Source organism: Manis pentadactyla, chromosome 7 (assembly GCF_030020395.1).
Source record: "Manis pentadactyla isolate mManPen7 chromosome 7, mManPen7.hap1, whole genome shotgun sequence".
Taxonomy (NCBI): Eukaryota; Metazoa; Chordata; class Mammalia; order Pholidota; family Manidae; genus Manis; species Manis pentadactyla.
The window spans coordinates 70787209-70915102 of NC_080025.1; the positions used below are offsets into that span (position 1 = coordinate 70787209).

General features: G+C 41.0%; 2 protein-coding genes across 4 annotated transcripts; one reads left to right on the forward strand and one right to left on the reverse strand.

Annotated features, from left to right (window-relative positions):
• The first annotated feature begins 16998 nt into the window (after positions 1-16998).
• On the forward strand, positions 16999-61361 carry DMTF1 (cyclin D binding myb like transcription factor 1). 2 transcript variants are annotated; one of them, XM_036911850.2, is made up of 18 exons: positions 16999-17155; positions 28028-28150; positions 29344-29460; positions 31226-31348; positions 35888-35982; positions 39449-39563; positions 40451-40527; positions 44906-45063; positions 46155-46187; positions 47085-47194; positions 49169-49397; positions 50602-50753; positions 52014-52220; positions 54827-54912; positions 58043-58198; positions 58743-59120; positions 59663-59801; positions 60030-61361. In XM_036911850.2, exons 3-18 carry the CDS (start codon positions 29352-29354, stop codon positions 60137-60139), a joined length of 2277 nt encoding a protein of 758 aa, XP_036767745.1. In that variant the 5' UTR covers positions 16999-17155; positions 28028-28150; positions 29344-29351; the 3' UTR covers positions 60140-61361. The 2 variants fall into 2 exon arrangements, with proteins under 2 accessions (XP_036767745.1, XP_036767746.1); XM_036911851.2 differs by lacking the exon at positions 58743-59120.
• Positions 61188-78056, reverse strand: TMEM243 (transmembrane protein 243). Of its 2 annotated transcripts, none has more exons than XM_036911852.2 (5): positions 77918-78056; positions 77035-77320; positions 63355-63405; positions 62909-63013; positions 61188-61774 (listed from the first exon to the last, which is right to left on the reverse strand). In XM_036911852.2, exons 2-5 carry the CDS (start codon positions 77110-77112, stop codon positions 61652-61654), a joined length of 357 nt encoding a protein of 118 aa, XP_036767747.1. In that variant the 5' UTR covers positions 77113-77320; positions 77918-78056; the 3' UTR covers positions 61188-61651. The 2 variants fall into 2 exon arrangements, with proteins under 2 accessions (XP_036767747.1, XP_036767748.1); XM_036911853.2 differs by lacking the exon at positions 77918-78056 and adding an exon at positions 77590-77911.
• Positions 78057-127894: the final 49838 nt, after the last annotated feature.

The window sequence follows — 127894 nt, forward strand, 5'->3', positions numbered from 1 at the left end:
AATTTGGCTTATTTACCTGCTTAATTACCTAGAAGGCACTATCACAGGGAATGATGCTAAACTTTGTTACTGAATGTTTTGTGTTACAGAAATATCCAAATTTCCTTATGACAACTGTCTTATAGTAAGCTCTCATCAGATCTTTAACCATTGTCATTTGTAAGTCTTTTGTCATCTATACTCACTGTTTTATTACTCCTAAACTAGTAAAAAACTAGATTTCAGCAGAACAGGTATTAGTTACATAGGATTAAGTAAACTAAGGAAGATGATTTGGTGGCTTTTTGTTTCAAATGTTGTTGATAAAGTGTTTTAAGCCTTTTCTCTTAAGCTGACAACAGTTTAGTAAATGACTGCCTTTATAAGCAGAATTGAAACTTTATCTTTCTACCTCATCCCTCCAGAATTTAAAAACTCACAGTGACTATTTTTATATTTCATGGCAGTATGTTTATTTGCACAAGTTCAATAAGACTCTCCTTTCCTTGTAAGAGGACCAATTAAAAACACTGGTTATATTACCAAGGCTTTGACTGGAACGTCATACCTGAGAGACACTTGTGTAAACTCAGATATGAACAGACAGCTTTAAGGAACTAAGATTGACTTTATAAAGCCAACAAAGCCCCTTAGAAGAACTGGCCTGGTACCTTGCTTAAAGAGTTCCCAGCAGCCTTACCAGGTGAGTAAGGAAGGTCACTTCCTGGCAGGTGCAGGAACCTCAGGAAGAGAGGAATTCACCCAAATCTACAGGTACTGCAGGCAAAACCTGATAGCAAGTCTGGCTTAGCTGTCTGGCCTCAAGAAGCCCTTATAAGTTGAATCTGAAATTCCTTGCAAAAAGTTCCAGCAAAGCACATTTAAAAGATCCCATGTAATCAATTACTCTTCTTGCTGCACTTATGCAAATAATCAAGCCAACTGTTAATTATTTTCTTAATCTGGATACTCCTAATAAAAATGAGGGTGATTTTAGAGAAAAGTATTGTTTCAATAATGCTGTCTTATCTATACTAAATCCTAATACTAGTCATTGAGATGTAAACTCAATCCAACATTCTAGTTTCTCCATGATACCTGGCTATTATTCTCAACTAGACTCTTAATATTTCTAGTTCTCATATTCAGCCATGCATTCTTAATCTCATCAAGTTTGTCCTTCCAGAATGGAAAATCCAACTCCAGATATTGCTACTTAATAACTGTAAAGGAATACAGGAAACACCCTAGAGCGAGAGCCACCCAGTTTCTATACCCTAAGGGGGATGAAATTCGTGACAAGACTTAAAGAATGCTTGTGCAAAGGTCAGGCAAGCGGCAGGTCCCCGTTTCAACTTTATTGGTTAAAGTATAGGATGTGTTTTTAATTCATTGGTTGTGGTAATGTGTGGGCTTTGGTGCAACGGCTGTAAAAATCCTATATAATCTATACCTAAAGTTGCTTGAAGGTCGACAGCTCGGACTCGACCTGCATGTCAGGGGAGGTGCTGTCGGCCCCAGCTAGCTGGCTGAATAAAGACTTTGCTTGGATTTACATCTCCGTGCCTGTGTAGTTTGTTCTCTGGAGAAGCCCCGGAGTCCCGAACCCTAACATTTTGGGGGCTTGTCCGGGATCTGAGCGACTTCCCGGAGAACAAGGGACAGCTGGAGGCAAGGTCTGATTGTCCAGACGGGGCAGTGTAATTCGAGGTTCGCCCCCTCGTGTCTGCATAAATCCAGTATAAAGCGGGAGTCGCCATCCCGTGTCTGGTCTCGGGTTAGTGATCCCAAGTAAAGAAGTCTGAGTTGGTAGTCCCGGCCCCCAGGTTAGTGACCCTGGGTGAAGCCCAGGTAACCAATCCTGGCCCTAAGGTACGAGTGATTCGGCCTTAGGAAGAGAAGTCCGATCGGCAGGAACCTGGTGCCCGAGGAGGAAAGGATCGAGCTCGTCACCCTGCGGCAGTCCGAGTAGACGCATTTCGGGAGAATCACGAGAGTTTTTGAGGATCCTGAAAGTGGTGAGTGTGGTGCGCACCAGAGTGAGAGAAGGACCGGTCCGAGCGAGTGCGATCAAATGTGGTGTGTGTGTTTGGTGTTATTGTTGATTGTTTTATTGTGTATTGGTTTATATTTCTTTTTGCGCTTTTCCCTTTAAGTTTCTCTTACTCTGAGGCTCTCCTGTTCCTGTTCTTTCTGTTCCTCCTTTCTGCCACTAAATCATTCCCCTGCGGGCACGGGTCAGGCAATTAAGAGCCATTAGGGCGCCCGCCACTAGAAGACTCCCGTGACAGGATAAGGGGGTCACAGCCGCGAATCCCAGATAAATTCGCATCCCCCACAGAAGAAAAACTGTGCAACAACAGGCACCCGTCCACAAGCACATACACCAGTCATCATCTTGTTTAAAGTGGCACTTCTACTTTTCGCCTTTTGTCTTCCTTGCATTATTTACCATGGGCCAGACTCAGGCTACTCCTAAAGGTCTGATCCTTTCCCACTTTCTGAAGGTCAAGGAACAGGCCCTAAACATGAGTCTTAGTATCAAGAAAAGTAAGCTTGATACCTTTTGTTCAGCCGAGTGGCCCTCCTTTGGAGTAGGCTGGCTGACCCAGGGGTCTCTTTCTCTGGACCTTATTGGCAAGGTCAAAGCCATCATCTCCCAGCCAGACCCTGAGGGCCACCCTGACCAGCTTCCCTATATTCTTGTCTGGGAAAATTTGGCCAAGAATCCCCCTTCCTGGCTGAGGCCTTTTTTGGTGGGGAAATTTCACACTGACCCACTAAAAACCTCCGTCTTAGTTGCCCAGGAAGATCTAAAACCCCCTGATCATAGGGCCAGAAACCCTGTGTGCCCGAGTGCGCCGCCTGTTCTCCCTGACAGTTCCCCCATCTACCCCCCCTGCCGATTGAGCGGCCATCCCCGTATGCAGGAAAAGGAGGTGAAGCTGCCGGAGGGGTAGAGAACGAGGTTGGGGAGCCCAGCAGGGATCTGGTGGCCACAGCTTCCCCAAACTCTTCAGCAGGAGAAGGCAGGAGGCCGGAAAGAGCTTCCTCACGCTCTCCTGCCCTGGCTCCACGCTGGGCGCCAGGTAGAGCGTGAGGAATGCAGTTGAGGCCTCGAGGGGCGAGGGAGCAAGAAAGGGAGGCCCCCTCCTCCACCTCAGAAGAAGCAGTGCCGGTTCTGCCCGTGCGTGCCATCAGTGCAGGCGGTCCGGGCGGAGCTCAGCAATATCAGTATTGGCCCTTTTCATCTAGTGACCTTTATAATTGGAGGACTCAGAACCCTCCCTTCTCGGAAGACCCCAAGCGTCTTATAGGTCTGGTAGAGTCCATTATGTTCACCCATTGTCCCACATGGGACGACTGCCAGCAGTTGCTCTGCACCCTCTTCACAATGGAAGAGCGAGAGCGCATCCTCAATGAAGCCAGGAAAAATGTCCTCGGAGAAAATGGAAGACCTACTACCCTCCAGCCCATCATTAATGAGGCGTTTCCACTTACACGCCCAAATCAGGACTTCGGGACTGCAGAAGGAAGGTAGGGAGCATCTCCGGGTCTACCGCCAGACTCTGATGACTGGTCTCCAGGCGGCCGCCAGACGGCCCACTAACCTAGCTAAGGTAAAAACTATTGTTCAGGGAGAAAAGGAAAGCCCGGCCGCATATCTGGAGAGGCTGTTTGATGCTTACAGGCAATATACCCCCATAAACCCAGAGGCAGAGGAACACAGATCAGCTGTAGTCCTCTCATTCATCAACCAGGCAGCCCCCGATATCCGGAGGAAACTCCACAAGCAGGATGACTTAGGAGAGATCTCTATTAGAGAAATGCTGCAGCAAGCGGAGAAAGTCTTCAATGCTAGAGAGAATCCAGAAGATAGGGAAGAAAAGTTGAAGAAAGAGAAATGGGAAGTGCAGGAGAAAAATAGGAAAGAAGACAGAGAATTTCAGAAGAGGGAGAACAAGAAGCAGAGAGAGGATATGGCTAGGATATTCTTAGCTGGAGTAGAGGGGAGCCCTAGATCTCCTCGAAGAAAGGGGCCCTGCCCATCCCGGCTAGGACGAGATCAGTGCTCCCTGGTAAGGGATATGGGCACTGGAAAAGAGAGTGCCCCAAAAGGAAGGAACAAGGAGGAGGGAACCCCGTTAAGACCCTGCACCTAGGAGAGGAGAATTGACGGGGACAGGACTTGGCACCCCTCCCCGAGTCCTAGGTAACCGTGTGTGGGGGGGGACTCCTATTGGGTTCATAGTAGATATGGGTGCACAGTATTCGGTTCTCAACCAAGCCCATGGTCCCCTAAACCCAAGACGCACAAGTGTAGTCCAGGGAGTAACAGGGTCCAAGAAATGTGCCTGGACTACTAATAGAAAAGTGGACCTAGGAAGACATCAGGTCTCTCACTCATTCCTGGTTGTACCCGAAAGCCCCGCACCGTTACTGGGCAGAGACTTATTGACCAAGGTCGGGGCGCGCATTCATTTTGAACCCGAAGGGATAAAGATCATGGACAGAGAAGGGCAGTCCCTACAACCGGTGCACGTGCTAACCCTATCCCTAGCCAACGAGCATCGCCTGTTTCAGGCAGATGAAGAAAAGGGGGGCCAGGGAGAAATAGACTCTTGGTTGCAGAAGTTCCCTTCTGCATGGGCAGAAACCGGAGGAATTGGTCTCGCCAAACATCTGCCCCCAGTTGTTGTTCAGCTCAAAGCCGCGGCCCTGCCCATCCGAGTCCAGCAGTATCCAATACCGGAAGAGGCTAGGAAAGGGATAGTACCCCATATCCACAGACTGTTAGAGGCTGGAGTCCTTAAATCCTGCCAATCTGCATGGAATACGCCCCCGCTTCCAGTAAGGAAGCCTGGCGGCAGAGAATACCGACCAGTGCAAAACTTGCGAAGAGTTAATGAAAGGATCGAAGACATCCACCCCACAGTGCCCAACCCTTATACCTTGCTCAGCCACCTGCCACCCTCACATGTGTGGTATACTACTCTGGACCTGAAAGATGCCTTCTTCAGTATCCCCCTTTCTGAAGTTAGTCAGCCTTTGTTTGCCTTTGAGTGGCAGGAACCAGGGGTAAGAAGAAATGGGCAGCTTACCTGGACTAGACTCCCACAGGGTTTCAAAAACTCTCCCACTTTATTCAATGAAGCCCTAAGCCAGGACCTAGAGCCCTTTCGCAGGAGCCACCCCCACGTGACATTGCTGCAGTATGTGGATGACTTGTTGCTGGCCACAGAAACCCGTGAAGAGTGTGAAGAAGCCACAGGGAATGAAAAGAAAGGAGTAGCTAAAGGAGTCTTGGCTCAGCAGCTAGGCCCATGGAAAAGACCTGTGGCCTATTTGTCCAAGCGACTAGACCCCATGGCCTCCGGATGGCCATCTTGTCTGCGTATCCTAGCAGCCATTGCTCTACTGGAAAAAGAGGCAGACAAGTTCACTTTTGGCCAGAACTTGAGAGTAACAGCCCCACATACTGTGGAGGGGATCCTCAGGCATCCTCCAGGAAAATGGATGACGAATACAAGACTCACCCACTACCAAGGGCTCCTACTAGATTTTCCACAAATTGCCTTCTCCGACCCTGTGACCTTAAATCCTGCCTCCCTTCTGCCAGACCCAGATCTGTCGACCCCCATCCATGACTGCAGAGACATCCTCTCCGGAATTATCCAGCTGCAAGCAGACTTGAAAGACACACCATTACCGAACTGTGAGCTAAATTGGTACACAGATGGGAGCAGCTTTGTGCAGGAGGGAGTCAGGAGAGCAGGGGCAGCGGTGGTGACCCACGAGGGGAGGGTAGTCTGGAGCGCAGCCCTGCCCCCTGGCACCTCAGCACAGAAGGCGGAACTTATTGCTCTTGCTGAGGCCCTAGAGAGAGCAGAAGGCAAGCGGGCCAACATCAACACAGATAGCAGATATGCCTTTGGCACTGTCCATGTCCACGGTGCCATTTACCGGGAAAGAGGATTCCGCTCCGCAGAAGGAAAAGAGCTGAGGAATCTACAAGAAGTCCAAAGATTACTGGCTGCTATCGAAAAACCGAAGGCAGTAGCAGTTATACATGTACTGGGCCACCAATCAAAGAAGATGCCTGAGGCCATCGGCAACAAACATGCTGATGCGGAAGCTAAGAGGGTGGCCCTCTCGGACTCCCTTGTACTTGCAGCCCTTGAGGTACCCATACCTGAACTGCCCGCCTTGCCACCCAAACCTGAATATTCCACTCAGGATCTTGAGTAGATTAAGAAACAAGTCTCAGGTAAAGTGTTTGAGGAGAGAAATTGGAGTAGGGACCAAGAAGGTAGATTGATCCTGCCAGAAGCATTAGGACAGTACATGCTTGCTAATCTGCATAAGTCCACCCATCTAGGCTGGAAAAAACTGCTCAGCCTTTTCCAGTCTGCGCAGTTGGTGTTTCCCCACCAGAATGAGGCAGCTCGTCAGATCACGAGAGAATGCAGCAGCTGTGCAATGCTGAAACCAGCCCCAAGAGGGCCCCACCCGACAGGTACTCGGGAAAGGGGGAGGACTCCCGGGAGGAGCTGAGAAATAGACTTCACCGAAGTAAAACCAGGGAAGTATGGGTACAAGTATTTGCTAGTTATGGTAGATACCTTCTCAGGGTGGGTGGAGGCTTTTCCAACCAAGCATGAGATAAACCAGGTAGTAGCAAAAAGATTAATTGAAGAAATTATCCCCCGATGTGAGGTCCCTGAAGCCATAGGTTCAGATAATGGCCCGGCTTTCGTTAGCAAGATCCTGCAGGGACTGGCCCAGGCTTTGAGAGTAGATTAGAAGTTACATTGTGCTTATAACCCACAAAGCTCTGGGCAGGTAGAGAGAATGAATCGGACCTTGAAGGAGACCCTTTCTAAATTAGTATTAGAGACTGGCGGGGACTGGGTGACCCTCCTTCCCTTAGCCATCTTCCGTGCTCGAAACTCCCCCTATGTACATGGTTTAACTCCATTTGAGATAATGTATGGGGCTCCTCCACCCATAACTCAGCGAGTACAGCTTTCCGGGGCAGGGGACCCGGCCCCTGACTACCTGAATGTGTTGCAAGCTCTCGCTAAAGTGCAACAGGAAATCTGGCCCGATTAAAGCATATTATGAGGGCAGGAAGATTCCGAGCCCGGAACATGGCATAGTCCCAGGGGACATGGTATGGGTCAAGAGACACCGAGTGAGGACACTCGAGCCCAGGTGGAAGGGACCTTACGTTGTATTGTTTACCACCCCCACTGCCCTCAAGGTAGATAGTATCGCTCCCTGGGTGCATCACACCTACGTTCGGAAAGTCCTGCCTCATAAGGATCCAGGAGCCTGCGAGGAAGAGTGGAAAGTGCAGCAGCATCTGCGAGTCCTCTAAAACTACACCTAAGCCAAAGATGAAGGGGATCCTGCTGATAAGCGCCTTAATATGGACTTTCGAGAGAACCACATCTGTGAAGCTGATCCCAGAACCCGCAAGAAGACCGGGTTTGAGTCCGTCCGGGTTAGATAACCCCTTGTGGGAGATGGTGCAGGCAGTAGCAGAAACTCTGAACCACACCACTCCCTCCTTCACTGATCCCTGTTGGTTATGCTACCCAGGTTCAACCCCCTTCTATGAGACAGTCGGTATAAATAGCTCCTACACTATCAACGACTCCTATCCCACTCCTTGGGACAGGGGACCGAGGGGACTTACGATCACTCAGGTCTCAATCGCTGGTACATGTGTGGGCACAGTCCCTATGGCCCAGCGTCAGTTATGCTCCTCCTATAATAACACCACGTGGGAGCCGGGAAAGTGGATTATACCCTCCTCGGGTTGGTGGCTCTGTTCAAAAACAGGCCTCACCCCGGCCCTATCCATCCTTGTGTTCAATTCTAGCAGTGAGTTTTGTGTGCTCGTGGCCATTCTACCTCGCCTAATATATCGTTCTCATGAATCCCTCCTTTCTTTTTGGGAAAAAGTGCCGAGCCCCCACCGGAGAAAGAGGGAGCCTGTTACTGCCCTGACAATTGGGGCCCTCTTCTCCCTAGGGATAGCAGGGGCAAGCACTGGGGTCGCAGCCCTTGTAACTCGGGAACAAGGGCTCACAGCCCTGAGGCTGGCAATTGATAAGGACCTAGAACAACTCCGACAGACAATGTCAGACCTGGAGCAATCCCTCACTTCCTTGTTGGAGGTGGTTCTACAGAACCGAAGAGGCCTGGACCTCCTGTTCTTAAGAGAAAGTGGGCTGTGCGCAGCCTTAAAGGAAGAATGTTGTTTCTATGTAGACAAAACAGGTGCAGTAAGAGACTCCCTGGCCAAACTGAAGAAAGATCTAGAGAAGAGACATAGAGAATATGAATGTAGCGAAGGATGGTTTGAGTCTTGGTTCAAATACAAACCTTGGTTCGCTACCCTCCTCTCGGCCATTGCAGGGCCACTGGTCATCCTGCTGTTGCTGCTTACGATTGGCCCATGCATAATTAACAGGCTTGTTAAGTTCATGCGGGAAAAGATTGACACTGTCCAACTTTTAGTCCTTCATCAAAGATATCAGGCCCTAGATGCCGCTGTGGAAGATTCCTCAGTTTAGTCAAGAAAAGGGGGGAATGTAAAGGAATGCAGGAAACACCCTAGAGCGAGAGTCACCCAGTTTCCATACCCTACGGGGGACAAAACTCGTGACAAGACTTAAAGAATGCTTGTGCAAAGGTCAGGCAAGCGGCAGGTCCCCGTTTCAACTTTATTGGTTAAAGTATAGGATGTGTTTTTAATTCATTGGTTGTGGTAATGTGTGGGCTTTGGTGCAACGGCTGTAAAAATCCTATATAATCTATACCTAAAGTTGCTTGAAGGTCGACAGCTCGGACTCGACCTGCATGTCAGGGGAGGTGCTGTCGGCCCCAGCTAGCTGGCTGAATAAAGACTTTGCTTGGATTTACATCTCCGTGCCTGTGTAGTTTGTTCTCTGGAGAAGCCCCGGAGTCCCGAACCCTAACAATAACATGATTTGTTCTATCTTGCCTAGAAGCCACAAAACTGCAAATGGAGATAAAACCTGGAATAAAAGTGCCCATCTTCCGAGGCCCTCTCGAATGACCACTGATGGATACCTAGCTGCACCCCTTACTGTACCCCCTCTCAGCATGAAGCAGCCAGAGCGGTCGTCGCCCCTTTTCCCTAGCAGCAGCTAAGGTCTCCATCTATAGAGGGGGGAATGAGACAGGAACCATAGGCTTTAGAATAAGGTGAGAGCCTCTGAAGAAAGCAAGGCAGGATATTTGCAGTCAGAGCAATGTAACTACACACTAGGAAACCACCCCCCTACTAAAACTCTATGTTAAACATTGAGCTCTAGAATCTTTCTTCAGTGACATTAGTTAATGTTCCTCAGATAAAGAAGAGTAGCACATGTTTTATTATGCTAATCATTTGTAGCCATGTGTAAGATTCACTTTAGCATGCTAAAAGGTCCAGGCCCATGTGCTGTCTTTCCTCCTTCAGATCTGACAAGGGGATTTTGCAAACTGAGCAACTAACTTAGCATGCAGACCCAGCTGTAGAAGGAATAGTAAAAGGCAGGAAGAATTCCATCTTAAGGATAAGATTGCATTTTAACACCCAGGAAGTTCCAGAGGCAGGATTCTTTAGCATATACACAATACCTCAGCCCACCTTGAAAGCTGAGCAAGCAGCCTTTTGATATGCTCCCAGAGCAAGACGCCGGTATCCCAGAGAAAAATCAAGGCAGGAAATTCCTTATGTTAAGTTAATATTTAATATTCAGAGAACACGTTTAACAAGTCCTTCCCCAAGGCTTTAGAGAGAGTCCCCACCTTCTTGGACAGGCTCTAGCACAAGACCTCAAATCCCTTACTCTCTCGAGCTCCACCCTCCTTCAGTATGTAGATGATCTCCTCCAGTGCAGTCCCTCCCTACAAACCTCATAATAGGATACTACTGTCCTTTTAAACTTTCTCTCAGAACACAGCTATCGGGTTTCACCCTCCAGAGTTCAGCTGTCTGCCGCTCAGGTCACATACCTGGGAGTTCAGCTCTCCCCGCGCTACAAGGCCATTACCATAGACAGGAAAAAACTTCTCCAAACCATGCCCGCTCCAAACAACAAAGACACCATCCCTAACTCCCAAATGGCAAGGGCCATACACAGTAATCCTTTCCACGCCAACTGCAGTTAAACTCCAGGGTCTTCCCCACTAGATACACAACTCCCACCTTAAGCCGTTTGTCTCAGTTTATTCCCCTCCCACCGAATCTCCCACAGGTTCCTACTCCTCCACCCTGATGGGACTTCTTACTCTCCGCATTTTGTGCTGCTCATCTCCACTTCTACTCATCACTGAAGAAGTTTCTGCCAGTACAGAGTCCTAAAACCTCCCTTACAACCGCCATGCGTCATGCTTCAGGATTATTAACCCTGGTCTCAACACTTTTTCTCTCACCAGACCTATCTTCCCAATGCCAGCCCTTTCTTCTCTTTCAGACTGTCCAAAAGATTGCACCATCAAGGATTCCCTTTGCCCTACAGGTTGCTTTGCTGCTTACACATATGTCCCCCCAAAATGCTATTAATTCAGTCACCCTATGTAAACATAGCAATCAGCCCAAATGCAAAAAATTTCTAACCAAACCTTTAACCAGCTTATATTACAGGATTACCAACCCCTCTCCAAAGACAATCATCCTTATTGAACCTGGAAAATGCCATCACCACTGCAGACCAAGGGCTCATCTGAAGACCACCCCCCATCAATACAAAAACGAACTTCATCGCCCCTAATCAGCAAGAAGCAGTTACTGAAGACTAACTTTCACCCCTTCCCAAATCCTCTACCACTTATAAAACAGAAAAGGGAGGAATGTAAGAATATAGTAATTTATCCTCCATTAGCCCCATGGTCCCAAGCACATAAACCGGTGCCGGGGCTGGCCGGGCTTACCCCACCTTATCTCTAAGCATCCCGACCCTCCCCCAAGGCAACAGGCCCAGCGGGTCCGCCACAATAAAAGGCACCACACTGCTGCCCTCCCCCCCTCTCTGTCTCTCTGTCGCTCTCTCTCTGCTGCTCTCTCTGTCTCTCTCACTCTGCTGCTCTCTCTGTCTCTGTGTCTCTGTCTGTCTCTCTCTCTCTCTCTGTGTCTCTGCTGCCCTCTCTCTCTCTGTGTCTCTGCCTCTCTGTCCCCCTGCTCTCCCTGCTCTCTCTCCCTCTCTCTCTGCTCTCTGTCCCGCTGCTCTCTCTATTGCTCCCTCTCTTTCTCTTTTTCTTTCTCTCTCTCTCTCTCCTCCCCCCTCTCTCCCCCCCCTCTGGTACAGCCACTCTCTCCTTCAGATAATAAAGTCTGTTACGTGGGCCCGTGTCTCCTGAGTCGTTCTGGGTAAGGAGGGTCGCGGCGAGATACCCTTTCACACAGCAGATGGCTCTTGGGCAAAGGAAAAGACTGCGGCATCATGTGAAAATGGGCTCCTGTTCAACGAAAATAGAGCTTACCCATTATAATGGAAATAGAGAAAGGAGTTTTACCTTCAGACAATGGTTATAATAGACTTGTGTTTTGCTACACCACGTTGAACCAACACAGACCAAGTTCAGCATTAATGTAATCTTCTGGTAAGAAACATAAAAGACCCAAAAAAAGACATTAGTGATATTGTGACTGCTGTAGCCACATATCTTCCTTGCCCTAGGTTTCCCCTAGGTTTGCTAATATGAATATAATGCTGCTGCAAAAGATGTAATTATAAAATATGATTTTATGTATATACATATATATATTTCCTAATCCTGTTAGTCCCAATTTCGTTAAAGTAAAACTAAATATTACATGTTCTCACTAGGCCCACTTAAAATACAGTCATTATAACAAAGGTATTATGCTCTGAAATTTAATCTGATATGGTTATGTTCAATATTTTACAGACATTCTTTAATTAGGTAGGTATTAAAAGACTGGGTTGATATTTCAGGCAATTTTCTGGGAGGAATACCTTGCTTGATAAATAGTGTTTTCTGTTGAATTTAGACTAGCAATTTCAGTTCAAAAAAGACCTTAGCTTGCATATATTTACACATTTTTGCATGTATATTAAGGGAATCCAGTGAACCTCAGTAGAAAGGGATTCCTCATGTAAGAGGCCTCTTCACTTTCTCTGATGTGTAAAACACTTTGCCCAGAAACATGAAAGCAGACCAATTTTTAAGAAGGAGCTTCAGAAAAACAAAAAAACCCAGAATTTATTTCTTTCTATTACCTATTAATAGACTGACATTTTGAAAGGCAGTTCAAAATAAGTTTAAAAGATATCTAGAAATAGACCACCTGTTAGCTATTGTTAGTTTAATATGAATCTTCACATTTTTATAGGCCAATCCTTTTCACTGAAGTAGCATTGCTGCCCTAAGAAATCCTGTTTAACAGTCAACACAATTCTTTTTCTGCTTTTCATTCTTTGATGTTATAATAAAAACAAATATCTGACATTTTTGAGAGCTTACTATTTGCAAGTATTGTTCTAAGTGCTTTGACTAAGCAAGACCAATGAACCTTGGTCCATCTTCCCTAATGTCTGAAGTTTAGATTAGTCTGTGATATCAAGTGACTTGATCCCTCATTAAATTTATCATGAGCAAGTTTATGAGCAGTTGCAATAATTCAGTAAATTGGTACTTTAACCTAGAGTTTTGTTCAAAGACACATTGAAGAAACTACTATAATGTAAGCTCCCTCACTGGAATATACGTTCCTGGAAGGCAGGAACCTTGTCTCTCTTGATCTCTACCATATTCCCTATGCTTAGAAAAGTGTTCTGCATGAAGTACATGCTTGGGAAGGTCTACTGAATGAAGTGAATGAAATGAGTGTATCACAAATGTGCAAACTCTTGAAAGCTATAAAGTTGACCCAGGTTCCTTGTTTCTTTCTCTGTCACTGCATATTCAGTGCAAAGGAATTAGATGTACATTTAATAAAAGAAAAGGAGATAAATCAATGACTAGTCTTTAAATGCTAAAGGACCTTTCATATTTGGATTTCAAAGCATAATCCCTTTGGTTTTATTATTGTTGAGGCTTGTCCTTGGTCTACCACAGCATATCACTAACAAATTCAAGCCATCGAATTTCCATCTACTATTGAAGCTACTACTATGGAAAGAAAAAAAATCTTGCTGAACAATAGGGACATCTGCTGGTAAAAATGTAATGTTTCTTTTTATCAACATGCTGCATCTAGATGGACAAGATTTGATCAATAAAGTTTGAAGTTAACACCAAACATGTGACATTGTTTCTTCTACCAAAGTAATAATAAAAGGTAACATTATCTTATTCCAAAGTTGTCCAAGTAGTGACACTATCTGAAAACAGAGCCCTCCTGTAGTCAGTAACTATTGCCAAGTTGTCTTGTTGTCTGATCTTGTGGCTTAAGACCCTTAATTATCTTTGATCTCAACAAACATTTAAGTGTCTATTAAATTAAGGTACTGTGCCATATGCTGGCAAACAGGAGCTATAAGACAAGACAGAGGTGGCAGATGGCCCAGCCATTTCTGGACATGTACTGATCTTCAGCCTTAGAGGAGTATTATTAAACTCAATTAATGTCTGAGAGAGACTAAGCCTACCATCTACCAATGCTGTGCTCTGACCATTTCATTAATATTATGTAAACCAGTTGCTTTCTACAAACACACTCTTTCCCACATTAGCCAGATAAATATCCTCCCATTCTTCACCCCCTATCGAGCGATTTCTTATCTGCTTTCCAGTCTCTGCTCAGATATCTTCTCAGAAAGCCCTGCTCTGAACTCCCTGTGTAAAGTTCATTTTCAGAGCACTCAATTTGTGTCCTTCTTAGAACTTTTAAAAACTGGCAATTATTTGTTCATTTACTAACACCTCATCCCTTTCCTTTCTGCACCAGATTATAAAGGTACAGGTCTTTGAATCTAGGTACATCCATTCTCCCAATTTTACTAAAGTAACTTAATTGTTTTGTTTTACACACAGAAATTAAAAGGGCAGAATAAAAACTTATCCTCTCTTGCTCTGAGTATCTGAAGTCTTAGTTCTCTATTTCCTAACTGGAAGAGAAACCAATTTTTGTTAATGTTCCATTAATAGGTCTCATTAAAAATCTATTGCACGAGAAAAAGAAGTGAAGAGGGTATGGAGGAGTAGTGACCAGACTGAAAGATTAAAGTAAATGTGGAGATGAGATACTGACCCAAACAGAGGGCAGGAACAGGGTTATAAGATGGAGTACCATACACCCCAGAGAAAATCCTAGAGGAGTAGTCTGAAACTACTATCTGAAACTATAAGTAGTCTGAAACTATAAGAGGGCTTGGAAAAGCCTGATGTGTGGGCCTACCTAGAGACAGTTTGTACATTCCTCTATTAGCATAGGAAATCTCCATCAGCTCTTCAGAATTTTTGGAAGGCCTTCCAGTGCATACCCATCAGCATATTAACAGGACTCAGACTCTGTATAGAAAGAAAATGGAATACTCAGTAATTATATTTTTCATTTACTTTGAACAAAAGCCCTTGCAAACATCTCTTTTTTCTTAATTGTACCATTTAGGACATGAGAAAATCATGAAATACAAGCCTATCTCTCAGTACTTGAAACATTTTTGCTTTAATATACCATTCTTTCATAAAAGAAAGGCAATTCCATCTGTATTCTATCACTGATGAAGTTTGTGAAAGTATTATACAAAATCTGGAGTTCAATGGAGTTAATCATAAAACCAGCAGATACAGCTAATACCACGACTGTGCTGTAAATACTTTTACAACATAACAACTTCTATTTGGGACAGAATTATTTCTCATAATTTTTCTACAACATATTTAATTCCTAATTAGGCAAATCCTAGGGTAATATTGAAAATATCGTGCATTCCCTTCCCTATTTGGATGTCTTTCAGTTTTCTTGCCTAATTGCTCTGGCTAGGACTTTCAATATTATGTTAAATGGTGAGAATAGACATTCTTGTCTTGTTCCTGATCTTAGAGCATCACCATTCACCATGATGTTAGCTGCAGGCTTGCCATTTTTTTGGCCCTTATTATATTGAAGTAGTTTCCTGTATGCCAACTTTGTTGAGTGTTTTTATCATAAGTGGATATTGAATTCACTGTATTAAATTAATATTGTAATGGACTTGTCCTCCCCAAGTAAATGTCAATGGACCTTGGGAAAGGTTGTTACGAAAGAAACTCACCCAGAAAGGGAGAATTAACTATAAGGGTTCACTTGACTTTTTTAGGGAATTACAGCAAAGATTTTGCATAAGAGAATGGCCAGCCAGACTATAATTTAGATATCACTCTCTTATGCCTTAATGAGAAAGAATCCTGTATGATTGTTTTTTGAAAAATGTGGCTAATTAGGAACCACTTCCTCATAGATGTTAACAATTTTACATATGTAATTATTTCATAGAACTGCTCTTTGAGTAGCTTGCATTTCTGGTTCAGGGGTTTATTAGTTTACATTTTAAGTACTCACTGCATATGTCAGGCTCTATGCAAAGCATGTTGGCTACATTATTCTGGAAGATAGATTTCATTATTTCAATATTTTAAGGCAAATGAAGCTCAGAGAGGTGTGATACCATACCCACTACTGAACAGTAAAGTCAAAGTTCACACTCAGGTCTGACTCTAACATCTATACCACACTAGTCCTGACTCATGGCTTTGCTTACATATCACTTATGTTCTTATTTAAAAATTGAAAGATGCAGTAAAATGCAGAGAGTAGCACAAGTTGGTAATAAAGTTAGACACAATAAAATGCCAATTCTGGCATTTATTTTTGGAAATTGGCAATGTCCATCTTGCAGTTCAGTAGAATTTGGAAACTGGTTGTAATCATGTTTTCATCATAAAATGACTGTTACCGAAACTTACTTTGTGAGCTGCAGAAGGATAGTTCAAAGTATAGGCTCTGGAGCTGAGGCTTCAATCGTCACCCTACCACTTATGTACTGTGTGCCCTTGGACACATTCCACTTCCTTTTGGTTATTACCTAAAATGGGATTCATCTGTAATAACAGTACTGATCTTTTGGCATTTGTGAACAGCAAATGAGTTTAATATATGTAAAGCATTGAATTGACACATAAGTACTCGAAAAATGTTAGCTCATGTTATCCAAATCCAAAGGATTATTTTAGCCCTTTCATTCTTTCTTTTTAAAACTAGACTCCATTTGGGGGAAGGCTAGGGACTGCAATTTAAGATTCACAGTAAAACTGAGGGAAAGATACAGATTTCCCCTATACCTCCTGCCCCACACATGCATAGCCTCACCCAATGATCAATATCCCCAAGAGTAGTACACTGGTTACAAATTATGACACAAAATTTGACATGTCATTAACACTTGAAGTCCATTGTTTCACATTAGGGCTATCAGTGGGGTACAGTCTATGGCTTTTGATAAATATACAATGGCAGGCACCTACATGTTATCAATCTTCTCTAAAAGGGCCCCAGGTAACTGAAGGGCAGCCAGCGTGGAAAAGCAGTGCTTTAAGACTGACTGTGCACTACTACAAAGAAGCATCTTCCTACACTCACAAAGGATACATTTCACCAAGAACCGCATCACACCTCACTTTGAGCGCCTGCTGCAAGCGAGGCCAAATGTGAAGGGGCGGACACAAAATTTCAGTCTTTCTCGTGCATCCACACCCGCCTTCCAGGCCCGGATTATTATGAAACTCGTTCCGCGGGGTCCAACTGTCCCCGGAGCTAGAGGGACCACAGCTATACCAAAGAAAGAAGGTCCTCCTTTATAACATCAGCAAAGGGTTGCTCGGGACCGAAGTTTCCTAGGAGAAGGAAAGACCACAAAACCGCCACATAGACTGGAAATGATGCTCCAAAAACCCGAGACCTTTTTCACACTCCGACTTAGCCGGAAGTGACGCCACAGTCCGCGCGCAGGGCTTCCCGAGGGAGAGACGAGCGGGAGGGGGAGTGTGCGGGGGCTGGAGGCGGGGCGCGGCCGTAGCTCCGTTTCCGGTGGCTCTTCGCACTCGCTCACTCCAGCTGCAGCCACTCTTGTCCGTGGCTGCTTCCTCCATCCTGGTATTTTTTGGAGCCTCCATCCTGGTTCTTCCAAAGTGCCCGGACCCAAAACAGGAAGTAAGTGCTATGGAACCTTCAGGTCCCAACCGCCGCCAGGACCGCTCCGCCCAGTGGAGCCTGTCCGGCCCCCTTACTGCCAACCTGCTCCCGCCAGCCGGCGCAAGCAGCCGGCGCCTGGGCACCGCGGGCGGGGTCGGAGCTGGGCCTTGGTGACGCTGAAGCCGCCGTCCCCGCACGCTCAGGCCAGGCCTCCCTCTCGGGGCCGGGCCTCTGGCGGTGGCTTAACCTGCAGAGTAGGCTAACGGGCAGCGGCTGAGGCACAGCGGCGATCCGGCGGGGGCGGAAAATGGCGGCGGCTTCGGAGGAGCTAAATGGCGCCAGGACCCCTGGGGGTGGGGTGGGCCGGGAGCTTCGCTAGAGAATTGGGCCCGGGAATGCAGAGATTAAGGAACCTCTACTTGTTTTCTCGTGGTGTTCCGTTTTTGTTTCTTTGTTACATTTTCGGTTTACCATGTGGCCTACTGAAGGAGAGGCGGGTTTGGGTGGGATTGAGAGAGTTGGGGCTGGTCTCGCCCCCGCCTTTTTTCTTTCACCCTGTTTGCGTCTTAGACTCTCCTCCCAGCTTTTCGGGTTCACTCGCTCAGCTCTCCTGGGCCAGGCAGAGGGAGTCGGGGTTGCTGGCCAAACTGTCAGCCTGAGCCTCTCATAGAGGAGGGACCGGGCTGGAGTGCGGGGAAAGAGGCCGAGCCGCGCAGAGGATAGTAAGGCAAGTCTGCAGCATAGGAATTGTCATGTATTTTGCCGAGTTTCGAAGAAGTTTTTTAAATTTTTAATCTTATTTGTTCTCCAGAATAGACTGTTTTTGATAGGCTCTTCAGAGACCTAGGGTGTTTTAACCCAATCTCCGGCGTCGGTTTGAGAGAAGGGGCCAAGTGCAGTTCTATGCAGTTGAATGATACAGCACATGTTTTTGTAGTAATACTGAGTGTAGATAAGGAGAGGGTGATAATTCCATGAAGTATAAGTCAGGGCTCCTTTCCCTTTCCCGCATTGGGTCTGGAAATTCAAATTCAGTGTGGTTGCTTTTCTCATAACTTGATTAATCGTGTGCCTCATTTCTGACAGGCGAGGCTCCTTGTGACATCGACAGAAATGCATCATCTGTTGGATTACTTTCTGAATGCAGTGTTTTATGCCTAGAATAATATTTTGAAATAAATTTTTACCTTTCACTAATTATACCTTTATTTTTAATTCATGAAAGGCAATTAGCCATTTATAGCTTTCAAGCTCCAGTGCAAAAAAATATTCATCCCGTTGTGTTATAGTTTTACAAATAGAAAATCTATTTCTTTTTTAGTTAGGGATTTTCATATATTTCCATTACTTCAGATTGAGTTAGTTTTAAATCTGCTTCAAATAACATTTTGAGTATTGATGTATTTTTTTAATTACTGGTAATTCTAGTTATTTATCAGCATTTGAACGTTTCTAGACTGTGGTGGTGATAGACCAAAAAACTTAGCTTTTTACTATCGTGCTGTAGTATTGATAAGATTTCATTTATTAGGGTAGGATTTCAAAATTTAAGATTTAGGGAAAAGATTGAAAATGCATTCGTTCATGTTTCAAAAATTGTCAGGCTCTCTGAGTAACATTTGGTGTGAGTAGTTTTTTTCTTCATTCACACGGGTCAGAAAACAGGTTGAACCTCTCTGGACAAACATTACTTATTATGAAGAAAAATACATTTCATGTTTTCTGACAATTTTATCTCATTATTTCAGTTCCCATATACTAACTGCTTTTGCGTGCCACGAACAAGTTAATTTTTTGTTTTTTTTTACTATTTTAGTTGATAGGCTCACCCCAAAATAAGCATTATTTGAGACTGATCTAGAACCTGCATATTCTGCATGAATCTCTAATTGATTCAGTTGCGCTAGATGGTGGAGCCAAAATGCTATTGCCCTGTCTTCATCAACAGTTACTGGGCTAATACATCCTTACTTAGAACTTTTAAGTGCATACTTTGAGCAGTTACATAAATAGGTTTCTCTGAGTGTTCAGGTTTTAGAAGAATTTTGAGGGAAAGCAATAAAAAATTTTGGAGTTAGAATTTGAGCTTCAAAAGCAGAGCATGGCTGGGGAATGGTTATTTGTAGAGAATCAAAAGAAAGTAGATAGCCTCTTTTTTAAGTTCTCTTTTTACTAGGAGTTTTGTTTTGTTTAAAGAGCATAGAGAAAGGTTATGTCCTTTGTCTCGGAGGCATCAGGAGAGCTAAGTTAATTATAAGGTTAGTTAGATGTTACTAGTTCGTACTGAAATGCAAACAAAGCTAGCCCTTACTTTCCCCACATAGTGCTTGTCTTTCTGTTCACTTCATTTATCTCTCCATCATCTACAGACTAATTTTTATTAATGTTGTTGTAAATTTGTATGTCCTGAGAATAATATACCGTTATTTAAACAGTTGCTTTTGTTTTGCTTCATTATGTTGGCTTAATTTAGCACCTGTGAGTATGAATAAGGTAATTTGAAACAAGTGTCCCTAGGGATTGACAACCTTGCACACAGAGGTTAAAATATTGAGGGGGTTGCCAAGTGGTTTTGCAAGTATTGAGGTCCTAGATCATTTGTATTAAACATATCTATTGCAAAGACATGAAAACTTTAGAACAGCCATAGTTTAGGAAGGGTACCACTTTAAAAATATATATAATATCTGCCTGTTTAACACTGAGGTGTTACCTGTCTTCTCAGAATGGAGTTTTCTTTTTTAATAGTTTTCTCTTACCACCATTATTTTTAGCACTTTGTTTTCCATAGAAAAGGATTCCCTAGGAATTGGTACTTCTAAATACTGAATGATTTCAGTACCAAAGCCTTTTCTATTCCCAAATGATGTGAAATGACCTGAGAAAGTGAACCTGTTGCTAGGAGTGTTAAATGTATAAAGTACAGATGTATGTGGCATTTGTTTTCTTAGCATTTGTCCCCCCTTTTTTTCCCATTTGCAAAGAGAATTCGTGTAATCACAAATAGGTATTTTGTTTTTGCTTTGATTACATAAAGGTAAATGATAATATGAATAAAAAAAGGAAACTTTTTATTGTGTTTCAGCCTTGTGGAAAGGTACCCCATTCCATTACTGAGTAACAAGAAGTTGTCAGGGATAAGCACACTGGAGAGCTCATTATAAATGATTTGATTTTCTTTTTTAATGTTTACTCCCTTTTTTTTTAAGCTATCATTTTGGTTTTGTACATTATTAGTAACTTTTGAGGAAGTGTGCTTCAAAAATCAATTTCAGTGTAAATAAGGATTAGAATAATTTGATATATTTCCCTTAAAGATTTTCTAATGGTGCCTTGCATAGTGTTCCATTTTGAATGGATGAAATCTTAAGATGTAGCCCAATATACATTATAAGCTCTTAAATTATGCACTGGCTGAAGAAAAACAATCTTACTTTTTAATAAGCAATACTATTTTCTTGCCAAACCAGGTATGAAATGCTGTACCTGTATTTACTACCAAGTTTATCTCCTTACTCTAATGATACTGTTCTCAATAGTTGGTAATTGAATTAGCATCTCAGGCAATTAAAGCGTGTTAAAATAAACTTCATGAACATATTTATTGACATTTTATGGCATATAGTCATATTTTACTGTCTTAAAACCAAGCCACAATGAACATTAGTTACCTTAATTCACTCAAACTTTTCCACAAAGTATACAGAAGAGCTAATCCCCAGGAGCCATTAGACCATAGTACAAAGCACTCAATCTCAAGTGTGAAGTGTCCCCACTCTTACCATAAATAAAATCAGTATTCTCTGGCTTTGTCTGTTTTCTGATGAATTCATTCACCGATTCTCTTCATGAAGACTTTATATTTAGCAAAGAGTTTCATTCTTTCCAAAATAAAAATCTTAAAAACATCTTTCAATTATACATTACTAAGCAAATCCTCTTATAAGCATTTTTTGGAGCTTTACTTACATGTAATGTAGGTATGGGGGTAGTCAAATATGGAGGCCATCCTTTATAATAGCATGGCCTCAAAAAAAATTCAGTAATTGATTCATGGTTAGATTGATTTAGATACTGTGTTTTCATTAAAAATGCTGCAGAAGAATAGTAATGTTAGGAAGATGCTCCTAATTATATAAGTGCAAAAAAAAGTTATAAAATATATGTGACTGTTTGGAAGGCCATGGCAAAAAAGAAGAATGTGAGTAATACTGTTCTCCATACCATGTAGTCTCATCCCATCTTTCAATGTAGAATCAACTCCAGGTGTCTGGGTTCAGCAACTGTTAGCTCCTGTGCTTTCTCATGATCTTAACTAACAGAATCTACCCTTACTAGTACTGTGCTTGGGAACTGATAAAATTTATCAAAAAACTATTTCCAAAACTAGGAAGAAATGCCATTTTCCTTGGTTCTAGTTTTGGGAAGATACTTGACATTTAATTGCCCAGAAAGTCGGAACAGTTATGTAGAGGAAATTAATGGAGATACCAGTCTAGAGTAAGATCCATTGAACAAAAATTTTGCAGTAATACTGGAATGGAGTAGGGTGAAGGAGTCATTTCTTTAATTAAAGTCTGTTAAATAACAGATCCGGGAGTAGTTGTTTTTGTTGAACATTAGTGTCCTCCTGTCATTGGGAGCTATAAATTAAAATCTCGTTTAAATGTGAATAAGTACTATATTGAACATTATACATGGTTTGTACCACATTTCAGGTGGCATTTTCTTGATTTTATTAGGGTATTGTTGCTATTTAAGATAGACACCAAATGATGGAAACATGCCAAAATCCCATTTCACCAGTTGAAATGGCTGTTAAAATTTATCTTTTCTTGTATCTTCTCATTTCTAGTTAGTGTAAAAATAGTGTATATGGTAAAACCATTACGGGGAAAGAAAATATAAATAGGCTGGTGGTATGCATTTATATGCCCCAAAGAGGACCAGAAAGTTGATGGTAGAATTGGAGGTTTCCTGATGTATGTATCTCATGAGCCAAATGTGAACTGGTTAAGCATAGTGTACATGTATAATGAATTAGGATATACCACACTAAAATACTTAGCTTTGTAAATGCTGATTATTCAACATCTCTTATACTCTGCCATATCAGTACAGATGTGTCTAAGTAACAGCTGGCTTCACAGTGCTGCAGTATCTAATATTTCCTCAGTCTACTTACCTTGAAAGCTAAACTTTACAAAAAACTTGTTTGTCTTGGCTTCCCTACTTCTGATTCTCTGTGCATTCAGTAGGGCTTCTGCCCCTACTACTCTCCTGGAATTCTTTCTTAAGGCCACCAATGTTCTGTGGATTGCCAGATCAAATAGTCACTTCATCGTCTCATCCTCTCAGCACTGTTTAACACAGCTACTTAATGATCCATGAAAAACTCTCTTGTCTTTCTTAGTTAATACCTGTTAGTTTCCTCCTACATCACTGGGTGGTCCTTCTCAGTCTCCTTTGCTGCATTATGTATTGCTTGACTTTTGGCTGTTAGTGCCATAGACCTGGAATCGAGGTGGTGGTCTCTAGCCTCTCCAGGTGATCTTTTAAAACAGTTTGCACATCACTAGCTCAAATTCACAGGTATCATCCATGCATATTCCAGCTTTCAACTGCTGGTTTGACATCTTCATTTGAGTGCCTTACATCTTTAATTATTAATGCTAACAGTAATAAAAGTATTAGTAGAGTTAAGTGCCCCCAGATGCAATCAGCAGTTCAAGCCAAAGGCTAGGAATCTTGAGATAACTCCCCTTCGTTAAATCTCCAGTCATTCAGCACATCCTGTCAACACTGCCTCCAAAGTAAATCCTCTGTCCAGCCTTCTTTGATTCTACTTATTACAGTCATCTTTTCAACAACAGTTTGTCCTCATAAATTACTCTCTTACTCATTTTCTAAACTGCAGTCTTGAGTGATCTTTTAAATATGTAAATTATATTCCCCAACTTAAAACCCTCCAAGGCTTTGTAAGGCCTTGTGAGATCTGTCCCTGTCTTTATAACCAACCTTAAATTCAGTTGTTGCTCTCTAGGTGGGAAGTCTGCTCTACTAGCTGCCTTTTTTTTCCACCCTCCAACAGGCCAAATCAGGTCTTACCTTTAGGGACTTTGCTATTTAATCAAGTCGTTAGCTTGCAGTGGTGTATGTGGAAGTGGTGTCTCCTCATCTTGCTATTAAGGCCATATAAAGTAGCCATTACGGCAAAGTTCAGTGTTTGTGGTGTAATACTATTTCTGTAAAAAGAATGTAGCAGAAAGGGATATATTGACATATATGCATAAAATAGCTGGAAGGAAACACGAAAAATTAATAACATTCTTTTCCTTCAGGGAGACAGACTGGGAAGTAGATCTCACTGTATAACCACCTTTACCTTTTGAATTCTGAACCATGTAAATGTCTTACCTATTAAAAATGAAACCATTTAAGTTTCTTAAATATTAATAAATACACTGATCTTATGGCTCTATGAAGGTCGTAGGGGGAAACTCCTGGGAAATGAGAGCATGTCTAAGGAGACAGGGTAAAAAATGCCACTCTATCCCCGGTGCCTAGAGAATGCCTGGCACATGGTAGGCATGTGATACACATTTGTTGGTTGAACAAATATGCTTGTTGATCTGCAAAGGAGCATAAAACTTTTAAAAAATGAACCAAGATTCCTGATTTAAAGCTAGTACACTGCATGGGATAACCTTTGACCAATCTAGGTTGTCAAGAATCAAGTACTTCATCTAGCTATTTCAGACTGTTTTTCCTTATCTCACCATATCTTCTCAAATCCACCTTTGGTCTTTTCTTTTTCCCAAAATTTTAGGTTAATTTGGGTCCTGAGATTGACATTCATTAAAATGCTAAACAGGTAATAATTTTCCACCTATCAGATGAGCAGCTGTGCTGTTTTTTTCATTTGTGGCTTCTCATTCAATAAAAATATTGGCAAGATTACCAAGACACCGTTTTTACCTCAGTGGTTAGGATATAAATTTGTAAAACCTTTCTAGAACATAAGATTGCCATAAGATTTTAGAGTTTTACATTTTGTCATATTTGATCTAATAATTTTCACTAATATTGTTTGAAGAAAATTATAAATACCTTTTTCTGTATGTTTTAAGGAAATGAAAAGTTGGGAACAACTAAGTATCCACTGATAGGTTAATTGTTAAATGTCATTTTTTTATGCATTGCAAGTTGTGATACAGAAAACCTCAGTTAAATACCTTTCACAGAGAACCAAGATGGCAGCGTGAGTAGAGCAGCGGAAATCTCCTCCCAAAACCATAAATATTTTTGAAAATACAACAAATACAACTAACCCTAAAAGAGAGACCAGAAGACACAGGACAACAGCCAGACTACATCCACACCCGCGAGAACCCAGCGCCTCGCGAAGGGGGTTAAGATACAAGCCCTGGCCCAGCGGGACCTGAGCGCTTCTCACCCCAGCTCCCGGCGGGAGGAGAGGAGTCGGAGCAGGGAGGGAGAGGGAGCCCAGGACTGCTAAACACCCAGCCCTAGCCATCCTCACCAGAGCACAGACACACGGTGTGTGTGTGGGGTGTTGGATACTAGGGGAACATACAGTAAGACCTGTGAGCAGGTCCTCATAGCTGGCACACCCGGGACAAAGAAAAGTGAGTGCTTTTTGAAAGTCTTAAAGGGACAGGGACGGACCCCACAGCTGGACAGAAGTGCCCTGGGACACTTAGCCCAGCAGCTGCAAATCCCAGGGAACTCTGGGTGCCTGAACCCCCACAGCGCAGCTCAGAGGCCCCTCACTGTGATAAACAGCCTCCCTCCTGTTCCCCCTCCGACGCAGCTCTGCCATATTGGAGTAGCAGCCTGAGGCAGGCCACGCCCACAGCAACTGCAGAGCTAAATAAACTCCATAGCGGCCGGGCAAGATCAGAAGCCCCATCTGCACGCAGCTGCCCCGCACAAGCTGCTAGAGGTCGCTGTTCTCCCAGGAGAGGAAGGCCATAAACTGGCAAGAAGGGACTTTCTCTTACCCAACACACGCACCAGCTCCCCACAAATATATCTGTCGCCATGAAAAGGCAGAAGAAATTGATACAGACCAAGATCACAGAGGCAAACCCTGAGAAGGAGATAGACCTAACCAGTCTTCCTGAAAAAGAATTAAAAATAAAGCTCATAACCATGCTGATGGAGCTGCAGAGAAATATGCAAGAGCTAAGGGATGAAGTCCAGAGGGAGATTACAGACATCCAGAGGGAGGTTACAGAAATGATACAATCTCTGGAAGGATTTATAAACAGAATGGATAAGATGCAAGAAGCCATTGATGGAATAGAAACCAGAGAACAGGAACGTATAGAACCTGACGCAGAGAGAGAGAAAAGGATCTCCAAGCATGAAACAATATTAAGAGAACTGTGTGACCAATCCAAAAGGAACAATATCCACATTACAGGGGTACCAGAAGAAGAAGAGAGAGAGAAAGGGATAGAAAGTGTATTTGAAGAAATAATTGCTGAAAACTTCCCCAAACTGGGGGAGGAAATAATCGATCAGACCATGGAAGTGTACAGAACTCCCAACAGAAAGGACCCAAGGAAGACAACACCAAGACACATAATAATTAAAATGGCAAAGATCAAGGACAAGGACAGAATTTTAAAGGCAGCTAGAGAGAGGAAAAAGGTCACCTACAAAGGAAAACCCATCAGGCTATCATCAGACTTCTCAACAGAAACCTTACAGGCCAGAAGAGAATGGCATGATATATTTAATGCAATGAAAGAGAAGGGCCTTGAACCAAGAATACTGTATCCAGCATGACTATCATTTAAATATGAAGGAGGGATTAAACAATTCCCAGACAAGCAAAAGTTGAGGGAATTTGCCTCCCACAAACCACCTCTACAGGGTATTTTAGAGGGACTGCTCTCGATGGGAGCACTTCTAAGACTAAATAGATGTCACCAGAGAAATTAAAATCACAGCAAAGAAAGCAGACCAACCAAATACTAACTAAAGGCAAAAAATAAAATCAACTATCCACAAAAGCAGTTCAAGGAAGCACAAAAGAGCACAGAATAAAACAACCAACATATAAAGAATGGAGGAGCAGGAATAAGAAAGTAGAAAAATAATGACCAGACAGTGTTTAAAATAGCTCAATAAGTGAGTTAAGTTAGACAGTAAGATACTAAAGAAGCTAACCTTGAACCTTTGGCAACCACGAATCTAAAGCCTGCAATGGCAATAAGTGCATATCTTTCAATAATCACCCTAAATGTAAATGGACTGAATGCACCAATCAAGACACAGAATAATAGAATGGATAAAAAAGCAAGACCCATCTGTATGCTGCTTACAAGAGACTCACCTCAAACCCAAAGACTATAGGAACAAAGAAAGAGTGAAGTAACAAAACAGCAGCAGAATCATAGAACCTAAGAATGGACTAACAGTTACCAAAGGGAAAGGAACTGGGGAGAAAGGGAGGGAAGGGAGGGATAAGGGTGGGGAAAAAGAAAGAGGACATTACGATTAGCATGTATAATGGGGGGGCATGGGGAGGGCTATGCAACACAGAGAAGACAAGTAGTGATTCTACAGCATCTTACTACGCTGATGGACAGTACTGTAATGGGGTTTGTGGGGGGCATTTGATGAAGGGGGGCCCTAGTAAACATAATATTCTTCATGTAATTGTAGATTAATGACAAAAAAATAAATAAGTAAGTAGATAGATAGATAGATAGATAACCTTTCTTGGTTTCCCACACACTTTTCAATATTAATGAATTCTAAAAAGCAGGATGTAAAATTGCTTATACACTAGTCTCATGCATACATACCCATCAAAGAATGAACTCTGATTTTGTCTTTTTGACATTTCATTCTGCATCTTCTGCAGTAGGTATTATTAACTAGCTTTTTTTAAAAAAATTAATGGATTAGGAAATGAGAACACCATGAATTTTATTAGCTGACTATGGGTTTTTCTAGCAGGATCTGTAACTTTTCCGTTTCAGACTTATTTATGTATAGCAGTTCTCAAATACCACCATCCTAAAGAGAAGTTCTAATTAGAATACTGCAAAAATTGGAATTTTAATCCTTAGTTTTTGCAGAAACATCCCCTTGCATCTCAAATCCTATTGTGCTTTTTTAACTCTTTGGTTGCCCCTTTGGGGTGGAGATGAGAAGATTATTGAAAGAAACCTTTAAAAACTGTTTCAGATTTTCTACATTTCATGTTACATTCAAAAGCTTGCTCATAATTTACCTTTTCTGGCCTGATTTTAGGATGTTTTTCCACAGATCACTAGGCAGGATTGTTCAAAGACACATAATTTTTGTTTGTTTGTTTATCATTAATCTACAATTACATGAAGAACATTCTGTTTACTAGGCTCACCCCTTCACTAAGTCCCCCACATACACCTCATTACAGTCACTGTCCATCAGCATAGTAAGATGCTGTAGCAGACACATAATTTTTAATGCTTTAAGATGAAATATGGTATTATATGTAAAGAGAGGTGTTAAATTACTATGTAGTTACTGGTAATGTTTACGGTACTTTATTGGTTAATGTACACCCTGGATCATGTTACATGTACCTAGATCTATGCTGAACTTACTGATGTTTGACTTCCCAGTGATGGACAACTTCAGTTGAGAAACTAACTGCCTGTAAATTTAGTAGGTATAGTGCCTCGTCATTTCTGCCCTTCATTGGGGAGTACTTCTACAGGCTGATTCTCAAAAGGTTTCTTAAAGAATTCTGGTTTTGTTATTTCTCTTCTAGTGGCTTGAGACTAGAGTATAATCAGCATACTGCTAGTGCACAACTATTCATTCCTATTAAAACCTTATCGTGTAATGCTGTTACTTTTTCAGAGTGTTGTGGAGTTGGGGACATGGGGAAAAAACAGTCTGGATAACATGAAAGTGATGCTGGTGGCTAAGGGAAGGAGACTTGGTTCTGTGGGAAGGGCTATACTTGATTCATCTATTTTCTAGGTAAGCCTACCTTTGTTCCAAGGAATTCACCTTGTGATTTGCAAATTTTAGTCGTAACTAGTTCATGATTTCCATCTAATTTGGGAATGGCATCTTTACCACTGTAAAATAGTAAAGATTTTAGAACATTTGTAAAAGTAAATGTTTATAAAAACATTTGTTTAATGTTTGTATATATAAAAAGTTTATATAGTGAAATTAATGAATCACTGGATTTTCACCATGTATTAATAGATCTTAAGTTTTCCTGCCAAGGAAAAATTTACATAAATGGTATATATGAACAGAGTAATATTTTGTGGATGGAAGCCAAGTAAGTATTAAGAGATGAATATACATTAAGGCTTATGTCTTCTGTGTTATTTAGTTGGTAAAAATTATATGGACAAGACCAAAATTGAGTACTGAGGCAAGGACTTCATTGAACATTTATAAAATAAAACTGAGGCTTCAACCAGGCCATTGATTATAATTCCATACATTTCCCCTATCAACCATGAAATATTATGTTCCAAGTCTGATCATTCTGTCTATACAGGAAGAACATAATGTATGTGTAAAATGGCAGGTAAAGGCACTTTAAACAAAAACATTTCTCTATATCAAAAGAAGGCCTAGCACCATATCAATTAGAAAGCAATTTGGTCTTTGATGGATATATGCAATTGTTTCATATGTTAAGTAAAACAGCAAAAAGAATTAGTGTTCCTATGTTTCAGATAATAATAGAGCTTAAATACTATAAAAAGTGTTTTGGAGAAGTAATTATTCAATTAAAATAAAAGTTGTGATGAGTCTTTGGCTAAAGAATCAAAAGTTAAACACCTATTTGAGTATATCACAAAGCTGCCAAAAAAAAAATAACTAAAAAGTGGTGAGAGTTTGCTGATATGACAGAAAACTTGGAACAGATTCTCTTTCATTGGATGTGGTAAAAACTCTTTTTACAAAATAAGTGCCATAGGTTTTTAATGAATCATAGAAGTCAAATTCTTGCAATTATTATATCTAGTTCTATCTAAATAATGGATATAAACTTCTGAGAAACAAATTTTAAAGTCTGAACTGTCATTGCAATTTCACGAAAGAAACTAGGAGATAAAAATTGTGAGGAGAGGGTGAGGTCAGGGGCCTACTACATGTTCATATTTGGAAATTTTTTCAGTCCTAATCTGAAATCTGTTCTTGTGTAGATTTGAGTATGAGCACAGTTGAAGAGGATTCTGACACTGTAACAGTAGAAACTATAAACTCTGTGACTTTGACTCGGGACACAGACGGGAACCTCATTCTTCATTGCCCTCAGAATGGTAGGAGAACTTGCTAACATAGTTACAAATCTTGTTGAATTTCTGGATTTCATGTCACTTTTGATCTCTATTACCCAGATACCCAGATAGACAGTTTAGGCTAGGACGGTAGAATTCATTTATATTTTTATTTTTAAACTTTTTCAATATGCTTTTGTATATTTCTCAATTTACCATAAGTTTTAAATTGTATGACACCTTGTAGCTATTTTTTACGTAGAATCTGCTGAGCCTCCAAAGATGTTGATGGGTTAACTATAATACACTTCCTCTTTGAAGCCATTTGGTGCCAGCAGTGTATGTACTGTATTAGAAAAGGTAGAAGTAATCTTGCTGGGGCAAAGAGACGAACTTTTTTTTCACTAGAATCTCTCTGTTAGAGAATTTTACATGACTATTTAAGATTTAATGTAGTAAGATTCAACAGCCCTGAGGCTTGTAATAGCGTTGTTACTTCTCTGTTTCTTATTTAACATTTATTATTTTGCTTCTAAGTTCTCTTTGTTCAACCTACACTCTATCTTTTCTTTTCATTTAATACTTAATCCCTTGGTTATTTCATCCAGATTTGTGGTTTTAACTACCACCTACCTGTTAAAATAATTCGAACTTGTGTATTTATTCTGAATTCTGTTTCTCATAGGCATCTTAAATTTCACCTTTCCCAAAGTGAGTTCTTTAACAGAATTCTCAAACCTAATTCTCTTTTTTCCTTTCTCAATTTCATGACTTAATATCCTAGATCATAAATGTGGGAAGGAATAAATCTTCTTATCTCTCACATTCATTCCATCATGAAGACTTCCTGATAGTGTTCTGTTTCTTGAATCTGTTCCATTTCTGTCTCAAGTCCCCCTTTCTTAGTTCAGATTCTCATTTCTCATCTGAGTTGCTCCAGTAGCCTTTTAGCCAATTTCCCACCTCTTAATTCATCTTTCAAACTGCTGATTACATTGGTTATGATACTCAGTAGTGTAATTTTTTTTTTAAAGCTTCCCCTTGGATTTAGAATATAATTCAGGTTCTTTAATTCACATAGGCCTCCCATCATCTCAGTTTTCCTTCCAGCCTCACTCCCTGCCTGAATTCATGTATCTGTGTTCCAGCAGTTCACAATTATTTTTATTTTCTTAATACTTAAATTTTCATACCTCAGTGTCATGGCACATATTACTCGTACTGCCAGTAATATAATCATTTTCCCCTGGCTGCTTTTTCTTATTCAAATTCAAGACTTCTTCCCCAGGAAACCTTCCTTCACCTCCATTCTAAATTTAATGCCTCTCCTCTCTGTTTGTATAATAGCCTCTTCATTCCACTTTCATAACTCTTACACTATTTTGAAATTGTTAGTTTAGTCATCTCCTCTACTACACTGTGAGCTCCTTGACAGTCAGGATGTCTCTCATTGTTTTGTTACCACTTCTTCACACATAGTAGGTATTCAGTAAATACTTGTGAGTGAATTAAATAACCAGCCCTAGTCTTTACATGTGAAATATTGGGAAAGCTAGGTTGCTGATGGGACAAAAGTGTGATGGCTTAAAAGTGACACCTTTGTTCATGGTTCCTTGTCCCAAGAATAGGAGCTCTGAGGTACTTGACTAGGCACGGAGAAGGCAATGTTGTTTTGAGTTCTCCTTGCACAACTTGGTTAGTTAACTGAGCAGATTAGTAAGAAAATTGTTTAATAATTGTTTTGAAATTTTGTTTTTTCCTCACTGGTTTGAAGATTTTGAGATTTGTTTTGTTTTTTTTTCATTAGAAGCTGATGAAATAGACTCAGAAGATAGTACCGAACCTCCACATAAAAGGCTTTGTCTGTCTTCTGAGGATGATCAGAGTACTGATGATTCTACTCCTTGCATATCAGTTGTTGCGCTTCCACGTAAGTCACTGTGTATTACAAACATAGAATTCCCTTTTGAAATCAGATTTTTGCCTGTGAGAGATTGAATTGGCATTTTAAGGTAGACTTGGACCCATTCTTTCTCTCTTCATTTAGTCAAAAAAAAAAGATCTCTCTTTAACACTAAATGAGTGCTTATTTATGTGCTAGGCATGGCTCCAGGTGCTTTTCATGTATTGCCTGTTTTAATCTTTTGAACCTTTTTTTTAATGGCCTCCTCCAAACTAGGATCCTTTTTTGACATTTTTCTCCCATAAAATTTTAATACTACAGCTAAATTGGTTTTTTTCAATGTTTGTATGTTCTTTTTTTGTTAAACAAGATAATATAATTTTTTCACCTGCCACCAGGCAGCATATTCGCCCTCATTGAAAAAGCATGCCTAAAGTAGGAATTATTATTTTCCCTCTTTTATAAATGAGGAAACTAAGGCACAGATAGGTATAATAACTTGTCTAAGGTTATACCCAGGCTTTCTGGTTCTTGTAGTTCATACTTTTAAGCCCAGTGCTTCACTGACTCTTCATGTGGTAAGTGGCTAAATGGAAGTTAGATGGAAACCTGACTAGTTATTCTCACTAAGAAAGTTCTTAACATGTTTATATTCCAGGGTCATTTAGAATAAACTAGATTCTAAGGTGGTACAGTATTTGGGGCTGAATCCTGTTGGTGAAAGACTACAACACACCAACTGTAGTGTTAGGTTCTGTTTCTGATTGGTTTGGCAAAGGATCTGGAATCTTGTTGAAATGTGATGGCCCCACAAAGCTGGCGTAGATGTCTTAGTCCATGACAGTGGGGTTGGAGCACAAGGCTTAGTGGCACTCTACACAAAGGAGAGGCTAGCCATATCTGAGAACTTTGGTTTTGTACTCAGCATCAAACAAAATCACATCTTCATCCAAGGGGAAGAAAACTAAGACTAGGTTTCCATCATGGAAAATCGTGTCTTCACAAGTGGATGCTTACTCTGAATTTAGAGTTAATTGCTTATTAAATTGAGCAGAAAAGCAGCTTTTTTTTTTTTTGGTTTACTGTAAAAATTTTTTGAAAGACAATGTTAATGCTAATAATGCCTCCAGTTGTGGCATACAAATGTAATATATTTCTAATTAAGTGATCTTTCCTCCTAAACATAATACATACAATTTTTCAAAACTCCTTCCTAATTTGACTATCATGTTGTATTTCAATTTTAAAACTTGATTGGCCTATCTATACAGATGTAATCCTATATGGACATCTTCTAAACTAGAATTTTTAAAATTCAGATATAATTGACATATGTGATTCAGTATGTGTATATAGTGCAAAATTATCACCACCCACAGATACAACTGTTTTTTCTTGTGGTAAGAACTTTTAAGACCTACTCTCTTAACAGCTTTCAAATATAGTCACCAAGCTGTACATACATCCCTAGGATATAAAATATAAAAAAATATATAAGTCAGAACTTTTGAGGGATTATTTTGACATAAATTCAGACTAGTTTAATTCATTTGGTTAGAGTTCCTTGATCATGATCATAAGTTGGTTCTGTTTTATGGTGTTAGACTGAATCCTTCACACCCAATGTGGTTAAGATAATGTGGATATGCTGGCATAAAAGCACATGAGCTGCTTGATACTGGGTCACAGAATCATGACATATGAAAGATATTCTGGAACCTAATACTTATAATAAAGCTGAATTGGTGAAAAGTGGGCTTGAAGTATTTACATATTTCCTGGATTTATAAAAGAATTTTGATAAAATCAACTTTCTCAGGAAAATTGCTACATTTTAAAGTCACATAAGTTCATGAAGTCCTGTATCCATCACAATCATCTGGGACCAATTTAATGGGCAAGTCATTACTTCCTGGACTTGTTGAGGTGAATATTTTTAAAGATTCAACTTTAATTTTAATATTCAGATCAGATCATCTTTATATGCTTTATAAAACTGATAAAAATTTGAGCCTTAAAAGTCCTCTTAACTCTCCTGTTAATCAGTCTAGAGTACTTACTGAGCACTTCTCTTTCCTTTTACAATGGAATGCCACTACATATTCTCCATTCCCCATTCATAGTAGCTCCTGGTGATTATTCGTGTAAGTGATTGTAGCAATGCCTTAGCCTCTTACTCCTTTTGTTCTTGGCACTGTCTCATCATTACTCACGTTACCCCATTTGCTATTACCTTACTATTACCTATTAACTGGAGCCCATTTGTGATCTACTTCAGACTTTGTTTTCCTACCACTACTTTCTGTCTTTCTAGTTTAATTCCTCTGATAGTCCTTCCTGCCCCATGTGGACCCATTGATTTTTTTCACTTTTTCATTGTTTCTTCTCCACTTGTATCCTTTGTTTCCTCCTTACCCAGTTTCAGTTTCATGGTTCATCATTTATAATCACTGTCTTGCATTTACCCTCAAATCCTTTTTTTCTTTTCCTCACTTCATTGTTCTTTGGCAAAACCACAACCCTGCCTATTAATACTGGTAACAGCTAAGTGAGAGGGATCAGAGAAAACGCTGACTGGTCTCACTTTAATTTAAATCCATGATCATGAACTTGAAGTGGGTTCATAATGTTACCTAACAGTCACACCATAATCTAACATTATGTCTCCCACTCTGAGGTGCCTATTTCATACATACCGAAACATCTAAATATTTCCTTCACCTTTTTTATCTACATTGATAGACTTGCTTCCTACTTTACTGAAAAAATTGAAGTAGCTATAAAATAATTTCTACAAGTTTCTGCTACCACAGCTACCTACTCACATGCATCTCTGTCCATATATTCCATCTTTTCTCCTAACTAATGCCAGCCCTTGCACTGACTAAATCCTATTCCTTTTGCCTACTTAGGAATGTTGTTGCAGCAACTCTTTCCTTTCCCCACTGAATCAAAAGTTTTTCATTCTCTACTGTATCATTTCCATCAGTGTTAAAACTTCTTTAAAATGAAAAGTCCCGTTAGCCCACTTTGGGCTCCCACCCAATTTCTCTGCCTTCCTTTAGAGCAGAATACATTAAAATTGCCTATACTTGTCTTCCATTTCTTCTTCCATTATTCCTTAAACCTGCTCTAGTCAGGCTTTCTATCACTCACCAAAATTATTTTCCCAGGTCTCCAGAGACCTTCTTACTGATAAAGATTTTTTTTGTTTTTTTGCCTTTGTCTTACTTGAGCTGTCCATAGTTTTTGACAATTTATCACTCTCCCCTCTGTGGGATATTTTGTCATTTGGCTTTTAGGAAACACATTCCTCTAGTTTTATTTACCTTTCTGTCCATCCCTTCTCAGACTCTCACACTGACTTGTCCATATCTCCCCAGCCTCTGAAAATTGGAGTGCTCAGGACTCAAGTCTTAAACTGCTTCTGTTTGATTTTTACTCCCTAGAATTCATGGTTTTAAATCATATCTCTGGTAATAACTCCCAGATTTATTCTAGTCCAGACTTCTCTTTACCGTAGATGTTTTTCATAGGTATCTCAAAGTAATATTTTTAAAACTCTGATGAAACTTCCTAAATTCTTATATTTGCTACTTCTACAATCTTCCCAATCTCATTAGTGGCAGGTACATTCTTTCAGTAGCTCAGGTTAAAAAATCTTTAATATCATCCCTGGCTTTTTAATTTCTTTCATATTTGGTTTACCTGCAAAAATCCTATTGGCTCTACCATCAGAATATATCCATAATTTAAACTACTCATCACCCTCACTTGCCTTCACCCTGATCCAAACCACTGACCTCTCTTATCTAGATTATGCAATTAGCGTCTTAACTGATCTCACTGCAGCCCTTGCTGCCCTTCTGGATATTTTCCCCATAGCAGCCAGAGTGATCCTGTTAAAATAAAGCTCAGATATCATTCCCTCTATGCTAAATCTTCAGTGGTTTCCTGTCTGTGAGTTAAAGCCCAAGTCTTTACAGTATTCACAAATCCCCACACAGTATCTCTCTGTTCTTGTTCAGTGTGTCCTGGCCACATTGTCTTCCTTGCTATTGCTGTGAACAGTCCAGGCATGCCCCCATCTCAGAGCCTTGTCATTGGCTTTCCTTCTGCCTGAAACGCTCTTCCTCAAGGTGCCTGCATAAGTACACCTCTCCTCACTTTGCTCCAAGCCTTGGTTACTTTTCCTGGCCTCCTAACTAAAATTTCAAACACTTTCAACCACTCCCAACACTTTACTGCTTTATTTTTTTTTTCTTCATACTATTTATCACCATCCAACATAATTTTGTGTCTTCCTTACTAAAATATAAGCACCATGGAGGCAGGATTTTTGTTTCTTTTGCTCACGGCTATCTCCCCATCACCCAGAGCAATACCTAGTATGTATTAGAGGCACAATAAATATTTGTTAAGCAAATAAATGCATGTATATGAGGATGAACTGGAAAGGAGCGTGGTAGGAAATTAGATGGTCATGTATTTTTTCTGTGAGTTTTAAAAAAATAATTAAAACCTGCAATTATTATTCTGGGGTTTGAACTGTTCTTTTTCTTGAAGTTTCAGAAAATGATCAGAGCTTCGAGGTGACCATGACTGCAACCACTGAGGTAGCAGATGATGAGATTACTGAGGGAACTGTGACACAGATCCAGGTATAGTGAGTCTTTTTACTGGTGCAAGAGGATTATCCTTAACATAACACCTTAAGTAATAAAATAATGAGAACATACTAGTCTGACAAAGTAGCAACCACAAAATTCAGGTAAGACTTAATACATCATTCATGTTTTCAGTCCCCACATACAGGAGTCTCAGAATTAAGAAATGAATAAAGAAAGAAAGAAAATAAAGAATTTTAAAATTCATCCCCTGTAGAGTATTTCACACCTGTTGAAACAGATGATGATGTACATTCTGTCTCCATGGAATGATCTCACTTAATCTGTTAAATAACTATAAATTTTATCTTATCTGTTATTTAAGATATAGGTTGGAATGTAAAGCTTTTTAAGATAAGTTTTACTGGGATTGATATAGAAAGACTGCATGTGTTCTATGTTCTAATGTGAATGGGAACTAGTCATTTCAAATAGTAATGACAATTAAAACAGTTGTAGTGATGGTAGTTCTTTTTGGTGGCTGTAGAACTAGGTTGGATAGTAATCAATGCTTACTCTTTTCCTCTTAGGTTTACCTCTGTAATTGTCTCACTGAAGAGTTATTTCTTCCAAAAATAATCACAGTTCTTTGCTTTCTTGTACAACCTAAAACTTAAATCTGTTCTACTTAAAAGTTTATCTCTGGCTGATTGCACCTTTATTTTTACTATGTTCTTTTCTTCATCTGTTCTTTTAATGAAATATTCTGAAGTTAGACAGTAAAGACATTACACTGTTATTTTTGTTATTTTTCTTATGTGAAACATCACAATGACCCTTCTTCAGTTAAGACATATAATAGGTACAAGTTGATAGTAACATCAGGGACTAAGGGCATCTCAGGTAGGTGCACTGTGAACCTTTTGCAATACGGAGCTTCATAGTGGTTCCAGAATGACAGGATTTCCAGAAGAATGAGTCTGATGTGCTTCAAACAGCTTTGAGCAAGGCTGGAATTCTTATAATCTACCCTCGGGTTTCAGTGGGTCATTTGGACAGGAATTTTTGGCAAGTCCTCTGAAGCAGTGGAGCACATATTTTCTTCAAAATGGGGCTTGTCAGATCCATTTCAGATTCAAAGACTCTCTAGTCTCATTTCCATTCCATTTTCAGCACAGTAAAAATAACTGTACACATACGTGTGATTCGGTTACAACCTAGTTAATTATAAGACTGAGCAATGGCATTGTTAGACAGTTGCAGGATTGTTTTGTTTGAGATGTTTCTGAACAGTTAATGACTTATAATTAACATTAGCCTCTTGGTTTGTTCTTACTACTTTAGTAAATGAAAAACTTTTAATAATTTCCAATGTTTGTTGATAAGATTTATCATTAGGTTGTGAGTGAAAGTCAGCATATGTAAACATTCAGAAATAGTTTGCTCTTTGCTGTGTCCTTTTGCATCAAACCAGGTGTAGCTGTTTCACATAGTACTCTCATTCCAGTGATGGGACTAGCTGGTAAAATAATTAGACACTAAAATATTTCCCAATATATACAATACTTTATGGTTTCAAGAGGTAGTCAATGGGTGAAATATTTATTCTTATATTTCTTAGTCTATATATATCATAGACATGAAACCCTACAACCAGTTCACAAAAGCTTCATTTAAAAAGCAAAAGCATACTAAATTAAGCCTGAGTAATTTCAAAAATTTATTTATATAATAGTGAAAAATGGGAGTAAAATACTGTAAAACATTAATATCTATATACTAACACAAACAGATACTCTTTAAGGCACCTACGTCTCCTGTTATACTCATTTAACTCATTTGTTACTGGCAATGTTGAATATTACTGCTAAAATTTTGTAGTTACTTCCTTCATTTGGTGGCTTATTTACATGTTTAACATTATATGACTTAAGTAATAATTGTAATTCCTTATCAGGAAAATTTGAGCCATAAGGCATGTTAAGTGTTTATCCAGAGATAGCAGTTGATCAGCATGACAGGTTTATTCCTGAGGTTCATAGAATGGGCTTTGTTATATATTTAGACGGATAGGAAATTGTGGTTTTATTCTTTTAACCAACTGATTAATGTAAGAGATGAACATTAATCAGTTCTCTCAGGAGAACATTTAATACATTTCTTACAAGTGGTTATTTTACATATCAAGGATTTCTGATAGCCCTCTGTATCTAAAGTATATGACACATAAATATGGGTTATAAAACTTTTCATTCTTGTTCTAGTGATTTCTAGCTTTATGCCCATGAATTTAAAAAAACACCTTCATAAATATACTCATCACCACCAGATATAAAAATAAAGTAGGTGACAGTACAGGTGTGCCTTTTCTCCTCATTGTTCTTTGGTGGTTCACTGACAGCTTTTCTCTTTGCAAATGAGGTGGGTTTCAGTTCCTCTTGAAATTAGAAATTCAGTTTTTGCTTATTGAAGAAATAGTCCAGTCTTAATTAAGACTTAACCTCCTGCCAATGGCATAGTTTAATAGGTTGATCAAATCCATAGGTTGGGTTGAGGGGACACTAGTGTGTGACTCTCCCCTTATCCTGATTTGCTTATGGTAGGCTCGTGCCTGACATGGTAGCACTTCTGCCAGATCTTTCTCACATACACTGTAGCTGTCTTTAGCCCAGGGTCAACTCTCTTAAAAGTGGCTTTTTTCCTATAGTATTTGCTAGATTAGTTATGTCTATGATTGAAAATGTACCTGGTGATAATTGCCTGTACCAAAAATCACTGAGTTGTATTTGGTAAAGGGTGAATTTTATGGTGTGTGAAATATATCTCAATAAAGCTGTTATTTTTCGACTATACATTTCTCAATAAAGAGTGCTCTAGCTGTAGTAATGAAAAAGTAAAGTTCTTTGAGAAGAATGTGCATTAAAGAGGGTAAGAATCAACTTTAAAGATTGATTAAAACAAAATTGTCATTGAATAATAAGAGGACCATGTTTTCACAGTAATATCTTTTGATTTATCTTGTTAATCCTTGAAATTTAGCAGGAGAGTAGAGTACATTAGAAATGACTACATATTTAAGCAGTACACTACCTGTGAGGACATTAATTATAGCCCTCAACCCTTGCATTTCCATTTTTTTATTTTATGTTTGAACTCATTTTTCATATATAAATATACAAATAGCTTCAGATATCCTATATTGATTTAAAATACTTAGTGGAATCTTAGCCAGTATTGTATAAAATCCAGGCTACTAGTTTGGTTACTTGCTAAAATGAAAGTCATAATTCATTAATGCAGCTAATTTTGTTTTCATATTGCCATAATAAAAAGAGCAAGAAAGTATTTATCTCTATAACTTGAATATACTTTTACTTTATCTAACATTAAATGAATTCCATATTACTAAAGTTTTATTAGCATTTTATAATGCTTAGCATTACACATTACAAATGGAGATGAGTTAGGTTGGATACTAAGTCAAGGTGCTACTTTTTTTTTTTACTTTTACCTTTTCAAGATTCTACAGAATGAACAACTAGATGAAATATCTCCGTTGGGTAATGAGGAAGTTTCAGCAGTTAGCCAAGCGTGGTTTACAACTAAAGAGGATAAGGATTCTCTGACTAACAAAGGTAATATGTACTGTGAAGTTTAATGTCCAGTGGGAAAAAAATCAGGGTAAAAAAGAATTGTAGTAGGATTCTGAGTTGGACCTTCATAATTATGATCGAGTAGTTACAGTAATTGAACTTTTCTAAGTGAATTAAACTTGGCTCTGAATGGGATCGTGAAACCAACATTTATTTTTTAGTAATCATTATTTCTCTGATATGAAGTAGATGATAAATGCACAGTGGTGATACTTAAGAGACATTATAGTTATTGCTTATGGGAGTAGGAAGTTAAACCTTTTATAGATCTACTAACTTGAGTTTGATAAACAGCTTAGAGGCTTAAAGTAACATAGTGTTCATAATGCTGCTATGCCCATAAGGATTGCTAGGAAAATGCTAGAAGAAAGTGGTTGTGTATATGCTGCTCTGAAGTAAGAAAATGAAGCAAAAGTAAGTAAATTGTTTGTTTTCACCCAGTGTATAGTAAAACTTATTAGGAATGGTATCCAGTGTTTCATTTACCTTGTCCTAGAATCTTTGTGCATGTTCTTTTGCCCATAAAATCTATTTTTCATGGGAGAAGTTTTTCAAAAAGTTGTGAGCATGATTTGGCTTTTATAGTTCTTATGTCTTTTTAGCAGTCCCATACTGCTGAAAGGATGAAAGATGTACTGAGAGGAGGTAATTTTTTTTGTCTTTATTTAGTAGGGTCAAATATATTCTTTCTTAAAAACCAGACATTACAAAAGCAACTTTATCTAGGCATCTTTCAGATTTCAGATGAATGAGAAACTTGCTACATTTTATTCCCACAGATAATTTATTTAATCATAAAACAAATCTTTAGTATTTTATGCCTCTCAAAGAATAACATTTTCTGTAACGTTACTTGTTTTCTTTTAAAGGACATAAATGGAAGCAGGGGATGTGGTCCAAGGAAGAAATTGATATTTTGATGAACAATATTGAACGCTATCTGAAGGTATCCCTCAGCATATTTTTTTGTTGCATTACTTTTTTACATTGCTAATTACAAAAATAAAGCAGTATATTGTGTATATTTATTAGGAGCTTTTCAGTAATGTTTGTAATGGATGATTAGCTAATAGATTGTAGCTTAATAATTCTAAGGTATATAGTTACAGTGTATTTTTAAACAGATTTTGAATTCTCAGTTTAAAAATCCGTTTCTTCAGTTAACACCCTAAAGTTTAGACAAAATCTTAGTAGCCTCTCAGACAGAATCTTAAAGCCCTGTCTTTTCAAGCAGCCTATAAGTTAGAAATTAAGTTTACATTGTCTAAAGCCTAAGAGGTGCATCTTCCTCTTTGAACGAATTTATGACATCATACTAGTCCTTCCCTTTTAAAAGAAAAATGAAAAATTTAGTTCCTTTTCATATTCAGGCTTACATCCTGTTAGCTTAGTCATCCTCTTCATTAAATGTCTGTTGAACACAATATTTTTGAGGCACTGGAGATATAAATTGCCTTAACACATGGTATTTGCTTTTGAAAAGTCAGCAGTCCATTTGGGAATGCTGAAAACAGGTAAAGAATGAGACAAGGCTTGGTACCATGTTAATGATACATGTAGTGACGTCTGCAAAAGATGGCAGAGAAGGAAGAGTGTATTCTCATGGTTAGGGCAGTTAGGGAAGGATTTGATATTTAAAAAGGGGGTCAAAACTTAAGCTAGAATAGTGCTGGAGGGAACAGCTTTAAGTAAATGCTGAGCGCCAAGGAATTAGAGATCAGACTCATCACATTAAGTTAACCCCCTTTAACTTGAACTGAGATAATTACCTCTGGAGACTTGGCTTTTAAGTCCAGGCCAGAGAATTAGAACTCTTTCCTATAGGAAATGAGGAAGAACTGTTAATTAAGCAAGAGATCAGTAGGGTAGATCTTTGCTCTTCTGTTCTTCTCAAGGAAATCTTTACAGATTGACTGACCATCCTTGTAAATGGTTAGATTCAAATAGTGCATGTTTGAAATGCAGACCATTAGCATTGTTCGGGAGTGCGAGGTGTACAGTATTTATTTACCATTCTCCTATTGTTCAATACCTAAGATTGTTTATGATTTTTCACTATTTTAAATACATTGCTGCCTAGAATGTCCACATTCTTACGCTTACTTTTAAGCTGCACTCTTCCCAAGATAAGCTTTGTAAATTCTAAGAGTAAAAAAGTTTGTTAACAAATAAAGATCCTTCCCATGAAGCTAATTGTTTTAAGAGAAACAAAAATACAGTGACCAGTGAAGATGTATCCAGAAGTGTATTAAATTGTCCACTGGTCCACATACACTTTAGTTAAAACTGAGAAAATGCTACAGGTTTAGATAACACAGTAGTGAATGGCAAGAACCCTAAGCTTTGGGAATTAAGACACTGGTTTCTTGTTAGGGGATTAGAGTAGATGATCTCCAAGAGCTCTTCCAACTTTTTGAAGGGCAGAAATGTAACTGAAATTTGAGACCTTTTAGATGACCATTTCAGTTGACCGGCTGAGAGTAGTAAGGACTCTGTAAACTACAGTGGTTAGAAATAGAATTGACAGGGAGAGGGCAGATAGCAAGTAGTCTCTAAAGGAGCCTGGTGATTGGATATTGGAGAAGAAGGAAAATTAATTGGAATAACATAAGAGCTTTTATTTTGGATAATTGAGAGAATAATGATAGGATTGCAGAAGTAAGAAATGTCCAAAAAGATACACTGATCTTAGGAAAACGTAACTCATTTTATTTTGATTTTTGACCATGGTTTTTATTATGTAGTGCTCTTCTAAGAACATTGTGGAGCCATTTTAAACCAATTATTTAGACTTCACATATTCCATATGTTGTGTGAAGATTCTGAAATTTACCGATTTTTTACTATGAGGTTTCACACATTCAAAAGAGAGTTTAAAATGCATATCAGTGTAATTTTACCTGTTTTTCAAATTTGTATAAATAGATTCATTCCCTGGGTATTCTGAAACTGGCTGCTTTTGTTCAGTAATGATTTTGAACCCATCCCCTGTTGATTTGTTTAGCTGTGTTTCATTGTGCAAATATATGTACTGTAAGTTACCCATTCCACAGTTCATGGTCATTCTCGTTATTTGTAGTTTTTTGCTATTAGTTTGTACAAAAATGGTGGGTATGAATGCTATTTTGGCTTTAATTTGTATTTCTCTTATGACATATTTTTATATGCTTATTCGCCATTTGTGCTGCATCTTTGAAATTCCTGTTTGTGTCTATTATCAGTTTTTCTGTGGAGTTATTTATCTTTTTCATATTCTAAACATTCTTAATGTATGCTGGATACTAATGGTCTTTTGGTTATTTGTGTTACAGATGTCTTGTCCCAAGTTAATGGCCAGTCTTTTCCTTCTCTCTAGCTGTCATTTAATGAAAATCTTAATTTCAATATGGAAATTATCACCATTTTACTTTTATGTTTTGCATGCTTAAGAAATCTTCCTCTGCCTCAAGGGCATAAAGATACTCTCATACACTGTCATAAAAGTTCTCTAGTTTTATCTTTAATGCTGATTTTTTTCCTGCAAATGTGAGATAGGGTTTCAGTGTTGGGGTTTTTGTTTTGTTTTGTATGGATCACAGTTTGTCCCAGCACCATTATAGAAGCATCAGTCTTTTTCCAGTAGTGTCTATTCTGTCCTAAATCAAACTTCAAAAGATTTGTTCCTAGGTTTTCTAATTTGTTCACAGGTTCTGTTTGTTGATACCTGTACTAGTACAACACTGTTTGCAGAAGTCCCAGTATCTGATGGGGCAAGTTTCTTGAATATCTTGGTGGTTCTTGGCCCTCTGCTCTTTCATTTGAACAGAATGGAAAACTGTTGGAATTTTTATCGGAACTGCATTGAAACTGCATGTATTTGAGGGGAATTAACATCTTTACAATACTCTGCCTCCCTATTGATGATCATTGTATAGCTCTCCATTTTAGTTAGTTCATCTTTAATGTCCTTTGATACTTCTGTGTTTTCCTCCATAAAGGACTTGTGTGACTTGCCTAAGATTGAGTCTTAATGCTTTTCATTTTGATACCATTGTAAATGAGAACTTCTAAAGAATTTTTTATGAGCTTTGTATAAAAATGCAAACAACTTTATATATTGATTTTGCAACCAGCAGCCTTGATACTCTTTTAAATCAATTAATTTTTTCATAGATTTTTGGGTTTCTGTGTATATAAAATCTGTAAATGATTCTTTCCCAAATCTTTATTTTTCATATATTTTTCTTTTATTGGATTATCAGCAATCCTAACTTGCTGTGTTATCATATATGAATGTTAAATTGTATCAGTGTTTTTTCCACATCTATTGAGATTTTATACTTTTTTCCATTAATCTACTCATAGGATTAATTACACTAATAATTTTTTCTGAAATTAATACAAATTTATATTCCTGAAATAAGATCACTTTTTGCATTGATTATTAATCTTTTTATATGAAGTTGGGTTCAGTGTGCTAAAATATTTTAAGGATTTGGGAGATCTATGTTAATGAATGAGCTTGGCCTAAAAATTCTTTTCTGAAACGCCTTGTCTGGTTTGGCTATTGAAGTTACACTAACCTTATAGGTGCTTATTTAATAAAATAAACAAGGAAGTGTCCCATTTTCTTTTTACTCTGGAATAGTTTAAAATCAGAATTAATGTGTCTCTTGATTGGTAGGATTTACCTTTAAAGTCATCTGGGCCTGGTGTTTTCATTGTGGGAAAAATATTAATAATTGATTGAATTTTCTTGATGATCTGTGCTTATTAGATTTTCTGTTTCTTCTTGAGTCAGTTTTAGTAAGTTGGCTTTTTCTAGGAATTAATGCATTTTATGTAAGTTGTCAAATTTATTGCCATAAAATTTTTGTAGTGTTAACTATCTAATCTCTGTAACATCTTTACTTAGGCCCCATTTTTGCTTCCAGTATTACTTTGTCTTTTTAGTTTTGCCTTGAATTTTATCTTTTCATATTTTATTAAGCCTAATTTATCTTTTCAAAGAACCAGTTTTTAGCATTGCTTATCCTTTTTATTCTTTAATACCTGATTCCATTAATTTTGTTAAAATTTTCTTCCTTTGCTTTCTTTAGATTTTAAGTTTTTATAATTTTAAAAGGGGTTGATAGAACTTGACTTTATTGAATTTATTGCAGTTATTTTTGGAACACTTAAGTGTCATCTCTTGCAACTTTTTAAAGTTTATATTTGACTTGTTAATGAATTAACTACATTATTTTTAAATGCCATTATCTTAAACATAAACAACTTTTAAAAAGCAGTTTATCCATATGCATTTTATCAAAAATCCCTAAATCAAAGAACTGTAACCCTTTTAGGCACGCGGAATAAAAGATGCTACAGAAATCATCTTTGAGATGTCAAAAGACGAAAGAAAAGATTTCTACAGGACTATAGCATGGGGTCTGAACCGGCCTTTGTTTGCAGTTTATAGAAGAGTGCTTCGCATGTATGATGACAGAAACCATGTGGGAAAGTATGAAAACTTGTAATGCTGCATGTTTTCATGTAATTAGGGGAAATATTTAAGGAATTATCATTTTTTAAAATAGTTTTTGATCAAAGACTTAATTGGAGACAACTATTACTGTTAATATTTTTTTCTCCAGGTCCATGTTGTGAGTATGGTGAAATCTCATTATAAGACCTCCATTAGAAATTAGAATCTAAGTCACCTTTTATAGGTTAGATTTAAGATCTGGCTATCTTTACACATCAAAGTCTGCTTTGTAGTAAAGTAACATAAAAAGTATGATAGTGGTTAAAGATTTAGGAAGTATGGAAAGAACACTATCGATTCATTGGTAACATTTTTCTTATTCATTTTTATAGTATAGCATTTCCTAGGCTATTTTTTTTTAATCCAGAATAGAAAATAACTGAATTTCTGGATACAGTGCATGGATTTCTGTTACAAGTAGCATTTATAGGAAGGTATATTGTCAGTGCAATGATTATGCAATGTTATAATGTATAAATATAAAAATATTTTTTTATTTCTCTTTTGGAATATTAGGTGGTGGTAGTATGGTTTACTAGATACTGCTTTTAAAAAGAACATTGCCTTGGCTGTATTGAGTACTTGCCCACTAGAAAAAAGAGCCTTTATACTGGAATAAGAGTATCTCAGATGTCCATGCATGAGTAGAATGGAGAAAGTTTTAAATTTTCAGTGCATTGTCAGAATTTACCATAGATTTTCTTTTTAGTTCTGGTTTATAATACCATCCATATGTCTTCCAGAATAGCTATGATACTTACAGTACTTGAACCTAACTTTAAAAGAAAGGAAGAGTTAGGCAGCATAGGAGCAAATATGTTTTAAATGTTGGATTTTCCTAAAGAAAATTGTACAATGCTCACTTTTATTAAAGCTAAAAATACTTTTTTAAGAAAATAAATAGCATTAATTTTAATTGTATTAATCTACTTTGAAATTGGTTACATTAAAAATACCACTATGTAAGTGACTTCACTTTTGGCTCCCTAAGGGACAATTTGATTTTTATTAAGATTTTTAGCATTCTTTGTTTTAATTGGTCTTTTAAAATTTCTTTAAATTTCTAGATATACACCAGAAGAAATTGAAAAGCTCAAGGAGTAAGTTAACATTTTTTTTCCATTAATTCTGATAATTGGGTTTTAATTTTTTTTAATGTCTTGTGTTTTTAAAAGTTTTACTTTGAAAACATTAAGAGATCTTTGGTAGGCTGTTATGATTTAATCCTGCTGTTAGCGATGATTAACCATAAAAAGAACTTACCAGATCCATACCTGTACAGAGTAGCCATGCCCATAAATTTAGGCTCCTGTTGTCAGTTATCAAATGAAATGCATCCTTAGACCACTAATAGGGGTTACAGAAGAGGTCAGGATAGCCATTCTTGGTGACCTGAAGACCACATTTGGGGGACTTAAATGCCAGGATCAAAACCAGGGTTGTGCTGTATGGATTAGTTTAGAATGATGACTTGGCAAATGTTTGGTTTCACTTAATGTCTAGGCTGACTCAGCCTTACAGAGGATATTTCACGGGAAACATAATTTTGCATCACTGAGTTCGGGCCATAATGTATGGGTTAATGGATTATATGGATCATGTAAAAAATCGAAGGTTGATCCTGTTCAAAGGACTTGTGAAACTTTTTCAAATATCTAAGAACTTGTTAAGAGTACTCAAAAGGGAAAAATCTGGGGATTGCCTGGGAGATTATGTCAATAACCTGAGGGGAAATTTGGTCTTTTTTCAACACATATCCAAGTTACTTATTTCTTCTCTGACCCAGGAAAAAGGCAATTGCTGCCTGTTTTTTTTTCACCCACAGACAACTGTGGACCCCAAAAAAAGGCCACACTTTCAAACTTTGGCTCTCAAAGTATTGCTGCTCACAACTTCCAAACCAGTCAAATGGGAAGAAGAAGAATGAAGAATAAATGATGAAATTAAAAGGGAGAAAACAGTTGAACCAAATGCTGATTGGCAGACTCTTGTTTTAGGCTCCGGATAAAGCATGGCAATGACTGGGCAACAATAGGGGCGGCGCTAGGAAGAAGTGCATCTTCCGTCAAAGATCGGTGCCGACTGATGAAGGATACTTGCAACACAGGTACTGTGCATGCTACTGCTGGTGTTTTTTTTGTCACCATTTGAGCTTCCTGCCCCTTCAGACATTGCTTTCTCTTCTGTTCTGGAAAGAAATTTGTCCTTTACTTTGGTTCAGATTTTATTTTCTAGTCTTCCTTTTTCTTCAAGCGTTAATGGACCCATCTAATTCTTTATTTTTGTGCTTCTGTGTAAGGTGACACTGTCCACAGGGACACAACATCTCAGTTTAAAATGTTTTAGGTCTAGCATGTTTGCATTTTGTAGCAATTCAAAACTGCTCCAGTTGAGAAAGTGTTTTTAAGGCATATATACAGGAAATAACTTTAATTTAAACCTATGTAACTGTTAAGCTTATGTAAATAACAGCTTATCAGCTCATGTTTATAAAAAACTTCAGTTCCAGGCAGGTCCCAACCTAAGAAGAAGCTGTATTCCAAAGGTTTGTGCATATTTTGCTTATTTCAAACTTGAAGGATATTTTTTCCATAGGAAAAACTTGTGAATGGTGTTTCAGTCCCCAGGGCAGACCACAAATGCCTGTTTAACTCTTAATGTACAGAGATGTACTGATGATACTGTTAAACCTCACCTTTGTGACCAATAACAGTAAGGCTTTGCCTCTAATTCTCACTTACCTTTTTGAGCTTCAGTTCCTCTAAAATGAAGATGTTAGAATTGGTGAATTCAGTTCCCTTTTAGCCCTAATGTTCTCTGAAGGGTCCACAATGTATGCTTAGTCTTTTAATAACAAAAATAGCTTTCGAGTAATTGCTTGAGCTTCTAGAGAGTATACTTGCTGTCCTCACCCCCTACCCTGCTAAGGTGGAATCAGAAATGTTTCCTGTTTAACCACTCAGCCAGCACTATAACCTGTAAGGCACTGAGAACATAAATTCCACCAACTCTATCATTCTGTGGTAAATGATAGCTTAATGAATAAAACAAGGATGGAGCTTTAGATTGAGGATGGGACCCCAGAGGTTCATGTGAGACACTGTGAGTACAGAACCCCTTTTGTTTGTTAGCTTAATTTAGAAAAACTGCCATTCCCTGATTGCCAGCCTGAGAAATTGATTTGCCTTCTTCCTTTCCCACTGACTTCTTGTCTCTGATCGGGAGTTACCTCTTCTGTACCACCCCATGAGACAGTACAATCTGAGTTTTCCTTCCTTTCTTACCATGCTAAAATTGGAGAGCAGGACTTTGTCTCAGATCCATGATACACAGAACTATGCCTAGAATATAATAGGTATTCAATAAATACTTGTTGAGTAAATCCCTGAAGCAAGGATATATAGCCTTTTTGAAATTTTCTAGACATGTTACTACTAGTGACAAAGTGGAACAAATAGAGATAAAAGTTCTCTTTTCTCTCTGTTTTTCTGCTCAAGCTCCTTAAGAAAAGACCAAGAGGAACAGTTGATGTTATTAGTGGGTTTATGGGTTCAGGAAAACCTGAAATAAAAATATTCATGAATAGCAGTCTCATACTTACATTTAATCACAGTAGCTTAGAGTTGGGATAGTAAGGAAAGTAGATTGTATAATCCTAGTTTTTGTTTTACTAAAATGGGTGGGAGGCCATAGGTGTTACTCCCCTTGTCCTTCATTCCTGTAAGTAATAGTCTATTGAACTTACTCCACTTGTGCAGAGCCGGGTATCTTAGGTGAGACTAAGAAAAAAGTGAGTTTCTGTATCTGTCAAGCCATCGAGGAAACTCTTCACACTTAGGACCTAGTGTAACTTGACAATACATAATTCCTTCTCTTGTTGTGGGTGGTTTTTCTTCCCTTAAAGTGTCAATCTGTTAGGATTCTGTTTTTTCTTTTGTACTAAGAACCTTACTGGGCTGGTAAAATGCAACTGTCTTAGTAGGTGTGTGCAGTTTCCCACCTGAGGATTGTTTGGAAGTACTTTTATTTGAGAGTTTCCCATCAGTCCTTGGAAATACAGGGTTGAATTTCTTTCTTTCAGGGAAGTGGACAGAAGAAGAAGAAAAGAGACTTGCAGAGGTGGTTCATGAATTGACAAGCACTGAGCCAGGTGACATAGTCACACAGGGTGTATCTTGGGCAGCTGTGGCAGAACGAGTGGGTACCCGCTCAGAAAAGCAGTGTCGTTCTAAATGGCTCAACTACCTGAACTGGAAACAGAGTGGAGGTACTGAGTGGACCAAGGAAGATGAAATTAACCTCATCCTTAGGTTTGTGTCATAAATTATTTAATGAAAAAAGTTGCTTAAAGGCTATGGGTATCTTAATGGACTTTCCTTTTTTGGTTTCCATAGATACCTAATGTTTGAAAACTATCCTTTCCGTAGATCATATTTAAGATACTAAATATTTCATATTGAGCTCTTTCTATTTGTTTTGTGTTTGTTCCTTTTTAGTGGATTTAGTGCTCGTGTAAAGCACCAGATTGAAGTCGTGGAGACTGAAGTCCTCTGTATGTCCACAGAACAGGTACGGCACATGCAGTGGCAGTGCAGCTCTCCACTGTCCCACGCATGTGCCTCACTGCAGTAGCCTAGGGGCACTACATTGCAGGTCAGAGGGCTGTTCAGTCTCCATGCCCTTCAATCTTCAATTACTGTAATAACATTACTGAGAAGGGGCCCAGACTAGTTACCCACAAACTGGGCCTAATCAGATACTTCCATTTCATACATATCCATAAATAGATTAAGATACTAATTCCACACTTATTTTTTAAATTAGTTGATGTAACTGTTAAGACTTATTCAAATGGGCAAAAATACCAGCGAGAAAATGTTTGAGACACTAAGGTAATAGGAGCTGTCTTTGTGGCTACTTCCTACTGAAAATCAAAATCATCATGACGTTAAAGCCAGAAAACAAATAGGCCCTTAAAATCCCAAATTTAGTTGTGTTACTGTTTTGTTTGATATTTTGGTTGCTGCTGTATTATTTTTGTCTTTTTTATCATTTTTGTTTTGGGTTTTGTTTTTAATACACTTTTTTTCAACTAGTCTTTAGAAATAACTCATTTCTAAACATTTTTGTCTTACAAATGGTAAAGCTCAGATCCTAAAAATGAATGACTATAACACAATATAAAACAGTACAGAACACTGTATAGCTAAACTTGTTCTTAACCTGTTCTAACCTTTAGCTACTCCCTTTCTTTCACAGTGCTTCATCTGCTTCTGACCATTTCTGATTCTGACCATTGGTTATACCATTAACCAAAGGCTGTTGCTGGTGATATTTCATAGCTCTTAGTTCTGGAAGCAGGTCTGCATTCCCGGGATCCTTTTCCATGCACCCTACCAGTAGCATCTCAGTGACATAACTGCCATTCCCTTTATTGCTGGTGCCATCACTTGTAGTCGGAGGAGGGTTCTTAAAGGAAAATAATATCTAACAGGTTTATTTTGTAATCTGTAGAATAGCAGAACTTGATGTAGCTGATGAAAATGACATAAACTGGGATCTGTTGGCAGAGGGATGGAGCAGTGTCCGTTCACCACAATGGCTTCGAAGTAAATGGTGGACCATCAAAAGGCAAATTGCAAACCATAAGGATGTTTCGTTTCCTGGTAATGTATTATTTGCTTAAGTCCTTCCCTTGTCTTAACCATATACTCCTCAAGAGTTAGAGGTTAGAAGTTATTGGCCTCCGCTGAAGGGATATGACCCATAGATTTGCACTTAAACCTCCACTTATTTCTTTGAGTAGATATCTTTGTTTTCCTTGAAGAGTTGATGTGATTTCTAATTCTGAAAGTACCTAAAGATGAAAATATATACATTCTTGTTCTCACACAAACTATGAAGAAATAAATTTTACACATATACTTTCATTGTGTTAAACATACTTTGAAAACTTCAGATCAACTTCTATGAGTTGACTCATTTCAGGTATCTTAACTGGATTTGTTATTTAGAGAAAATCTGTGGTTCTTATTTTGTAATACCAAGGCTCTATATATTTCCAATTTTATTTGTATGTAAATCTAAAGATCTTATTTGCTCAAAAAGTGAGGCATAGTATACTTGTCACTTGATTGCCTGCTTTGCACTCAGGCACTAATCAAATTTATTCCTCTTAGTATAGAGCTCCAACTTCCATTTTCCCAAAGGAAAATTAAATGCTGATGAACTTGGCTTAAGGAGTAGGACTTTTTAAAAATTAAATACCCAATTATAAGTTTATAAATCTATGTTAAAATGAGAAGAGTGAATACTAATGTAACATGAACCCAGCCAGATGGTGGCGTCACCTGAGAGCACTGATAGGACGTAATGTGGTTTATCATGAGTAGGAGAACAGGGCAAGTCGAGTCAGCTTTACTGTTCTAGAACTCAAGGTGGTTCCATATTACTTTTGGAAAAGATCAGCTGCTACTCTGGATTACACTGACAAGCAACTGATTATTCTCTTGCAATGGCAGAAACAGTCAAGTGCCCTTGAGTCCTTGGGGGGAAAAGTACACCATTTAAAAATGAAAATAAGCTCTTCAACATTATCAATATTATTCCTAAATAATAATAATGTTATCAAGAAGCCCTAGGTCATAGAAATGTCTTAATTTCATGTTGTGGCTATTTTTTTAATGTACCTTAGATTGCAAGAACATTGTTAGGAATTTTAACTGTTGTGATGGATAGCATTTCTAAAATTTTCCAGACAGGTTATAGTTTTAAATATTTTTATTGTTAATTTGGTTAAGATCTCACATTGAGTATGCAGTTATTTATTCCAAATACTTTCCCTCCTTACCCCCCACCTCCCTTACTGCTTAGATGGTGGTCTGTCGGAGAATCAATGTTCTTTTTGTCTACCCATCTCCCTTCAGTCTTAATAAAAGGTCTTAAACAGTTACATGAGAATCAAAAAAACAACCCAGCGTTTTTGGAGAATAAATCAGCATCTGGAGTTCCAAACAGTACCAATTCCAGCATACAGCATGTTCAGATCCGAGTCGCTCACTTGGAAGACAATACACCCATCTCTCCAAGCCCAATGACAGCATTGCAGATTCCAGTCCAGATCACCCATGTCGGTAAGTCTCTGAACGTCAGGACTCCTTGCAATTTGACCTAGATGATTTGGTCAACTGCTCTGACAAACTTACAGTATTCTAGAATATTGATAGAAATTTACCCACATTGACAAATTAAGATCTAAAGGCATTTTATGTTTATTAGCTCAATTAATATTTGCAGAGGATGGATATGGGGACAAGAAGGTCTGATGACCAACTGCCCAGTCGGTTTAAACCATTTTAAATCATTTTACTTTCTAGATGCTCCAAAGAATGAGTAATAGAAAATTATCTAAAATACAGTCAATTGAGCAAGGAAATAGAATTCATAAGGTGACGCATCCATCATCCATCATTTGTAGTATTTCACCAGAAGACAAATTGAGAATGAATTGGAGGTGGTACGTAGAAAAGGGTTTTGGTGAGGTAGAAGATTTTCTTCAGGGACTGCAGAGCCAGTTTCCTATGGGAACTGTTTTGTTTACCCCTCTTTTTTCCTTTGCCTCTGACATTTTTTTGTGCTCAGTGAGATAATAACACAGCAATTGTTAAAGGGAGGGGAAATTTATGTCCTAAGATCTAAGCCAAGTTGGTCTTTCTACCTTTCTTTATATTATAGAGTGACAGAAAGGGATGAAAATAAAATTCTCAGAATATTATTATTATTCATTTTTTATCTCACCTTTTTTCCTATGTTCTGTTTGCCTATGGAAAGGTCATTGCCAGGAGTAAAGCAGTCACTGCATGTCATTGTCAACCAGGAGATTATTGGCATTTTGAGTAGGACAGTTCTTTGTTGGTAGGACTGTCTTGTACATTGCAGGATGTTCAGTGTCCCCAACCTTGACAACAAAATGCCAGTAGTGCTTTCAATCATTATGATAAAAAGAAATACCCTACAGATTTTCAAATGTACCCTCTGATCCCATTTGAGAATCACCAGGCACCCTATTGGTGTTAATTAGCAGTGTATATCTAAGTACACAATGACTGTCGAAACTATCAAAACTACCTTAGAGATACTTAAACTAATCATGCCTGTTTCATTCTTAAAGTGCTCATTTCAGTTTGGTTATTTGCTTTAGTTTTCTACCATTATGATAAAGGATGAGGAATTTCTTATCTTTGGCCCTGCTTGCTTTGTTTTAGTCTTGAGAATTGCAAAGCAATTGAAATCACTAACCCACCATAAATATGAGAGCTACTATTACAAATTGATTGTGCATGGGGTATGTTAAAATTTTTCTTTGACTGTTGGATTAATGATACTTGAAAAAAATAGCAAACATTTTATAAATGGACTTTTAATATTCATAGCATAGGTTTTTTAAACTATTTAGAATAATTTACAGCATCTCACTCTTGGAATTCAGACTAAACTCTCAATGATGGTTTCTGCCTTTAAGTTAGTGATTAGGGATCAGCAAACTTTAGGTCCAGAATAGTAAATGTGAATATGTTAGGTTTTGGAGGCCACATAGGTCTCTGTGGAATTTTGTTTGGTTTCTAAACAATCCTTTAAAAAAAATAAAAACCATTTTGGTCTTGAACCACATTTGTCCCCAGCCATAGCTTGCTTACCTTGATTTAGATTTGTCTGAAATCACTTCACATTATTCTAGGTATAATCTTAAGAATCCTTTATCACAGAGAAATATGAATGAAGTGTGTTTCTTTTGGTAAACATGTCACATGGCTTTCCAACTGAGAAGCGTTATAAACTAACAATAAACACTAAATACTGAAAGTCAATTCCAATTTGTTTTTCACATGGATTTACCCATATGTGCAACTAAAAGCACCAAGAGAGATCATATTTTTTTCTAGTTAGTCTTAGTTCTTTATAAACTTGAGCAGTGACAGTTCAAGTCTGAACCTCAGTTGACACATCTATAGATTATGCTATCTCATGTATAAGAATGTGATATTATAAAGAGTGGGTTAGGGTTATAATGTCACATCTATGATGGTACTGTTCAGTCTCCTAAACATGGTCTTCTGAATTAATACTGTGTTATACTTCATGTTTTTGATCCTCACAATTATATGAGGTAGGCAGGACAGATAGTCTCTGAACATTAGTTCGGGTTAAAGTGAAATAATTTGACCAGGTTCACACTGTTAGGAAATGATGTTGCCAGAAGTAAAGCCTAGTAGTATTTTGGGACTACTATTCCAGGTATCTATCTGTGTTGCTTACCAGAATGTCCAGGAAAATTTTTTAATTTCCTATCTCTTTTTGCAGCATAGGAAAAGGAGACATACACTAATTTCTCTTCCTTCCTAACATTGGAAATATTTTGTGATCTATACTAGGGCTTAGCAAATATTGTCTCTGTCACAGATACTCAACTCTGCCCTTGTAGTAACAGCAGAGCTATGTTCCTATACTTCATAAAACTGGTAGTCAGTTGGGTTTGGCTGTGGGCCATAGTTGGCTAAGCCCTGATCTGTGTGCCATCCCAGATAAATCCATTAGATTTCTTGTCTCTCATATGAAATTTAAATGACTTAAGGTCTCCAGACAAATAACCCAATATGAGATTGCCATCATAATAACTGAGTACACTAGGGAAATTTAAATTGACAAATTTTTTTACTTAGTATTGTCCTTCTTACAACAGCTTCAACAGACTCCCCTGCTGCTACGGTTGACCCGGAAACAATAACACTAAACAGTGGAACACTACAGACGTTTGAGATTCTTCCAGTGAGTAATACTTCACAAAGTAGATGTTGGCCGTGTTTATGCACATCAGTTTTAGAAATGTTATCATACAAGTAAATGAGCTGTAAAAGTTAACATGACTGGCACTAACTGCAACTATGTCCATGATTTTGAGGCTAGATGGTTGGAAGATGACATAAATCATACTTTCAGTTTTATAATTAATCTTTTTCTTCATATGTATATAAACCGGTAGTATGCTCTTTTTATATATGAAAAGGGCAGTGTTAATGAGTAGGGTGCACGCTTTGGATTTGTATTGAGTTATAAAAAACGTAACCAAAAAGTTCACACTGATTGAGAAAAAGGTTGTGGAATGAATTGTTCAATAATATTGATTGTATAAACACTGCACTAACCCTTGGGGAGGCTATTTAAAAGTCCCAATCCTCAATGGTGTTAGCTACCTTAGAAAAGAATCATGCAGTCCCTGAAAAAGTTAAATATTTTGTTACTGTATGACCTACCAAAACTAACCCCAGGCAAACCTAAGAGAAATCAAAACCTGTCCACAGTGTAAACTTGTATGTGAACGTCCACATTCATAATAAATGGAAACAAGCCAAATTTGTCCATCCACTGATAAACGGGTAAGTAAAATGTGCTATAGCCATACAATGATCCAGCAGTAAAAAGGAGTGAAGTACTGATACTGCTACAACAGGATGAACCTTGAAAGATGCTGAGTAAAGGAACTAGACATAAAGTGCCATGTAGTATTTTGTGACTCCCATTTATATAAACTGTCCAAGGTAGGCAAACATAGAAAACATGAAGTACATTCATAGCTGTGTATTCTGAGAGGTTCTGGGGAGAAATGGGGCGTGATTGGAATGGGGTTTCTGTTGGAGGGTGATGGAAATTTTTCTTCACAAGTCCCAGTTCTTGCCCTGCCTTCTAAAATAAGTCAACCCAGAATTAGCTCATTTCTTGGGAGAGAAGATAGAGATTTTATTTGAATTATTTATGTGCTGGGAAGAACATAAGGGTATGAATGCAAGAATTTATTATAATCCCTCTCCACAGCCAGATCTCACAGTGATGGACAACATAGCAAAAGGTTCTTTTGGAAGAACTTTGGAACCTTTACTAGCAGCTTACTTAACCTAAGCCTGTTTCCTGGTCTAGTGGTCTCCAAAATAGAGGTGTTTAAGGAAACTGTTTTTCACAGGTGGAAAACAGAACCTTTTTTCCCCCAGCCTCTTCCCTCGCTGTGGCCAAATTAACAATATATGCACATATATTTGGGATATGTGTTCAGGTTTTTACTTTTGAGGTCACAAATTATTTAGAGACTTCTGTCCTAATTTATTAATAAGGGTAAATAAAAAAGGATAATAGTGCCTGAACTTCAAAAAATTATGAACATTAATGTATTTAAATATTTACTAAGTACATGTATACAACATATATGTACATATGAAGTATTTACTGCCACTGCCTGACCATATGTGATTAATAAGTACAACCTTTAGGAAACAGCTTCACTTTTTTTTTTCTTTTTTTTCTTGGTATCATTAATCTACAATTACATGAAGAACACTATGTCTACCAGGCTCCCCCCTTCACCAAGTCCCCCCCACAAACCATACTACAGTCACCGTCCATCAGCGCAGCAAGATGACGCAGAATCACCACTTGTCTTCTCTGTGTTGCACAGTCCTCCCCGGGCACCCACACACACACTATACATGCTAATTGTAATGCGCCCTTTCTTTTTCTCCACCCTTATCCCTCCCTTCCCACCCATCCTCCCCAGTCCCTTTCCCTTTGGTAACTGTTAGTCCATTCTTGGGTTCTGTGATTCTCCTGCTGTTTTGTTCCTTCAGTTTTTGTTTGTTCTTATACTCCACATATGAGTGAAATCATTTGGTATTTGTCTTTCTCCTCCTGGCTTATTTCACTGAGCATAATACCCTCTAGCTCCATCCATGTTGTTGCAAATGGTAGGATCTGTTTTCTTCTTATGGCTGAATAATATTCCATTGTGTATATGTACCATATCTTCTTTATCCATTCATCTACTGATGGACACTTAGGTTGCTTCCATTTCTTGGCTATTGTAAATAGTGCTACGGTAAACATAGGGGTGCATCTGTCTTTTTCAAACTGGGCTGCTGCATTCTTAGGGTAAATTCCTAGAAGTGGAATTCCTGGGTCAAATGGTATTTCTATTTTGAGCTCTTTGAGGAACCTCCATATTGCTTTCCACAGTGGTTGAATTACAATCAGCTTCACTTTTAGAGAGGGAGGAAAGAAATTGAGTGCCCACTGTGTCAGTCTTTACAACCCTTCCCATGAGAGAGGTAGTTAGTATCCCCATTTAACAATAAGGAAACATAGATTCAGTGAGTCAGTACCCAGGAGCACTGTTGTAGCTGAAGTACATTAAGACCACATCAGACTAAAGAACAGGCCGTGTGACTTCAACCTCCAGCTCTTCTATAAGTACAAATAATTTTTTCCTTTAGGGTGTTAGGATAACAAAGTCAATTATTTAGAAGCTTATGGCTATTAAAAGTATATTGGTGAATAGTTATACTTTCTTTAAAAAACCACATAAGATAAATGTATTTTCTTTTTCCCAGAACATTGTACTTCTGTATTTTTGCTCTTGATATAAAAAATTATTTTAAATTATACTATGAAAAAGTCAGTTTAAGTAAGTAAACACTGCTGTAGTACCTTTTCAAAAATGTGAGGTTTTTGTGTTATTTTTTTAACTGGGAGAATGCCAGTTTGTGTGTGCCACAGGGAAGAGTAAAGGGGAAGACTGGGTGTACCTGGTTACTGCACTGGGGGCAGTGACTTAGGCGTCCATGTCTTGGTGCCTAAAATAAAGAGCTGAGACCAGACCACGGTAGTGGAGGATAGAGAGCAGGATAGAGGCCTTGTCTCTCTTATTAAACCCGAGGTGGAATAATACCTTAGTCAAGAATGTTATACCCTTCATTTTAGTACTTGTTCACACCTTCACAATTGATAAGGAAATTTGTGCTAATAAATTATAAAGTCCCCTGTTTGGGATGTAAAGCTAGACTTAATGAGTACTAGTGAGTGTACTTAGTAGTCTGTTGTACCTGTGTTGATCTTATTTTTCTTTTTCCTTTAGTCTTTCCATTTACAACCCACTGGCACGCCAGGCACCTACCTACTTCAGACAAGCTCAAGCCAAGGCCTTCCCCTAACTCTGACTGCTAGTCCCACAGTAACCCTGACAGCTGCTGCTCCTGCTTCTCCTGAACAGATCATTGTTCATGCTTTATCTGTATGTTACCTTACTTGATTTTTCCAGTTTTTGTAGAGAAGATTGGCTAACCATTAAGTGTCAGAGATGACAGGATGTCTTCTAGTTTTTACTGATATGGGAGAACCCACTTGCCTTCAGTAACAATATTTCTACAATGAAAAAAATGATTTTGTTTAAGTTCAGTTCAAGTATTTGAGTACCTGTTAGGGACCAGGATTAGTTGATAGAAAATATAAGAGCTAAAATAACACAATCCATTCATTTAAACAATTTTTCCCACCAATGTCCCAGGAGCAGTAATTTACACCACCCTCTGTCTTCACTGGGGTTTATCCCTCATCCCGTGTCTCCTAACATGAGATGGCCTGATATTAAGAGAGCAAAGGCCCCGTGGGTAAAGAGCAGGCTTCTTGAAAAATAGTGGTAAGAATACTGCCATTCCAGAGGTGAGACATATGGGAAGGGATGGTAGGATACCACCTATGTCATTTGGTGCTTAGAACTCAAGTCTGGTAGGTACTTTTCCCTTTTGCTATTGATCGTTTTCTTTAACATTTTATAGCCAGAACATTTGTTGAACACAAGTGACAACGTCACAGTGCAGTGTCACACACCAAGAGTCATCATTCAGACTGTTGCCACAGAGGATATCACTTCTTCCATATCCCAAGCAGAACTGACAATAGATAGTGATATTCATTCTTCTGACTTTCCTGAGCCTCCAGATGCCCTAGAAGCAGACACTTTCCCAGATGAAATTCATCAGCCCAAGATGACTGTAGAGCCATCATTTAATGATGCTCATGTATCCAAATTCAGTGACCAAAATAGCACAGAACTGATGAATAGTGTTATGGTCAGAAGTGAAGAAATCTCTGACACCAACCTTAAACAAGAGGAGGAGTCACCTTCTCCTTTAGCCCGTGTATATGTCACTGAGGTAAGTTCATTCACAGAACAGCCTCTGGGTTGTGGGCCTTGAGTCTCAAACCTGCAGTTTACAAAGAATCTAGAAATAACTTACGGGGGATGACCTCTGGTATCATTTTTCTTCACATACACACAAAGTGCGAACCCCTGCCTGTGGCCTCATAAGTACCAGTGAACCAGCAGTGTTGCTCTCCTCCCAGTTGCTCACGAAAGCCTTTCCCTCTCTACCTCGAAAAGATGGAAGCATTTTCCTGAGGATGGTTAATAATTGACGCTTGTGATTCAGCTTAGGAACCTTAACTCCCAGTGTAACCACATGGTTTCTTCTTTATTCAGGGGACCTATAACTGAATTTGTTCTTTAAGGCTTTTGGTTAATACTTCGTAGAGTATGAGGTAATTACTTTTGTCCATTTTAAGACCTTTCATTTCTTTATATTCTAGTTTTTACATGGAATAATGTTTGAAAGTTAAGTCTTTTCAAACCTAAATATATTTGGGATCTTAAAACTCAGAAGGAATGAGTCAGAATCTCATTTTTTAAATTATTTAGGATTTAGAGTCACCTACCATAGAAGATCAAGTTGCTCAAAGGACAATTGATGATGAAACAATACTTATTGTTCCTTCACCACATGGCTTTATCCAGGCATCTGACGTTATAGATACCTTGCCTCTGACAACTCTAACAGGTACTGTAATACAACTACTCCATCACGTGCCTGGTCAGTCTTAAGGGAAGAATCAGGCAGCTATTTAATTCAGTTGTTTTACTCTTTGTTGATCCAACAGGAAAGATTTTAGTCATGTTAGAATTTATACTTTGGTAGAATACTTAGTCTAAATTCTTGACATGGATTAGAGAATATATACATTTATATATACATTTAAAATTGACTTGAAATTCAAACTCATTACAGATCCCATACTCCAACATCATCAAGAAGAATCAAATATTATTGGATCATCATTGGGCAGTCCTGTTTCAGAAGACTCAAAGGATGTTGAGGATTTGGTACATTGTCATTAGGTAATTTCTTAGAAACAGGTGGTTCAGGCAAAGAAGCCACACTGTTCATTATAACATCTCCAAAGAAATGGGAGCAACCCCCAATAGGCTTAATTTTACCATTCCTCTAGCTTTTAAATAGCTACAGTGCTTAAGCCACATACAGTGTTGCTGCTATGACTTTTTACCTCTTTTATATGTATATATATATATATATATATACATCATCCGAGGTCTGGTCTTACACAGTGTGTAGTTAAGGTGAGTGTGGGGATCTTGACTGCCAAGATTCCTGTGACTAGTGTTACTTGTCAGCAGGGAGTTTCATTCACTTTAAAATCACTGAAGTTTACTATTTTAAAAGCAGTGATAGTCATCTCTAAAGATCAGGCATGGCTGCCCCCTATCCAGTCTCACGTAGGCCTGCTTTTATTTACAGAGGTCATATCAACAGGGTCTAGACCTTACCAGTGACCTTTTCTTCAACAGAATTAAATATTGTTAGTTTGAGACTTGACCAGGATACAAGTACAGAGACGTAGGTGATGACTGTATAGCAGTTATTTCTTGGTTTACCCACTGGTGACAGTGGGAGCTGACTGAGGCTGGGTGAAGAGGAAAGCATTAAAAAGGTTAAAATTCACTACAGTTTTTTATTACTTTTAAAGGGATCGTGGATGAGAGTTGTAACAAAACTCACCAGAAGCTGAGTTTTCTACCCCCTCAGAACCCACTGTCAACAGTTTACAAAGTTTAGCACTTTGAAGTAAAATAAAACTAAATAGGAAAGGCAGTAAAGTTGCCTATCCTATAACATGACCATTTCTTACATGTTTTGCTATGTGAAATACCCAGAAAATAGTTGAGGAGGTTATCAGAATTTGCTGTTCACTTAGTGCATTAGCTGGTGGGGTGTGATACAACTTTTCCCTCTCAGGCAGTTAAAAGATTTGCTTCTGTAATGGAAGGAAACAAATCAAGAGTCATTCCTATATTAGAGAAGGTTAAGCCAAAACTAGCCTCTAGGGCTTTAATGAAAATAGCCCCTATAGAAAAGTCACAAAAAAACTTGTATAAATTATTTTATTTATTATTGTAATTAGATCTTTACAATCAAAGTTGTCTTTTCACCATCTGTGTTTTGTTAATGTGAAATTACATTGTACTTATAAGCAAAAGTTGGTTGCCTAGGGAACAATTATATATTCAGTTTAACAGAAATAAAAGAATATTTGTCTTAAAATGCAAGATTGTTTGGTACATAGCCTTTCACCATGCATACATTATAAAAATTTTTATTTTCGAAAGTGAAAATTACTTGTGCTGTTTGAGCTTTAAGGGTTGGAATGTTGAAGTATAACATCAGCTCCTTAAATGTTTACCCCACAAGAGGGAATTTAGATTTACAGTTAACATGAAAATCATGTACCAGATGTCTGCAGGAATTCTTCAGCAGTCCTTATCCAGCTTCTCTTCACAGTCCTAATACATATAGCTTTGAAAAGACCTGGTAAGGACTTCTCCTTGGCAGCCTCACTTTCCCACATCATGGAAGTACAGGTTCGCACATATACATAACATGATGATAGAAAATAAGATATAGTAAATGAGATTTCTAAATTTCGGTTCTAAGTCTCCTTGTCGATACCAGTAGATCTAAAAGAAGAAGAATTAAAAGTCTTAAGTAATTACCACTGGGCTGAGTATTAAAAATTTTAAATACAACTAATTCTTTCTCCACTATGAACGATTTGATGTGTATATACCTTTTTCCCTAAGAAGTGTTTAATTCTTAGTTATGATTCAAGTAGTACCAACTGATTTTCCACATCGAAGTTATATTTCTCAGTTAACTTTGTTCTATGTTCAAACCAATAGAGTCCACCAATCATTTGGCAAGCCATCCAATAAAAGATACAACTTTTAGATATTAGAAGGAAGGATTACTTTTAAATTTGCATGACTGATTCAGACTGCCAATACAAAGTAAGGCTCACTATGCATACATCTGGCTTACAGACTAGATGAGTCTTAGCTGCCTCTGGCTTCCGGCTGGGGGTGGGAGGAGAGCTCCTCTGGCAGCCCTGCTCCAAAGGCTCCCAAAGGGGGACGAGCCAGTGTTCCCTCAGGTCAGAGAGCAGAAGCAGTGAATTCAAAACTTCGAGATGTCCCCTGGTTTAATTTTAGTTCAGATAAGCACATTACTATTATGATTTTTACAGTTTTAGTTGTGATTCTGCCTCTCAAAGGAAATGAAACAGCCAACTAATGACTGACTGAATACTTGGTAAACACCCAACTGAGGATCCACCACCTTTATTTCATTACCTAACAGGCTTCTTTTATAGTAAAATTGAATGTTCCTATGACAAGAATACAACTGTAGCTTTAAACTAGACTAATTCTGTGATTAAAAGAAATCCAGCATGCTGTATGTCTTCCCGTAAGAGCAGTAATGGCATTTCCCAAAGCCTAATGGACCCTGGATGTAGGTCTTAAAGGAAGATGAACTAAGTAAATTACATCAAATCTTTGGCCACCCAAGTCTTCTACTTTTTTTTTTGGTTATCAAGGGAACAGAGTTTACCTTTAGGTTTAACTTTGAGATTTAGAAGAAAAGCAAACTCAGATTCAAAACACTAGCAATTAATAATGAGAATTCTGACATCCTTTGGGGGAAGAAAGGTATAATTAGAGATACCCTTTTCATAGAGACCCAGGGCTGACAATCTGTTCTAAACACTGCAACCTTCATCCCTCAAGGATACTCAAGTCCTAAAGAGTACTCACAAGTATGCAGGCAGTAATACTACTCAAAGAAATGCAGACAGCAAAAAATATATTCAGTGGTTTTGGAGGTAGTTGAGGGAAAACAAAAGCACTGATCAGCGTTACCTGTGTGAAGAGAAATTACGTCAGGCCTCAGGAGTGATTCTAAGACTCAGCTGTCTGAAATCTCTACAGATAATGAACCAAGTCATTTGACTTGTACTACTACTTTCACTTATTCAGCTGGGAGGTGAGGGTGAAAATCAGGTTAGCTAGTCCAGGCAACAACTGCAGTTTTAAGTGGTCATAAAATCAAAGCATTAACTATGACTGGAATACTTGACATCCTCAGGTACTGACCCCTTTTTAAGTGGGGTTTGTCTGGGTTTTTTGGAGAGTGAATTGAATCACTAAAGTTTTCAAAACTGGCAAAGAGCCTAGGTGAGATACAAAACAAAGGTACTTACTAGAATCAGTAAGGATGTTAAGCTGCCAACAACTAAATTGATGATTCGATCCTGCAAGAGAAAAGAGTTTTTGAGCCATATGATCTACCCATGGCACTTTCAGAAAAATAACAAATGCCAGGCATTGGGCTGATTTAGCAAGAAGAAACCAAGCTTCTCTCTGAGCCTTACACATACATACACAACTGCAAAGGCCAAGTGTACTAAGCCACTTTGGGAAGACGGGGACAACTTGCCAGATGTTTCTTGAAGGAACAGGACACTTACACTGGTGTTTCTGAAGACTCAGAAGGACTTATTGGGAGAAGGGAGGCTTACAAATAACCCATGTGCTGCTGGGAACTACATGGGTGGAAGCAAAGGGACAGGAACACTGGGATGACCAGACACCAAGCTAGAGGATGCCAAGTGCCATCATGAGGTGTTCTTGTTGAATGTAATATAAAGTGGATGCTAACGCTGGAAGGGATCACGGAATGCCAAGCCTGAAGACAGTCTCAGACCATCTAGTCCGTTCTTTTTACAACTTATTTAATAGTACAACTCTTCAATAAATAAATAAAAGTACAGTCACCTGAATGAGGAGCCTGGGTCCTATTCACTGAGCTTGTCATTCTTGTCCTGACCCCATCCAACTCCAGTCAGGTTTGAAAAACTTCTTAGCCAATCCTAATTTTACAGGTTAAAGTAAATTTAGGTCCTGAGAGTATGGTTGAATTCAGTGTTTGAAGTCATATAGCCAGTTAGAAGAAACTTTGAAATGGGATTCCTAAATCAAGGTCATTGGTTCGATAAAGCTTCAGTGACTTAAAAAGTTATTTTCAGAGCTTACAGAATAAGGTAATAATGGTTAAAGACCTGATTAAGAAACACTTAAGGCCAATAAGAATATCAATAGCTTTATTTCTGAGGAATCAAAGCTAACTGATGACTCAATAATCTTAAAGATTGGTAACATCTGCATACACAACTGCCAGATGTGGGATGTGACCAGCCAATAAAAAGCTCAGAGAAGGGAAGATCACACAAACCAGAGCAGAGCTGCAACTGGACACTCATTTCCAAGTTGCCAGCATTTAGAGGCAAGAATCCAAAGAGTCAGACAGGCAAAGGTGGGAGGGAAGAGTGAAAGCTGCATAATGTATTCTATTGGGTGTGCCTGATCTAACCAGGGACAAACCACTCTCCAGACGGAGGCCATGGCAATTGAAATGTCACATGGGACAAAGGAAACTGAACTCCAGGTACACCTTCACTGAACCAGGACTCAGAACAGAACAGGTCTCATCAGCTGAAGCTAGGGCAGCCTACACAGCACACCAAGGGAGTCTGAAATGACAACCATCTGTTAGGGAGGAGACCCAGGGGCAAATCACTGATGACTACTCCCATACAAGACAAATGTGTGTGCCTCACTGTCTTTGTCTTATGAAAAAGGCTCAACTAAGCTCCTCAGGTGGATTCTAAGAAGTCAGGAATGTCTGCTCCCATCTCTTTATGAGCTCCTGGGATTTGCAACAGAAGTTTACGGAGGTCAGCACCTCACAACTGCCAGTGGAAAGGTTCAGGTGAGAGGCAGCCAAGAAGAATCACTAATAGCCAAACCACATCAAGTTGCCAACCAGGATCAAAGCAGGCGGGAAATTGGTGATGGGACAGTAACTATGCCAAGAGCTGATACATTCTGTTAAAAAATCCTGGGATGAAATGGTATGACTATTTTACAAGTGACAAAAACAGTGCATTCAAACTTACCTGTTGATGGAATGAACAAACTCAGGTTATTTCTACTTCTCTAGCTAGTCTCTCTTAATTCAGATAATTTCTCACAGAAACTAGCACTGTCTCTCCTGTTTATTACTACCCTATATCCACCAAACTGTTCTCCCTTCCCAGAATTTAAAACCTGTACTGCTGCTTGTTTTCACTCTCCAAGGAAGCTTGACAGATCATAATCAGCCTTGATCCTGACCCACAGAGAGGACAGGCTAGGGAATTAGGATATCCTTTCCAAAGACAATACTCTGCAAAAGGTTGAAAGACAGTCTTAACTCATACATGCATAAACATACACACAGCCCTATATATACATATAAGCACATAAATTTGCCCAGTTTAAAGAGGAATTCTGCATACATTACTTCATTCATTGAAACATCATCTCAATTGTACCTCAATAAAACTGAAAAAAATTACTATATTCCAGATGCAAATATAACAATGAATAAAACTCTTTACCCTCCAGAAGTTTACACATTCGGAGCTCAAGAGGGCACTAGGGAGAAAGGAAGGAGGTACCCTGGGCAGCCAGAGAGAGACTGTCAGAGAAAGTCAGACCTGAAAGAGGACTATCAGATAAACAAGAGGCAAAGAGAAGGTGCTTTATGAAGAAGGGGCTTGCACAGGGACCCCAGGGAGAACAAAAGCACTGCTGTTGCAAAAAAAGCAATCAGGGAAGTGGGGATAGCTGACAGCTGAGAGGAAAAAGACTGGGATGAGCCTGAATCCAAAGGAGTTTCATGTCTCCTCTTCCATTGAAATGGGGAAGGAGAAAAAGATGGTTTGTACCTGAGACAGTAGAAGGTAACCCTGTGAACCAAGGAAGGAACACAGCACCTCCATTTACCCACACCTAACTAGTTTCAACGAGACTGACTTCCCCAAAGTCATACAGCCAGGTACGGGCGGAAGTCTCCTATCCAATGCTCTTTGCAAAATGCAAGCCTAGCAAGCAGTTAAAAGGTCTGAGAAGCATTAGATTAATATAAATGGACCCTAAAATTAGTTAAGAGACCAAGGTTCTCATCTCAGTTCTGCCACTCACTGACTACATGACTTTAAAAGGATCCCTGAACCCATTTGGGTCATCAAATTAGAAGACCTGGGCTAAATGATTATCTGGACCCTTCCTGTTTAAACAATTTATGGTTCTAGAATATCAGCCTCAGAATGCACTTGGGCCAGAGTAGAGTAGGCCTACTCCCTAGCAGTCAAAACACAGAGGAGCCCTGACCTTGTTTGGTCAGTCATTAGTAACATCTTGATGTAAGACAGAGGTCCCAAACTGATTTCAAATACTCAGGTGTTAAAGGATGGCTCTGAGAGGGAAGTGGCATGCCAAATAATCAAAAGCGGGCAACCTGGAAGCATCCTGGCTCTATAGACAGGAATGCTAACAAATAAAATGATGTTCAACCTGCCCTTTCTCCAGAAATTTATGTTTTGTGCTACTGGATTTAAGGACTTGTGCTACTACAGTAAATTAAAAGAGCAAGACAAGGTTAATAAAGGGTTTGGGGAATGGTAAGGAGTAAAAGGCTTTACATGAAAAACGGAGTAAAGAAAGCTTCCTGATTTAAGCTCACATGTGCACATTAGACTCCTGGCAGCCAAGAGGGAAAGTACAACAGGGTTTTTAAGTTCTTGCTAATAAAAGCAAGCACACTGGATTATTTCAAGAGGCAAACTTCTCCTGGGTCTAAGGACAGTTCATTGCATGAGCCTGTGCAAATACGAGACAGAGAATGCAACTAGCTACTTCATACACAGTCATTTCTTATACTGACCCACAGAAGAGCTGAAAGCACAATGGCCCCAAAGGAGTGAGACGCGGGGTATGAGGCAGGAGGGATGACAGGCCACCATCCCAGCCTGACTGCTCATCCTTCAGATTTTAACTTGTGGAAATTCCTCTGGACACCATCCTTAGGCACCCCCTCTGAGGACATGTGAGATGTTCCTGTTTCAGGGCTCCCAGGTCACATCACCCAGACTTTATGCTGACTTCATCAAATAAAACTACCACCTGTCTCCTCAGTAGGACCAGCAGTTAATTAGCTAGTGGTGGGCAAGAGAGCCTACCTGTTTTCCTTCCCTAGAGCCTAGCGCACTGTAGCTCTGTCAGTCTTGGTCACATGAGAATCATAGACAGAAGTGGCCGACAACCTTTTCTTCAGAGGGCCTCTCACCAGTAGAGGCTACGCTCATCGGTCACCTAGGGCCTGGCTTGTCAGAAATCTCCAGCCTCCTGTCAGCACAGCGTGTGGCCTCCCTGCTCCAGGATGGGTGTACAACAGCACAGCCACGTGCCCAAAAGTCATGTTTTGCCAGCCACAAGGCCAACACCCAACAGACTCCCAGGCTAGGCTTTACTGATTCCATGGAAAGAACAGCCGTAAACCATGGGCCTCTCCAGTGTGCAGCTTTCCCTACTCTTGAGTACAAGCCCAGTTACTTATGTTATGCTCGAGCAGAAACAAGCACTGGTTTCAGAGGCAGGACGGCAACTTCTTCTGAGGAACTCATCAGTGGTGCCTCGGCACTCCTGAGAAGCAAAGCAGAACAGAGAACGCGCCTTGCAGAAAAGGGAAACCTGGATGCATGCTGCTATGAGGACACTCCCTGCCACACTCTGGAGGGAAACAGTGGAGAAGGGGTCGGGGTAAGATTGAGAATTCCATTTTTGGTGTTACTTCTGACTTTCTCTGCAACTCCATAGTAGTCCTCCAACATTGTCGCAGGTAGCCCCACTGACCCTCATCCGTCCCCCCAGGAAGCACTCCAGGTCAGTCTGCACATCTACAGCTGCAAGTCCTGTCAGCTGCTCCACATGGGCCAGTGCTCCCTGGATTGCGCTGAGCTCCCCCAGGCCCGGGGGGGCTTCCTCGCTGCCTCTGTGTCTGAACGCTCTCCCCACTAGAGCCCACGCCACACACCTATTCCTCTCAGGTTCACTGGGCTGCGAGTCAGGGGATAGGGCATTCCCTGCTCCCCAGGCCACACTGAGATGGCCCCTCAGTATAGTCTCTGCTCTGGTCTGCATGTTTGTGTTCTCCCAAACACTGAGGCTGAAATCCTATGCCCTAAGTGACAGTATTAGGAGGCGAGGCCTTTGGGAGGCCCACAGGAAGAGGATCAGTGTTTCAGAGAAGGGGCCAAAGCAAGCCCCCTCAGCCTTTCCAACACGTGAGGATATAAATCCAAGTCTACAGCCTGAAAGAGGTTACCCAACCCTTACCCAACCATGCTGGTATGCTGATCATGGCTTCCAGCATCCACACCCGTGAGAAAGAAACATCTATCATTCAAGTAGGGACTCTGTGGCATCTTACTACACTGACGGACAGGGACTGCAATGGGGTATGGGGGAGACTCAATAATATGGGTGAATGTAGCAACCACATTGTTTTTCTTGTGAAACCTTCATAAGAATGTGTATCAATGCCTTAATTTTTTTAAAAGTCTATCGTTTATAATCGCCCAGGCTGTGGTATTTTGTTATGCCTGATCGGACAAAGACATCCTCTAGTTTTAGATTGTATGTCCCCAGCAGTCTCCCGCCAGCTGCTTCCTTCCTCTTCTCAGGCACTTCACTTACTGCAGCACCTGCTTTGCCAGGTCCTTCTTCCTCCAACCCTGTCCTCACTGTCCCCGAATCTGCTCTCCCCCCACATCCACTGACTAGGTCACTGCCCACCTGCTGCACCAAAGTTCCCCCTTGAGGGCCTCCCTGCCAATCTCTGACCACGGTGCCGGCAGTGTCAGCAATGCACCAAATACCCTGGTGGATGTGTTCATCTGCTCCTGATGCTTTGAAAACCCAGTCCCAAGACACCCCCAAACAGCCTCTAAGCTCCAGCACTAAGCCTGCCCCCTCAGCCCCCCCAACAAACTGCCAATTTCCTCTACACCATAAGGTCTGGGAGGCTAAGGACTATGTCTTCCTTGCTCACTGTCAGATTCTGGGCTACTGCACAGGCGGCCCGAAACCAGCTCTCCACGGCACTTTCCATGCTGCACTTTGGCACAGGCGTGCACCCACCTAGAGGCAGGAGACTGATCCAAACAAAGCCACGTCATGTAGTATGGGAGGTGCCACTGCCCAGAGAGAAGGAACCCTCCTCCGATTGTACACAGGTGCCACTGTACAGTGGGTGGTGGCACTGGACATTTCCCTCTGCCAACCACAGTGCCCAGAATATACCAAATAATCAAATATCAGTTGGAGGAATAAACTGAGTGCTACAAATTCATGTTTCCCCTGGGTCTTCACTGTATTTCCATGGCCTTTTACTTTGGGTGACTATTTGTGTGTCTCTCCAGAAAGTGATCTGAAGCTCCATCTCAACTCAGCTCCCCAATTCCACTCTTGAAACCAGTAAGTCAGCTGACCTCCTTTGAAAAATAGATGCCAAGAAGAAGAGAAAAACCCCTCTTACCCCTACTTCCATTCCTTCCCACCTGAAAAGGTCCAGAAGTTGACTTGCTTCTCTGCCAATCCCGCACCTAATTCCTGGCTTGATTATCTGTGTTGAATCTCTCCCTCATGGATTCCATCTCTGGCCCCAAAATCTCAATTCTTTCCAACATCAGAGGAATCTTCCATTCACCCTGCTTCCCACTTGAATGTTAATAAGCATTCATTTGCCACTGTACATGCTAAGTATTAGGAAGAAAATAAAACAGGGTAAATGAAGAGTGACCAGGGTGGTGATAGGAGGCTATTTATAGAAAGGAAGTTAAGGAATCCTTTCTGAGAATGTGACATTTGAGCAGGGGCCTTTATATAAAAAAGGAATGAAACATACAAGGATCTGGTATTGCAAACTAGCCAGTGCAGCAAGTGCAAAGGCCCAGCAGGAGTGGGCTTGCGAACTGGAAGAAAAAAGGCCAGGATGACTGAAGCTTAACAAGGAAGGGAGAGAGAAGAACAAGGATTTGTTTAACGCCCTTCTACCTTCCCTGAAGTACATATATATGCTCCATGAGAAACGATATACCATCTGGCACATAGCACATTTCCTGGGATGTGTTAGTTGAAGAATACAAACATACATACTCAACCCGCAGCCTCCAGAAGAAAATCATACTGCTTGAATGCATAGCATTCAAGGCTCTTCACCAGCCCCGCCCTTCCACTGACCCTTCCTCCCAAGTTCTAGAGTCCAGTCACAAGGGAACGCTCACATTTCTCTCACCATTTCCTGTACTTTCCTGCTTCCATCCTTTTGACAAGCTGGACCCCCTGCTTGGGATTCCCAGTCATCTGTCAAAAATCTTAACTTCTGCTTCTAGTCTAAGACTCAAAGCCCTCTGATCTGATGTCTCCCGTAGAATTATTCCTTTCCTCCATGGTCCCTGACACTCTGCTCATCCTTTCATTAAAAAGCACTATCCCATTTTTAAACTCAGTACTTACCCTTCCAAGCCCACAGTCTCCAGATTACTGAAGACAGCAATTATCTTCTCTTGTGTGGAACAGAGGAGAAAGACAATCTGTTCAGCACATCCAAAGGGCACCTCTTCCTGCCATTGTTAATCAGGACTGAGTGATTCAGACCCTTAAGCCACATCCTACAATTCTTCATCCAAAGTTTTGTACTTATCAAACTTAAGGTTTCCCACACCATAAATAAAAGGCAATTCTTGGAAATGATTTTCCCTTTTCTTCTTCCAAATCACAGTGGAAAACTTCTTGTCTGGAAAGCTCTGGAAATGGCCCAGAGGCCTAAGGGGCAGCCCTCTAGGAATAAACATTCTGAGAGGACATGAATTGCAGGAGGAGGTTTGCATCCTGTTGGATCAAGACCTGACGGGGTCTAACTAGTTCCTCCAGAGCTGCAGGGCTCTAAGGAGGAGCTTCCCCTCATGCTGCTGCCAGAGGCATAGAGATAGCTTCCACCGGGTGGAAAGCTAGGAGACATGTTGCCTCACTAGGTAACTCTAGGAAAACGGTAACTCTGATCACAGGTCCAACAGTTCTGCTACTTTCTAAAGAAACACCGGACTCTTAACGGTGCCTGGAGCAGAAGATGAGAATCGATTTTGGAGAATGCAGCCCCCACCCCCCACTTTACACTCTTCAAACTCCTCAGGATTGCCATTGCTACATGAAAATCTGAACACCAACTTTTCCCTCATTTCTATCTAGAGAAAATATATAGACATTTTTTAAAGTTCTCCTTATTTCACAGATTCACATTTCGAAGCATCTTTCAGTTGTGAATCTTCTACCAGTTTCTCCTCATAGGTGCATGCACTTGAAATACATTATTTTGACTGAAGCACCACTATGGAAATCAGATCACAGTAAAAACAGAAAACAAACCTAGTCCACATGTTTAAGGGCAAAATGATCCCTAGGGTTGGTACCCACAGCTAGTGCCTGATTTTTATGTGCTCTGGCCTTCAACAGAAGGCATAATGCATAGACCATGAAGTTAGGAGCCTGACATCTGATTTAGATTTATTCTCCTCCCTGCCTGTGGCCTTGGAAGTCACTCAATTTTTAAGCCTAAGTTTTCATATTTATACAATGATCAAATATGCAGGGTTGCAGTAAGAATTCAGAGACAATACATGTAAAAGCCCCTAGAACAGAGTAACATTTAGCAGAAAGTCGGTAAATGATTGCTAATATGGTATTAGCACTATTTCTACCACATCTAATGGGGTGTCTTCCCAATGAGAGATTAGGTCCTTAGAGAAGAGTGGGAACTGAGTGGGCACCATGCCCTGATCCCAATTTATAGGGCAGCTCCAATTTCAAATGCATTCCCTCATTCCCACAGGGACACTCAAGTTTGTTAGCCCACGTGTCCCTGTGTCAGCTCAGAAAATATCACTATAGTTAACATGGCCTATCAACTGACAGTAAGAAAAAAATAACTCATTTGAATAGAACCAGCCTATTACCAGAGACCAGCAAAAAAACATGTCTACAGAGAGCAAAACTCATCTGAGAAGCCAGACCTCAGTTTAAGTTTTTTATCCAATATTGTATTACATTTACTGCGGGCCTCTTTACTGAAGCTCAGCAAGGAGAGGAGAGCATGAGCACCTGCAACACCATTTCCCGCTTCAAAATCCTGCATTTCAGGTTTGTGAACACCAGCCCTCACCTTTTACTCTTGGTCCAGGATGCCCCAAGAAGAGAGTTTACTATTTGGTGATGCTAACTTCTCACTCAAACCTGGGGAAGACACTGCCTAGTGCTAGAAGGCTGGAGAAATACTGTGACTGGTCCTGATCCTCAAGGGCTTATACTCTGGTGGGGGAGGTAAGATCTATACAAATCCCTCACAGCCCAAGGAGTAAGTGCCGGTGGGCATCTCTGACCACCAGGCTCACAGGGGAGAATCACGGCGGCAGGCTGGGTTGTAAGGCAGGGGATTAGACTGCGCAGGACCCAGGCAGCTGGAGAAGAGTGGGCACCACTGAAAGAATGGGATCTGCCACAAGCCGGGTGGCAGCTGCAGGGAAGTGGTCCAAGAGGCGCCAGCCTGGAATGGGCTTCCACAGAGCTTGCGTGACCAGGGATGCCAGCCCTCCATCTGCACCAGCATCCTCTGAGGAGCCTTCCTAACTACGAATGCCTGTCCCAAACCCCAGGGACCCCCAGTCCCCTGGCCTGGGAGTGGGGGATGAAAACTTCCTACTTACTAGTAGGAAAAAGAAAAGACCATGGTATCCGTCATCCTGAACAGTTTCTCCAGCATAAGAAATGGCAACTTAAAGTGGTCTGGCAAGCTGCATGATGGGCAAGGGGACAATGGATGCAGTCTGCTGGGAGATGAGCTCTTTTCAGGGAGCCAGCAGCTGTGGTCAGAGGATCACCTAGAAGCTCTGTCAAGAAGACAGCCTCTGAGGCTCTAGGCAGAGGGAGGGGCTGCAGGCCTAGTAACAGTCTTAGCCACAGCTTTGTTCTTAATCAGGCAGGAACCCGCTCACCCCCAACCCTCAACTCAGGGAAGAAGAAGCACTCTAATCTTATGCTGTTATTTGCAGAAGCCAAATGCTCCAAATTTGAACTGCTTGGACTATGGGTCATTAGAAAACCTTGTGTTTCACTGCTTTTATTTGCTTTGTTTACAGGGAAAGGAAGGATGCAATAAAAATGCTTTAGTACATGAACCTTTAGATTTTAGAACAAAAGATCTAAGCTTCGGGGCCCATTAACTTACCCTCTACACAGTGGTTCCCCCCCATGTTATCTGAGCTCAGTGTATGCGCCCTTCCCCAAAGCCACTCCTACATCACATCCAAGTGATATAAAAGGGGCAAGAACTGTCACCACCCTTCTTAAAGGATGAATCGCTTATTTTGTCATCAGTGAAAAATCAATATAAAAGGCTGGTTTAGAAACCAGTTTACCCCCCTTTCAGTCAAGTGTAGCATGCCTCCTCTTCCCACGTGCATGAGCTGTGGGACACTGGTTTGCTTTCTCCCCCAGATGGAACCATCCCTCCCTCCCCTACGAGGTTCACTAATCTAGACAGACTGAAACTGATTTCAGGTGGTAAGTCAGCCAGCAAGCAAACCAAATCAAGCCTGACTCACAAGCCCTACAGGATAAGCTTACTGCCCTTCCATTACATAGACAGAAAGACAGCCGCAAATGTGTCTTGTCCTAAAGAAGAGTTAGGGGGGTGACCATGTCCAGGTTCTAGTTCACACAAAGGGAGGGAATTGGAGGGGAACAGGGAGCAGAGGAGGGAGCTTCCTAAGCTTGTCCCACGAAGGATCCTGTGGGGGAGGCAAGAACTGGGTATAGCACTGGGCCCTTGCCGAAAGGCTGTGCCACCAAAATCCTTCAGAAGTATCTCTTACACACTCTTTCCAACTAAGGGCCCAAAAGAAATGAGCACATTAAAGGTGCTGAAAAGTTACACAGTATAGAGGAATGTTTCCCAAACATGACTACAGAACCACCATAACTATTCACCTGCTTTAGCACTGCACCATCCAATATGGTAAACTAGCTCCACATGGCTACAGAGCACCTGTAGTGAGGTTAGCCCAAACTGAGATGGGCTCTAAGTGAAAAATGCACTAGAAAAGGAATGTAAAAAAATCTCTGCTTTTTGTATTGATTATATATTGAAATAATAGTATTTCGGATGTATGGAGTTCAATAAAATGAATTTTACCTGCCTTTAATATGGCTACTAGGACATGGGAAAGCATGTGTGTGGCTCATGTTATATTTCGATTGGATAGTGCTAAACTATAGCACAGGCTTAGAAACCTCAGCTATATCATATTGTCTTGGCATCTGTGCAGCATTTTTCACCTGAAAGAGATGTATACATGACATCCCAAAACTTGGAAATGGATAAAAACAGATGAGAAAGCACCTGGGCATCCTGACCAGAATTCATAAGCTAGCCCACCTAGCAATATTATGTCCACAGATACCAAGGAGTGAGGAATACTTTCTCACAAAGGATGAACATCTTTCCTTTTTTGTCTGTTATCCCTTAGATACTTCTGTAACGATAGAGAACTGTTTCACTGTCTTTTGCTCCATGGCTCGCTCTCTTAAATATCCTAAATATCATGCTAAAGATTAAGTTTGGAGTTTGGTAACTGAGATCAAAATGAGCACCCAGTACAGATGAAGACAGAAGTCCCTCAGGCACAGCCCATAAGGGTGCTCTCAGGACCACTGGGTTACATATTTACTGTCCTAGTGGATCACAGTATCTTTCACTCACTCCATGATTTGGGGCAAACCACTTCACCTATTTCCTGTGAAGGGGCAATAGGTATGACAACGCCTCCAGTGCTTTTAGAAGTAGGTAGCACAGACTGTAAATTTACTTATTTACTATCCTAGTCAATTCATGAAAGAAAGCTGGTGAAACATTACCAGGAAGCTAGTTGTGTGACTAAACAAGTAGCCCGCTTTCCTGTTCAGCTTCCTCAGTTGTACAGCAGGAGTAACAATCTTACAAAGGAACCTGCTGAGCAAACAAGGTAAAGCTGAGTGACTAGCTACTGCCTGGCTCTGAGAAACAGAACCCCCCGCCCACCCCCACACCCCCTGGGCTTCAGTCATTTTTGCCTTGACGTTAGGCACTTTACCTAAAGCTCTGGTCCTTTCTAGATTAAAAAACTGAAAGGCTATTGTAAGTGTGATAAAGCAAATAAGATTACTGAAAGCTCAGATGACCTGTAAGACTATGACAGGAAGTGAGTTTTCTGCTATCTGGATTTTTCTCCTCAGAAATGGAAGTTCATTAATAGTAAGGTTTGGTTGTAAAGTGACTGTTGTGTCCGGTTTCCTGGCATCTGAGAGAGCAAGCTGGGTCTCTCAGGGCCCCCAGGAACCTTTGCTCTGGTAGTGCCTGTGCTCTGTGGGGATGGCTCCTCTGCAACGTGTCCTAGCCACTGATGAGGCCCCGTTCCTGTGCCTTACCTACTTCAGGTCCTCAAAGAAACTCATCTGTTGTCATCAAACAGATGCCTCCTTTAGATCTGGCATCCCGATTTGTAAGAAACATGATACTTTCTCTCATCCTCAGACCAGAGGCCTCTCTCCTCAGTTCTGTACAATTTCTCTATATCCAACGATTCTATCAGCCTCACACAGGGAACCAAATGAGGTATTTTTGAGAGATGTGGAATTATCTTTTTTTTTTTTCTGAGTAGCTGAATCTCAGTTCTAGTGCCTGAAGTAGCCTAAGTAATGCCCAGACTATATACTCTTGAACTAAGTATGCAATCAACAGAAACATATTCGGAATAAAAAGTTCTTAGATCAGTTTCAAATGGATCATAGGCAACAGGCAACCTACAATCATTGACTATTTAGGCCCAAGCCAGTCAGAAAACATAAATATTTTTAATTACCTATATAAATCAACAAGTCCACTACCAAGTCATACACCTCAGTATTCAGGAGCTATTGGGAAGGTGTGTGTGGTGGGGAGGTGGATGGAGTTAAAGGAGGTCAGAATTCTGCATCACCCAGAACCCTAACCGGTGGACTAGGGCACATAGGAGACACTGAACTTAGCTCTTGGGACAGCTGGACAGCCAGATGCTCTGGGTCCAATCTCTCAAGCAGCTAGCTGTTTCCACTCTCCAGGCCCCAAACTCTTTACTTATCAAACCCCACTTTAGGGGCATTCACATCTGAAAGCCCAAGGCTACCAGATTCTGAGTGAAGAAGCTGAAAGCATTTTGTCAGGGGTCAAAGACCTCCAATGCCACTTTCTAGGTGGGGGAAACCAGACAAATCTTGCCCAACAAGATTAAAGATCAGACTCAAAGCTAATGCTGAGGACAGGAAGAGCTCTCTTCAGTTACTGGCCCAGGACATCACATGTTTAAGATTGTAGAAGACACTATACTTTTAAAAAGCCTAAAATAATGTACCATAGCTTGCCCGGCTCCAGAGACCCTTTGGTGGCTTCCTGGAACAGAACGCCAGCAAAGCAGCCCACAATTTCACACCCGTTTCTCTGCTTGGCTGCCTCAGCAGAAAACCCTTAACTGCTCTAAATAAACACCAATCAGTAGCACCTCCCTTCGGCTTTTTTCCGAAGCTGTAGGGGCACATCTGAAGCCTCTTGAAGGTTAGCACTTCAGCTGGACAGGCGGGTGTGCCAACACACCCTCCAGAAAGAGCTTCCTCACTCCCCTAAAGGGCCCTCAACAGCACAGAACTTTCAGAATTTTTTTCTACCCCTACCCTTAAAGGCTCTCGGGCAACCCTGACCCAAAAAGGAGCCGAATAGCAGGGCAAACGTCTTGAGAGGGAAGCGAGGTTAAAGAACCACCTTTTCTTCCTCCAAGTGCCTTAGATGCTGCAGAAGGGCCGGCCAGGACTCTGGGCCACAGGGCAGACGGACACACAGCCACACACCCCAGGTCCAGAGTCCCGTGCGCACTCACTTTGGCCGACGTCTCTCCGAAGAGAGGTCTGTTGTCCAGGCCCCGGGTGCCGTAGGTCCTGGTAGAAAAGTCCTCCATCTTGGGGCTTCTTCACTCTCCCCAGGCCACTCAAAACAGAGTCAGCATTACCTCCCGCGGTCTCGGCCCCGACTCCCAGCGCCGTCGACTCACAAAGCACTCATGGCCACAGGCCGGGGATCCAGGACCTCCGGCGGCGCGGGCGCGCTCAGGCCCGGGGGACGAGGCCGCGGCGGCCCGGCCGCGCTCCCCTCCGCATCCTGAGCAGCTGCCGCAGAAGTGAAAGGGAACAAACACCGCGTGGCCGACTTTCGGCGGGACGCCGCCGCCTGGGCGGCCCCTGCTTCCCCAAATCTCAGCGCTCCGCCGTCCGCCCCGCGCCACTGCGTCCCCGGGCGACAGTCGCTCCCAGACCTCGCCGCCCCGTTTCTTGCGCAGTAATTTCCCAGGCTCTCTAAATTTTCCGGTGAGCACAGAAACCCTCACGCTCGGGGGGGTGGGGGGTGCGGGGCAACTTTTCACATTAGAATGCATTACCAGCAGGTGTGCAAGCCGCCTCCACCTCTCCACCCGCCAACTTCCGTGCAGCGGGACAAGCGATGCCCGAGCACAGCCGCGCGCCCCGCGGAGCCCTCCCGCAGCGCGGGGTCCTCAGGCCGCGCCAAGCAACTTGGCTCCCCCCATTTGTTGCATCTACCGCGGCCCGGCGTGCGCTTCGCGGCTTTCCTCGCGCTCTCCGCGGAAGTCGCGCCCGCAGCAGCCGCCGGGGCAGAGTGAGCGGAAGAGGATCCCGCCTGGGCTGCACAGATTGGGCGCCCGCCCGGCTCCCCGCGCCCCGCACCCGCCTCGCGCCAGCAGGCCAAACCTCGGCGTCCTCAGCCGCCAGCACGCCGGGGAGTCCTGCCGCGAGTGGGGCTGCGGGTGTCGAAGGCTCGGAGACACGGGCGATTCGCGTCTGGAGGAAACCTTCCCGGCTGGCGGGCTGGCGGAGAGGAGGCGCCCGTTCCGGGCGCTACGCAGCGGATCCCCTCGCTGCTCTGTCGGCCCGGACCCAAGGCCACTGTCGCAAACCGACTCCGCCCGCCCGGGCTACGTCACGGCCGAGGCCACCAATCCCGCGTGCCCAGGCGCCGCATTGGTTGCGGAGCTTTATTTCTCTAGGCCAGTTTATGCCTGTAGGACAACCCATCCCCGGCTGCACGTTCCTCAGCCTCTTGAAATTAGCGTCTGCGCGATTCACATGGTCAAAAAACTTTTTTCTGAAGACAGCTTTGCCTTTGGAAGGAAGCATCTTAAAAACAATCGGCCCACCTTAAGCACCCAGTCTTTGCACAAGTAAGACTGAACGGTGGGGTCACTGATAAATTTGGTTAAGGTTGTTTCTGTGTTTGTCTTGTTTTCTCCTGTAATGGGGATCCTATGTCGTTTGCAGAAACAGTCGAGAGGAGATACGTACTAAGTACTTTGACTTGTCCACTCGTCCTACTAGTGGTGGTGCTGACTAAGCTTGTTAGCGGCCCCGAAGAACGCTCCATGCTCTTCTCCGGGTTTTAGAGCACAGAGAACTGGAAGTAGACAGGTCTCGTAGGCAATGTAGCGTCACTCTGTATTTGGAGTGCTTTATATGTATTAGGAAACAAACGCAGCCACGCTAGGTTTCCTGGACACTGTAACTCCTAGACTGAAGAGAGTTCTGACCACGTTTCTGTGAAGTGAGATCCCGTGTTGGGATGTTATAGCCACACTTAGAGTCCAAGCAAAGATTCCAAGTGGTCCCTCAACAGTTTAGGACAAGGGATTAAGACAAGAAATGGAGTAAGAACCACATAACTATAAATTTGGAATTAGCAACACTGAGTTGAATCATATATGGTGCATATCTGATCTACCAGTTACATATTTTCTAGACGATCTCCTCTTTGTTCAGGACTTTTTGTTATAACAATGCTACACAACCCTGCATCCACTTCTATTAGAAGATTAACTAGCCCAACAGATAACTTTATTCACTCACATTTGGCCACATTCATTCAACAAATGCTTTTGCGAACCAGCTGTGTACAAGGCAACCACCAGACAGGGTAGTACAGTGATTAAGAGACAGGCAGATACAGTGGCTAACAGCACACAACCTTTGAAGGTGATCACATCTGCCCTCAAACCCTAATGCCACCACCTGCAAGCTACATTATCTTGAGCAAGTTATCGACCCTCTCTCTTTAGCTCCTTTCCTTATGTAAAAAGTAAAGATAATAAAAACAAATAGAACTAGAATACCTAACTTAAGTGGCTTTTAAAAGAAATATTTCATAGAGAACATATGACACCTGGCAAGTAATTATCCTAATGGTGTTTAGCCAGTCAAATTGACTAATATCAACAAGACAAGAAATAACAAATGTTGAGGATGTGGAGAAAAGGGGACCCTCCTACATGCTGGTTGGGTTGTAAACCGGTGCGGCCACTATGGAAAGCAGTAGGGAAGTTTCTCAAAAAACTTAAAATAGAAATACCATATGACTCAGCAATTTTCTTCAGGGAGTTTACCAGAAGAAGACAAAATCACTAATGCAAAGAGATACACACTCTCTATGTTTACGCTGCACTATTTACAGTAGCCAAAATAGGGAAGCAATCTAAGTGTCCATTAATAGATGAATGTGTAAAGAAGAAGTGGTACATATACATGATGGAATATTACTCAGACATAAAAAAGAATGAAATCTTGCCATTTGAGACAACATGGATGGACCCAGAGGGTATCATGCTAAATGAAATAAGTCAGAAGACAAATACCGTATGACTTTACTTATATGGGGATCTAAATAACAAAACAAATGAACAAAACAGAAATACTCAAACACAGAACAGACTGGTAGCTGCCATGGAGGAGGTTGCAGGAGTGAAATAGGTATAGGGGAAAAAAATAGAATGTTTGATATCTTGATCGGGGTGATGGTTACATCAGTTTATACACATCAAAACTCATCACACCATACACTAGGATTTGTGCATTTTATTGTATATTTAATAAAAATAACAGTAAAAAATAATTTAAAAAAACAAATGGTGTTTGTCACAAATGGTGATGAGTGCTATGATCTGGACAGTAGGGGGTACTATGGGGATACACCGGAGGGCCCCCACTAGCTTCAGGAGGCAGGGAAAGCCTCCGAGAGCCTCCTAAAGACCCCAGAGAGGCCAGATATCTGAGTAGGTGGATTTGAGGAGGAAGCTTGAGCCCCAGGTAATAACCCTGTCACTCCAGAGCTGCTTATTCTCTTGTCTCATCAACTTTCTGTGCCTCTGAGCCATTCTTTTATCCTAAAAGCCAGCTTCCTCATGATTAGTACTCCCCAAAATGTCACCTTGCACATGGCTTTAGCTTGTTTCAGTGCTAAACTCAGTGAAAATGGATCCCATTGGGTTTTTGCCCACCACTGGTTTGGAGATACAGTCTCTATTTTTCTAGTTCAGATTCTCACCAGAAATTTTGATCAGCTGAGTCCAGATACGGATTGGTTTCTAGTTGCATCAGGTCCTCCACCCCCAACCAGCCAACAGGTGGAACCAGGTAGCACATACATCCTCTAAGGCCACGTGCTTCAGCAGAGTGGGCCAGAGGATTATTTAAATACAGAGGAGCACATGCCAGGAGAGCGTTACCCAGTGTGCGTAACGGTGTGGCCCCAACACCACCAATCTAACAGCCCTGGGTGTCAGAAATGAGCTTCAGTCTTCAACTAGAGCTACTGAATCATAATCTGCATTTAAGATTCCCAGAGGATCCATATGAACATTGAAGTTTGAAAAGCACTTCTATGCTCCTGTAGTTTTTCAACTCAGCCTCAGGCCATATAAAAGACCCACCGATCCCAGCGTCTTGTTTCCTGGTCTTCATTGTGCTTCAGCCACTCATTCCGACGCAACATTCTGGACTTTGTCGACACCCAACATCGCACCAGACAGACCATTTAGTAAGCCTTATCTTCCGGTTCTTCCAGTTCACTCACTCCTTCGCTCCTGTCAATCTTTGACCATTAGTGTCTCTGATACTTTGGTGTCTGACTTTCTCCCAGTGGATCTGCTCCCTTTTCACTTTTCGCCGACTTAGATTCTGTGTTCTATCACTGCAGTTGCTCTTTTGATAGTTTCTTCAGTTCCCTTGTTCCATTTTTTTTTAATTACATCTGTACAGAAAGTTCCCTGAGATATTAATCCTCCTGCCTTCTTAACACATGTGGGCAGGTGTCTAGTGCAGCAGGAGGAAAATAAGCTAAAAATGCCCCAAATGAGAGTAACATTAAATTCAGAGCAACCAACCTCAACTGCACCCTCAAAACCATCTGGAATGCCCATGTTGCCTGGGCAGCTCTCTCCCACTTGCTGTTGTTTCTCGGCCCCAGCAGATGACTCAGCCGCCTTCTTCACAGGGAAGAAACCAAAGCCATCAGACGGGATTCCCTCCACTTCCCAGCAAATGGACAGGTTCATCTACACCCACCCTCTTCCATCCGGCCTTGCCTCCAATTAAAATGGAGAAATGCCTGTCCATTCTCCTGTGTTACATCCCATTGCTTCTCACAATTACAGGGGTCTCACTATTATGATTGTATTTTTTCTATGATAAGCACTTAAACATGCTCAGTTTCAGCCACATTACAGCAAGCAAAAAACTTACATGAATTCAACCCACGTCTACCTCTGGCTACCACACTCTCTTTCTCCATACCCTCTGTAGAAGTCTTGGTTGTCTGTACAGCCATCATTCTCCTCCCCGTTAGTCCTAGAAAGCAGAGCCTACCTCCCAGTATAAAAGGAAAAACACAAGATGTTCACTGGCTGAGACCCCCTTGTAGCTGGGAAGTGAGTCATTAGGGCAAGACTGCAGGAGGCCTTCACACAGGCTTCCTCCCTAGTAAAAGGACAGAGGTGTAGGAGGAGAGCTGTTCCTTAGATGTTGTCAGGTGAGAACAAAATACTTGCAGATGCTTCTACCAACGTATCACCATGAAGGGCAACCAAGTGTATCCCAGGGAAGCCAACCTGAGTCTAAACCTGTGAATCACACATCTCTGGGCTTCTTGTTATTTGTTGAGTGTGCATGTGTGTGTTAAATGGGAGGGTCTCTATTGTGTAAGTCACTTGAATTTGGGTATTCCCATGCCTACAGCTGAAAATACATTGACTGACAGATTTTTATAGCCAAAATCTCAGTAAAAAGGCCCATGCAGATGGTATCCACTTCCTTCCCTCTGCGGTCTGCTGTGGTTGCTGAAATACGGTGCACTGCATTGCGCTACTGTTATTTTCCCTTGAAGGTTCCCATGAGGACTTCTTGCTGAATTCACTAGACACTTGTCAGGCTTCTCCTACACGGCCTCTCAGCAGCACTTAGCATTTAAAAACCCTGGAAATAGCCTTTAGTACTGCTCTTCTGCTCTTCCTCTGCACAGCTATCAAAAAATTATGCCCCAAGGCTCCACTCTTAGCCTTTTTCTCTTCTCACTACAGGCTTTGCAAGAGCCACCTCACCTACATCCATGGATTCAATTTATATCTCTGTGCCAGTGACTCCCAAATTTATATGGGCAGACCCACAATTCGCAAGAGACATAAAACTTACGAAACCTTTTTTTTTTTTTTTTTGGTAAAATCGTTCCTATTTTCTTTTTTTTTTTGTTATCATTAATCTACAATTACATGAAGAACATTATGTTTACTAGGGTCCCCCCTTCACCAAGTCCCCCCCAAAAACCCCATTACAGTCACTATCCATCAGCTTAGTAAGATGTTGTAGAATCACTACTTGTCTTCTCTGTGTTGCACAGCCCTCCCCATTCCCCCACCCCACATTATACGTGCTCATCGTAATACCCCCTTTATGAAGCCAGTTTTGAAGTTAAATAGCTCTCATTCATCTCTGGTATAATTTAACTGTTTCTCCTCTTTTTGTTATCTCTACAATAAAGCTATCATGGAGAGCAGTGGCTCTCAATTCTGGCTCGATACCCTGATGCCTGGAGCCACACCTCAGGCCAATTACACCAGAATCCCTTAAACGAGACTCAGGCAGTATTTTTTAAAGCTCTCCAGATGATCCTGATGTGCAGTCAGAGAACTTCTGGTTAACCGACAGAATATTGGGCTAAATATCTGGGTCAGGAGTTCCTCTGTGGATCCTCACTCTACTATCTGACAAGCCAATAGCATGGACATCAGAATCCACAGATCTTGGTTTGATTCCTGGCTTTCCCTCTCCCTAGGTGCATGAATTTGACCAAGTTTTTAATGCCTCTAAGCCTCAGTTTTTAAATTCGTGCAATGAGCAAAATGGTACTTGCCCTGCAGGACTTTGTGGGAATTAAGTAAAATAATGTATTTTAAATACCTAATGTATAGTTAACACTGTAAATTATGCATATTATGCATCTACTAAAATAAACATAATGAAGACCACAGCAAAATGAAAAAGTGCACATGATTTGATGTTGAAGCAAAAAACTAAATGTCAAGTAGGATATTTATAGTCTGATTGTGAAGGGTATCTATGCCTGTGAACCAAGACTGGAAAGGAACATGAAAAATATTTAAATAGGGGTTCTTTTAATTAATCGTTCTCTCTTTTTGTAGTTCTAAAGCTCCATGACTTTGCAGCAGGTAGGAAAACTGGCAGTAATGGAATTGTGTTTCTGTACTGCTTTTCGTTTCTTTTTTTCCCCCCTTAATAAACGTTCAGTAGCACACTGGCATCAAAAGATCCTTCAATAGCCAAGGGCAATAGTTTTCAGAAACCTACAAAACTACAGGAAGGCGAAACTACAGGTCACGTGGTCAAGAGGAGAAAGCAGTGTTTAAAGTTAGTCCAGTAAGTGAGAACTGAGTTGAAGGAAAAAATCAGAATCTAGTTGCCAGCTGTGGGGTAGGTTACAAAAGCAATGAAATAATTATGCACAGGCAGCCTTTACTGGCATACAGAATTATATCAAGTACCTGGACTGACGGAGGGTCACAGAGAAGAATTTCAAGACATGTGCTTCTCCTTGTTCCCAAAGCTCAAGGATGAGAGGAGAACACACCAGGTACTTTGTGCCTGTCTTGCTGAGCTGGGACGTCCCCTAAAGGGCAGGGCAGGGAGAAGCACACATCTTCCAAATTCTGCTCATACTGTGACCCTCATGGCTTCACTCAGCAAACTCAAGAAAAAAGCTTAGAAGAGGAAAAAGAAGTCAAGGTGGAAGAAAGGCTGCAGGACCAAAGAAAAGCAACAGAGAACGTGCCTTCCTACAACACGGGGCCAGATAGAAGGAACTGCTGGGGGCCTTTTTCCAGGTGGACATGGTTTGAACAGTCAGTCATATGATGGGAAAATTGATTCAAAATATAAGGAACTTAGGCACTGCAACAGATTGTACACATCAGTCTGAGAATGCACTGCCATGAATAGATAGGATTGCTGGACTTGAGCTGATAAAATTTTGGGGCATCAGAGAATGAGATTTCTACATACTTACCTGCAAATTAACAAGTGTTGTGAAAGAACCAGCCCAGTGATTGGGAGTCTCTGGTCTGCTCTGAGTTTAGGAAACTCATCTTAGACCCTCACTCCCTCCTCTGTAAACCAAAAGATTATATTCTACCCTGCCAAACTTAAAATGCCAATGAACTCTGAGAAGAATTAAAGGACTTATATTTAATTTTTTTTAAATTTTGAAATACTTTTAGGTTTACAGAGAAATTGTAGAGAAAGTATAGAGTGTTCCAGGAATATATATGCATCACTCAGCTTTCCCCAGTGCTACATGTTATACAGCTATGGTACACCTCTCAAACCCAAGAAATCAGCATTGGTATAATACTTTTAACTAAACTACACCTTTATTTGGAGTTTTCTATTTTAAATAAGGCTCACGTATAATAGAGAACTGTGAACTTGAGGAAATCTCAGAGGTTTAGTCCTATATGCACTAAATAATAAGGAGAACAAATTCCCCTTCAGGGCTGTTGCATGAGAATTAACTGCGATACGGTAGGTGAGCTTGACTTCCGTACTCTGAAGTGTTATTCACTGGAATGAGCCATAACTGAGAAAAAGCAATTTTTAGTTGTTTTAATAACTGACTTAGCTTTTACATTACATTAAGTTTGATTTGATTTGATTTAATTTAATAATTGGCAGATACAGAAGTGGGTAAAAACTGAAGCAGTGGTCTATTGCACACAGCTGAAACACTGCCTCTAATTGTGTCACATCCAGTTTTTTAACCTTAAGAGTTGCAGTTTCCTCTTTGTGAAATAATAACAGTGGAATAGTTAGATAGCTTTTTAAGACCTCCGTTATTAATGCATGGGACTCTTTGGCCATAAAAGAGGAAGGCAAAGGCCTAAAGTTAAAGAGATGGAAAGAAAAAATAAATGTAAATGTAGTTCATAGATACAGTGTAGATTAGCTCTTTATATAGTGACATTGAATATTTTTGACCTTTTCTTGGGGAGGGGAGTAAGATCTTTTTTGCAAAGGTATTTGCTCTGTGATAATTAGATTTTTTTAGTACTATCAGCACTGCACCACACACTTAAGCCCAAGCCTGGGAGTCTTGCTATAAGTCCCTCCCTATATTACTTAACTTGTTCTCTAAATAGACATAACAATGTGGCAATCACACTTCTTTCCTTAGAATAATGTCATTTTAATTTTTTTAAGGGAGACTAGACAGGAATACAACTATCTCATTGCTTAGAAATCCAGGTTCACTGTGAAAAATAAACATCTGAAGAAGTAAATGGTATTGCTTAAGAAAATATCTATGATGTCTCCTGCTAACTATGGGAAATTTATCAAATAAACTTTTTAATTGTAAAAATACAGAAAAGGTAAAAAAAAGGAAAAAAATGCCAGAATGAGCAACTTAACATTTTGTCATTCTTACTTTTTAAATAAAATAAATAGAACATCATCAAATAGGTTTATTTTCCAAGGAATAATTTTTCGGAAGCTTTTTTTTATTTCAACAAAGACATTAAGATTGAGAAGAAAAAATAAATAACCAAGATAAAGAAATTCTTTTGCAACCTACCATCCAACAGCACACATTAATTTTCCTTCTTAGAGAGTCATTTATGTTCTCTCCAGTGAAAATATTAACACCACCTCTCCTTGGCTGGGTTTCTTGACAATCTCTATGGTGAGAGCAGACATCTGTTACTGAGCCTCTATTTAGGGAGAAAAGGTATTAACTCCCAGAATACATAAAGAAAGAAACCTCATCTGTAACACTTGATATGGTGTTTTCCACTCCACCTATTAAAACAGAGATATGAGCAGGACCTCTGAATATCTAATGTAATTAGCTTCTCCTGCCAACAATGTCTTCTGTTGCTTCCCGTGGGTTAAACTGCACGTTGAATTGTCTCCTGGAAGATATGTTTACCCAAAAGCTGTGACAGTGACCTAATTTGGATAAAGGGTCTTTGCATATGTAATTAAGGCAATGAGATAGAGCAGGGAAATGGGACAAGGGTCATGCCATTGTAAAATCTATTCAGCCTATGAAAAAGGCCCAGTTCATTCCTTAACCTAATCTATATGCTGTTCTTCCTCTTCTTCAAGCCCCTTAAGCAATTAAGTAACTTCGTAATCAGGACAAGAGATAGACCTTCCAAGTGTAAGTGAACTCATGTGGATGAAGAACATGGAGCTCCAGATCACCACAGTCACCTAAATAACCTCACTCTTAAGACTTCAAAGGAATTATGAATCATCTGTATACATCATGCCTTATCCTGACCCCTACCCAAAGGGCCCTATAAAACCCCAAACCCTTAAGCACATCTCCTCTCTGAGGTCACCTGAGTGTGACTGCCATATATCAAAAAAACTTTCTTGTTGCATAAGCTGATTGCTCTTGTGTCTGACCTCTTCTCCATGATAAAGATAAGAACTCTCCAACTTCTACCACTGGTGGTAAATGTCTTTATCCCTTTGCTATTTCATTCAGTTTTCTAGTCTTAACACAATTCTTTTTTCTCTCCCTGTTTTATTTCAGACAAGTAGGGAAGTTGAAGTCCTCAGAACATAAACTCACTCCATCCAATGCTCCGCGGCTCCCCCAAATCCTGGGGTGGTAGGGACAGAGTTCCCACACCATGCAGATTCAAGTGGACACTGGATGCCAGGTGACTGTGGCTTCAGGAGTTGACAAGGGACTTACCCTATTCAGTGAACTTCCCTTTCTTCCCTCTGTTCTCCTTTGCTCTCTGCTGCCTACACATCTGCTGACACTCGCTTCTATTCTTGCTTTAATGAATTCCTTCCTTACCTACACTTGTTCAACCTGGTTGAGAATTCTTTCTCAATCAGAGTCAAGAATCCTCCCCTGTCCAGGATGAGGTTTCACCTAGTGCACAGGAGAGACCTCCCCAGATGCAGCTGCCTGGCAACAGTTAAGAATCTCAAAATGAGATCATCCTTGATTAGAGTGGCCCTAAATCCAATGACAAGGGCTCTTAGAAGAGAAGGCCAGGTAGAAATTCACAAAGAAGGCCATGTAAAGACAGAGGCAGAGATCGGATTCATGAAGCCAAGGAATGCCAAGGGTTGCTGGAAGCTACCAGAAGCTAGGAGAAATACATGGAATGGATTCTCCCTCAGAGCCAGAAGGAAACAACTCTGCGGACACACATTGATTTTGCACTTCTGGCCTCTGGAACTGTGAGGAAAAAAACTTCTGTTGTTTTAAGCCACCCAGTTTGTGGTAATTTGCTCTGGCAGCCCTAGGAAGCCAATACTGGGAACTTCTCCTGGGAACTGCTTCCTCCTTCACTAGACATGTCGCAAGAATTTATTAATGTTGACAAAGCCTCTTCCTGTGATAAGTCCCTTAGAAGAACTACTTGTTTCAATGTGAAAAGGGTCCTAAGAAAATCATTAAGTAAGAGTACAGAGAAGGAAATCTATCACCTGTATAGAAGGACACCTATTTATAAAAGGACACTGGATTTTTAATAGACACACAGAACTTCAGTGTCACCCTACAGTGATATCCTTAGATCTACACTTAACTCAAGCTTCTGCCTTCACTCACATTTTTGAAAGTCTTCTTTTGTAACTGACCTTAGAACCTGTTGGTGAGTTGTATGTAACCAGGGTTCACTAGATAAGAAGGAAGAAAGGCAGAGAGGGAGGGAGGAGGATTCATTATAAAGAATGAGCTCATGCAATTATGGAGGTTGAAGAGTCCCACAGTCTCTCATCGACAGGCTGAGGGTCCAGTAAAGCTGATGGTGTAATTCAGTCTGAGTCTGAACAACTGAGAAGCAGGATTGCTGATGATGTAAACTGTAGTCCAGACGCAAAGGTCTGAGCACCAGAATTGCCGAGCATTAAAGAATATTGATGTCTCAGCTCAAGTAATCTGGCAGAAAGGGCCAAAATCTTGCTTCCTCCACCGTTTTGTTCTATCAGGCCCTCAAAAGATTGGATATTGCCCAACCACAATGGAGAGGGCAAACTACTTTACTGAGTCAACCAACTCAAGACCAATTTCACCTGGAAGTACCTTCACAGACACATCCAGAAATAATGTTTAGTGAAATAGCTAGGCACCCTATGTACCAGTCAAAGTGACACACATAAAATTAACCATCATATGGCCAACAGACACATGAAAAGATGCTCCACATCACTAGTCATCAGAGAAATGCAAATTAAAACCACAATGAGATATCACCTCACACCAGTAAGGATAGCCACTATCCAAAGACAAACAACAACAAATGTTGGCGAGGTTGTGGAGAAAGGGGAACCCTCCTACACTGCTGGTGGGAATGTAAATTAGTTCAACCATTGTGGAAAGCAGTATGGAGGTTCCTCAAAAAGCTCAAAATAGAAATACCATTTGACCCAGGAATTCCACTTCTAGGAATTTACCCTAAGAATGCAGCAGCCCAGTTTGAAAAAGACATATGCACGCCTATGTTTATCACAACACTATTTACAGTAGCCAAGAAATGGAAGCAACCTAAGTGTCCATCAGTAGATGAATGGATAAAGAAGAGGTGGTACATATATACAATGGAATAGTATTCAGCAATAAGAAGAAAACAAATCCTACCATTTGCAACAACATGGATGGAGCTAGAGGGTATTATGCTCAGCGAAATAAGGCAGGCCGAGAAAGACAAGTACCAAATGATCTCACTCATATGTGGAGCATAAGAACAAAGAAAAAACTGAAGGAGCAGAACAGCAGCAGAATCACAAAACCCAAGAATGGACTAACAGTTACCAAAGGGAAAGTGACTGGGGAGGATGGGTGAGAAGGGAGGGATAAGTGGGGGGAAAGAAAGGGGGTATTATGATTAGCATGTATAATGGGGGGGCTAGGGGAAGGCTGTGCAACACAGAGAAGACAAGTAGTGATTTTACAGCATCTTACTATGCTGATGGATAGTGACTGTAATGGGGTTTGTGGGGGGGGACTTGGTGATGGGGAGAGTCTAGTAAACATAATGTTCCTCATGTAATTATTGATTAATGATACCAAAAAATAATAAATAAATAAAAAATTAACCATCATACAAATTATGTGTGCTAAATGATTTTATTTATGGTCACAACTCTAGTCTTTCTTCTTAGACAATTTAAATTACAATGATAGAAACCAATATTGACTTGAACCCACATGACTTTAAAATTAATATATATAAATTTATTTGTAAGTATATGTATATAAATTAGTGCATGGGGATTAACGCCCTCTAGGAGCCAGCCCTCAACCAAGGGGCAGCAGGAGTTACTGTATAAATACTCCGGCTCCTCACCCCTTTGGTGGTATGAGTTCTAAAGTGTCCATTCTACTCTGGCCCCTCAGTGTAATTAAGATACTGCTGCCCACAGTGCTAACTCCTTTGTTAGCTGCTTTTCCTTCCAGGTTTCAGTTCTCCACTCCCTTACTGGGTTTTTGCAGCTGTGATGGTTAAACTTATGTGTCAGCTCACCTACATGCAAGAGAATGAAACTGGATCACTGTCTAACCCCATACACAAAAGTAAACTCGAAATGGATCAAAGACCTGAATGTAAGTCATGAAACCATAAAACTCTTAGAAGATAACATAGGCAAAAATCTCCTGAATATAAACATGAGCAACTTCTTCCTGAACACATCTCCTCAAGCAAGGGAAACTAAAAGCAAAAATGAACTCATGGGACTACATCAAACTAAAAAGTTTCTGTACGGCAAAGGACACCATCAACAGAACAAACAGGCATCCTACAGTATGGGAGAATATATTTGTAAATGACATATCCAACAAGGGGTTAACATCCAAAATATATGAAGAACTTACACACCTCAACACCCAAAAAGGAAATAACCCGATTAACAAATGGGCAGAGGATATGAAGAGACAGTTCTCCAAAGAAGAAATTCAGATGGCCAACCGACACATTAAAAGATGCTCCACATCACTAATTGTCAGCAAAATGCAGATTAAAACCACAGTGAGATATCACCTCACACCAGTAAGAATGGCCAGCATCAAAAAGACTAAGAACAATGAATGCTGGAGAGGATGCAGAGAAAGGGGAACCCTCCTACACTGCTGGTGGGAATGTAAGCTAGTTCAACCATTGTGGAAAGCAATATGGAGGTTCCTCAAAAAACTAAAAGTAGAAATACCATTTGACCCGGGAATCCCACTCCTTGGAATTTACCCAAAGAATACAGCTTCTCAGATTCAAAAAGACATCATGCACCCCTATGTTTATTGCAGCACTATTTACAATAGCCAAGCTATGGAAGCAACCTAAGTGTCCATCTGTAGATAAATGGGTAAAGAAGAGGTGGTACATGTACACAATGTAATATTATTCAGCCATAAGAAGAAAACAAATCCTACCATTTGCAACAACATGGATGGAGCTGGAGGACATTATCCTCAGTGAAACAAGCCAGGCAGAGAAAGACACGCACCAAATGATTTCCCTCATTTGTGGAGTATAACAATGAGGCAAAACTGAAGGAACAAAATAGCAGCAGACACAGAGACTCCAAGAATGAACTAGTGGTTACCAAAGGGGAGGGGTATGGGAGGGCGGGTGGGGAGGGAAGGAGAAGAGGATTGAGGGGTATTATGTTTAGTACACATGGTGTGGGGGATCATGGGGAAAACAGTGTAGCACAGAGAAGGCAAATAGTGAATCTGTGGCATCTTGCTGCACTGATAGAAAGTGACTGCATTGGGGTATGGGGTGCTCTTGATAATATGAGTAAATGTAGTAACCACATTGTTTTTTCAAGTGAAACCTTCATAAGAGTGTATTATCAATAACACCTTAATAAAAAAATTTTTTTAACTATGTGTCAGCGTAACTGAGCTCAAAGCTGCCTAGATTGCTCATAAAATATTGCTGGGTGTGTTTTTGAGGTTGTGTCTGGAAGACATTAGCATTTGTATGGGTGGACTGAGCAAAGAAGAATGTCCTCACCATCACACGTGGATGCCATCCAAGTCACTGAGGACCTGAATAGAACAAAAAGGGGGAGAAACCGCGACTGCCCCTCTCTGCCTGAGAGGAAACCTGTCTTCTCCCACTCTGACATCCTGGCCCTGCTGGCTCTCAGGCCTTCAGACTCTGACCTGGACTGAATTCTACCGCTAGCATTCCTGGTTCTCTAGCTTGCAGACAGCAGATGACAGGATTTATAAGCCTGCACAACCGTGTGAGCCAATTCCTATAATAAATATAAGTCATGTCTTATATAGCTATCTGTACATCCTATTGGTTCTGTTTCTCTGAAGAACTCTATCTAAAACAGTGGCTCATCTCCCAAATAAACTAGTTGCATTAGAGTCCTTATCTCAGAGGGGGCTTCTGGGCAAACAAAACTCAGACAGTAGGATTCTATTTGTATGTGATTCAAAAACAAGTAGAATAAAAATATATTGTTATGAGTAGATAGAGTAAGTAGGGTACAGATGCTAGAGTGGATTGTCTGGATTTGAAACCAGGGTCTGCTACTTTCTAGTTGGGTGACTGAGCAATTCACTTAACCTCTCTGTGCCTCAGGTTGCTCATCTGCTGAATGGGGATATTTACTTTTTATGGTTGTTGTGAGGATTAGGGTTAAAATATGTAAAGAATTTAGAATAGTCTTACAAAGAACAAGCACCCAAATGATGTTAGCTATTACCATTATTAAGGATGTATATACATTTGCAATAAAGCCACGAGGGAAACATTAAATACCAAATTCAGAAGAGTGGTTACTTTTGGAGAGAGAGAGTTTGAAGGGTTCAGAGAGGGGTATGAGGGTCTCAAAGGTATTACTCATGTTCTATTTCTTAAGTTGGGTAAAAGAAACATCTTTGTTGTTTCAGTCTTATGCTGTATAATTCACATACACATTACATCTTTTAAAATATCTATCAAATACTGTGTAATTTTGAGAAACCTTAAAGAAAATCTCCAAATACATCCAAAATGTTGTGTCCTTTGTGATCTCAGGGTGCTCTCTGCCTCAGCTGCAGTCAGCCCCCACCGTTTTCACAGGAGTTCCTGGAGGCAGTAGCCTCTTGGCCTTCACTCGGGGTGGCCCTTTCGGGGAAAGTTCCCAGGACACTTGTGCTTTGCAAGCCCCTAGGGCCCCGCCTAAACCACATCATCCTTCTGAAGGCATTCAACAATCTTGTGCCATTATCTTTAAAAATATCTTGGTTTTTAAAATTCTTTCTTTTTAAAGAACATTGCACTTTAAACAACTAGGATATGTTTATTTTAGAAAAAAATATTTGTTCAAAACAAAAAAAAAGTATGTTCATAATATTATCATTCAGGTATAACCACTGGGAATATCTTGATGTATATATCCTTTCAGATTTTATATTATACAGTTTAGAAAAAGATGACCTTATAAAGAAATGCTATAAGTATATCCTTTTTTTAAACTTAGTATTCTGGAAACATATTTCTTTTCTGTTTTTTTCATTTAGACTCCTTTGTAGGAATACACAGCAGAGATTTAGCTGCCAGGTCAGCAAAAGGAGGAAGTTCACTGAAGAGCGCGGGTCTCTGTGAGACCCTTAGAAAGGGAATCCCCTGGACCAGGTCTTACCGAGGATCCAGGGAAGCCGGCAGCAGGAGTGGGGGTCCCGCCATTGACGGGCCTGCTCTCAGCCTCGCCTGCTGTTCCCCTCTTCTTACCACAGGTTGGCCTGCCTTCTGTATCTATTTTAGCTCCTTATGTCTTCTGTTTTAAATTTCTTCTTCCTTATGAGTTCAATGTATTGAAACCTTTGGCTCGTAGTGAACCATTATCACCCTGCGAGTCTTTATCTCATGGATTTTCACCTTTAGCCTTACTCTGCCAACCACTTAAATCTCTGCAGTTTGCATTTCAGATCCAGAAGACTGAGACTGAAGAACCCTGATAGTCTCTGTAGGAGTGGGGCTTTTGTGTCACGCCTGTAGATAGGTTGTAATGGTCAAGGGATCTGCTGTCCCTGGGCCAGGGGCCGCCTCCACGTTCAACCATCTGTGTCCGGCAAAAGGCACCACCCTGCTCTCCCCTTCTCCCGAGGCGAGAGCCTTGGTATAAAATGTCTGGCTAGAATTGTGGTGCCCTCTTGTGGGAGTTTTAGGTATTATTATAAGTGCTGTGATTTTTCTTCTAGAATTATTTTCCAGTATGGGTACATTAACACAGGATGATGAAATCTACTACAGTCTGACAACCAGAGTTTTGAGAATGGAATGGAACAGAACAGAAAATATAAGAGTGCATCATGCTTGTTTGTGCCATTGTTCTTGTTTACTGCTTCCTGAAACTTTCACTTCAAGGGTGTGTGTGTGTATGTGTGTGTGTGTAGGACAATGTATATGATATTCAAAAAGTGTAAGAACTTGCATGACATAGGAAAAGACACTACCATAAACAACTAGCATGGTTGTACTGGTAGAAGCCTGCTTGCCCTCAACTTGTTATAAATGGACATGGTTGTGAGGCAAAATGTTTATTTCTTAATACAGGTCATGTCAAAGAGTTTGAAAGACACTGACCTAGAAGACGATTCAATATAGTTATACATGGTAATTTTTAATGATTGCATAGTACTTGTACTAATCTGCTACAATTCATGCAATCCAGTGGTTCTCTCCCTTTCCTCCCCTTCTGTTTACTCCCAGGGAATAGAGACCGTTCCCACCAGTAAAAGAGGACCTTAGTAATTTTGGAGACACTGTCATGACACAACTGTCCTGCATCGATACACACATTTATTCCCTTCTGCCCACTTGCCTGCCCACCTGTCCTCTGTCTGTCCTCCCTTCCTCTGCTGTCTCCTTTTTCTTCTCTCTGCACACACACACACACACACTCACATTGAGCATTAGTGATTTTAGCTATTTTTCTGTTATTGCTGTTAGGTTGGGGAGGTATTGGAGTGAACCAGCTAGAGCGTGGACTGTATAGCTACACTGCCGGGGCCTAATCCTGCCTCTCCCATGTGCTGCGTGTATGACTGGGTTGTTTAACTTTTCTGTGCCTTAATCCTTCATCTATAAATTGGGGATGATGATAATAATAGTACCTCCTCCCCCTTGGAGTTGTTTGTGAGGTCTGAATGAATTAGCCTATATAAGTGCTCAGACAAATGTCTAGGACATAATAAATTATCCATTAAACATTAGCTATTATCATTACTTAGATTGTGTCCAGTCTTTCACTATTGCAAGTAAAAATACTGATGTAGTGAATATCTTTGTTGCAAAATCTTTGGAAAACAGACTTTATTAAGTCTACCCATGGAAACAAAACATTTTTAAGGTTTTCAAGAATTTTGCTAAATTATCCACCTGAAAGGAAATTCTATCACCAGCGTTGGAGACCCATTCCCTCAAACTCTAGTCAATACTAGATTTATTATGTAAAACAAAGATCCTTGCCAATTTGACCAGGGATGAATATATTTATTATTATGTAAATTATCCTGTCTTTGATTACTAGTGAGATAGAATACTTTTTCAAGTGCTTACTGGCCATTCATGTTTCACCCTCCAGGACAGCACCTTGAGAGTATGTCTTGATACAGAGTTACTTTTGCATGTGACTATCCCCCCTTAACCTGTGAGATGATCACTTTTGACTCTTCCACTCTGGCTGAGCACAAGTCTGGCACACAACTGGTTGCAGTACCTGTCAGTTGAGTATCACGGTCACCTGATACTCTGAGTTTTTGAATAGAATTATCTGGCAGTCAGAAAGAGGAAGACATCAGATTCATCTACTTTCTACTGTCTCAAAACAGCCTTGGGCAAAGGGAAGCAGTATCCTTCCTTTGTGCTTGTGAGAATTGGATAATTACTTAAAAGCAGTTATGCATTTCTTTTTTATTACTGCTTCTCTCTGGTGGTTATTGAAATTTTCCTTTTCTCAGAGAAAAAACTGTTTTCATATTTGAGACTACATAAATACTCTAGTTCTAAATGGGACTACCGTTTCATCATCGACAAATATTTATAAACAACCACTGTGTGCTAGGCACAAGAAAGGTATGTGTGTGGGGGAGGGAGGGACAGGGATGTGCACAAAGTACAAAACACATTCTTTTTCTGCAAGAACGTGAGCCTTTAGTTGGGGAGGGAGGTAGAAGATTGTGGGGAGAATAATGCCCAATGGGCAGCAGGGAATTGGCCTTCTATATCCAGGTCCTCTCTAATTCACAATGCCACCTTGGGTAAATCCCTTAACCTCTCTGCACTTCTGTTTCTTTACCTGGGAAGTCAAGAACACAAGATCATTTTCCTAACATCCTCCTATAGCTATAGGGTATAGGAGAAAAAGGGATGGGACCAGAGACATAGTAAGACTTGTAAGTGGTCACTGTCAGGTGGAGATAGGCCAGACGATGGCAAATGGTTTAAAGGAGGCAGGTGGCGTGTCCAGGTGAGGCAATCTAGAGGGATTTGCGTAGGAGTTAGAATCTGAGAGGGACCTGTTGGGGAGGAGGGTTTGGAAGGTAGAGTAAAGGGTGTGGGAAATGAACTGGGGAAAACAGCAAGAGTGAAGAGCGAAAGCCAAGGTGGGAAAGTGCCAGACGTGTCCTTGGGACAGTGAAAAAAGCAGTTAGACTAGAACAGTGGGTTCATGCAGGTACTTGCTGAGGTTTCACTCCAAGAATGACACCATTATGGGGAAGGACTCTGACCCCACAGTGCAATTTACCCTCAGGACTTTGGGTCACAATGCAAGAAGAGTGTCACCTGTGCACCTGACTAGCCAGGATGTCCAGGTGCAAGAGAAGAGCGCTGTGGCCTGTGAGCACTGTGTGCTCAGGCAAGAGGGAGGGATGGCAGTGGGCATGGAAGGGCTCTCTGTGACACGTGTTTGTCATCCCAGCTGAAAGTCCTAGGATGACTTGAAGGTTTTTGAACAGAGTCAACACAAAATAATGCTTTACGGCAACTAACCTGTGTGAAGTACAGTTAAGGCCAGAGAAAAAAGACCGGAGAAAGGAAACTGGTTAGGAGGCCATTAATTTGAAGACTTCACGCCTAATTTTGGAATGGGCAGTGGGCATGAAGAGGTGATGGCTATAAGAACTGGTTGCAAGGAATGGCCAACAGAAAATCCCCAGCAGGAAGCTGGTGATGCAGACCTAGAAGGGAGGGAAAGGGTTCCAGTGAACCGCAGTGGAATCCTAGGACAGGGGAGGGGAAAGCAGAAGAAACGCTTCTTCCTCTGAGCTAGGAGGGAGAAGAGACACTGAAAAGTTCCGACGGAGGAGTTCATGCCTTTGTCTGTCTTGCTTGCTTTCTCTCTTTCTCTCTCTGTAATTGAAGTAAAATTGACATGTATGTTACATTACTTTCAGGGGTACAGCACAGTGATTCCGTATTTATACACATGACAAAATGACCACCCCGCTGAGCCTAGTTACCATCTGTCTCTGTCCTCCTGCTCAGTGAAGTCCGGAGCGAGGGAGGCAGCGTGCTGGAGTGCTCAGGAGCCTGAGTTTTGCAGCCGACAGACATGCAGTGATCGAGTCACTGAGTTTCAGTTGGCGGCCCCAGCACTGACGGAATACGTGATTATGTATAGCTGAGCTTCTGTTTCCTCTCTGTAAATGGAGATATTAATACCTTCTGACTGGGTCTGTGGCGAGGATATTTACCTGGGACAGAGTAAGGACAATAACTACCAGCTCTTGGTAAAACTGTAATTTTAATTTTCACATATTTAGGTTTTTATATGGACTGAGAGTAGAAGGGTTTCAACATTGTGACTGGTGGCTAAAAAGTGGTCTAAGAGAGGAATGGAAAAGCGAGCTGTTTGTTATTAAATATCTGGAGTTTCCTTTTTTCCCCTCACCAACAAGCAGGCCCATGACCTGAACATGGAGGAGGCCTCCTAAGTCTACAGGAACCCGACGAAAGCACACCCGCAGCGCAGCCTGCTGCACGCTTCGGGAGCTGGGCGAACCAGCCTGCTTTCATAGAGGGAATCTCTTTCATTCTCCACTGTCTTGCTCTCCACTTCAGAAAACCAAGTTTGGCCATGTGCGGGCACTGCTACTGGAACCGCTACCAAATGCGCGCCTTACACCACATTTCTTCCTCGAGCTGTTTGTGCGGCCGCGTATCTGGAGCCGCCAGGGTCTTGCTGAAAACACGGGGCTCGCAGGAAACGGCTGGCTGCAACCAGTTAGTTCCCAGGGCAAATGCAGAACTAACCCTAAAAGCCCTGGCGTAACCTTTGCTTCCTTAGCAGGCTGAGATCCCCACCCACGGAGGAGCTTGGCCGCCACTTTTTGAACGTGCGTGTGAACAAGCGTGATCCCGCGCGGCGCCTGCGCACTGACACGCACAGCCCCGCCGCTCGAAGCACTCCTTGCCTTGAAGAGCAGACACGCACCCTGGCCGGTAAAAGCTCCCATTACACAACGCGGAGGCAGGCAGATCTGAGCTTCTGCTTCCTGGCTGTCATAAGATAAAATCCTCTTGCTGCTACAGACCGTGTCTTTAGGTTTTTGGTTTTCTGAGGGGCAGGCAAACGGGCTCACCTTGGCTCCATAATGCTTTTGGAGGCAGCCCTCTGTTCTTTTTGCACTTTTCCTACTGCCATCTCCACCAATCTTCTTTTGTTTAAAATCCCTCCTTGCAATGTGCCTGTCTTATTCACCTTTGTGTTCCTAAATGTCTATTATAATGCTTAACTCATGTTCCCCAATAAATATTTCTTGCATGAATGTATAAGATACATGGGGTCCTTTCTTTCTTTATCCATTCAGGGATTTGCAATACTCAGAAAGCAATTAGGCAGTAGGGTATTTGCAGTCACCTAGTGCAAGCTGGCACATACAGTCTCTATAGTAAAAGCTACGAATGTGGCAGAGATATATTCCAGAAAACATTTTGTTCCACCTATTGGACGACCTCCTGGAGGCAGAAGAAGATTTCATATCAGTTGGCAAAATCGCACTGGATGAACTGTCAGATACTGAGCATCGGGAGAGAGGCACACAGCTAAAAACGTGGGAAGGATTTCTCAAAGACCTGTAAAATGGTAATTCCTGTGTCTTGTACCTCACCTGGAGTCTAATAAGTCTTAGTTTATCATTGTAGTTGTTGCTGTTATTGTTGGGTGCAGGGCACTTACTAAATAGAGAGGAATCAGACTACATTCTTGCCCAAGTAATTTAAAAGGGTGGTCGGGATGGGGCAGTGGGAAAGCCAGGTTACAGAAGGAGTGAATCTAAGGGCAGAATTGGGCCATGAGGGAGGTGGAGCAGAGAGGGAAGAGGGTGGGGTGTTTATTTTTGTAGGATAGGAGAAATTTAAGTGTGTGTGTAGTTGAAGAGGAAGGAATCTGTGAAGAGAGGAAAATCAGAATGTAATTGATGTACAAAGATTCCAGTGGAAGTGGTAAGAAATGCAGTCAAGAACGCAGTGGATGAGTTCCACTTGGAAAGCATGGAAACGTCTCTTCTTAGAGAAGATGAGTAAAGGTGCCAGGGTTCTAAGGTAGACTCAGGATCCACTGGGCTTACCCTACACAGATCAAATCCTAGTGTCCAGCCATGTGGGGGAAAGGGGCTTCTGAGCCAGTGTTACAGCCTGGTTTCACCACATACAGCTTTGGATCCTTGGTCAAGTTTCTTACTTTTCATCATCTGTAAAATGGACATAAAAAAGAGCCTTGAAGTAAAGGTTCACATAAAATGTACATAATCACATGTATGTAATGTGCTTAGCACTGTGTCAGGCACATAATTAATACCCATGAACGGTAGTAAATATTAACATGAACATCACCAAAAAAATCTGCACTATAGACTGGGTGGCTTATAAACCACAGAATTTTATTGCCCTCTTTCTGGAAGATGGAAATTCTAGATAGGGTGCCACCACAGTTAGGTTCTATTGAAGGCCCTCTTCCAGGTTGCAGACAGCTGCCTTCTCTGTGTCCTCACACGGCAGGAAGAGGGCGGGAGAACAATCTGGGGTCCCTTTTATAAGGGCACTAATCCCATTCATGAGGGCTCCATCTTCAGAACCTAATCACCTCCGAATACCATCACATGGGGGATTAGGATTGCAATTTACGAGTTTGCGGGGGACACAACATTCCGTCCATTGCAGGGACCCTGGGCAGGTGGTGGGTCCCGTGGGCTGGCTGCCGGTGGTTGTCTCTGGTTGCAGCCCAGAGTCCCTTCCACGTGGTGCCCTGGCACATGGGCGAATCCACCTACTTCCCTCCCTTCCCGGGACTCAGGGTTTCCATCCTCCCCTCTTCTTCCTCGTCCTCTTCTCTCCTTTCACTCCTCCATCCTCCTCCCCAGTCTGACTGTTACCCAGTTCCTGGATATGGACATTTTTGCTTTACAAGTGTGCTTCTAAATCAAATGAGTTGGGCTTATTGATTTTGAGGGTAGGAAGGAGGAAAAGCAGAGACTGGAAAGAGCAGCAGGAACAATAAGCACAAACACACAGGACGTGTGCTTAAATACGTACAGACATGATGGACCATGCATGTATTATGTTGAAGATATTTTAAATGTGATTGTGAAAAGTGAAAGTATTTTAGTTATTAAACTGACTCATAATTCACTATTTCTTTAACTGAGAACTGGAATACTGGTTCCTTTCCTTCTTTTCCCAGCTATCAGTCTCAGATTTTATGCTTATTACAGACTTTTTGCCATGGATTCTTTAATTGGAGGGAAAAGTCGGATTTATTTAAAATGGAAAATAGTAATTCACAAACATAGGTACTTTTGAACATGAAAAGAACTGATTTCAGAGATACTTACCATTAATTTGTTTCCTCAACAGATTCCTATTTGGCTTTACAGTTTAATAGCTTCTGTTTTTAACTCTTTACTCACACTGTCAATGTTAATAGCGAAAAGAAAACTGAACAGTGTTCATTTTCCTCAAGTTTTAAGCCAGAGAATCTTTCCTTGAAATCCATCCTGCAACTCCACAGTTTCAGGAATGTAGCCGCTTAGACCATCACTCTCATTTCTGGGGAACAACCCCAGTGTAGGTAAGTGGGACACATTATTTCTTGCCAAGTGAGTTCATCAGACCATACATTCATGCAACTGCTGGTGATGCCCTTGCAAAGAAAGGTGTTTACATTCATGGGAACTTCAGCCCCAAAGGCTTTGAGTCATTATTTGTTGGTGTACTAATATAGGGATTTTCTCTCGGATGACATGAACAATCTGATTTCTTTAATTTTAGTCAGCAACAGAAAAATTACTTTGCATTTGCTTCTGTTCTAAGTTCCCCAGAAAAATACTGAGTGATGGTTAATTATGTTGTAAATCATCTAAAAACAGTATCTTGTTGCCTTGTTTCATGGAAGTGCATTTCATGCGCAGTTTAAGCCTGGTAGAGTTTAGTGTTATTGCAAATGTTTTCTATTTCTTTTTTAATATATGCAGCCATTGCTTCAGAAGAAATACAACATCAGTCTGCCTAGCAAGTTTATTTTCAGTACCTGCTCTTTTTGATACAAGGAGATTTGTGTTTTAATAGACTTTTTTTCTAGTTTTCCTTTTTCTTTGCTTATTAATAGCTGAGCAAGAGCACTTTTATCTTTACCATCAAAACAACAGCATCACAGTTACCTTCTTCACTGTTGGGCAAGTTTTTCTAGTAGATCTGGCAAGGCTGTTGTAATCCTCGTAATCTTTTCAATATGACTCTTCTAGAATATAAAAAGCTTCCAAGAAAAATGCCATGTAAACTCCAGATTGCCATCTAAGGCTTCTGAAATACTTTCAAACTTTAATCTTAAGTTTTTATATAGATTTATTAAAACTACTTCTTAAGTTACAAATGATGTAATTTTTTTCAAAGAGGTAAAGTAACATTAATTATTATTTTGCTGTAGCTATGTTGAACCATTTTCTTTATGGTTTAGTTTTTCAGTAAAGCTATGGAGTTTTGATTTTGGATTCTGCCTCTTAAAGACCGCCAATAAATGATCTGAGCTTTCAAAGGAAAAGAATATAGAACCAATCAGGCAGTAAAGAGACTAGTTGAATCCTTGGTGAAGGAAATAAGCAGTAACCTGAAAAAAATGGGGGTACAGAATCTATCAAATAAAATCAGAAGATAAAAGAAGAAAAAAAGTAGTATAAACTCTTAGTATGACTAAAAACTGAAAGATGTTCAGGGGATCCATCACACCATGTAGTTGCATAACCCAGCTGAAATGTGGGTTGGGGGTCCCTCATTTACCTTGTTGGCCATTTCCAACAATACGAAAGGGCCTGGCAGGTCCAGGTATAGCTCAGGTCAGTTCAACCTGGTATCCAGTTACTGATCAACAAGCGAGGAAAACCAACTGGCTTCTTGTCCTGCCCCTGCATCATATACCACAGTTAGAAAAAAAAAAAAATCGAAAATGTAATCTAATATAAAATCCTATCTTAAGGTGTAATTTTTAAAAAGATGTTCTCTCTAGCTTTATATGAAACTGATTCTAGATTTGACAAAACCAGATTTGCCCCTGAAATTTATGTAGCTGACGTGTACAGATAGTGATCACTTTTGCAGATACAGCAATCACGTGGCGGGGGGTGGGGGAGAAGGGGGAATCCTGCTTTGCAGGAATGAACAGACCAGTCTTCATACCTTTTATCTTAATATATTGTATTTTTTAAATTTGGCGAGCCAATTCTTTTAAAATCTAACTCCTTCACAAAAGAGTGCAAGTAAAACCCATTTTCTTTTATTTGTTTTTGTTTCTGAGTCTTCCTTTCACAGAAATAACTGTGTCATGGTCCAAAACCTTGAATCTAGTTATCTCAGGCCATCAGAGATGATAAGTATGCTTACTGATTTTGTACTCACTGAGATAAACCCTGCCTATCTTGGTATTTAAGGCCTTTGTAAACCTGACTTGTCAGAGAACCTGATATGTTAGCCACGCAATTTTTACCTGAAATGTGTAATTGACATTATACTATTTTGATTTAGCATGTGTAGAATAATTTGATTAAGTTTGTAAGCAAAATTTGAATGTTTAAGAGAACTTGATTTACAAGTTAAATACTAAGAAAGATCTTGCTTATGTGTCCTGTTTGGTTGCCTCATTAGATGTTTGAAGCATTCAAGAAAATCAGATACTTTACATTTGTGCTAATTGCATTAAAGGATAAAAGCAGTGGTTCTCAAAGTGTGGTCCCAGGTAAGCAGTGGCACCATTTGGAAATGCATTAAATTTGCATGATATTGGGCCCCACCCTAAGTCTTCTATATCAGAAGCTATGGGATGGGGCCAGCAATTTGTGTTTTAATAAACTCTCCAGGAAATGAAGAACCACTGGTTTAAGGTAATATAATTAAATACGTTTATAAATAGGTTATTTGTTTGGGGAAGTTTAAGCTGTTAGGGGAACATTAATTAAAGAACACTTGATTTTTCTCAAAATATGCAAAATTGTTTTATTTATTAATGGGAACTCAAGCTCCCTAAATTCAATATCTTAAGAAAAACAAAATTTGTGAGATTAATAAATTGAGTATTAGTTTACATAGAAGCAACTCTAAATAGGCCTTGCAGCACACAGAAGGTCCACTTGAACTTCAGAAAATTTGACTGACAAAAACCTAGATATATTTTAACTTTGTATGTTTCCTTTAGTGACACTAGTGTCAGGTCAAACAATTATGTGAACTGAGGAGTTGGTTCCCCTACTTATTTCATATATTTCAAAAATATAGAAAGACAGAAAGAAGTACTAAAAAGGACAAAGGAAAAAGTTTATGGTCAGTTAAGAAATCATCGTGCTTCCCAGAATTGCAAATCTTGGTACTAAATATCTGGCACTTTGGACTAATATCAGCAAGACAAGACGTACGTGTTGGAAAGGAGGTGAAGAAAAGGGACCTGCTCTACACTGTTAGTGGGAATGTAATTTGGGGCAGCCTCTATGGAAAACAGTATGAAGGTTTCTCAAAACACTAAAACGAGAAATACCATAATTCCACTTCTGAGAATTTACACAAAAAAATAAAATCACTCATTCAAAAACATACACCAACCCTTTTATTTATTGCACCATTACTTACAATAGCCAAGATATGGTAAGTGTTCATTCATAGATGAATAGATGAAGGAGATGTGGTATATATACAATGGAACATTACTCAGCTATGCAAAGGAACAAAATCTTGCCATTTGTGACAATATGGGTGCACCTAGAAGGCATTAGGCTAAGTGAAACTGTCAGACAGAGAAAGACAAATACTGTGTGATTTCACTTGTATGTGGAATCTAAAAAATAAAACAAATGAACAAACAAAACAGAAATAGACATAAACACAGACAACAGACTGATGGTTGCTGTAAGGGATGGGGGTGTGGTGGGGATGGGTGAAATATGTGAAGAGGGAAAGAAATTAGTGAGAATGTTAGATATTAATATCTCATGGTGATATTACATGAGTGTATGCTCATGTCAGAATTCATTGAGCTGTACACTAAGATTTGTAAATTTTACTGTATGTACCTCAATAAAAGAAAATTTACATAAAAAAAATATTGGGCACTTCAAAATTGGTCATTTTTTGTTTAGCACTAAGTTGTGTTCCAAATGCCTCAAGGACAGTCTTCACTGTGATGGGAGCCCCTGGCCCTTTCCCTCTTCACCCTCTAGTGGGCATGACAGGTGCTACACTTTGAGCTGTATAATTCTTCTAAATCTGTTTAAAATACACATCTAAATTGCAGAACAATAAACTACATAACCTGTATCACTTTTTTGTGGCAAAATATTTTAGTAGTTCTGAAAAATCCATGGCAGTACCAATTATGTTTAGGATGTCCAACACTCCATAATAAAAACAATCATTACTGATAGATAAGACAGAAAGTTTATTATGGTTTATCAGAATATAATGGACTTATTCAACTGTGAATCATATCTGCAAAATCACTTTAGAATAGAACATTTTTCTTTTAAATCCTTATGAGCTTAAAGTATGCTGAAATCCTTTTGTTATTGTTTTAGGGATTCTGTATTAATATGAATATTTCCCATCCCAAATTTATGACAGTTCTGAAAAGGACATAAAATACTACAAAGAACACAGGATACTGTTCTTTTAATCCACCCTAATTGTCCTTGCCTTCTGAGGCAGTGTTTTAAGTTTAGCAAACTTTTTTCTTCCTGAAATATGCTTATACTTTTAGTGGTGAGCTAGAGTCAGCTCCTACCAGTTTGCAAGAGGGAAATGTTAAGTCTTCAAGAACTCCCTGAGCCAGTTATTAAACCCAGTCACTGTTAAAAATTAAAAGCTTATAATTAAATTATATTTAAAACAAAGATAACTAAATACTAAAAATTCATCACTACTGAATCATTTTAGTGCCTTTTAGGTCATTTGTTGTATTGTGTGTGTATCATGGGTATACTATATGACGATGTACCACACTGTACATCTCTTCCCAACTTTGCATATGGAGATGCCACCTTGACCACTTAAAATCAGCTGTGATGGGAGTATTTACATCACGCAAACTAGCAAACACTCAGAATCAATGTTTTCAAGTGTTGTTTTCCCAGAGAGCTGGATGTTAAAAACTTACCAGCATATCACTGGATGGTGATAGCTAGGCCAAGTCATAGCTACCAAAGGTATTCATACCTATTTAGGGTTGCCAGGTAAAATATTGGGTGCTCTGTTAAGTTTGAATTTCAGAGAATGAATAATTTTTTTTAAGTATACTTCTATGTCATGCAGCATTTGAGTCTAAGTGCTTTTTTAGTATAAGTATGTCCCAAATACTGCATGGGGTATGCTTATATTTTTTAATTATTCATCATTTGTTTGAAATTCAAATGTAGCTGGGCATCCTGTATTTTTATTTGCTAAATCTGGCCATCCTACACCTACTGGCTTTTTCCAAGGGATTATGTTTCTCAGTGACTTTGCCCTTTGTAACCCACAGTCATCATGAGCACACCTGGCGGAGCTGTCTCAGGCAGCTGGTCAAGAAGTGACCTATGGGCTGGCCTAATGTGTGAGTTTTGTCCAGTAGGGATAAAAAATAGACTAATTAGACATTGTCTTTTTTTCACCTGTGGAACTTTCAGAACTAACCAGTGTCCATTTCATACAACAAGTTAATTATTTGCAACCTGGCAATAAGACCCGACTTGAGGTTTGTTTTGTTTTCATTTGTTTCTTTTTTAAAGCCTCCCAGCTCATTCTGTTATGGAAAATACTGAAAAGAAGCCTGGACTGGATCACTGACAGAAAAACCAAACAGCACTCGGAGGTCTTGGAGTTTTGAGGCTTTATTTCACACTGGCGGGCTCAGAGGGGAGTAATTTCCCAAAAAGTCTGAGCCCCGAACAAAGGCAAAGGGAGCAATATATATCTTTCTGCTTCCTCATCTGTAACATTCCTATGTGCGCAGCAAGCAGCAGGCAAGGGGGAGGGAGTTTAGGGAGTGAAACTTGGAAACTGGTGCACGGCAGAGTGGGAAACCAAGGGAGTGTTTTTTTGTTTGTGTTGAGGAGGAGGGTGAGGTGGAGGGGAGCCACCTCGTAAATTACTGTCCTTGTAGTGTTTGTGTTGAGGAGTGGAGGGCAAGACAGAGTGGAGTCACCCACTAGGTTGCTGTCCTTGTAAATCTTCCCTATCATTCCCCCCTCTGATGCCCTTTCAAGCACTTCGTTTTAGGGGGCATCATCTCCCTGGCTTATGACAGGGTCATAGTGGCTCTGCATATATATGAGCTGTATGGAGGAAATACGTTCTTTGATAAAGTTAATGAACCAGTTAAATATACAGGTTCTCACTAATAGTTTAAGGAACAGCAGAATCACTGGCCCAGCAAGGCCAGTTAGAAGAGCTGTTAGCCGTGGATTCTATTCAAACTGTCCCTGTAACTAAGACATTTTATTTTCTAACATTTTATTCTTATGCTGGATGTTTTTTTTCACTTTGGCTAGATAGCTCCTAACTATGCCAGACTTATTTGCATAAAAACAACAATCTTCTTTATGGGCTGCTCAGAAGCCTCCCTGGGACATGAACAGGAGGTCCAGTCCTCTACAATTTTGCAACACCACTTCAGCCAGAGAATCAATCTGATCTTGCAGCTGAATCATGGTGGTTTCAAGCTGCTCTAAATCTTGATCAACTTCCTGTTAGGGCAGCGAGCCCTAAGTCTCCTTTTATTAGAGCCACTGTGCCTACTGTAGCTGATCTAGCTCCACTGAGCCCGACTAGAGCAGGGATCTGTAAAGGGGCAGCCTGTTCTGCCTAGGAAATCTCACTGGGGAAACGGAGGTAGCTCTCTTTAGGCCCACTATCCACTTTATAACTTTTGTACAATTAAACATTACAGAGAGGTACTTTGGAAATGCAGGCTGAGACTTGAGTCCAGCAGCTAGGAGAGACAGGTAAGCACACTAAAACAGCTTAACGATTACCCAATAGACAATAGAAAGGTCAACTTTTTTTGAGGAATAGTCCAGTCCAGGGCTGCAACAGCACAGTGTCCAATGCCCAGAATAAAAGACACCACTACGACAAGAGCCAGGATCCCTGGTGCACAGGTGTCTATCAGTCAGAGGGCGATCGTTGGATGCTGAGGTGGAGAGGATCTGGAGGTCTGGCTGGGCCTCCCACTGATGTGCTTCCTTGTCAGGATGACGGGGCCCTTTTCACTCTGGAATGACGGACCCCCGGAGTGATGCCTGCAACTTTGAGGGCAGTAGGAGTAGTTAGAACAGCAATGTGGAGGCCAGTCCACTGAGGTTTGAGGGGGTCTTTTTTCTAATCTTTAACCCAGACAAGTCCACAGCCTGGAAGGAATGGACTGGGGTTCCTAGAGAGATCTGGGCTCTGTGGTGTATTGTTGTAGTTTATTTAGGGTGGCTCCCAAGGCTTGGAGCTGTTCTCTTGCTCCCTTATCTCCTATTTGGTGTAGGTTCCCTGGGAGGCTTCCTAGACATGGGGGAGGGTGTCTATATACTAATTCAAAAGGGAAAAAAACCTTGAGTTCCAGGTGTGCAGCGAGCATGCAGGAGAGCCAGGGGCAGTGAATCTGACCACAGGAGGCCAGTTTCTTGGCAAAACTTGGCTAGGGTTCTTTTGAGGGTGGATTCATTTGCTCTACTTTCCCTGAACTCTGTGGCCTGTATGCAGTGTGAAGTTTCCAGGTAATACTGAGGGATTTAGTTAACATTTGCACTACATCTGCTACAAAGGCAGGCCCATTGTCACTGTGGATTGTGGACAGTAGGCTAAACCAGGGAACAATTTCTCTCAGGAGGACTTGGGCTACCTCCCGGCTCTGTTCTGTTCTGGTTGGGAAGGCTTCGACCCAGCCAGAGTACTTACACACTATTACTAGGAGGTACCTCAGTCTGCTGTTTGGCTGGACATCCGTGAAGTCTATCTCAAGGTCTTCAAAGGGGGCAACTCTCGTTCTTTGGATACCAGCTGGGAGTCGTGGTGCAGATCAAGCATTATATCTGGCACTAGTTACACACTGTCTACTCACTGCTTGGCATAGTGCTGGCAACTGACTGATGTAGCATTGCTCTTTGAGGAGGGCCTCCAGTGAAGTTTTTCCCAGGTGGGTGAGCTGGTGGTATTTGCTGACTAGTTGCTTCCCAGTTGCAGTCAGGACAAAGATATGTCTGTCTGGCAGCATCCACCATCTATTTTCAGTTAAAGTGGCTTCTTCAGTTATGGCCCAATCGTTCTCCTTTTCAGTGTACCTGGGTGGAGGGGCCTCTACCAGGGGTGTTAGGCCATAATGAGGGAAGGCGCTCTCCCTGCCTCCTTACTGGCTGCTGCTCTGGCAGCTTCATCTGCCATCAGATTCCCCTGTGCTATAGGGTTGTTTTCCTTTTGATGTTCTTTGCAATGCAGAATTGCTACCTTTTTTATGTACGAAGAGATTGAAGGGCCTTTTTATATCTGGCAGGCCTAGGGCTGGTGCCTGTCCTGAAGCAGTTTTTATTTCCAGGAAGGTGGCTCTTGCCTCTTTTCTCCAGATAGGGTCTTTCAGCCTGGCCCCCCCAGGAGGTTGCAGAGGGGCCTTGCCATTGCTGAGAATCTGGGAATCTAGATTTTTGCAGGACCCGGAGGCCCCTAGGAATTCTCGCATGCCCCCCATCATCCTGGGCTGGGGCAAGGAGTTAACGACCTTTTTCCTCTCTGGCCTTAGTGCCCTTTCTCCCTGGGTGAGGAGGAAGCCTAAGTACCGGACTTGCTGTTGGCAGATTTGTGCCTTTTTTTTTATGAGGCTCAGTATCTTGAGTCTGACAGGAGTTGCAGGAGGGAGGGCCTTTGTGCCTTTTGCACAATTTTCCTGGGTGTCACTGGCAAAGAGGAGGTCATCTACGTACTGCAGGGGGGCGCGGCATGTGGCATCTCTCAGAAAGCTGGCAAGGTCTGCAGCCAATGCCTCTCCAAAGAGAGTGGGTGAGTTCTTGAACTCTTGTGGAAGTCGTGTCCATGATAACTGCATCTGCCGCCCCGTATCTAGTTCAGTCCCTTCAAAGGCAAATAAGAACTGGCTTTGTGGGACCAGCCACAGGCGGAGAAAGGCATCTTTTATGTCTGTGCGAGTGAACTATTTGGCAGACTCTGGGATCTGGCTGAGGATGGTGTACAGGTTTGGGAGCACCGGGTGTAAAGAAACAGTCACTCTATTAATAGCTCGCAGATCTTGAACACGCTGGTACTCTCCTCCTGGCTTTTTGACTGGTACAAGTGGGGTGTTCTAGGGTGACTGACACTCGATTAGAATGCTTGCCTCTCTGTGTCTGATCAGGTGTTCCTGGATGCCTGCTCTTGCCTCTTGTGAGAGGGGATACTGCTGCTGTCTTTGTGGCTCCGAGAATAGTTGCCGTCTTTTTCACCAAAGGGGCCTACAGGGAGAGCGACCACAGAGTGTTCTGCCTCTGTGTTAACTATAAAAGTCATGTTTTGGCACCCCCCCCCACTTTCATTCTGACCGTGGGCTCATGGGGGCCGAGTGCAAGAGAGCCTGGTCCTTGTCAATCTGAGTCTGCTCCTGCCAGGCCAATGAGCGTTTCCCCCTGGGGTTCTTCCCAGCAGCGACTGGGCCTCAGGGCTTTGCCTCGGTTGGGGCATTCATTCTTCTAATGCCCTTTTTCTTTACAGTAAGCACACTGGTCCCTGGCTAGGGGCGTCCTGGGCTTCACCACTCTTGGTGGCTGGCTTCTCTCTGCCTTCTGCCCATCTCTCTCTTTCAGGGCAGCTGCCAGGAGACTGGCCTTTTTCCTTATTTTTCTTTCTGCCTCTCTGTCAGCCTGAACTTCTCTGTTTAGATATACTTCATTGGCAATTTCAATCAGCTGAGTGATATTCATCCCAGCAAAGCCCTCAAGCTTTTGGAGCTTTCCTCTGATGTCTGGGGCAGCTTGGGCTAGGAATGAGGTGTTTACCATCTGCTGGCTCCCTGGTGACTCAGGGTCAAAAGGGGTATAGATGTGTTAAGTTTCATACATTTTTTCATAATAGTCTGCAGGAAACTCTCTTGGATGTTGAGTGACTGAAAAAACTTTAGTCATGTTCATAGGCTTTTTGGACCCAGCTTTGACCCCCTGGAGGAGGGCATCCTGATATTGGTGGATCTGGTGCTGTCTCTCAGGGGTAGTGAAGTCCCTCTTGGGGTGCTCCTTGGGGACAGCAATTTCAGCCTGTGTACCCCGACCAAGGACCCCAGCTGCCTCCTCTCTTCCATTGTGAGCAGGGTGTAGAGAAGCTGTTGGCAGTTTTTTTAGTTTGGCTGATGGATTTGGAAGAGGGATTACATAAGATCAACCAGGGCTTGTGGCTTTCTGATGGGGTGTCAGTTGTAGAGAAGGACTGATAGTAAAACATGGACTGGCTGGGCTGGATGGTCCCATACTTATTATGTCTTTCAGGCTCCCGCATCTCTTGCACTGGCATCTGAAGGGCACCTGCTCCCAGCTGAGGGTGCAGTCTGGCTGCTGATCTGGGGGAGAGTGGGTTCACTGGTTCTGGACTTGGCAGGAAGGCTGACGGTGGCGGGGTATCAGGGACCAGGGGCTGGGTGCTGATGGCCTTGGAGGCACATAAGCGGGGGCAATATCAGCTCTTCCTCTGGGTCACTAGTAAAAATTTGCGGAGGCTCAGGCTTCTGGTGATCCTTTGCAGGTCTCTTTGTTGAGGCAACTAAGGCCCTACCCTGTCCTTGCCTGTTGCAAGCGAGTCGCACCCAAGGGGGAAGAGTCTGGGCAGTTTCTAACCAGGAGTTAAAGTATGGGAACTGATTAGGATGACCTGGATCTCTAGGGATGACCTCCCAGGCTCAGCGGATTGTTGGGCATCTAGGGTTCCTTCTGGAGGCCTCCTACACTAAAGGTGGGCAATACAGATTCACACAGGGTTTTCAACCTGGCAGGAGTTAATTTTACTCTGTTGTTTTCTGAAAATCCCTTTCTGAAATTCTTGATTATAGTGTCAAGGGCTGTGGGTTTACTGTGCCCTGACCCCGTGACGTGTCCGTGGACGGTGCTGCGACAAGGGAGGGGTGCCTCCTATAGAGAGGAGACCAGTCAGATGCCCATCCATTCGCGCTCCTCATGGAGACTTTGGTCAGCCTTGACTAAGGTGCCCTGTATAAGTACAGGGCCAGGTCAGCCGAAGCTGAATCACCGATATGCCATGACAGCTGACCGTGAATGCAGATGAGGGCCCACTTAGATTCCGTAGTGCAGGCCATGGAATCACAGATTCAGTGCAGACTGAATGGCTTCAGCCGCTCTGCACACTCACTCACACACACACAGACCAGAGTTTAAACATCCACCCCGTGGGAATGTCTACCTGTGAGACTTCTAAGAAGTCCCTGGGAGGTGATCAGGCTCTCCTTCCACCCCAACGGGTGGGACTGGCTGGGTCAAGTGCCCGGGGCCTTACTGGATTCGACATCAGAACCAGGTCCTCACCTGCCAAGCCTCCTTGAGTCCAGCCGGAACAGCGGAGCAGGGCTGGTCCACGGCGACCGGGCAGGAGACTGCCGAAAGGACAGGCAGAGCACGCCTTCTCCATTGCGATCTCCTGTTCCATCACCGCCCCACCATTGCCCCAAACCGGTGGCAACAAAGGGCCAGTGCAGTTGGGTTTCCCAGTCAGGGAACCAAATGTTACGGAAAATACTGAAAAAAAGACTGGACTGGATCACCGACGAAAAACCAAGCCGCACTCGGAGGTCTTGGAGTGTTGAGGCTTTATTTCACATCGGCGGGCTCAGAGGGGAGTAATCTCCCAAAAAGTCTGAGCCCCGAACAAAGGAAAAGGGAGCAATATATATCTTTCCACTTCCTTATCTGTAACATTCCTATGTGCACAGCAAGCAGCAGGCAAAGGGGAGGGAGTTTAGGGAGCGGGAAACCAAGGGAGTGTTTTTTTTTGTTTGTGTTGAGGAGGGGAGCAAGGCGGAGGGGAGCCACCTCTTAAATTACTGTCCTTGCAGTGTCAGTGTTGTTTGTGTTGCAGTGGGGCGGGGGGGGCAAGACAGAGTGGAGTCACCCACTAGGTTGCTATCCTTGTAAATCTTCCTTATCAATTCCATTATGCAGTCAAAGTTTACATTTCATTAGAGCAAATAAATTTTCTTCAGCTTCTGGGGGCAAGGTGCTGACCAGGTTATGCACTGGATTCTGAATGCCTTTTCAATTCTAAACTATATTCTGATCACCTTGAAGCCTGGCCCAGTGGCAGTACCTGTTTTTCTAGTGTGGTCTGGCTTTGTGTTGATATCCTCTACTTTTTAAAAATGTCTTGCCTGAGGGTTTCAGCCCTGGGCAAGTTCCCTATGAATTTGGTGAGACCAAGAAATGACAATGGAACATTCTTGGGGTAAAAGGGTTTATATCCTGCTTTATTCTCACAGCTAGAATCACATTTGCATTCAACAGTGTGCAGGTCTGTAATCACCTCCATCTCTGGGTCAGCCCAGAGCACTGGGTGGAGCTCTATATATAGTGACTCAGTTAATAACAGCTCATTGCCAATGGGTGTGGAATCATTAGATTAGCAGTAGGCCAATTACATCATCAAACAGGTTAGGGTCAAGTGAGGATCCTGGCCATAGGAACTTCCATTTCCCCCACACTATAACTTCATGATATCTTAAGTTCATACAATATTCTATACTCTTACAATAAGCCTCTATTAACCTGTGTTATTTTCTGTCCCATATCCCAAAGAGCCCATCAACACAATAAAAAACTCTAAAGCTTTAGTTTTTTGCATTTCCGTGTTCTTTTCCTTCTTATTTCTGGTCCAGTGCTTCTCAGACTGGGGCCTCCCAGACCTGTCGCATTAGCATTGCCTGGGATGAAAATGCCCTGCCCCAGAAACTCCGGGAGGTGAGGCCCAGTGATCTGTTTTAACAAGCCCTGCAGGTGACCCTGATGCACTTAACATTTAGAAACCTCAGCTCTAGAGGCACTGATTATAGTCAGTCACTCATTAGAGGCAGACTCTCGGCCAAAGGCTGCTTGTCTTTGAGTCTGTTTCCTTGTTTGCAAAATAGGGAGACAAGAAGCATTTGCTAAGGACTTTTCAGCAGTCAGACTTTGCAGTTGTGTGAGATGTGATTTGGAAGTAGAACATCTGATTTCAGAGGCTGTATTAGGAGAACTGTTGAAACCATAATCCTTCTACTGACAACATTTTTCTAGATGTTCAATCTAAAATATATCCTACATTGCTCTCTGCCAAAATGTATTGTCTTGTCCTAAGTTCCCCATTTGGAATCAACAACTGAATGTCTCTTTGAAAGCAAGACTGTAGTGCCAGAAACAGTTTTCACTCTTCTTATTTTTTTTGGCTGTTATTCTTTCATGACTATGGTACTAAGTTGATGAGTCCTTTCTCAAAGATGAACCCCAAAACCTTTTACCAAAGGTCAGTGACTTTTTTCCCCCTGCAACTATTTTCTAATTTTAGGGGATTCCAAGAAATATTCAGAAGAAGCCTTATTTTCTTGTATTAGTAGAAAAGAAAAGTAGCTCCTATGTAGAGAGCCATCCCCCACCCATTTACAAAATAAAGGCTCCAGGAAATGGTGGGAATTTATTACAAGGCAGACTTCCCTTGGAGCTCAGAGGTTCACTCCTTCCCTAGCCTCCCTAACGTAAGTGTGCAAGCAGAGTCTTAGTGTTATTTAGTTTGTCTTAGACCGAGCGTACTGCAGGACCTGACAGTTTTCCCTCTGCTCCCTGCTCCCCACTGGTCACCACTGGCTGTATGTCTCACCACTCATTAAACAGTCCACTGAGCCGGATAATGTTCTGTCTCTATTAAAGCCAGAGACAAAATGGGTGACTCAGGCCTCTCCTTTCCTGACTGATTCCTTCCATCCCATCAAGACTCTCCTATAAGGGTGTATAATTCCTTTCTTTAAAAGGTTAGTGATGTCTCCAAAGGGATTTACACCACAGGAAAAAGTCAAAGTGCTTGCTTACCTACACCTTTGCCAGAGTCCTACAGGAATAGCACCAAAGGATAGAGTACCCTTCCTAGAGGATTCTCAGCCTGTCAGGGTTGCAAACAAATGGGAAAGCACACTTGAGAGAGAACACCACGAGTGTGCTGAGGACAACATGTGACTTGCAGATCCAGTCAGCCATCTCTGCAGGAACACTGTGAGCCTGAATAAAGAACACAAAGATGGGAAGAAGTGAAGGAAAGTGGTTAGATTTCTGGGATTCTACATGCAGGAAACAGGACAATACAGCCATTTGGGCTGTGAACATTTGCTACTCTTACTCAAGAAAAGAGAGGAACATCCCTGCAGGGCCAGCTCCTCTAGCCTCAGGGCAGGGCCACTTCCTTTGCTCCAGGACCACTGCTGCCCCAGCAGACCCAGGGGACAGAGCATCCATGCAAAGAGGATTATTCTCAAGACTTAAAATATAATGGAATTTGTTGCGCTAGGTTTCCATTTGCTTGGGATCTGTGACCCTTTTGGGGAAAGAAATTTTCTTTCAGTTTCTTTCTTTTAAAAAAATAGTTGGAAAAGTATTTTTATTGCTGAAATTTCCAAATATATTCAAATTAAAATAACATAATAAAGACCCATGTATCCATTACCCAGCTTCTGTAGTCATCAATACATGGCCAACTTACAGTTTTTGAAACGATACTTTGTTGAAAGCAGCAGCCCTGGTATTGTTTTGTGTGTGTATATATTTATGAATGTGTGTGTGTGTGTGTGCGCATGGTAGGAGAGGGTATGGTGACAACCACACTAAATTTCAAGATGCTACATCCTTCCAAAGGAATCCAGGAATTGGAGAGTGATGAGCATTTGCACGTGAATCACAGGACAGCAAAACAAAATGTTTACAATTGAGGGAGTTTGCTCTAGATCGCCAGGTGAGATAGAGGACACGGCTAGTTATTTTTCAAATATAAATTGAAACCTGGGTGCCAGTGGGTAAACATAACTTCTCCAGTTCTCCCTTGTGGAAGGAAGAGAGCTGCGGAAATGAACTCTTTGCTCATTCTCTCTACATGCTGTGACACATTTGACCCCGTTTACGAGGCTGAACTTGGTCAGTTGAGTTGATGGAGCTCTCTGTTTTAAGGCTAACCCCAGAGAAGACTTCCTCAAAGCGGGGCCAGCGAGCATGCAGTACTCCATATGTGCCAGAAGGTGTCGCTCCACCACAGCCAGCGCTCAGAGGAGGATCAGAACTGCTCCTCCTTGAATCCATTTCTTCAAATCTACAAACAAAAATAATCAGTTACGAGGCTGTGCCCAAGTGCATATTTTCAGCAAGTCATTATCCGGAGGAGAGTTACAGGTTCTTAGATTACTTTTGACTTTCTGAAGTATTTTAAAATTAATTTCTTTTATAGCCAGGTATTTTAAGATTCTCAGTACATGATTTGCATATGCTACGAGCTTTCCTGGAAGTGAGGGAACAATTTGTTTTTCTTTCAGGATAAAGCCGTTGTAGGAAAGCTAGTCTTAATAAATACATAACAAGATGTTAAGAAAGTAAAGCCATGCTTAGCCTCAAAAGGACTGTTTTGGAGACTAGGAGCCATACTGTGTGACCAGCCACCTTTGCTGGGTGGTCCAATGTGGGGAGGGCAACAGTGTAGCAGGTGGACAGGAAACGGGCTCAAAAGGAGTATTTCACTACTGTCCAGGCTTGGCGTACATTTTGCCTCAGAGTATTTTCTTCCCTTGGGGGACAAATGGTCACAGTGAACGGAGCCTTCTCATGAGATTGTACTTCAAGCACTGGTTCACATTCTTCACGTGGGTTTAGACGCTACTGTTTCTGCTTGTTTACCCTTGAACGGAGCTCATGTGGGAGTGGGGCAAGAGAACCTTCACGAGCCTGGAGAAAGAAAGAAGAGGTGCATCCTTATCTCACACCCGTAGAGAATTCCCAAAGGAGACCGGAAGACATGGAGCGTCAAGACCACACGAGGCCAATCTAACAGAGCTCTGCTTCTCACTCTGCGTGAAGATTTGGGGACTTGATCTATGGCAAATTGTGGTCTTCAAGATGCTCTTGGGGAAAAGATGTAGACCTGAACTTTTGCTTTGTTAAGGGGTTTTCCACAAGGATGGGGTGAGATTTGTACTGTGCGGCGCTGAAGAGACTCTTTCTTTCTTTCTGGGCACCAAGACAGGGAATTGGGTTGTGTCCACGCAAGGGCTTAAATGTCTTAAAAAATATGTAATGTGGAAACAGTTATAATTGGCATCTTAAGATTCCCCTAAATTGAATTTTGCTCTAATCACTCATTGCTCTTCGGTAAAATCAGTTACAGGAGCACAGCCTTATGTTGGTGATACTATTGTTGCTACTAAAATTGGAACGTCTGACAAACAAGCACTAGGAAAGAGGAGTGGAGGTAACCTGTCAGCTCTATTCCTAAGAAAACAGGCCTAGAAAAGCCCCGTCAAACCACAGGAGCATGAGAAATAATAACCTGCTGTTATACTAAATCCCTTAGCACCAGGTATTCTTTGTTATGCAGGACAAAGTAATTGAGCAAGTATGGAAATCAGTGGGTGGGGAAATGAGGAGCCAGACCTTGAGCGGTATAAACTTATTATGAGACAAATAGGGCTGGTCTGGACCCTGCTCTAAACTCTTTTTTTTAGATATCCTATTTGAAGGCAGGACAGTTTGAAGACACTCTGATGTCATCACTGGCTTGGTTTGGTCGTGGGTCCACTGAGTGATGAGAATTGTGAGAATTTCCAACCTCCGTTGTCATTATTCCCAGTAAGACTGTGGTCAACTGTCCTTTTAACAAATGCTTGTTCTCCCGTGGTCATTCACTTTTACCTCCCCTCACTGTGTACGGTCACAAATAAGCTTTGAGGCACAATCCAGAACTTCCAGTTCTGAGGCAAGCCTGCTGCTTTCAATAGCCAGGTGTAGATTGTCAGGAAGGTGTCTTCTCACTGGTTTAGTGTGGAGATAGTCACTGGGGCTACTGCTGCATTTGTGTTGGTGTGAAATGAACACTGATTCTAATAATCATTCTAACGGCTCAGAAAACACACCGTGTATATCACTACAATCCACCAAGTAAGTACTGTCATCTCTGGTTCACAGAAAAGGACAGGGATTTATGTAAATGTCCCTCAATTTCCAGTTTGGTACCATTGTTTTGTTTAGAGGCTCTTTTAAATATCAAATCTATCACTTAGCAATCTGGTTGCTGAAAATGCATAAAGTTTAGGGTTGAAATACTTCCAGGAGGGTTTTGTTGTTTACTGGATAACAGCCTGGGTTTAAGAAAAGTTTACGGCAAATTGCCAGCTTCGTCCCACTCATACTATCACTAAAATGACAAATATATATATTTTCTGGCCTTACCTGCCCAATCACTTCTCGCAGGCCGAACCCTCCAACCTGAGGATCACTTTAGGCTTCACCCAACACTGTCACACACACACACACACACACACACACCCTCAGGGAACAAGCCTGCCCCCACCCACAGCTGCTGTTACCGCTTACCAGTTTGGAGTATTGCAGATTCTGCCTCCATAGTTCTGGGGAGGGGCCTGAGAGTCCAACAAGCTCCCAGGTGGCACAAGGGGCACTAGTGACACTAGTTTCTGGACCACACTTTGAGTAGCAAGGGTTGAGACCAGCATTTTCTGATATGGGTTTCCTGATACTTTTTAAATGAAAAAACAACAGCAAACGTACATAAACTGAAAAAGTTCTTCTTAAACCATTGTTCAAAATACACAAATGTGAGGTAGTTTATATTAATAACATTAATTATATTTGAACACTACTGTGGATAAAATGAAGGTTCCTGTAGCCAGGATTCTCACCTGGCCCTGGTCGGCTAGCTCACTACACATGTGTGGGCAATGTGTTGCTATTGACTCTATATGAAGAGCTCCACCCAGTGCTCTGGGAGGCATGGTGGCACTGTTGCAAGACTGCAGGAGAGCAGAGCAGAAGCTGGAGTGGTGGCAGTGCTGAGGACAGAGACTGAGATGGCTGCCAAGAGGCAGAGAGGCCCAGAGGCAGAGACCAGCTTGCTGCATGCAGACTCGTTCTGAGTGAATGGGTTTTTAGTGACTGACCTGCCACCTGGAAATAAAGTTGGGTATAACCCTTTCACCCCAAAGAGCATTCTGCTGTCAATTTCTTTGGTCATACTGAATCCATAGTGAACTTGCCTGGGGCTGAAACCCATTGGCAAGACAACTACCCTTTCCATGGTCCTCTTAGGACTAAGTGTCCAACTTTTTATATAAGAGGGTGACTAATTGTATTCTTTTTGTGCTATTAATACAATGTTTGCAATTTATTTCCTGATTTGGCTCAGATTTAGGTAGGCTCCTTCTGAAGTCCTTGGCAAGACAGAGCACGGTTTCATCTTCTACTTTACTTGCCAAAAAGATACAATAGCTGCAGAACTTGCTCAAGAGTAAATTGTTCTTGCTTTGTTCACTAAATAAAAACCCAAATAAGATGATTATCTTCATCCTGGGCCCCACTAAGGACAGAGAGCCTATCCCAGGGGTGGGGTGCTTTGGAAACTGGTGTACAAAAGAGATCCCTTTCAGGTCATGGCACATCTGATTAATTAGAAAAGAAAGGAAGAGAGGCTGCGAGGCATGTGGGGGCTGTTACTGCTCGGTATCCTATTTGGAAGTAGGGAGAGTAAGCCTACGTGGTAAGAACCACTATAAAGCCTGAACATTATTTTGGGTCCACTGGAGAGCCACTTGTCTCCTTTCCCAGGGGAGTGCTTTGACCAGATTTGGGTTTCAGATAGGCCTGGCAATGGTGTGGAGGGCTGGGAAGATGTGGTGGTGTGGGGGAGGCATGAAGAAGGGCAGTGGAACAGGTGAAGGGCTTGCACCAAGTTCATGGCAGTGAATGCAGAGGAATGGATGGATTCAAGAGACATTGCAGATGTTGAAAGACAGGAATTTATGGGAAGTTGGCTGTGAAGATGGAGAGAGAAAAGTCAAGAGTCCACCAAAATTGCACTTAAGTGAGAATTTCAGAGGGAGAAGAAAAGCATGGGAGAAAGCAGCATCATAGAAGTGGAGGCAGAAAGATTGGGGGGAAGATAGTGAACAGTGTCACATACTTCAGAGGTAAAGGTGGAGATGGAGAAGGGAAAGAGGTCATTCACTTCTACTGACTTTGGCAATTAGGATGGAGGACACTAGTTGCAGTTGCATAGACAATTGCAGAAACGCAATGGTGCACATGGGAGGTGAGTAGGAAAGAAATGAAGGTAGTCTACTCTTTCAATAAATTTACAAGTGGAAAGATAAATCACTCAAGAGGGATGCATTATCAATGGAAAGTCTCTGGATTTTGTTTCAGTATGTGCAGGAGAAGAGCAGTTTATATAAATGAAGCAAAGAATCTAGTGGAGAAGGATAAAGATTAAGGATAAAGGAGAATAAGAAGATAAGCAATGAGTAAGGCCCCTTACAAGATGGAAGATAAGAACATTAATAACACAGGCAAAACCTGGTAAGGATACTTTTTTCCCTCTGCAACAGAAAGGCACAGTGTAGATTTGGTAAACATGTGGGCAGGTCCAAAGGTACAGAGAAAAGAAGTTGAGGAAATTCATGACTTTATGGTCTCCATTTTTGTTGGGAGCTAGAAACGAACTGAGGGCAGTAGAAGTCAGCAGGATGTCTTTTAAAATCAGTAAGAAGGTTCAGTGGAAGAGCATAGGAGGTAGTGACAGATAGGGAATTTATGATGTGAATGTGGATAAAATGGATTTGAAACACTGACAGTGATAGCAAACTAAAATAGGGTCAAGGACCATTAAGGAAATAAAGTCTATGCACCTCCTCTTCTCTGCAACTGCTTTCAGAGGAACATTGTATTTTCCATTCTGCCAAACCATAAACATACCAGACAAACATCTGCTGCTTGAAACAAAGTGGACTTTTTGCCTAGTGAATAGGTTTAGCAAATTAGCTACAGCTAGGTTACAAGAGCCTTAGCCAATTGTAATTCTTTCAAAACAGTTCATGTAAGTCCTGTAGAGTTCCCCTTCTTTTGCCTTTAAAAATCCCAAGCCCTTCTCCTCTTTGAAGCATACATTCGGGTTTTCTCCTGAATCTATGTTCCTAGATTGCAATCCCTAAAAACCCAAATAAGCACAACTAATTGTTTTATAACTTTGCCTTTTTTTTTGGTCTATGATGACAAATATTTTTTTCTAATTCATTAAATACACATACCATAAAATTTACCTTCTTGGTTTAAAATTTTTAAAGGACTACATCAAGGTGGTGAATACTGGACTGTGACCTAGTGTGTGAATTCCTGAATGGGACATCCTTAAAGTAGAAGTGAGGAATTATGAACCTCACTGAAGGAGAGAATGGGGTTTGGGGAAGATGGCAGAGTAGGAGGTCACCGTGATGACCCCTCCTGTGAGCACACCAAGGAAGCAACTGCATCTAACACAGTAATTCCAAAAATGACCTGAAAACTGGCAAATAGACCTTCTACACCTAATGAAAAAGAGAAGGCCACATTGAAAAGGATAAAGGGGCATATCTGTGACCAAGGCCTTTTCAATCCCAGCCCACAAGTGGGAGGGAGTGAGGAATGGGAAGGGGAGGAGATAAATGCCTGTAAACTGGCACACCTGGCCATGCAGACTCTGTCCCAGGAAGACGAATCCCCATAGTACTGGGCTTTAAAAATCAACAACACTGAATGCCAGGGAGAGCTGAAAAGCTGAGCCTCTCCTCATGGAGGATTTGTGTGCCATGTTGATTGCTTTGAAACTCAACGTAGACTCAACAGTTTGAAAGGAGATTTATTAACTTTGGAATGTGTGCTGGGGGTGGAGGGTCTGAGGGAGCTCTCTCTGAGGGAGAAAAGGCTGGTGGATGCCACTCTTCCAGCCCTTACTCAGCCTACCTGGCCAGATGCTTGCAGGAGCTAGCTCTGAAACTCTCCATCTACCCTGCTTTCTCAGCACCAGCATTCCCCAAAGACTGGCCCAACCCTACACATCCAGCCCAGCGATAGTCACACTGTCTATTGCCAGAAGCCCAGCTGCATGCTACTGAGACAGGGACCATGGGTTTAGACAGAGTAGGGTGAGGACCTCCAGAAAAAACAAAGCAAGATAATCCATTGTGGGATCTACTTTGGCCTGCTGGGGGGCCCAGCTTATTTTTTTGGTTCCTCCCAGCTCTAATCAAGTGATTTGCAACCTTGGCAATTTAACAAGCAAGCCCAAAACAACATAGTAAAAACAGGAAGGATTCCATCTTGAAAATAAGATTGCATTTTAAAACCCAATTAATTAAAAAGTAAGTTTCTTAACATACTCTTTAACAAACAGATAATAACTCAGCCCACCTTGGGAGCAAAGCAGGCAGTCTTGAGTGATATTCTCCCACACCGGGAAACTGCTATCCACAGAGGAAATCAGAGCAGTAAATTTCTTGTAAATAACCCAGAAGATAATAAGAAACTTAATGTCCCTTCAAATATAAACATTTTGGGACCACTTAGCAGGTGTGCATCCCTAGCTCTCTGTCTTTCAAATGCCTATAAAACCCCTAGATAGCACACCACCACAGGGCTCTCTTGTCTCTCCTGGCCTGAGCCAGGAGCTCTGTCCTCTCGCTTTATCTCTAAATAAAAGCCTCTCACTTGCTCCTCCTACCTTGAGTGTTTGCAATGCTCATTCTTCAACTCCACTAACAAGAACCCCAGCATCACTAGCCCCACCTATTGTACACTGGCAGCAGAGTAGCCCAGTTGTTAAGCTGCACCAGCAGGTTATATACTAAAGCAGAGCAGCAGTGACTGGCCGTTGCTGGCAGCCGGGCTGAGAGCAGGCCTAACCCACAGCCCATCAACAGCAGTTGTGGCTCAACCACAACAAGAGGATGTGCATGGCCTATACAGGGGACATCCCTACAGCACCTGGCTTTGGTGAGCTGAGGGTTTTGTACTTCTGGGCACCACAGGATGCCTCTTACATAACCACTATGTAGTGGTTGTTTTCTTTTAAAAAACAGTAGACATAGCTGATCTACTTAACATATAAAAACAAACAGAAAACCAGAAAAAATGAGGAGGCAGAGGAATATGTTCCAAACAAAAGAACAAAACACCACAAAAGTTGCTAAATGAAGTGGAGATAAGCAGTCTAACTGATAATTCAAAGAAATGGTCATGAAGATGACAGCTGGACTGAGGTGAAGAACAGATGAACTCAGGGAGGACATCAACAAAAAGAATATATAAAAAAGAACTAGTTGGAGCTGAAGAATATAATAAGTGAAATAAAAAATACAATAGAGGGAAATAACAGCAGATTAGAGGATGCAGAATAGACCAGTGTTCTTGAAGACAAAGTAGTGGAAAGTAACAAAGCTGAGCAACAGAGACAAAAAACAATTTAAAAAAATAAGAAGATGCTAAGAGGTCATTATAATAACTTCAAACTAAACAGCACTCACATAATAGGAGTCCCAAAAGAATAGGGGTCCCAGAAGCAGAAAGCCTATTTGGAGAAATAGAAGCTGAAAACTTCTGCAGCCTGGGGAAGGAAATAGATATATAGTTCCTGGAAGTGCATAGATTCCTAACAAGAGAGTTTGTAACCCAAGGAGGTCCACACCAAGACACAAAGATTAAAGATAAAAAGAGAATCTTAAAAGCAGCAAGAAAAGTCAGACAGTTACCTACAAGGGAAACCACATAAGACTATCAGCAGATTTTTTCAGCAGATATTTAAAAAAATTTATTATCTATTTATTTTTTTGATATCATTAATATACACTTACATGAACAACATTGTGGTTACTAGATTCCCCCCATTATCAAGTCTCCACCACATACCCCATTACACTCACTGTCCATCAGCATAGTAAGATGCTATAGAATCACTACTTGTCTTCTCTGTGCTATACGGCCATCCCTGTGCCACCCCACATTATGTGTGCTAATTGAAATGCCTCTTATGCCCCTTATCCCTCCCTTCCCACTCATCCTCCCCAGTCCCTTTCCCTTTGGTAACTTAGTCCATTCTTGGGTTCTGTGAGTCTGCTGCTATTTTATTCCTTCAGTTTTTGCTTTGTTCTTATACTCTACAGATGAGTGAGATCATTTGGTACTTGTCTTTCTCCACCTGGCTTATTTCACTGAGCATAATACCCTCTAGCTCCAACCATGTTGTTGCTTCTTATGGCTTTGTTTTCTTCTTATGGCTGAATAATATTCCATTGTGTATATATACCACATCTTCTTTATCCATTAATCTACTGATGGACACTTAGATTGCTTCCATTTCTTGGCTATTGTAAATAGTGCTGCAATAAACATAGGGGTGCATATGTCTTTTTCAAACTGGGCTCCTGCATTCTTAGGGTAAATTCCTAAGAGTGGAATTCCTGGGTCAAATGGTACTTCTATTTTGAGTTTTTTGAGGAACCGCCATATTGCTTTCCACAACGGTTCAACTAGTTTACATTCCCACCAGCAGTGTAGGAGAGTTCCCCTTTCTCCACATCCTTGCCAACATTTGTTGCTGTTTGTCTTTTGGATGTTGGCCATCCAAACTGGTGTGAGGTGATATCTCATTGTGGTTTTAATTTGCATTTCTCTGATGACTAGCGATGTGGAGCATCTTTTCATCTGCCTGTTGGCCATCTGAATGTCTTCTTTGGAGAAGTGTCTGTTCATATCCTCTGCCCATTTTTTAATTGAGTTATTTGCTTTTTGATTGTTGAGGTGCATGAACTCTTTGTACATTTTGGATGTCAACCCCTTATCAGATAAGTCATTTATGAATATATTCTCCCATACTGTAGGATACCTTTTTGTTCTACTGATGGTATTCTTTGCTGTAGAGAAGCTTTTTAGTTTGATACAGTCCCACTTGTTCATTTTTGTTTTTGTTTCCTTTGCCTGTGGAGATATGTTCATGAAGAATTTTCTCATGTTTATATTCAAGAAAGTTTTGCCTATATTTTCTTCTAAGAGTTTTATGGTTTCATAACTTACATTCAGGTCTTTGATCCATTTGAGTGTACTTTTGTGCATGGAGTTAGACAGTAATCCAGTTTTATTCTCTTTCATGTAGCTGTCCAGTTTTGCCAACACCAGCTGTTGAAGAGGCTGTCATTTTCCCATTGCATATCCATGACTCCATCATATATTAATTGACCATTATGTTTGGGTTAATATCTGGACTCTACTCTGTTCCACTGGTCTATGGGTCTGTTCTTGTGCCAGTACCAAATTGTCTTGATTACTGTGGCTTTGTAGTAGAGCTTCAAGTTGGGAAGCAAGATCCCCCCTACTTTATTCTTCCTTCTCAGGATTGCTTTAGCTATTCAGGGTCTTTGGTGGTTCCATATGAATTTTAGAGCTATTTGTTCCAGTTCATTGAAGTATGCTGTTGGTGTTTTGATAGGGATTGCATAGAATCTGTAGATTGCTTTAGGCTGGAAGGCTATTTTAACAATATTAATTCTTCCCAGCCAAGAGCATGGTGTGAATAACCATTTATTAGTGTCCTCTGTAATTTCCCTTAAGAGTGTCTTATACTTTTCAGGGTATAGGTCTTTCACTTCCTTGGTGAGGTTTATTCATAGGTATTTTATTCTTTTTGGTGCAATTGGGAATGGAATTCTTTTCCTGATTTCTCTTTCTGCTAGTTCATCGTTAGTGTATAGGAATGTAACAGATTTCTGTGTATTAATTTTGTATCCTGCAAATTTGCTGAATTCAGATATTAGATGTAGTAATTTTGGAATAGATTCTTTAGGGTTTTTCATGTACAATATCAGGTCATCTGCAAACAGGGAAAGTTTGACTTCTTCCTTGCCAATCTGGATGCCTTTTATTTCTTTGTGTTGTCTGATTGCCATGGCTAGGACCTCCAGAACTATGTTGAATAAAAGTGGGAAGAGTGGGCATCCTGGTCTTGCTCCCAATCTTAAAGGAAAAGCTTTCAGCTTCTCACTGTTAAGTATAATATTGGCTGTGGCTTTGTCTTATATGGACTTTATTATGTTGAGGTACTTGCCCTCTATACCCATTTTGTTGAGAGTTTTTATAAAGAATGGATGTTGAATTTTGTCAAATGCTTTTTCAGCATCTATGGAGATGATCATGTGGTTTTTGTCTTTCTTTTTGTTGATGTAGTGGATGATGTTGATGGATTTTCAAATGTTGTACCATCTTTACATCCCTGAGATGAATCCACTTGATCATGATAGATGATCTTTTTGATGTGTTTTTGAATTTGGTTTGCTAATATTTTGTTGAGTATTTTTATATCTATGTTCATCAGGGACATTGGTCTGTAATTTTTTTTTGTGGTGTGTTTGCCTGGTTTTGGTATTAGACTGGTGATGGCCTTGGAGAATGAGTTTGGAAGTATTCCCTCCTCTTCTACTTTTTGGAAAACTTTAAGGAGGATGGGTATTAGGTCTTTACTAAATGTCTGATAGAATTCAGCAGTAAAACCACCTGGAACAGGGGTTTTGTTCTTAGTTAGTTTTTTGATTACCAGTTCAATTTCTTTGCTGGTAATTGGTCTATTCAGATTTTCTGTTTCTTTCTTGGTCAGCCTTGGAAGGTTGTATTTTTCTAGAAAGTTGTCCATTTCTTCTAGGTTATTCAGTTTGTTACTATATAATTTTTCATAGTATTCTCTAATAATTCTTTTATTTCTGTGGTGCCCCTAGTGATTTTTACCTTTCTCATTTCTGATTCTGTTTATGTGTGTAGACTCTCTTTTTTTCTGATAAGTCTGGCTAGAGGCTTATCTATGTTGTTTATTTTCTCAAAGAACCAGCTCTTGCTTTCATTGATTCTTTCTATTGTTTTATTCTTCTTGATTTTATTTGTTTCTGCTTTAATCTTTATTATGTCCCTCCTTCTACTGACTTTGGGCCTCGTTTGTTCTTCCTTTTCTAGTTTCATTAATTGTGAGTTTAGAATGTTCATTTGGGATTGTTCTTCTTTCCTGAGGTAGGCCTGTATTGCAATATATTTCCCTCTTAGCACAGCCTTCGCTGCATCCCACAGATTTTTGCAGTGTTGAATTATTGTTGTTATTTGACTCCATATATTGCTTGATTTTTGTTTTTGTTTGGTCATTGATCCATCGATTATTTAGGAGCATGTTATTAAGCCTCCATGTGTTTGTGGGCTTCTTCATTTTCTTTGTGTAACTCATTTCTAGTTTCACACCTTTGTGATCTTTTGCATTCCTATAGACTAATGATGAACAAGCAGAAAGAGAAATTAGGAAAATAATTCCATTCCCAATTGCTCAAAAGAATAAAATACCTAGGAATAAACCTAACCAAAGAAGTAAAATACCTATATGCTGAAAACTACAAGACACTCTTAAGAGAAATTAAACAGGATTCTGATAAATGGAAATTCATCCCATGCTCTTGGCTAGGAAGAATTAATATTGTTAAAATAGCCTTCCAGCCTAAAGCAATCTACAGATTCTATGCAATCCCTATCAAAACACCAACAGCATACTTCAATGAACTGGAACAAATAGCTCTAAAATTCATATGGAACCACCAAAGACCCTGAATAGCTAAAGCAATCCTGAGAAGGAAGAATAAAGTAGGGGGGAATCTTGCTTCCCAACTTGAAGCTCTACTACAAAGCCACAGTAATCAAGACAATTTGGTACTGGCACAAGAACAGACCCATAGACCAGTGGAACAGAGTAGAGTCCAGATATTAACCCAAACATAATGGTCAATTAATATATGATGGAGTCATGGATATGCAATGGGAAAATGACAGCCTCTTCAACAGCTGGTGTTGGCAAAACTGGACAGCTACATGAAAGAGAATAAAACTGGATTACTGTCTAACTCCATGCACAAAAGTACACTCAAATGGATCAAAGACCTGAATGTAAGTTATGAAACCATAAAACTCTTAGAAGAAAATATAGGCAAAACTTTCTTGAATATAAACATGAGAAAATTCTTCATGAACATATCTCCACAGGCAAAGGAAACAAAAGCAAAAATGAACAAGTGGGACTGTATCAAACTAAAAAGCTTCTCTACAGCAAAGAATACCATCAGTAGAACAAAAAGGTATCCTACAGTATGGGAGAATATATTCATAAATGACTTATCTGATAAGGGGTTGACATCCAAAATGTACAAAGAGTTCATGCACCTCAACAATCAAAAAGCAAATAACTCAATTAAAAAATGGGCAGAGGATATGAACAGACACTTCTCCAAAGAAGACATTCAGATGGCCAACAGGCAGATGAAAAGATGCTCCACATCGCTAGTCATCAGAGAAATGCAAATTAAAACCACAATGAGATATCACCTCACACCAGTTTGGATGGCCAACATCCAAAAGACAAACAGCAACAAATGTTGGCAAGGATGTGGAGAAAGGGGAACTCTCCTACACTGCTGGTGGGAATGTAAACTAGTTGAACCGTTGTGGAAAGCAATATGGCGGTTAAAAAACTCAAAATAGAAGTACCATTTGACCCAGGAATTCCACTCTTAGGAATTTACCCTAAGAATGCAGGAGCCCAGTTTGAAAAAGACATATGCACCCCTATGTTTATTGCAGCACTATTTACAATAGCCAAGAAATGGAAGCAACCTAAGTGTCCATCAGTAGATTAATGGATAAAGAAGATGTGGTATATATACACAATGGAATATTATTCAGCCATAAGAAGAAAACAAAGCCATAAGAAGCAACAACATGGTTGGAGCTAGAGGGTATTATGCTCAGTGAAATAAGCCAGGTGGAGAAAG

Coding starts and splice junctions, on each gene's coding strand:
- TMEM243 (XM_036911852.2), bottom strand. CDS start 77,112: ATGGAGGACTTTTCTACCAGGACCTACGGCACCCGGGGCCTGGACAAC. Junction 63,014..63,354: donor TAACATCCTTACTGATTCTA/GTAAGTACCTTT, acceptor CTCTTCACACAG/GTAACGCTGATCAGTGCTTT. Junction 61,775..62,908: donor GTATTACTGCCTGCATACTT/GTGAGTACTCTT, acceptor TTCTTCTTTTAG/ATCTACTGGTATCGACAAGG.
- DMTF1 (XM_036911850.2), top strand. CDS start 29,352: ATGAGCACAGTTGAAGAGGATTCTGACACTGTAACAGTAGAAACTATA. Junction 50,754..52,013: donor TAAGGATGTTTCGTTTCCTG/GTAATGTATTAT, acceptor ATCTCCCTTCAG/TCTTAATAAAAGGTCTTAAA. Junction 52,221..54,826: donor AGTCCAGATCACCCATGTCG/GTAAGTCTCTGA, acceptor TTCTTACAACAG/CTTCAACAGACTCCCCTGCT.